Source organism: Argentina anserina, chromosome 2, assembly GCF_933775445.1.
Source record: "Argentina anserina chromosome 2, drPotAnse1.1, whole genome shotgun sequence".
NCBI classification, from domain to species: domain Eukaryota; kingdom Viridiplantae; phylum Streptophyta; class Magnoliopsida; order Rosales; family Rosaceae; genus Argentina; species Argentina anserina.
In genome coordinates, this window is record NC_065873.1 from 24,255,396 (window position 1) to 24,359,833 (window position 104,438).

The 104,438-nt window shown below is 38.4% G+C and overlaps 12 protein-coding genes and 1 pseudogene across 15 annotated transcripts; 6 read left to right on the forward strand and 7 right to left on the reverse strand.

Annotated features, from left to right (window-relative positions):
- The first annotated feature begins 1,833 nt into the window (after positions 1–1,833).
- Positions 1,834–5,898, forward strand: LOC126784228 (potassium channel AKT1-like). The gene is made up of 12 exons (XM_050509710.1): positions 1,834–2,043; positions 2,163–2,528; positions 2,634–2,691; positions 2,834–3,151; positions 3,308–3,553; positions 3,645–3,743; positions 3,876–3,908; positions 4,020–4,205; positions 4,352–4,546; positions 4,645–4,720; positions 4,825–5,400; positions 5,594–5,898. The coding sequence occupies exons 1-12, from the start codon at positions 1,865–1,867 to the stop codon at positions 5,896–5,898; spliced, it is 2,637 nt and encodes an 878-aa protein (XP_050365667.1). The 5' UTR covers positions 1,834–1,864.
- Positions 5,899–6,214: 316 nt separating this feature from the next.
- On the reverse strand, positions 6,215–9,883 carry LOC126785039 (probable boron transporter 7). 2 transcript variants are annotated; one of them, XR_007671014.1, is made up of 10 exons: positions 9,591–9,882; positions 9,410–9,492; positions 9,050–9,242; positions 8,823–8,961; positions 8,577–8,742; positions 8,304–8,470; positions 8,030–8,203; positions 7,415–7,941; positions 6,631–7,105; positions 6,215–6,549 (listed from the first exon to the last, which is right to left on the reverse strand). XR_007671014.1 is itself a non-coding variant. In XM_050510616.1 (10 exons), the coding sequence occupies exons 1-10, from the start codon at positions 9,692–9,694 to the stop codon at positions 6,627–6,629; spliced, it is 1,959 nt and encodes a 652-aa protein (XP_050366573.1). In that variant the 5' UTR covers positions 9,695–9,883. The 2 variants fall into 2 exon arrangements, 1 of the variants encoding a protein (XP_050366573.1); XM_050510616.1 differs by lacking the exon at positions 6,215–6,549 and having other exon boundaries at positions 6,627–6,746; positions 6,820–7,105; positions 9,591–9,883.
- Positions 9,884–17,334: 7,451 nt separating this feature from the next.
- LOC126785038 (probable boron transporter 7) lies at positions 17,335–21,088 on the reverse strand. Of its 2 annotated transcripts, none has more exons than XM_050510614.1 (11): positions 20,985–21,088; positions 20,821–20,903; positions 20,456–20,648; positions 20,225–20,363; positions 19,967–20,132; positions 19,694–19,860; positions 19,423–19,596; positions 18,813–19,336; positions 18,249–18,504; positions 17,977–18,114; positions 17,335–17,859 (listed from the first exon to the last, which is right to left on the reverse strand). In XM_050510614.1, the coding sequence occupies exons 1-11, from the start codon at positions 21,086–21,088 to the stop codon at positions 17,830–17,832; spliced, it is 1,974 nt and encodes a 657-aa protein (XP_050366571.1). In that variant the 3' UTR covers positions 17,335–17,829. The 2 variants fall into 2 exon arrangements, with proteins under 2 accessions (XP_050366571.1, XP_050366572.1); XM_050510615.1 differs by having other exon boundaries at positions 17,977–18,117.
- A 6,514-nt stretch (positions 21,089–27,602) lies between these two features.
- Positions 27,603–32,303, reverse strand: LOC126783447 (probable 1-deoxy-D-xylulose-5-phosphate synthase, chloroplastic). Its single transcript, XM_050508917.1, has 10 exons — positions 31,862–32,303; positions 31,137–31,256; positions 30,888–31,052; positions 30,514–30,661; positions 29,947–30,215; positions 29,361–29,637; positions 28,804–29,096; positions 28,421–28,699; positions 27,955–28,239; positions 27,603–27,811 (listed from the first exon to the last, which is right to left on the reverse strand). The coding sequence occupies exons 1-10, from the start codon at positions 32,027–32,029 to the stop codon at positions 27,662–27,664; spliced, it is 2,154 nt and encodes a 717-aa protein (XP_050364874.1). The 5' UTR covers positions 32,030–32,303; the 3' UTR covers positions 27,603–27,661.
- Positions 32,304–37,367: 5,064 nt separating this feature from the next.
- LOC126784629 (EG45-like domain containing protein) lies at positions 37,368–39,183 on the forward strand. Of its 2 annotated transcripts, XM_050510107.1 has the most exons (4): positions 37,368–37,476; positions 37,663–37,963; positions 38,082–38,136; positions 39,062–39,183. In XM_050510107.1, the coding sequence occupies exons 1-3, from the start codon at positions 37,371–37,373 to the stop codon at positions 38,086–38,088; spliced, it is 414 nt and encodes a 137-aa protein (XP_050366064.1). In that variant the 5' UTR covers positions 37,368–37,370; the 3' UTR covers positions 38,089–38,136; positions 39,062–39,183. The 2 variants fall into 2 exon arrangements, with proteins under 2 accessions (XP_050366064.1, XP_050366063.1); XM_050510106.1 differs by lacking the exon at positions 39,062–39,183 and having other exon boundaries at positions 38,082–38,222.
- A 7,756-nt stretch (positions 39,184–46,939) lies between these two features.
- Positions 46,940–48,698, reverse strand: LOC126782259 (3-ketoacyl-CoA synthase 11-like). The gene has a single exon (XM_050507475.1). It carries the CDS (start codon positions 48,661–48,663, stop codon positions 47,125–47,127), a length of 1,539 nt encoding a protein of 512 aa, XP_050363432.1. The 5' UTR covers positions 48,664–48,698; the 3' UTR covers positions 46,940–47,124.
- Positions 48,699–50,371: 1,673 nt separating this feature from the next.
- LOC126805535 (carbon catabolite repressor protein 4 homolog 6) lies at positions 50,372–56,347 on the reverse strand. The gene is made up of 15 exons (XM_050532324.1): positions 56,221–56,347; positions 55,793–56,141; positions 55,535–55,701; positions 55,379–55,444; positions 54,979–55,031; positions 54,311–54,392; positions 54,128–54,174; positions 53,817–53,898; positions 53,193–53,285; positions 53,035–53,067; positions 52,870–52,958; positions 51,628–52,768; positions 51,389–51,474; positions 51,124–51,208; positions 50,372–50,847 (listed from the first exon to the last, which is right to left on the reverse strand). Exons 1-15 carry the CDS (start codon positions 56,308–56,310, stop codon positions 50,779–50,781), a joined length of 2,532 nt encoding a protein of 843 aa, XP_050388281.1. The 5' UTR covers positions 56,311–56,347; the 3' UTR covers positions 50,372–50,778.
- A 205-nt stretch (positions 56,348–56,552) lies between these two features.
- LOC126784579 (uncharacterized) lies at positions 56,553–58,214 on the forward strand. The gene is made up of 7 exons (XM_050510047.1): positions 56,553–56,710; positions 56,793–56,835; positions 56,925–57,017; positions 57,122–57,184; positions 57,292–57,387; positions 57,542–57,619; positions 57,873–58,214. The coding sequence occupies exons 1-7, from the start codon at positions 56,592–56,594 to the stop codon at positions 57,957–57,959; spliced, it is 579 nt and encodes a 192-aa protein (XP_050366004.1). The 5' UTR covers positions 56,553–56,591; the 3' UTR covers positions 57,960–58,214.
- A 195-nt stretch (positions 58,215–58,409) lies between these two features.
- Positions 58,410–60,553, reverse strand: LOC126783028 (uncharacterized). Its single transcript, XM_050508409.1, has 3 exons — positions 60,353–60,553; positions 59,130–59,252; positions 58,410–58,895 (listed from the first exon to the last, which is right to left on the reverse strand). The coding sequence occupies exons 1-3, from the start codon at positions 60,507–60,509 to the stop codon at positions 58,678–58,680; spliced, it is 498 nt and encodes a 165-aa protein (XP_050364366.1). The 5' UTR covers positions 60,510–60,553; the 3' UTR covers positions 58,410–58,677.
- Positions 60,554–62,764: 2,211 nt separating this feature from the next.
- LOC126783026 (uncharacterized) lies at positions 62,765–64,461 on the forward strand. Its single transcript, XM_050508407.1, has 3 exons — positions 62,765–63,081; positions 63,162–63,466; positions 63,566–64,461. The coding sequence occupies exons 1-3, from the start codon at positions 62,836–62,838 to the stop codon at positions 64,275–64,277; spliced, it is 1,263 nt and encodes a 420-aa protein (XP_050364364.1). The 5' UTR covers positions 62,765–62,835; the 3' UTR covers positions 64,278–64,461.
- A 98-nt stretch (positions 64,462–64,559) lies between these two features.
- LOC126783027 (V-type proton ATPase subunit c''2) lies at positions 64,560–66,307 on the reverse strand. Its single transcript, XM_050508408.1, has 4 exons — positions 66,080–66,307; positions 65,914–65,991; positions 65,113–65,283; positions 64,560–65,010 (listed from the first exon to the last, which is right to left on the reverse strand). The coding sequence occupies exons 1-4, from the start codon at positions 66,208–66,210 to the stop codon at positions 64,845–64,847; spliced, it is 546 nt and encodes a 181-aa protein (XP_050364365.1). The 5' UTR covers positions 66,211–66,307; the 3' UTR covers positions 64,560–64,844.
- Positions 66,308–69,562: 3,255 nt separating this feature from the next.
- On the forward strand, positions 69,563–70,968 carry LOC126784229 (protein ECERIFERUM 26-like; annotated as a pseudogene).
- A 23,507-nt stretch (positions 70,969–94,475) lies between these two features.
- On the forward strand, positions 94,476–101,707 carry LOC126785023 (pleiotropic drug resistance protein 1-like). Its single transcript, XM_050510596.1, has 23 exons — positions 94,476–94,978; positions 95,145–95,265; positions 95,369–95,457; positions 95,545–95,629; positions 95,721–95,880; positions 95,967–96,043; positions 96,164–96,217; positions 96,314–96,706; positions 96,805–97,086; positions 97,213–97,529; positions 97,620–97,780; positions 97,875–97,978; positions 98,062–98,218; positions 98,305–98,412; positions 98,512–98,675; positions 98,874–99,206; positions 99,338–99,628; positions 99,717–99,800; positions 99,912–100,045; positions 100,229–100,456; positions 100,541–100,712; positions 100,810–101,064; positions 101,179–101,707. Exons 1-23 carry the CDS (start codon positions 94,650–94,652, stop codon positions 101,434–101,436), a joined length of 4,356 nt encoding a protein of 1,451 aa, XP_050366553.1. The 5' UTR covers positions 94,476–94,649; the 3' UTR covers positions 101,437–101,707.
- The last annotated feature ends 2,731 nt before the right edge of the window (positions 101,708–104,438 follow it).

Here is a 104,438-nt window from a genome sequence, read left to right on the forward strand (position 1 = left end):
ATTGAGATTGTTAAAATGTTGATTTGTCTTCGGACGTGATTTGTTACAATATGATGTGAGATTATTGTACGTGTTTGGCAAGTCGGAACCTAGCCTTTGGCCGGGCGAAAGTTACGATACAGTTAGAGCTCTAGTCTGTCCGCCATAGTACTACATGGGAGGTAACGGGTGGTTATCTGCTCATGAGTACTCAGATTGTTTTGGATGTTGGGTAGCGGGTGGTTACCCAATATCACCGTAGTACTGCATGTGAGGTAACGGGTAGTTATCTGCTCATGGGTACTCAGATTGTTTTGGATGTTGGGTAGCGGGTGGCTATCCAATATCGGCGGTGTATTACGAGAGGGGTAACAGATGTGTACCAGCGTTCTTGGTACCCGTATTATAAATGCATTTGGGTAACCAGAATGGTTACTTAATTTCTCATGAGCGCTTCTTTTCATATTTCTTTGGGACAACCAAATGGGCCGTCCATTGAATCATGAGTGCATTTATATTTGTTTGATTTGTGGATATTCGTATATATATTAATATGCGAGTTATATTTTCATTTTACTCATACGAGCTGTAAAGCTTACCGGGTTTGTGTTTACAATCCCGGTGCACCAATTCGATGGTGTAGTGGATAACTCCGCAGGTGTGGATTAGCGGGAATTGACGGACCGCTCAGAGGACTTGAAGTTATTTATCTCCAGCTTGTGTGAGGATTTTGTGTGACTATCTTGTGAGGTTGTTGTGAGGATTATACATTTCCATTTGTTATAATGTTGAATTATAAATCGGTTTGTAATAATCGGTTTGACTGAGTTGTATTTTGAACTCAGAGATGATCCGCTGTGGCACTTTAAATTATTTCGATTTCATCGAACTTGTTTGGTGTTTAACGACTTTGAAATTTTGAGTTTTTATGCTTGAAATTTTGGGGTCGTTACATAACCATCTTCTCATCATCATGTTCTGGTGTTCCTACTTCATTTGAAATAATATCACGGTGCATAGCATTCATCATTATTCAACTTTACACTGTCCAATTCAGTACTCCTTTTGATAGATAATACCTAGCTTGTGCCCTAGTAGTATCTACTTTACTACTGCTTTCCTTAAGATGCTCGAAAATTGTCTCGATCGTAAACTTATATGACGAAGTAGAAAGCATAAGCATTGGTGCTGCTGCAAGGCTGCAATGAGAATATAGGTCTACGATTCAATCTATTAATTTCTTAAATTTGTTCTTTAAAAGAAAATAAATGTGTAGAAAAAAAATTCCCAGACCAGTTGGAACTCTCAAATTATCTGATCTTTCAACTCAAGTTTTCCAATTCCACATGCAAGGTACATAAGTTGATTGTGAATTTGTGTTGATCACATTCTCGAAGGCGTGAGCGATTTCTAACCGTAGATGCACTTGTAGTTTTTTTTTTTTTTTAAATTGTTGTTGAGTTTGACTAGGCCATATATTAGACGATCATGCAAATCATCAAATCACAGAAGCACTAAAAACGTGTGGAGTCGAATACTAGAGTGATTCAATCACCACCAAAGTAGGAGTATTCCCTTTTGAGTTACGTCTGATAAATGTGATGAGACCCAAGCAAGTTAAACTTGCCTCACACTCTTTCATTCTTACCATGCCATGAGTGTCAGAGTGGCGAGTCCATAACCTAAATAAACATGAGAGAAACGCAAATATATATTACTATCACCATGCACCATCCAATCTTACCAAACATAGAGAAGCACAGCCAAAAACCTACAACAGAAAACAATCACAATCACGAAGAAGATGGCTGTCGCCGGTGCTAGCTAGCGAGGGTCACCGTCGACACAGTCAGCGTCACAGGCCAGCAATTAGGTCAAGAACAAAATGTTGGGACGTTCAGCAGCAAAGTGTGGCCAAGAGCTGGAGCAAATGTCCAGTGTTGATCAGGGCAGTCAGTACAGCATCTCCGATGGCATTTTGCCTTCTCTCGGAGCCGCGGCTCGCAACCACCGCAAACCTAAACTACGTCGTTTCATCATCTCCCCCTTCAATTCTCATTACAAGTCTCTTTCTCTTTCTCCTCCTCTGTTTTCGAATTAGGGTTTCTGGGGTTTGTTCATCAATGTGGTTTCTCAAACAAGTTGATGAGATTTTCCTCTGTTTCTGGGTTTTTTTTATGCAGGCTTTGGCAATCGTTTCTGGTATTTTGGGTGTTCTACACGGCATGGGTGTGTCCCTTTGAGTTTGGGTTCCTGGACAGTCCAAAAGGGCCTCTGGCTATTACTGATAACGTTGTGAATGGCCTGTTTGGCATTGATATCGTATTGACGTTCTTTGTGGCTTACCTTGATAAAACTACTTATTTGCTCATTGATGTCCCAAAGCTCATTGCTCTGAGATATGCAAGGACCTGGTTGGCCTTTGATATCATCTCCATCATCCCTTCAGAATTTGCTCAGACGGTTTTGCCTCATCCTCTTGCCAATTATGGATACTTCAATATTCTTCGGCTATGGCGTCTCCGAAGAGTCAGTGCAATGTTTGCCAGGTACAGATTGTAAGGGGTGTTGTTAGTCTGCACTTGTAAGAAATTGATTACTAGATTGTCACATTTGTTTCTTTTCATTGTCTTCATTAATGTTCAGTTTTGTAGATTGGAAAAAGACCGGAATTTCAGCTACTTTTGGGTTAGATGCTGCAAGCTTGTGTTTGTAAGTACTAAACATGAACTGTTTGTAGTGTAATACATGTGTTATGTTACGTGATGCTATGAGACTAGACTGCCAGTTATGTTGCAATGAATCCCAATGATGTATCTGATGATATCATGCTCTATCGTACCTATGGTTGCAGGTTACTCTGTTTACAGTTCATTGTGGGGGTTGCATCTTCTACTTCATTGCTGCTAATTATCATGATCCCAAAAGAACGTGGCTTGGGCTTATAACAGAGAACTTTAATGATATAAGTTTGTGGAACAGATATGTAACATCAATGTACTGGTCCATAATCACGCTCACGACCACTGGCTATGGTGATTTGCATCCTGTAAATTCTCAAGAAATGATTTTCGACATCTTCTATATGCTCTTTAATGTTGGGCTGCAAGCTTATCTGATTGGAAACATGACCAACTTAATCGTCCATGGCACTGCTAGAACCAGACAGTTTGTGAGTAACTAGTTTCTTATTTTGTGTCCAATGCAATTTTTTTTAATGCTTTCAAAGGCCAATTTCATGTTCTGGAAGTAGCCTACATCAATTATTTCAAGCTAAAAGCTATACACTTTTGTGCCTCATCTTAAATTTGTGTGCTTGGAATCACAGAGAGATTCTATCCACGCTGCCTCGAGTTTTGCTATGAGGAACCAGATACCTGATCGTCTGCATGAACAGATGCTCGCGCATTTGTGTTTGAAGTATAGAACTAATTCAGAAGGGTTGCAGCAGCAAGAGACTCTTGATGCACTCCCTCACGCCATTAGATCAAGTATCTCACACTATCTCTTCAATTCGCTAGTTGACAACGTTTACTTATTCCAGGGGGTATCAAGGGACATGCTTTTCCAACTGGTAATCATCCCCTTACTATATTTCCTGCAATTTTATATATCAATGATGCATCTTATTTTACTTCTATGTCTGTATTTGTTTGAAATCTAAGGTCGCGGAGATGAAGGCCGAGTATTTTCCTCCGAAAGAAGATGTCATTTTGCAGAATGAAGCACCCACTGATATGTATATAGTGGTTACTGGTTCTGTGGTAAGGATGAGAAACACAGCATGTGCATATAAGTTCGGAACATGTGAATCAAGGCCATCTGTCTTCATTTTACATTTTTTACTTCTACTCTGACTAGTAGCTTATGATTTTTTATTTTTAACTTTCTGACAGGAACTTATACTGCAAAAGAATGGAGTAGAAATGGCAAGTTAACACTATATAGTGCCTTTTCATCACCCACATGTCCTTCTTCATTCTGCTAAACACAATGTTGGTATTCTGAAGTGACAGATTTGTTATTTGTTATGGTTGCAGGTGTTTAGTGAAGCAAAGACAGGCGATGTTTTTGGTGCCATAGGTGTTCTGTGTTACAGGCCACAACTGTTCACAGTTCGGACTAAAGGACTCTGCCAGCTGCTGCGTTTGAACAGGACAGCTTTCTTGAATATTGTTCAGGCAAATGTTGGAGATGGGACAATTATCATGAGCAATTTTCTTCAGGTATGTCAAGCATCTGCATTGGTCAGTTTGTTTAGTTTATTCAGTTTTGAATTCGGTATGAGGTGGAAAAAATTCTGGGAATCAGAAACTAGAATCTGTCCTTTGCTGTTCTACTGATGCATATGCATGTCGACGCGTTGATGCAGCATTTGAGAGAAATGAAGGATCCCATAATGGAAGGAATACTAACAGAAGTAGAACATATGCTGGCTCGGGGAAAAACGGATATGCCTCTTACTTTAGGGTTTGCTGCAAAGAGGAGTGATGATCTGTTGCTACATCAACTGCTAAGACGGGGTTCAGATCCGAATGAGACAGACCATAATGGCCGAACAGCTATGGTGTGCAAAAAGAAACTCTGCCTGAATTATTTTTCCTTTTAATTTGAGACTTGTAGCTAACTTTGTTTATGTGTTTCCTGTTCTTCTCTTGGGCACAGCACATTGCAGCATCAATTGGAAGCAAGCATTGTGTGACTTTACTTTTAGAGTATGGAGGTGATCCTAACATCAAAGGTATGATATGGTGCGCATAAGCAGGAAAGAAACTTCCTAAAAACTGATGTTTCCTTGCATTGCTTGTGTTACAAGTAATAACAAGCAAGTACTTTCCATTGCAGATTGTGAAGAAAATGTTCCTCTATGGGAAGCAATAATAGGGAAACATGAATCTCTGATTAAACTTCTCTTCGAAAATGGCGCTGAGATTAGTTATGGCAGTGTGGGGCATTATGCTTGTGCTGCTGTTGAGCAGAACAATTTACAGTTGCTCAAAGACATTGTCCGATATGGTGGTGATGTTACAAGGCCCAAGACCGATGGGACTACAGCACTCCACACAGCAGTAAGTGAAGGAAATGCTGAGATAGCTAACTTCCTATTAGAACAAGGAGCCGATGCTGACGAGAAGGATAGCTATGGATGGAGTCCGAGGGCTTTGGCAGAGCATCAAGGACACGATGAAATAAAGGAGATATTGCAGAACAAATCTGGAGTTAAGAAACCAACTGCTGCTCCTCAGCCGAAAGATCCACAGCTACCACGCCTTGTAAAGTACCACAGTGAGCCAACAATACCACCCTATGTCCGGGATGGTAGGCAAAACTCGGAAACACAGTGGTCGGATGATAATCGGATAAGAAGGGCCAACAACTTTCCCAACTCGCTATTTGGGATCATGTCAGCTGCCAATACCGGTGAGCATATAGCTCATTTGGTCATTCCTGTCATTCCTTAGTTATTGCTATGTTTTCCATTAATTTTTTTCAGACATCAAGCGAATTTGACTCACACTATCATGAGTTGTCTCTTCAGACCAAAAAAAAAAATCATGAGTTGTCTCACCAGCTAGTATCAATGCACAAATCTGTTGAATTTCTAATGGTGCAGGTGAGAGAGACAAAGACCTTATCAAGCCTGCAGCCAAATTTGTTCGCGGTGGCCATGGTAAGAGCAAATATCCAGCTAGAGTTACTCTTAGAAAAAGTGGAACTTCGTCAAAGCTTGTACTCTTGCCAGAGTCCCTTCAACAACTACTTGACATTGGTGCCAAAAAGTTTCAATTTTATCCCACTAAAGTTTTAACCACAGAAGGAGCTGAAGTTGAAGATATAGAGCTTGTTAGGGATGGTGATCATCTTATTCTTGTTGGTGATGGTGAGATTGACAATGCAAAAGCCAGAAATCTGAAGTAATATTCGGTCATTAATGTTTTTCTCCATGAAATCTCAGGTACTCATATCCTTATTATTTTTATCTACTGTTGAACAATACTAGAGACATTTTACAAACTATGTGCAGAAGCTTCAAATTAAGCAAAGTTGACCTCAACTTTAAATTATTAAAAAAACTGAAGAATTCTGTAAGAACATTGAACTAATTGAAGTGAAATTTCTGTAAAACTCCTGGTTCTTATTAGAAAAGGAGTTGAACCCTTTGGTCAGGTTTGCACATAATTACAGTGTTCCTGAATCCCCTTGCAAAGTGTTCTAATGAAGGAGTTAGGCTATATTAGCACCTCAAACCTAAAGGCGGAAGGTCTGCCCGATCTAGGAACCCACCTCCCATCGCCTTATTTATTATATAAAAAGTAATATTACAAAGTTCAGACAAAAAAAAAAGTAATATTACAAAGTCCAACAGAGGTATAAAAATTCCAGAGAAAACGATGTTGTTCACATTTTCGCATATATGTTTGTCATAATTGAGTGTCACCTCATACAGAAGATTCATTTGGCAGTAATCCTCAGATGAGGAGTATACTGATCATCATCTTCTTATAAGAATGCACAAAGTAGAAGCTCTATCAATCAATAATCAATCCGGGAGCATCATCCGGCATGCGCCTGCACAAATATTCAATGACATCTGTCGTTGATTACTTGTGTAGTAAAGAAAACAGAAGAAATAAAAATTGTGTAACTTACCTGAAACTGGTCCTGAGCTTCAACTCGCCTCTGCTGGTTGTCATCTCATCCAGTATCTCAGCATCACAGAATTCTTCTCTACCCTCCTCGTGACCGCCAGCTTCAGGTGAGTTTTCCTGCTCCACAGAACACAATTTCACGAATGTTAAAGTTATATCATCATAAACAATACAATGTGTTACTGTGGACAATAACTCCATGCAAACTAAAAAGACTTACTTGTGGAGAACCTGGACATTCTTCCCACTCAGAAGAATCAAGTTCTTGAAGATGGAAAGGGTTAAAGAATCTTGGTAACACATGTTCTCTTATGCTGATAAGAAGGAAGAATGGCAATGGGAACAATATTCCTGCTATAGGTATCCATGTCACCCCGAAACAAATCAAGAAGTAAACAACTTGGAAGAGGGTAAACCCAACAATGTACTTATATGGTACTGACTCCACGAATGAAGCATGAGAACCCTCCAAGACCCTGGCCAAGCCAATGAGAACACGAAAATCAAGCATATGATCTAAACTGTAGAGTACCATTGCATAATGTAGTTGGATGAATAGTGACAGCTATCTGCAGCACATTAAATGGATTCTTGAGGTGTCTCTAGTTTCTAATTTCTAATACCATCACTGTTTGTGAACTTGATTGAATTCTAATGAGTTAAAAAAAAATAGTTCCATACTAGCTAGGAGGTGTTTTTCAGTTGTTCTGCCCTCCATATATATATGAAAACTGGATAAAATTCTCGAAAGAAAACTTCTAAACCATTTTTAAAAAATGACTTACTTGTAAAGCCGACTAGGGCTGATGAAGAGCAGCAAAATCCTCTCAAAGAACTGATTACCTGGGAGACTATCAATTGCCATGTAGGCAAAGTATCCCCACAGAACTGAGGTAGGTATCATTTTGATTACAGCGATTGCCAATATTGAGCCTCCCACAAGGAGCGACTGCAAGAGGTTGCTCACTCTTTGCTCATTGACCCGAACAGGCAAGTGAGTGTCAATGTGTTTTTCAGGATCAAACTTTCCCTTCAAACTGTCCCCATCATCAGCTTTCATCACAGCCTCCTTCAAGTTTGCCAACTCCTCAGGATTTGGAGGGGAGTTGCCTTCCATTTCTAAAAACACAGCTTCCATCCTTCCATAAATCTCCGAGTTGCTTCCATTCACTTTCATGCAATCCTTGGCACTTTTCACCATCTTCTTTCGGATCACTTGCCTCCTTAGTGTAGCAAGACTTTTAGTGTGCATGGGGGACTGTGGAAGGACCCCATTTGATGGTGGAAGTCCTAGCAACCCACATATCAATGTCTGTAACAATGAAAATCAATCAGCATAACCAGAACAGATAACGAAAATAAAGAACAGGAAAATAGAGATTATAGATCACAAAGAACACCATTATTCCTAGCAGTAACAAATCATAATGGTACGCAGATGGTTTTTGAAGATTAAATTCCTTCTGTTGCGCCAGCTGTGCAGCTACACTGTGGTCGAAAAAGTACAGACCTGCTATCATAAGGGCTGGTATGAAGGCAGCAAAGATGTACGCGACTGGGACCTTCCCCATGTCCTGCAATCAAAATAATAAGCCTTTAATTAGTGTCCTAGGAAATTATGTATTTATAGGGACCAAATAAAAGAAGTCACTTGAGGATGAAGAAAACAATTACAGTTATGATTGTCCAGTGATATAGTGATGCTTTGTCCCATGGAAATGGACAGATGAGCCGCCTAGGAACTGCATGTGGGACTTTACCGGGGACATTATAAGACATTGCTGTCCATGCTAATACCATAAAGGGAACCCCATAGTCGGCAATAAAACTTCGAAGCCAGCCTGTACTAGTTACTCAAAACAGCAATTTAGAATCACCATGGCAACAGTTTTGGTACAACAATATCATAAAACCATGAAATCACAAAATAAGAATGTCTACTATCACCTGTTCCATACCACCATGATCTTGCTTTTCTGCTCTTAAGGGCAGTCAAAAGCAAACCAAAGCAGAAAATAACTGCTAGCGAGCCATTGGTGTAGAGCCATTCAAATTGGAACTCCTCCTTGTTTGGATCCTCATTTTTGGGAATACTAAATTCAGAGACTACTCCCTTCCAATATAAATGTATGAGAGTTATTGATAATGCACTAGAATCGTAACTTTTTAAATTTCCTATTAAAAGCTCGGTACCTTGATAGCCTCTTGGATGAAGAGCACTGAAATTAACATGCCGAAAAGCTCTCCTGCAATCCTTGTAAATCTGGATATGATGTTACATGCATTGAAAATTGCAAGAAGAATCAGCAACAGTGATGTCCAGACACAAACCCTGTGACAGAAGTACAATACAGAACTCATTAACATTTCCTGAGCTACATTTGCAACCTGAAAATTGAAAAGGAGAACAATATCTGTACCAGCCGGTCCAAGCTAGAAATAGTTCAGCCCCCAACTCCGGTCTTTTTTTGCTGAAACTGTACATATAATTGTACATAATGACGGTTGGTTCAGCAACTCCTAAAACCAACAAAGGCTGACCACCGAATAATGATTGGATGACACCACATATTGCAGTGGAAGCTAATGTTTCCACTGTGCTCAAGCTTCCATCTACCATCATACAGACATAAATTACAGGCCCTCCATTAAAAGCTTTAACTAAAAAGTAAAAAACATAAAAACTAGCTAGAAACTAAAACATGACATTAGCTATGCAGAGAATAGATATCTCTTAAAAAAGGATTTTAGTTTTTAAGCATGATATCCATAAGGAGCACCTGTATCTCTACTCAATTGCTCTCCAAAAGCGATCACAGGAAGTGCAGAAGCAAAGAATATATAGAAGGTTGGAGCTAGTATCCTGAAATGGATTCAGAACACTATGAATTAGGCCAAACAACGTATGTGATATATAGAATCAATCCCACATCGAAACTAAGATCATCAGACTTTATTTACCTAAAGCCAGAACAAAATCCACCAATCCAGTCTTGTTTATAAGATGCTTTTCTTCCTTTAAAATCATTGACTATACCCTTGAAAGGACTTTTGATGCTGTTCATTCCTGTTTTTCAAAGAACAAAGACGAATGAAGGAAAAATAGGTGATATATCACTTCCCGATAAGATTCAAAAACAGCTCACAGAGCCTTTGTTTAGTTTTGATGCATAGAAAATGCAGGTGTTTATAGGGTTTAGTAAGTCAAACTGTATCCCGAAAATGTATCTGGAAATCTTATCAAGGGGCATGGGTTTTTCTAGTAGAATAAGCTACAATCACTTATATTCGATATGAATAATTACATGGTATTTATAGGATTCTAGGCTACCAATTAACAAGTATGAAACCAAAGATAATTTGTCAATTACTACGGCTTGGTTGGTGAGATCCGGTGCTAATATTTGACTCATGCTAACACTCCCCCTCAAGTTGGTGCATACACATCGACCATGCCCAATTTGCTAAGTGAGTCATAAAAAGCCTTCTTAGACACTCCTTTTGTGAGTATATCTGCAAGTTGATCTTCTGAAGGAACAAAAGGAAAGCTAATGGTCTCAGCATCTAGCTTCTCCTTTATAAAGTGACGATCAACCTCCACATGCTTTGTACGATCATGTTGTACAGGATTCTGTGAAATATCAATAGCTGCCTTGTTGTCACAGTACAGCTGCATAGCACACTTAGGCTTAACACCCAAATCTTGTAGCAAATTTCTAAGCCATAACAACTCGCATACTCCCTGAGCCATACCTCTGTATTCTGCTTCAGCACTAGATCGAGCTACCACCTTTTGTTTCTTACTCTTCCAAGTAACAAGATTACCTCCAACAAAGGTAAAATACCCTGATGTGGATCTCCGATCTGTAATATTTCCAGCCCAGTCTGCATCTGTGAAACCACAAACCTTAATGATATTGTTGTGTTTAGAAAACATCACTCCTCTCCCTGGAGCTGACTTCAAGTACCTCAAAATCCTCACAACAGCATCCATGTGATCCATACTGGGATTATGCATGAACTGACTCACTACACTTACTGCATATGCAAGATCTGGTCTGGTATGTGATAAATAAATCAGGCGTCCAACTATCCTCTGATAACGAGTCTTGTCAGTAGGCACCTGATCTGGGTACTCTGCTAACCGATGGTTCTGCTCAATAGGAGTATCAATTGGAGTGCAATCCAACATACCTGTTTCTGTTAGTAGATCAAGGATGTACTTTCTCTGACATAGATAGATACCATCACTTCCCCGGGCTACCTCAATGCCCAAGAAGTACTTGAGTGTTCCTAAGTCTTTCATCTCAAACTCTGTAGCTAGCTGCTTCTGTAATCTATCCATCTCAATAGTATCATTACCAGTAACTACCATATCGTCAACATATATAATTAGGGCTGTTACCTTCCCTTGTTGGTGTTTGAGAAATAATGTGTGGTCTGAATTACTCTGCTTGTAGCCAATTTTCTTCATGAATTGTGAAAATCTTCCAAACCAAGCACGAGGAGACTGTTTAAGACCATACAAAGACTTTCTTAATCTGCATACAAAGTTATCTGGAGAAGCTGCCACATATCCAGGAGGAAGATCCATATACACTTCTTCTGTAAGTTCTCCATGAAGGAATGCATTCTTAACATCAAATTGTCTAAGTGACCAGTTTAAAGTAGCAGCAAAAGAGAGCAATACCCGAATAGTGTTCATCTTTGCAACAGGTGCAAATGTCTCATCATAGTCTATGCCATATGTTTGGGTGAACCCTTTTGCTACTAGGCGTGCTTTATACCGGCTTACTGACCCATCTGGATTATGCTTCACTGTAAACACCCAACGACATCCCACTGCCTTCTTGCCATGTGGTGGAGATACAAGCTCCCAAGTATTGTTCTTCTGTAATGCTTCCATCTCTTCTTCCATCGCTTTTCTCCATTTTGGATCTCCCAATGCATCCTGCACTTTGTTAGGTATTGATACAGCAGAAATTTGATTCACAAATGATTCATATGACTTAGACAATCTTTTGGTAGACATAAAATTTGCCACAGGATACTTAGCTTTAGCCTGAAGGGTAGGTTCATATGTTTTTGTTGGCTGACCTCGAGTAGACCTATTTGGCAAGACATATTGTCTACTATTAGCTTCACTAGTATTAGCCCTAATAGAATGACTAACCTCAGATGAGTGATCTTCTGTAACAGGGGAACGTTGGTCAGGGGTATAAACAACAGTAGGGGAGGCAGGAGGGGCAGTTGTACTCTCACCTTCTGGTACGTGAATCTCTGGAGTGACTATACCAGAATCATCAGTAATCTCAACCGAATTTGTCACCATATCTCCTGGCTGACTTGTCTCCCCCTTTCCATGATATAGCTCTTCAAAATATGAAATCTCCCCCTGAAGGGCAGTATCAGAAGACGTGAAATAGCTCATGTCCTCAAAGAAAGTAACATCCATAGTAACATAATACTTTCTGGTAGGTGGATGATAGCACCGGTACCCTTTCTGATGCCCTCCGTATCCAACAAACACACATTTAACCGCTCGGGCATCCAACTGAGACCTCTGATGTTTTGGAAGATGGACAAAAGCAACACAACCAAAAACACGGGCGGGAAGATTATGAAAAGAGGGTAAGGAAACATGGGATGCAAGCACCTCATATGGAACTTTGCCTTCAAGGACACGAGATGGAAGACGATTAATGAGGTGAGCAGAAGTTATGACAGCATCACCCCAAAGGTATTTAGGCATATGGGCACTAAAGAGAATACACCGAGCCATTTCAAGTAAATGACGATTTTTTCTTTCGGAAACTCCATTCTGCTCAGGTGTGTAAGGACACGTTGTTTGATGAACAATGCCATGTGCGTTAAAGAACTCCTGAAAGACACGATTTACATATTCCCCCCCATTATCAGAACGAAAAATTTTTATTGTGGCATTATATTGTGTTTGGACAATGGTATAGAAGGCTTGAAAAGCCGAAAAAACCTCATTTTTGGTTTTCAGAAGGACAATCCATGAAAGACGTGTGCAATCATCAATAAATGACACATAATACTGCATTCCTGAAACAGTAGACTCTTTGGAGGGTCCCCAAACATCAGAATGAATTAATTCAAAAGGAATGATACTTTTATTAGAAGTACTAGGGGAATAAGTAGACCGATGACTCTTGCCTAAAACACATGTTTCACAACGAAAAACTGACTCATCCACACCAATAAACAAAGTAGGCATGGATTTTTTCATAACACTAAATGAAGGATGCCCCAAGCGACGATGCCATAACCAAACTTCACTTAGCTTATCAGAAGTGGAGAGTAAAGCGATCCGGGACTGTGCCCCTGGTTTCTCTCCCGCATATGTCTGATCCAGATGAAACAACCTGCCCCGTAGATACCCCCGACCAATTAACTCCCCGGTGAGAAGATCCTGAAATATCACATACATGGGAAAAAATGTCACAGAGCACTTAGCTTCAGTGTTTAATTGTGGGACCGATATCAAATGATGAGATAAAGCAGGTACATATAACACATTGTGAAGCTCTATTGTGGGAGTAATACGAACTGACCCTTTCCCTAATACGGGGAATGCCTCACCATTAGCATTAGTAACATATGGTACTGGTGGAGGAGATAATATAGTAAAATAAGATTTGTCATAAGTCATATGATCGGACGCACCAGAATCAATAATCCATGTATCAAAACCACCAAAGTGAGAAATATGTAAAGTCATACCAATCTTACCACGACCAGCTATTGATGCTGTGGGTGTTACTCCTCCTGCTGTATGATGATCGTGTCCAACCACACCATAAATATCTGGTTCCTGGACTAGTTGAATAGCTGCTTTGGCTTTAGGACGATAATTAGGCCTTTGGGGCCTAAGGTGTGGATACAACTTCCAACAGGTTGCACGAGCATGGTTTGTATCTTGACAATAAGAGCAAGGAGGGCGGGGCTGATTCCCGAAACCTGGTGGTGGTCCTCGGTGATGAAGTGACGATGAAGTGGCTTGCTGAAGGGGCGGTGCTGAAGATCTAGCACGAATAGTAAGGCTGGAAACTTCAACTTGTGTCTGATGAAGGCTGTTCTGCTGAGATTCATCCTTACGGATATATGTGAAAGCTGTAATTAAGCTAGGTGGCTCAGTCTGGCGGAGCAATTCCCCCTTCGCATTGTTATGTTTAGTATCAAGACCTTTCAGGAAATGGTGAACTCGCTCAAGCTCCTTCTCACGTTGGTACCAAATAATATCCTCCTGATGTTTGATCATGCAAGGACGTTTCACATCAATCTCAGCCCAAATATTTCTTAGTTTGGTGAAATATTGCGCCACAGGTTGCCCATCTTGTTGCATCGCCAAAGCGGTGCACATTAACTCATGAACCTGTATGAAATCAGAGTCATTAGTATATAAACCTTCAAGTGTCAGCCATATTGCCTGCGCAGTGTCACATGCCTCCACTAAATCAATTATCTCTTCGTTCATAGCCTTCCACAAGACGGACATCACAAGACCATCATCGTCGTCCCACTTAGTGTAGGCAATAATATCATCTGCACTGGGAGCTTTAGTTATTCCGGTTACATGCCCCATCTTGTGCATGCCTCGAAGATGAGCCGTCATAAGTCGCTTCCATTTGCGATAATTGGTCCCATTGAGTTTAGTTCCCCCAAAGAACCCACTGTCAGAACTCTTAACCGATACCTCAAATTTCGGAACATCACATTCGTCTCCAGAACCCATTGAAAAAGGAAATGGAGATAAAAAAAAGAATCAGGAATTATACAGCGGAAACACCAAAAAACTGATAAGAATCTGTCTTGGGTGCACGTGCACTGGCGGTGCACCTACACTGCCAATAAAGAGGTATCAATTCTGGGCTGGAGTGGGTCGGATTGAATCTGGGCCGGGCCGGGTCGTCTGCGGGTCGGGTCGGGTCGTCTGCGTTCGGGTCGGGTCGTCTGCGGTCGGGTCGGGTCGTCTGCGGTCGGGTCGGATCGTATGCGGGTCGGGCCGGATTGACTGCAGGCCGGGTCGGATCGACTGCAGATTTTGGAGATGCTTCGATCGGGAAAAAAAACTCGACGCCGGAGCGTGATACCGGCTGGCGGTGACTTGATGGGGCGGAGGGAAGAACGTGGAGCGGTCCACCGGTCGTCGTCGGAGATGGAGGAGTGGGCTGGAACGGGTGAGCCGGACGAGGATCGTCGGACTGGAGATGGCGTCGGCTCCGAGATGGCGGTGACAGCGAGGTTCGTCGGCTCCGAGATGGCGTCGGCTCCGAGATGGCGTGTGGACGGAAGTGATGCTACCAAGGTAGTGGTAGAGAGCAGCCCCGGGGGGGGGGGGGTAGAGAGCAGCGCCGGGGTAAAGAGAGGCGTCGACGTAGGCTCGGTGAGAGTACAAGAGAAAAACGTCGGGATACGTGCGAAGTGACCAGCAGATGTCTGGTGGGATAGCACGTGTGAGCTCGACGGAAGTGAGGGCGGCCGGCAGGGAAGAAAGGAGCAGCAGGAGCTCCAAAGAAAAAAGTCTGCCGGAAAAAAGAAAAAACCCAGAAAAACATAGCCTTTTTTGTTTGCTCTGATACCAAGTAGAATAAGCTACAATCACTTATATTCGATATGAATAATTACATGGTATTTATAGGATTCTAGGCTACCAATTAACAAGTATGAAACCAAAGATAATTTGTCAATTACTACGGCTTGGTTGGTGAGATCCGGTGCTAATATTTGACTCATGCTAACATTTCTTACATAAATATTGTATATTTCAGATTGACAGATATGTGGTTCTGCGTTCCCATGTTTACAGAATCAGGGTGACGTACGGAAGAATACAAAAACCCACAAATGGTCAACTTCCGAACTCAGACTATCATAGTATAAAGATTAGATTTGTTAGGTTGATATATAACAGCTTATATAACTCGATCAAGCGTCATCCCTTACTTCATGTCTTCCCATATATTATTAGTAGTTTAGTATGTACCAGCCTACCAGGATCTGTACTAATTGATTATACCTCATATTAATCTAGTTTATTCGATGTCCGATCCATCAATGGACTCTTCCAGATTTCAAGGTGCTAACATTAGACAATGAAAAAAGAAAAAGCTCAGTAAAATCAGTTTTAGGTAGGTGACCTGCTTTGTGCGGCAACCGCGAGTTAAGGTACTCTGGATCGGTACTGCAAGCTCATGTTTGGCACGAGTGACGTACTGAAACATTCTTGTTAACTTTGATATGAAAGGTCAATAGAAGAACATATATACAATCTTTAACTCTTTTATTTGTTGCATTATCTGAATAATTAGTGATGGTGTTTATGCCCTAAAAAACTCTGCAACATTATTGAAAACCTGCAACATTAGTTGATGACTTGATGTTGATGACTTGCGTACTTGTCCCTTGTAAGAAACATTATTGAAAAATGAAAAATTTGCGGCATCAATCTTTTGTCTTTTTTGATGTCTTATGTCAGTAAAATCATTCTTTGAATCTTTTATTTTCAATAAACATGTCATATTGCAGATTTTTTATGGCAGGAATAGCAACTGGATTAACAGCGTCAGCATTGACCAATTATGCAAACAAATTAAGAAACAAATAGAAGAGTCAAGTTCTGCAGTTGATCTTTCATATCAATGTTAGCAAGAAACAAATTAGAATTTGGAATACATACATTTGGCAGTCTTTGATTGGAATACATGCATTTGGTAGTCTCTGATACCTATTTTACACTAATCAACATCAACACAGTCAACAGAAAAATAGAACGATGAACATGTTGACCTGCTGATCATCTTGTTCTATGTGTTGGTTGAGTTTTGCTATCCTTTGTTCCAGAAGACGACAGTTTTTGTTTTATAGCGTCGTGTGACTTGGATTCAGACGGCACTTTTTGCTCCTATTTTGATTTAAAAAAATTAAGGATCATTTTGTTTTGCAGGTAGAAGTGTCAAACGGGCCAACCCGGCCGATTTTAAGCAAGCCGAAACAATACTTGAACCGGCTTATTTATTTTTCATGTCAGGCTTAGACCGGTCCATTTGCTTAAATATTAAGTCTGGTCCGGCCCACGGCCCAAGCCCATGTCAGGCCTGGTTCAGGCTCGTGCCGAGCCAAGAAGCGGGCCGACTCAGCCCATTATCATTATAAGACACAATTAACATAAAAATTTGTGTAATTAGAATATTTGTTTTATATAATTATTTATAATAGTAAAATAAATAAAATACTACAACACATTTGATAATCTTATTTCTAAAACATTACATATGTCAAAACTACGACTTTTTTATTACTATTTTGATGGTATTTGTGAAATGATGTAGTGAAATAATCAAGAAGTTTATATTAAAAACATATAATATTCAATTATTATTATTATAATTGTTTAAATATATAAATAATATAATTATATGTTTAACGGACCGACCCGTAGGCTAAAATATCTAAACCCAACCCAGCCCATTAAAATAACGGGCTCGAATAATGCTGGAACGATTTTTAACGAGCCGAGCCTGTGCCGGGCTCGAACTTTTCGGTCCACTTGCCACCTCTATTTGTAGGTGGTAAAGAGCTACCCTAAACACTCTGAGACCTTATAAACAATGCACAGAAGCTTCATTACTTCAAAATTGAACCAAGTTTGATGACTTGATGTCAACTCAAAAGCATCGGAAACACTGAAAAGCAATTTTTTTCAATAGAGAAGGAAGGACTTCCTAAATGAATACTGGGATTTATCTGATTTTGCAGCTACAAACTATTGTAATAACATTTAACCAATTGTAGTCAAATTCTAGTCAATAACTTGGTGTACGTTTTGATCAATAATGGAGTTACACCCTTTGGTCAATTTTGCATATATTGTCCTGCAACCTTTGGTCAATTAAGACTCTTCACTACCCCATCCTTGTTCTACTTTCTGCTTGAATAAACAGTGTGCTTCCATATGTGATCTTTATAAAATTTTCCATTCAGATCAGCCTTCCTATCTTTCACCGTAAATCGTTAATATCTTCTGCTATAATTGAGTGGCACAACATACAGAAAGATACATTCGTCAGCGATCATCAGATGAGGCGTATTCGCTCTGATCATGACAGGGCACAATGCAGAAGCTCAATTAACTCAGTCAATCTATTTTCTTTTCTAATCAGAATCCACTGTCTTTTCATATTCTGTGAATATCATCGGGATGCACCTGCACAATAATGTCAATAGGGCCATTCAACAAAAAAAAATGTCAATAGGGCATCACAACCATATTTAATTGTAGTACTAAATGAAAGAATAAACACATTTTCTTGGATCATCTTACCTGAGAAAACCTGTCTTCAGTACTACTGAAGCTGGTCCTAAGCTTCAACTCGCCTCTGCTGGTTGTCATCTCATCCAATAACTCAGCATCAAAGAAATCGTCGGCACCCTCATCTCCACCAGCTTCGGGTGGTTTTTCCTGCTCACACAGAACACAAGAACAAATTTTTTGATTTTATCATCATGTAAACACAGTATCTTCTATAAGTGGATAATAACTAGATCAAGACTAAAAAGAAAACAGAAAAAATAATAATAATAAAAAAAACTTACTTGTGGAGCACCAGGACGTTCCTCCCACTCACCAGCATCAAGTTCCTGAAGATGGGAAGGGTGAAAGAACCTGGGTAGCACATGTTGCCTTATGCTGATAAGAAGGAAGAATGGCAATGGAAACAATATTCCGGCGATAGGTATCCATGTCACCCCGAAACACATCAAGAAATAAACCACTTGGAAGAGTGTAAATCCAACAATGTGCTTGTATGGTACTAACTCCACAAATGAAGCATGAGAACCTTCCAAGACCCTGCCAAGACAATGAAAAAAATGAAAACATGAAATCAAGTCTAGGATCTGAACTCAAAATTATTGCTGCATAACTGCCTAGTGTATTTGAATGAAAACTATCTGCAACATATTGAAAAAATATCTATGAAAACTATCTGCAATCCAGATTCACAAACTGTTCGTGAATCTGGATTGAACTCCAACATCCATGAAATTAAAAGCAAACAAAAATTGTTCTAAATTAAAAGCCGTCGCTTGGCTGCCTCCATATAAGTTTAGCTAAAATTTTAAAAGAAAGCGTCTAAACAAGTTAAAACAATGACTTACTTGTAACGACGACTGGGGCTGATGAAGAGCAGCAATATCCTCTCAAAGAACTGACTACCTGGAAGACTATCAATTGCCATGTAGGCAAAGTATCCCCACAGAACTGAGGTTGGTATCATTTTGATTGCAGCTATTCCCAATATTGAGATTCCCACAAGAAGCGACTGCAAGAGGTTGCTTACTCTTTGCTCATTCACCCGAACAGGTAAATGAGCATCAATGTGTTTCTCAGGATCAAATTTTCCCTTCAAATCTCCCCCATCTGAATTCATCACAGCCTCCTTCAAGTTCGCCAACTCCTTAGAAGTTGCAGGAGATCCGCCATCCATTTCTATAAACACAGCCTCCATCCTTCCATAAATCTCAGAGTTACTTCCATTTTCTTTCATGCAATCCTTGGCGCTCTTCACCATCTTCTTTCGGATCACCTGCCTCCGTAGTGTAGCAAGACTTTTAGTGTGCATGGGGGACTGTGGAAGGACCCCATTTGATGGCGGAAGTCCAAGCAATCCACAAATCAATGTCTGTTGTTACGCAAATAATCAGCAAAGTCAGAACATATATATTGTGAGAGAACAGAAAAATAGAGATTATAGGTCCCAAAGCTCACCGTTATTCCAAGCAGCAACAAATCATAATGGTATGCAGATGGTTTCTGAAGATTAAACTCCTTCTGCTGTGCCAGCTGTGAAGCCACACTGTGGTCGAAAAAGTATAGACCTGCAATCATCACTGCTGGTATAAAGGCAGCGAAGATGTACACAACAGGAACCTCCCCCATGTCCTGCATTTACAATGTCAAGCCTTTTATTAGTGTCCCAGGCAATTATGCCTTTATAAGGATCAAATATGAGAAGTCACTTCATGAAGAAAAATAATACCATTATGATTGTCCAGTGGTACAGTGACTCTTTGTCCCATGGATATGGACAGACGAGCCGCCTAGGAACTGCATGTGGAACTTGTTTGGGTACACCAAAAGACATTGCTGTCCATGCTAAGACCATAAAGGGAACCCCATAGTCGGCAATAAAGCTTCTTAACCAACCTTTATTAGTCACCCGAAAAACAGCTAATCAGAATAACCAAAGCCAGTTTTGGTACAAAAAATTTCAAGATGAAATCAAAATAACGAATATATCAAGTTGAATTACCTGTGCCATACCACCATGATCTTGCTTTTCTGCTCTTAAGGGCGGTCAGAAGCAGACCGAAGCAAAAAATAACCGCGAGCAAGCCATTGGTGTAGAGCCATTCAAATTGGAACTCCTCCTTCTCTGGATCCTCATCTTTGGGCATTCTAAATTCGGAGACTACTCCCTACCAATACGCATGTATGAGAATTTTAGTTAATGCAGTAGACTCTAAACTTTTCTATTTCTAGAAAAGCATGTATGAAAGATGCTCAGTACCTTGATGGTCTCTTGGATGAAGAGCACTGAAATCAACATGCCGAAAAGCTCTCCTGCAATCCTCGTAAATCTGGATATGATGTTACATGCATTGAAAATTGCAAGAAGAATCAGCAACAGTGATGTCCAGACACAAACCCTGTAAACACAAAGTGCAATTCACACTTCATTAACATCATTTCCTGAGCTACATTGGCAACCTGGAAATCGGAAAACACAATCGTATCGTACCAACCAGTCCAAGCTAGAAATAGCTCGGCCCCCAACTCTGGTCTCTTTTTGCTGAAACTGTACATATAATTGTACATAATGACGGTTGGTTCAGCAACTCCTAGAATCAGTAAAGGCTGACCGCCGAACAGTGATTGGATGACACCACATATTGCTGTAGAAGCTAATGTCTCTACTGTACTCAAGCTTCCCTCTATCATATTACAAACATAAATTTTAGGCTCCTCCATTAAAAGCTTTATCAGAAACTCAAAAGATAGCTAGAAACTAAAAAGAAATTCATATTATTAGGTTCGCGGAAAGTTGTTTTTGTTTGAAGGTTTCTACTTTATAGCATTAAGTCCATAAGGAGCAGATGTTTGTACCTGTATCTCTACTCAATTGCTCCCCAAAGGCGATCACCGGAAGCGCAGAAGCAAAGAATATGTAGAATGTTGGAGCTAATATCCTGAAATGGATTCAGAACACTATGAGCTAAACCAAACAACGTGATCCCACATCGAAACAAAGATTATAAACCTTAATTTACCTAAAGCCAGAACAAAGTCCACCAATCCAGTCCTGTTTATAGCATGTTTTTCTTCCTCTAAAATCATTCACTATACCCTTGAATGGACTTTTGATGCTGTCCATTCCTGTTTTGCATCGTTGAAAAAAAAAACTATTAGAATCTGAATTGGTTTCAACATATTTATAGAATCCCATCAGCGTTAGGTGAAATACAGGACTCAAAAAAACAATAAACAACATGAAATTTGGCATAGTGTGGTAGAAAGAGAGAGGCCTCATGACCGTAATGTGATACAAATCCTCAGTACTATGATACACAAAAACAAAAAAACAGAGGAAGAGGATTTGCGTGTGTAATATTGAATTATGTTACCTTAATGCAGAGGGGTGTAGCCGGCGGCGGTGGCGGATGAAGAGAGGTAGACAGAGAGTGAGTGTATTTTCCGGCCGGGGAAGGGGTCGCCGGAGGTCTCAGACACTCTGGTTAAGGGGTGCAGGGACAAAGGGATCCCCTCCCTGTCCCTCTCTTCTAAAATTTTCTTTTATTAGAAAATGTGTCCCCTCTGTGTTTCTGGCTGTCTTGCTTCTCAGAATGTTTGGTTTTCGAGAAAGTTTCGGGGAGATATAAATACAGGCGAGGGAAACATGCAGAAGGATCGGACTTCAGGCTGATACGGACTCTCCGGGTTCTGCGGGACCCGGGAGGAGAAGAAACTGACGTGGAGGGAGGGGATTGGCTGGGAGAGAGACGGGGGTTCGGAAAGCGCGTAACTGAGAAGAGAATTTGAATTTGTATAGTTTTATTGTGTCCTTGACTGCTAGTTTGTTTTGTGTTCTGTTCTATTTAGGTAGAGCCGTAGTGGTTTTCTTTTTCCGATTACCGTAGAGCCGTAGAGGTTGAGCTTCAGAGTTTAGACCATGCACATGCATGTCTGATTGTCTTCATTGTTTTTTAGGGCTCAGCCATCAAAACTGTCGACATACAATTCTGGCAGAATATATGCCTGATGAACTATATGATTTGGGTAATTCTTAATTATGTTATGATTCTTCCTCCACAGATACATCTTTCATAATATCGCTTTCTATTCAGGTGAACGTGTCTTTTAGTATTCTAGCTGCCTAGCTATCAAATCTTTGAGGGCAATCTTTAATCGAAGTTTCCATATTATGAATTTCTCTATATATAAAATAACATAATACATGATTTATTCATTTTACTATAAAACGAATAGCTAGCTAGAAGTTTACAACAACTAATCGTTAGTGAATGAATGACTTGTAGCACTAACGAGTTTAAAAGATCTATACTCACCGGCCTAATACGTTTCAGGTTTTTTTTTCTGCTAGATTGTTTCGTCATCTAATGGGGAACATAATGAAATTACTTTTGAAAAGAAAAAAAATCGAAATTAATGAATTTTTCTTTTTGCTAAATACGAACAAAAATGGTATTATATCTATTATTGCAAAATTGCAACTGATCATACAAAACGTACATACTAGTAATACTACTACACTAGATAAGTAAATGTACAATGTATAGCTAGCAGCTTGTTTGATAGTCAATTTGTGAAATTATTTTGAGGTCATGATCATTTACCTTATGAACATGACATGTTATGATCTGGTAGCCTAAACTTCTCGCGCTTCTCCATCCCAACTCAGCGTGATTAGATATGATCGAGTCCGTGTACTGTCCTTTCTCTTCTGGAATTTCTCCATCATTTTGTTTGCTATACCAAGTTACCAACCAACCTACCCATCAATTCGAATTAAGCCATATTCTCTTCTTAATTTTACAGAAGAGAAAGACAGCATGTTACTCTGTCTAGCCATGAAGACACAGCTTTCAGATACGTACAGAAGATCCTAGCTGAGCACAGCTTGGTTTTAGCTTTCGCAGCTTCAGTGTATATAGAAGCATGCATACATGTATTACATGACAGTTGATCGATGCATGCAAATGATGCAATGCACAGATCTTCGATCCCAATCAGCGTGACACACTAACACGGTGACACCGACTCTTATCTGTCGGAGTTGCAACTTTTGAAGTGGTAAAAGAAGATCGAGATGAGTCTTTACATGATATAATTCGACGTCCACCGATCGTATAATGGTTTTCTATGACTAGGTACCAATAGGGCTCGGCCCGGCCCGGCCCATGAGTGACGGGCCCGGGCCGGGCCGGCCCGGGCCTTAATAAATTTAAATAAGTGGCGGGCCGGGCCGGGTATTTTCAAAAATACGAAGATCCAAGCCCGCCCACTTAAGGCGGGCCTTGCGGGCTTTTGCGGGCCGGTTCGGGTCGGGCCTTGCGGGCTTTTACGGGCCGGGCCTTACGGGCTTGTATTAGAAAAATAATATAATACTCTAATTTAAGGGTTTGAAACAATAAAAGAATTGTTAGAAAACATTCTAAAACAAAAGTCACAAATAAATTCTGGTTTCGAAATATTGTCGATCGACACCAATAGATGTGATTGATATATATATTTAGGGACCGTGTAAAAATTTCATCCAATTCGGACCTCGTTTAACCGTCGGAATTTTCGGTCAACAAAAAAAAGTGGCGTTTTCACATAATAAAATCTCATTGACCGGGGCTTTGTCAAATAGATTTCTTCAGTTCGACCACGCACGATAGGTAAAAAAAATTAGGTGATTTCAAATATGTAAACAAATTTCCACATTCACATCTTGGTAATTGGTCCTCCCTTAGGGCATATTAGTGTTGTTTTTGGTTTACCGGAAATTCCGACGGTTAAACGAGGTCCGAATTGCATGAAATTTTAAAATGATCATTAAATATATATATTGATCACATCGGATGGTGTCGATCGATTCCGAGAAGTTTCCTTCATATAGTCGCTTCATAATGTGATAGTTTTATTATAAACCTAATATAAGGTTATAATACATTAGTGGACACTTCGGCGATCGACAACTCAAATTCAAAATATGGTCGATCGACACCAATAGATGTGATTGGTATATATATTTAGGGACCGTGTAAAAATTTCATCCAATTCGGACCTCGTTTAACCGTCGGAATTTTCGGTCAACAAAAAAAAGTGGCGTTTTCACATAATAAAATCTCATTGACCGGGGCTTTGTCAAATAGATTTCTTCAGTTCGACCACGCACGATAGGTAACAAAAATTAGGTGATTTCAAATATGTAAACAAATTTCCACATTCACATCTTGGTAATTGGTCCTCCCTTAGGGCATGTTAGTGTTGTTTTTGGTTTACCGGAAATTCCGACGGTTAAACGAGGTCCGAATTGCATGAAATTTTAAAATGATCATTAAATATATATATTGATCACATCGGATGATGTCGATCGATTCCGAGAAGTTTCCTTCATATAGTCGCTTCATAATGTGATAGTTTTATTATAAACCTAATATAAGGTCATAATACATTAGTGGACACTTCGGCGATCGACAACTCAAATTCAAAATATGGTCGATCGACACCAGTAGATGTGATCGGTATATATATTTAGGGAACCCGTAAAAATTTCGTCCGTTTTGGACATGGTTTGACCGTTCGTACCAACGGTCAACTAAAAAAGAGGCGTTTTGACATATTTAAACCTCATTGACCGGGGCTTTGCCAAATAGATTTCTTCAGTTCGACCGCGCACGATATGTAATAAAAATTAGGTGATTTCAAATATGTAAACAAATTTATACATTCGCATCCTGGTAATTGGTCCCCCCTTAGGGCATATTAGTGTTGTTTTTTGTTTACCGGAAATTTTGACGGTTAAACGAGGTCCGAATTGCATGAAATTTTAAAATGATCATTAAATATATATATTGATCACATCGGATGGTGTCGATCGATTCCGAGAAGTTTCCTTCATATAGTCGCTTCATAATGTGATAGTTTTATTATAAACCTAATATAAGGTTATAATACATTAGTGGACACTTCGGCGATCGACAACTCAAATTCAAAATATGGTCGATCGACACCAGTAGATGTGATCGGTATATATATTTAGGGACTCCGTAAAAATTTCATCCGTTTTGGACATGGTTTGACCGTTCGTATCAACGGTCAACTAAAAAAGAGGCGTTTTGACATATTTAAACCTCATTGACTGAGGCTTTGCCAAATAGATTTCTTCAGTTCGACCGCGCACGATAGGTAACAAAAATTAGGTGATTTCATATATGCAAACGGCTTTCAGCATTCACATATTTGTAATAAGTCCTCCCTTAGGGCATAATAGTGGTGTTTTCGATTTACCAAAAATTCCGACGGTCAAACGAAGTCCGAATTGGATGAAATTTTTACAGGGTCACTAAATATATATACCAATCACATTGGCTGGTGTTGATCGATCCCGACAAGTTTCTTTCATAGAGTTGCTTCATAATGCGTTAGTTTTAATATAAACCTAATATAAAGGGTATGATACATTAGTTGACGCTTCGACGATCAATAACTCTAGTTCGAAATAAGGTCGATCGACACCAGTAGATGTGATCGGTATATATATTTAGGGAACCCGTAAAAATTTCGTCCGTTTTGGATATTGTTTGACCGTCCGTACCTACGGTTAACAAAGAAAAAGGCGTTTTGACATATTAAAATCTTCTTTGACCGGGGCTTTGCCAAATTGGTTTCCTTGGTGCGACCACACATAATCGGTGACAAAAATTAGGTGATTTCAGATATGCAAACGACTTTTTGTGTTCGCATTTTGGTAATGGGTCTTCCCTTATGACATATTAGTGTTGTTTTCGGTTTACCGGAAATTCCGACGGTCAAACAAGTTCCGAATTGGATGAAATTTTTACAGGGTCACTAAATATATATACTGATCATATCTACTGGTGTCGATCGATCCCAAGAAGTTTATTTAATATAGTTGCTTCATAATGCAATAGTTTTATTTTAAACCTAATAAAATATGTATGTATAATATTTTATTATTTGGCGGGCTTTTACGGGCCGGGCCTTGCGGGCTTTTGGCGGGCCGGGTCTCACGGGCCTTGCGGGCTTTTGGCGGGCCGGGCCCACGGGCCGGGCCGGGTTTCACACCTCTAATTTAAGCCCGGCCCTCTACCCACGGAAGCGGGTTTTGGCGGGCTTTCTCGCGGGCCGGGCCAGGTAAAAGCCCGTCGGGCTTGCGGGCCTCCGCGGGCTTTTCGGGTCCGCGGGCTAAATGATGAGGCCTAGGTACCAAGTACCAATTAGGTCACGCGTGTCGGCAGGTTAACTTTTATTCACCGGGCTACTGGGAAACAGCTGAGCCGTCTGAGCCAGCGCAGCCCAGCCAAAAACGCAACATAATGCAAAACGCACGAAAATACAGCCAATTAAATTCCAAATAAATATATATCAATTGGAACAATATTGGCTCCGAGTATGATAATGAAAGAGCAACAAGTTTGTCAACTTGGGAACAATTTGGAAAAGAAAAAGGTGGAGTGAAGTAATATATGTGTCCCTATGTATTAGATGATGCTTTTGCATATAAGGAGTTTCATAGCAGTTATAAATGCACTTTTGAAATATGGCAATAAGATCATCCACTGTCAAGCTGCTAGCACAAATTTATATATGGAATGAAGTATAACAATCAAGTCATCCAATGTCAAGCTGCTAGAACGAAGGTTAATTTGACTAGTTTTTTAGAATGAACTTAACATTCGTTGTTTTGTTTTGTTTTATTTTGTACTGTGGCTTATCATTAATCAATGTAACATAAGTAGAAATGTTTAGCACACTCTTAGTGTGTGAAAACAAGTGTATATGTTGTATCTTTACCGTGATTGTATAACTTGATGTGTTGTTAGTTAATGTAATTTTGTTCGTTTGTTATTTAGTGTTATTACTGTTCTCTATTATCTTTTGTGGTTCCTGTATAACTCTGATAGGGTTGCTTCTGGGTTACTAATGTATGTGGAACTATACATGTACTTGCGGTGTCCTGTTGCTGCCTCTGAAATGTGCAAGATGAAGTGAGCTCTTTGAATCCAATACATTATTGGAGGCAAAAGGTTTCGGGGTTAATTTGTATCAATGGTTCATTTGTAGCTAGCGCAAAGCGCGGCCCCTATAGACTAGTACATAATGGGCAACGTAATCGCTCACAGTACTATGCATATGATTTAATCAAAAACTGAATTCCTCATTTCTATTGGTGTCCGTAACAAACACCTAAAGCTACTTTTGGGGGCAAGTCATCATGATTTGCCATGACTCGCGTTTTGGTCACAGTTGCTAAATTCGGGCCAACATATCTGCTGGTATATCTTTGACTACGTATCCTGCGATTTATCACTCATATCCATCATTTGTTCCTAGCTTTTCACTCATATCCATCTTTTCTTCAATTCTTCTTAACCTTGTTGAATTATGATTCAAGATCTTCAATTCATTTCACTAGGTTTCATCGTAGTTGTGATCTTCTGGGAGACAAGCACATTGTCATTTCATGGCCTTATCTTTGCCGGCAACTAACCAACTAGGTTATTCAAGACGCAATGTAACAAGGTTCAAAGTGACACCAGTAATGAGAATTGACGTTTATTATTGAGGATATAGCTGCACAATATATCTAGTATATACAAATAGGTACATGTACAAGTTAACTATACTTGAGCTTCAATCTGAATTTTTACCGTTTGCTAAGCAGCTTGGGCCTCTTAAGGAAAGTAAATGCACGCCTCTAGCACATGAAGTGGAGGGCTTCGCGATTTCGACCAAGCAGACTTAACGCTGTTGCAGCTATGTGGTGTCCAGTCAACCCAGCAATAGCTAGTTGTTCACTTGGGGATGCATGCTCAATGTAATTGTCCGGTAAAACAATTGGTCGCCACTGAAAAGTTAATTCAAACAGAGAAAGGTGACAATGTGTTAAATTTAAGGTCTGCATTTGATTGATGCAAGCTCAATGACCGGAGCAGCGCATGATCATATACATAAAGAGAATTACCAGAACCAAGTTGCTAATGATATTACCTTAATTTTTCCATCAAGCTGTCCATCGAGTGAAAAGAACTGTGCAACATGGGATCCAAATCCTCCAATAGACCCTTCCTCAACCGTGATCAGAAATGAATGATTTTCACAAAGCTGCCTCAGAAGCTTAATATCTAAGGGCTTGCAGAACCTTGCATCAGCAACAGTAACTTCAATGCCAAGCTTTGAAAGAAGAGACTGAGCCTTAAGGCAGTTCTGGACCATCGACCCATATCCAAGCAAAGCCACATCTTTACCCTCTGCAAGAACTTTTCCTTTTCCAATCTGCTCAGAAGGGCAAACGACTTAAAACAGAGGCATCAGAACAAGTTTATCCATCAAACATTTCCTTGATTTAAATGAACAAATATGACAATGTACGATCAAGTTCATAGATGTTCCTGTTGGTAAAGAGTGGTATAGTACTAGTTTGTTACAAGCAATGAAGCTAAGAAGAAACAAGTACCTCAATGGCCATCCCACTGCAAGTAAAATGATCCATCCCAACAATGGCACCCCTAGGATATCGGAAGCAAACTGGGCGGTCATCAATGCCAGCTGCAGTGGCCACCATGTTGGCAAGCTCATCCTCATTGGATGGTGCCATGACAATCATGTTTGGTAAGCATGACATATATGTTATATCAAATGCTCCACACTGCATGGGACCATCAGATCCTACCAAGCCTGCACTCGTTATGGCAAAACGCACTGGTATTCTTTGCCGATCTACATCATGAACTACCTAAAAATGGCCATGACAAAATAAGCACCAAGGATAATATTGTCATTATATCACATTGTTATAAATATAATTACTATAAACCAGAAACATGAGAACCCAAAAACCTGGTCGTAAGCTCTTTGTAGAAATGTAGAAGGGATTATGCAAAATGGCTTCAACCCTCCACGTGACAAACCAGCAGAAAAAGTAACTGCATGTTGCTCAGCCATTCCCACATCAAAAAACTTATCAGGAAATCTTTCACGGAATAATTCGAATGATGTTTCCATATGCATCCCCGCATGAACAGTCACTATATCTTTGTCCTTCTCTGCCTCCATGACTAAAGCCTCCACAAAGCAGTCACTATAAGTTCTACGGTGCATTCTGGGCGCTAAATCAATTGAACTACTCATACCTGCATGGTTTGGGCAGTGTAAAGTGACACAAAAGTCAGATCAAATTGAACACGATCAGAGAGGCCATGCAACCAGAGAGAAAATGAGAATCACTAAAGACAGTGAACCAGGGCCAAGCCTCAGGTAAGAAATATAAAACCCCATTAACTAGTAGAGTGTAGCTACAATAGACCTGAATCAGCTCACAAATCACAATGTTGCCACAGCATTATGTAGAGAATATGAAACAAACATCAGAGAGAAAATGAGAGGAAAAGAAATACCTCCCAGCTGCTTGTCTTCCCCCTCAAGCTTTGTGTTGTTCTCCACTCCCCGATTTTCTTCTGTTATTACATGAACCAAAACAGGACCCATAGAATCTAACGATGCAACTTGTTGTAGAACAAAAATCAGATCTTCAAGGTTGTGGCCATCAACAGGACCAATGTAATACAATCCAAGCTCTTCAAATAGAGTTGCTCCAAGTGGACCCACCATACCACGTGCATACTCATCAACTTTAGCTGCCAATTCATGCATACCGATTCTTTTTGTAACATCCTAAAGAAACAGGAGGAAATTCACAGATTGAAAGCATAAGGCATAAAGCTGAACATACAAGAAATGTTTCATGACTCAAAATCTACGAAGAAAATAAATTATTTTCTAGACCCTAAATTAAAATCAAATAACTTTTGCATGCTAAATTCTCGCCATTTTTTTTCTTCTTTCTTTTTGGCCCAATATAGCTCTTGATTTAATCTTTTTTAATCTAAATTGTGTGTGTGGGTGTGTGTGCAAATTATTCAATAATCTTCTATTTCTAGGAGAAGACTTGATCATAATAAAACAATGGAAAGCTCAAAGTACCTTAGCAACTTCTCTAAACCTCCTAAAGGATTTACTTGACTGGAGCTTGCTTAAGGTACTGGATAGAGCAGTAATAGATGTCTTGGGGCCCTCTTCAATCTTAGGGTGCAAAGAATGCCTACTATCATTTAGAATGACTACCATATTTATGTCGAAATACCCTGCATTTCCCATCGCCTCATATACCTGACCTGCCATTGTTGTACCATTGCTGATGATTGTGACAATACGATCTCGTTTCCCTTTTAAATCCCGTGCAATTGCCATCCCTATAGCAAAATCATTTTGTATCAGTTTCGATTTCCTAAGTATGATTAAAACAAACCAGTAGTAACACAGTACAATTTTCATGGTGCAGTTTAATAATTAAGGATAAAATGAAAAAGTTTGATTGAACCTAAAAGGAAAAAAAATGCACATTAAACAACAATGACATGGAAAAACCACATATGATTACTGAGCATCTACAGAAGCATGCTATTCAAGTTACATTTAAATACAAGCATGTACTATCTTGGAAGACAGTTAATTATCACAAACAGGAGACAAGTTAGAATAATGTCCTACCAAGTCCAGCTGAAACACTGTTGCACCCGTGTCCCGCCCCAAATGGATCATATTCACTCTCAGGTCGAGATGTAGAACCAGAAAGACCATTTCTTTGCACTGTATGTACAAGGGCCCGCCGTCCTGTAAGAATTTTATGAGCATATGTCTGCCAGCACAAGAGACAATTTTTCAATATTTATTTATATGATGACTTGAACAAGAAGAAAATAGTGGTAAATGGACTAGAACAGCTGGGAATATTCAAAAAAATAAAAATAAATGAGCCAACTATATCAGCATAAACAATGATTGGTTTCCCTGTATTTTATAATCTGCACATCTCTATGTACTAAGCATTGACACATTTAGAAAGCTATGAGTTATGATCTTACTTGTTCTACAGCGTCCCATAGTATCTTGTCAACAGGTGCATGGAAAACATGGTGTATAGCAACTGTCAACTCCGCCACTGCCAAACTGGCTTTGAAAGACTTCCGTGTTTTCAGCATTATAGATGATAACTCTAAACGGATTTCATCAGATAATTGCTTCAGTTCCTGCACTGATCATTCTGTGGTGAGTAAAAGCTGCATATAAGTACAAGCACAAGAATCAAAGTATGTGAATGCTTCCAAACTAACTTTTAGGGACAAGTTCTTCAAGTGCATAGGACTTTCAACTAAATCGAGAATGGGTGTCGAGCTTTCTTCCGGGAAGAAAGCACCACTACCAGGCAGAGAACATATTTGAGTGACTATTTCCTGCATCAAATAAAAGGGAGATATTGACCGCCTATGCAACAGAAAAAATAACACAAGCATTCTATTATCTTAAGGGTCTTAATCCTTATTGATCCACATCAATCAGTACCTTCGTGCTTATGCAACGATTTCAAATCATTCAAAACATGATCCGGGCTATAATTCAAACTAAACACAAGATATCTACGGGAGAAAAATCTACAGGACGATTTGAAACCTTCCACTAATGAATATAAATGACATAAGTAGGGGTAGAGTTAATTTTAATTCTCATCTTTCTTGTGGAAGACTCTGCCTTTTATGTTTCTAAACATCCAGAAATAAAGTCTTTACTCACCAAACATGATTTTCCATTTTACTCTTTTAGTAAAATACACAGCTTTGCTATTGACAAGCATACACATTGTCACTAATCTACCAAATAGCATTAGCTGATTTATGATTTTACAACACAGTGCCTCATAATTACAACAAAATTCGTACAAAACCATATCTCACAACAACTACAACATGATGATTCCAATTGCCAAATAAGTATAACTGGGCAATCATGCAGCTAAGTAGAACATTAAACAAGAGGAAACATGGAAAGTGAAAGTGATTACATTGGATGATATGGTGGAAGCTGAACTTGGGTACAAGATGGTTCTTGGAAATTCCACATGACGTGGGAAATCAGCACCAAATAACTGAACTTTATGAGAAAAAGCCCCAATCTTTCCATAGCAATTGGAAGTAACTCCAAATGGGTACCCAGCTGAAGCACAACCCATCACAGAAACCAGATGCCCAGCTCTCCCAAATCAATTAATTTGAGAGCTTGAGCTCAACTTGACAGAAGCAATGTCAGAGAGATAAGAACCAAAGCATTTGAGGTTGTAATAAGGAAGGAGGTGGAGGGTAGGAATGTCCAAAAGCAGGAGAAGAGACAGAAGAAGAGTTGCAGAGGATGTTGTGAAGTGAACAGAGGGGGTTGGACCGTTGGATGTAGACCGAGAGAGAAAATAGTGGGGGAGATAGTAGCAGTATCTAATCTCAAATAGTACAAAAAAGGAAAGATGAGCCCTTCAATCCGGGTCGGAGCCTCCGTGTAGATAACCGGCCACATACATTGCCCATCCCAATATGCAAATAGCCAATACAGGTGTTCGATTGTTTTCCTTTTCCTTCTTTCAATTATTAATGCAACACAAATACTGTGTTCTAAATTAGGGCATACTTTTTCCCCTCAGGGTTTTAGAGCGGCGCACATACACTAGCACAACCGAGAAGGATCACAAGGTGTGATCTATGTCCAGTCCGGCAGTGCCGCCTCCCGGTGTCGTCGTCGAACCTAGTGTCCAAGGGAGAGGGACAAAGTCGAAGCGAGGACTGTAGGGGTTCGGTGCTTGTAGCTCAATCAGAAGAGGGGGTGAATGATTGTGGGTTGTGGAAGATCGATGTGGGGCTAGTGTGCCAGGGAGTGGAGTGCAGACGGCTGGGTTGGTTTGAGGTGGTGTTGCAGGATAAACGTTCTCGTGGGGTGGCGACTTTACGACATCGAGGACCGAATCGATTCGGAGTTAAGATCTCTTAGATTCAACTTGAGTTAAGCGTTTGTGTCTGCTTTTCGGTGGTTTCGTTGTTGATTTCTTGAAGCTCTAAGATGGCTTGCAATCTTTGGGCGACAAGGTGGTAGGGGTGGCTGTGTTGGTGCGTGTCAAAAGCTGCCGGTTCCGGCGAGATGGTGGCGATCTGTCTCATGCAACACGAGTCTTCGGCTTGAGCTTGGCAATGTTTGGACCTAGGTTGGGGCCCATGGTCCATGTTATTTTTATTTTCTAAGTAAATGTCTTTTATTTTTAGTATTCATAGCTTTTTACTGTGTATGCCGGGTTTGTCTCAATGATACATTCAGGCTTTTATTTTAATTGTTTCTGGTCCCGACTCTTTTCTTGTGCTTGTTTTATTTTTTTGGCACGTATTAGGCTTCCTAGCTTCTCATGGTTTGTTCATGGGTGTAATGTCGGTTGTGCTTCATTGCTAGAATAGAGTGCTTACTACGTGTTCCCTTGATTTTCGAGTATCATGTATGTTTACCGTGATGCAGTAGCGGTTGGATGTGTAGTGTATTTGACCTCCTTAGCTCTTAAATGAATTCTTTCATCCTCAAATAAAAAAATTAATTGTGTTCTCTACACATTTCTTTTCTTTTTTCTTCTTCTTTTCACTTTTAAATGTGGTGTTTCTATTCTTCATGATCATCGAGTTTGTTTAAAAACCAAATTAAAAGATCCAAGTAATTGTGTTTGTCATCTTTGGTGAGATTTTTTTTTGATGCATTTGATTAGTTTTTCGATGTAACTTGTTGTTTTCGAATCTGAAAGTGTGTAGGTAGATGTGTCGCAATTTCTATATATATATATATAGAAGTTATGCACAATTAAAAGAGTCGAAGTGCCACGTGTTATTGTCTTTTTTGTTGGAGAGAAACTGGCTTTTTAACGTCTCATGGAGTGACAAAATCAAAATCCAATGACAAATATAATAGTCGGCCAATTAGAGGATTCTGATAAGTAAATGATCAATTTTGCATCATTGAAATTTATCTAATTTCAACATCTTCCTATGGTTCTTAACTTATACATACCATTGCAGTTATGTACTTATTTATCTATAACTATCAACTACAGCTTATATTAGGTAACACTGTACAACTATCCTTGGTAATTACAACTCAACATAAAGTTACTAAAAAAACATCTTTCACATATTGATGTAATGTCTATGTTATATTCATGACACAGATATGTACTATTCACGTCCAATAAACGCATAGAAAATAAATTAAAAAAATTGGTCACAGTGTACTCTATCACACATAATATATTGCACATGCATTTATCAATATGTTTGGAAAGTGCACTTCTCAATATGGTTGTTCCATATTTTCAATTGAATGACTATAAGAATTTGGGCAACAAAACGAACCAAGTAATGAATATCAAATATTGTTAAAGGAAACATATGCATAATGGTAAATATATCTATATAAAAGTCACACAAAAATTATGTTACGCGCAAACGATGAAATGGATGATTTATGCAATCTATGTCAAATTTAGCTTCATTGTCCTACAATCAATGTTTTCTATTGACCACCAACTTACTTCACACGGATCATGCCGTATGTTTTATCAATCGAACATGCATCATCTTATGAGGAGATTAAGTAATTTACGTTTTGAATTGACCATATCATCATCGTAACGTAGAGTTGAGGAAGATTTTCCTTGCAAGTAAACTCGCTTTTGCTGTGGAATTGAAACATTGAATCAAATTATTGCATATATACCTGATTAAGATTTCATTTTCTTTTGAATTTATTTTCTCATTTCATACACGATATTCTCAAGAATTTCAGCTTCGCGATCGCGATCGCTAGTTTGGATCTGCTTAATTCTTCGGGCGCTATTGCTGATATATAATTTGTTCTGCGCTTAACAGAGGTATTATGTTAATCTCCCCTGGAATAATACTAATACGCAATTTTAGTGCTACAAGTTTATGTGCATTAGTGTATACATGCTATGTATGTTGGTACTGGATTTTTCAACTTGGTATAGCATTTCATATATATTTGATCAACAGATATATAGCAAGAAAATCATAATCAGTGCTGACGTACTGCATGTGCATGAATCTGTTGTATGCAAATAGGCGCGGATCTAGGTGGGTTTGTGGGGAGACTAAGTCCTTCTAAGAATTAGGGAAATAGTTAACTAAATATATGTCATATGTTCATATGGTGTAGTTTTGTATGTGTGGTTTTGAAGTTTTGTTAATATCAAGCCCACCTAAGATCAAATCCCAACAAATGCCAATTTTTGTGTATATTTTTCTATTTACTTCCAATATTCATTGATTTGTTCAACATGTAATTAATCTATTTTATTTTCATTTGACATTAATTTTGATTAAGCTATTTGATCAGTTCCAAAAATTTCTCTTTGGAATCGACTAAACGTATGGTAATGAGTAATTATGAATGAATTGCTATTTTCACATCAACAAGGTATACATCTAATACATTATAGTTAAAAATTTTATGTGTTATAAATTTCTATCATTTTAATCGTTGAGGAAAAATATTTAAGTCCCCGAGTTATGAATCTTGGATCTGCCACAGTATGCAAAGGTTATTGAATGCATAGTGAACATAATCGATAGCCACAAAAATGTAATTTGTGGCTAGAGATTACACAATTTCTAATCATTTATGCTACAAATGAAGTCTTCAAGCTAAGGAGTATCATTGGCAGATCACCAGCACCCTCAATTTGATCTCAAGACAACTCCTACAGCATATTTAGCATAAATGAGATGGAGACGACCTTGTACCACATGGAACATCATAGTTCAGTTCTGTTAATTCTGTAACTGAATTAAAGCAGGCGGCTGATGAGGAGACTGTTTCATTTTTTGTGTTGGTTCTTGGATTACTCTTCAACTTATATCAGTTCGATATCCGGGTGCTGCCGCCAAGTTTTGTTTTTGACTAACTAGCTAGATAACGGAAAAGGCCATCGATCCTTGTTCTAGGCCAGATGTAGTACATACACGGATACGAGTATCCGTATTAGACACAATACGATACGCGGACACGAGAAATTAAATTTTTTTTAGACACGGACACGTGGTAGACACGTCAATTAAATATTAATTTTAATATATATGCTTATTAAAAAAATGTTAATTTATAGAGTTTGAAAATATTTACATTTCTATATATATTAGAATATGCATTAATGTTAATAAAAGTCATTCTTCAAGAGTGGTTAAGGAGTCTCAAGGTAAATGAGAGATTCATGGTTCGAATCTCATTGCTCACAATTTTAGATTTTCTCTATTAAATTGAGTATTTGTGTGTCCATTGCGTGTCCCATACAAGATACGCGTGTTCATGATGTGTCCACATTCGAGATACGCGTGTCCATTGCGTGTTCGTTTAAGATACGCGTGTCCGGACATATTTTCTCGTGTCCAAACGTATTCATGTCCGTGTCGGACACACGATACGGGGGCTAAATCACGTGTCAGTGCAACCCAGGTTCTAGCTAGCATATGATTAGAGGTGAAGATCATGAAATTTAACTAGTTAATAAGAGCAAGAGTGCAAGACAGCCGTAGCTAGCAAGTCAGGTAACTTAAAAGCCGTCTAAGGATCAATCTTATTCGATCATTGATGGGTGATCGATGTGTGTGACATATTTAATTATCTATATACGAGTAGTGTGTAATTGTGTAAAGTAGATCCGGCCAACTGAAAACAAAGGCTAAACGTACAAGGGTTTTCCTCCTCCCCTAGCTTCTGATAATAAGGTTGGTTCACCATGCATGCATCTTGTTCAAAACTTCTTGTATGTATATACGTATATTTAGTTTGGTTTTTTTTTCTTTTTCTTTTTTTTTTCTCGCGGAGAAGAAGAGATATATATGTCCTCGATCAACTGAAGTTTCTTTGCTTGAGTGGCTGGGTGGATGGAAGCAGAAATATTGATAATTAATGAAGCTAGTTTCACTTAATTATAAAGTTATTAAGTAATTACGTACTATCGACAAAATGTGTTGCGGACTGATATCGATCATGAACTACTACGTTCACGAAAAATGGAGGAAGCTAGGATTGCATATGAGAAATAAAACCAGTAAAACTAGCTCAACCATCTCCTGAATCTCTGCTCTCTCCTCAAATCTAGTAAGTACATGCATTAGTTGTAAGTTGTAACCACTTAACAGTATCGTATATATATTGTTTGTTTGTTAGGTTTGTAGCTAGCTTGTTTGCATTCTTGTTCGTTTTTCTGTTTCATGCTTTGTTGGTTTTACTCTTGTATCTGTTTTTTTAGTTTTGCTGTTGTCCTAATATTATTATTAGCTTACAAAAAATTAAATGTCATGCACCTCGTAATGTTTCAATATTTGACTTTGACGGGATTGTCCATCTCTCTATTAATTATGTCACAAAATTCTCAACATAAAATAACAACTGTGCGCAGCGCTAATTGTAAACTATATCGATCAGACGATCTGTTTGTAAATCAATTTTAACATTTTCTCATTTGTGAAGAAAGCATGTCTCCTCTCCGGTTTCTTCCATGCCTGCTCGTTCTCGCAACTTTCTTCCGTTCCTCTCAGGCCGATGTTGGCACGGCTGCCCACTACAGACCGCCTTATCTGCGTAAGTATCATATGCTCGCTCCCTGTGCGCCCTCTATACGTGAAGTTAGTTTTAGGTTGCTCGATTATTTCCAAGCTAACTGCATATATAGGTTTTAAAGTACACTGTACGTTGGGATTATTATATATATTCCACTACAACTCTAATGAGGGGTGCATGTACCATACTGTCCATACATATATGCAGCTACGGCATGCTTTGGTAGCGATGCCTCCCAGTTTCCTTCAAGCAACCTGTTCGGGTCAGCCGGAGAAGGAATATGGGATAACGGAGCAGCCTGTGGTATGCAGTATCTTGTGAGGTGCATAAGCGCCGCTGTCCCGAAAACTTGCATTCCAGGGAAGACGATTCAGATCGAGATTGTGAATCGTGCACTTTCTTCTGTGTCAAGGCCTTCCAGAGATGATGCTACCATGGTGCTTTCCACAACCGCATTTGCTGCCATCGCCAACTCTTCTGCTTCATTTGTTAACGTTGAATTTCAGCAGTAAGTGGTGATATACATATACGTACCAATACCCCCATATGTGCTTCTTTGAACCTTCTAAATCTTGAGTCGGCATTCTTGACTGTCTTAATTGCAACTGTTTCTCATTAATTTGCAGGGTTTGAATCAAAAGGCAACGTGCAAATTGTTGATAATCAATACCTACACGCCTGGTAAGGGCCCTTTCTCATCACCAACTAATCTGGTTGCTTAGCGTAGCTAGCTACTCTCTACGTATGATTGGCTTTCATGTATGTTTTTTTCTGCATGGATGGATGCAGCTGAACTTGTAATGTTTATAAGTATGTACGTTGTAATATTCTTGTAACCATGGAAAAATTTTAATACGTGCTATTTAGGTAAAGATCGATCCTCCAGCTGATATATACATGCATATGCATATTCATAGATCTACATTGCATGTGAATTCTGCAGTAGAAGATGATAAAGGTTCATATTGAAGATTAAACTCCTTAACTGTGTGTCGATAACTCGATATTGAGAAAGGTAACGAGCATATCAAACCAAGAAAAATAACAGTGTAATTACTTTAATATACGAAAGAAATGTATGCAGTAGCCTAGATACTAGCTAGGTGATCAGAGGCATGATTCATGCAACAGATTGCGATTATTTTCTACTAAACGCGTGCTCTCATCCAGGGTTGCCTGAAATTCAACTCCTCTCACATGAATACATGTTACTTTCAAACATTACTTCCAAACTTCGCGTTTGCTGTTTCCCTTTTGTTTTCACTATATACTGTATATGACTTACAATATTTCAGCCTTAACATGCAAGGTCCCTAATTAGTAATTACCTAGTTAATTCGTTTATAGTTTACTACTTTGTGTAGCATTCATAGTACCTAGCTAATCCAAATTCTCTTCAGAAGACTAGAACGAATCACGCAGTCTTCCACACCTTTGATCATCCAATAATTACTTTATCTCTTTGAGTGCACATATATACGGAACCATATGTAAAATTCAAGTCTAAAACCTAAAATGCGTAGTGTCTTTTTTAATTCTTATTGTCAACCAACATATATGAAATACGTATCAACTTACAAAGGGATATGGTTGGTGTTCTTTCTAGATGATTACTATGTACGTCAATGACGTTCCAAAGCTTCTAAGCAACCAAGTCATCTACTACGTACTGTAAGTCGGGCAACACATAACTACCAGATGTGAATTGAATTCTCTTATTTGTTGTTGATGTCAAACAGTGTGAGTTATGACCTAATTGAAAGTTTTTGTTTATGTTTACACCGTCTTTGGATTTTCTATCAATTTTTCATGGTACCAAAAAGATCATGTGGTATGATTCGCCATTTACCTCGGATTCATTCTCGGCTTTTAATTAGTGCTTAGAGTTTAGAGTTATAGTCTATCATCGATAAATGAATATTTGACAAATTAATAATTTCTCTTAAGTAATAATTTTCTCAAGTTCCGAGTCGGGATGAGTGTATATTACTAGAAATCTCGCTAAATGCATAAGATAATTTTTTAAAAAAAATCTCTTTCGGTCCCATCCAATATATAAAGTAATAATTAATTTAATAAATTTAAATAATCAATTAAAATAATTAATAATTGATCAAATATTTAAAATAAATAGTGAATAAAATTCATAATACAAATTAAGGAAAGTAATTATTTATACTTTGTTGAGTAGGAACGAAACGAGAATAATAACGACGTAATGGAACAAAACGTAATACTTTATTGATTGATAATGAGGCATATATATAGGCATTACATAACCTGAATCCCGTAAGATTCAGAATCCTAATCTATTACAGAGATGCGAATCTATCTCTAACAGGAAACTTAATAATGCTAAGACACACGAGGGTAGAATAGTAATTCTCATGGAACACTTCCCCTTGTGTCGCATGCCTAGGTTGCATGGTGCACACATCGTTGCCTCAGTAAAAACCTTGTCAAGCAAAATAAAAAGCTATTGGATAAAAACAAAAGCTTGATCGAAGGGGAAAAGAGCACAACACACCGTCTACATTTGATAGCATCATATGAGATAGACTCATCCTGAAATCTACGAAACAACTCCCCATGATTAGTGTCATAATCATGGAGTACGAAGTATAATGTATACAACGTTCATTACATGCTTCTCAAAGTAGTATTGGGCTAATGATTAATCATTAATTTAGCCACTCATCCTTAGATTACACTTATCCAAACTTAGATCTTAGGAAACAAGATTGCATAACAACTCGAAACAAGAGTTTGCAATGAAAATCAGATTCTCGGGTAGAATGACCTTCACTCACTTAAACGGTCATAACATCTTTGTCAAAATAAGTATCAACGAACCGTAAAATGTTCTGGAAAGTAGACACCAGTGGATTTCCAATGACATAAAGTTCACAACCTAATTAGATCGGAGCAGTTCACAGTACTCTGTCGAAGTTGACTGACTTGCAAATTTCCGGACATAACTGTCATACTTTGCTAAAATGGCCATAACTCACTCAATATGATAGCTATGAACAAATGGTTGGTATCCCTGGAAATTAGACACATAGACCTTTCCAACAGTACCAATTTCACCATATTTTATTGAGCGAGCTGTCATGTAGGTCTTGTTGAAGTTGACCTACGAAACTGGACAGATTCTGATTCATCACATTCAATGTGTCTTTCACAAAAGAATGAGGGAATGGACCAATGAAGGACTGATTTTGGTTAGAGACGGAATCGTACGCATCCTCTACGCTACCAGTGTCGACTGCTACACCAAGGCATACATTGATGCTACTGGAGCTACTAATCGCGTTGGTGTGGATATGATTTGTGTTGGTTCACTAAGTGTAGAACTAAACACATGTCAAGGGAGCAATGCAAGTCCAATGACGATGCATAGGCGCATAGTTAATCACATCATAATGAAAGCAATAGTGTCCAAACAACACTAACATGTATGAATGTATATCTCATTGAATCTCTTCATCATCTATACTTAGACGGAATCGAGAATCAAGAATTAGCTTTCATATGAACACATATGAGTATGAGTTCTTGCAATCGATTGTACTACATTCTCTTGAATGTCGCAATCTGATTACATAAGCTCTCTGTGGTCTAGAGACATTTAAAGTCCCTCTGGCACTCTCATATCTGCATCAAGATCCCTTTACAGATATTTTATGACCATTATCATATGCTACAAATCAGTTTTCATGGACACTACTACTGATCAAGTAGGAGAAAGCAATTATGTCCATAACGAGAGAATATAACCCATCGTAGTCAATACTAGGATAATGAGACAATCTTTGCGCCATAAGTCTTGCAAATATCGCATGACTTCATCATTCTCATTACACTTACGAACAATGACTAATATAACAAGTCTAGTTCAGCCAGTATTGATTCTTTCCACTTCGGTCAAGTTGTTCATCGTTGATACTTTACAACGGAATAAGAGCATAAGCGAATACATCATCCATCATGGGATATCAATCCATTAAAAACACGCAGGCGTTGTATACGATTAATTTGTGAGATTTCTATTATTCTGTAACATCAACAAAAGGAGTCTGTAGCGTCCCACATAAACTTAGTTGATACACATGTTTAGAGAATATCTCTTGATGATGGGCGAAATACTTGTGTCTATGCACCTCGCTTCTTTCTGGTTTTTGATTCCAGAGAATAATGGTCTCCCCTCATCTAGGTAGGAGCCAAGACCGACGCTATGACCTTTACTAGTCCATCTTTGCATTTGTCGCCCTTGTTTTATGATGCAATACCACGAGCGCCAACAGCACCACAACGTACAATGGTGTCATCACCAGCTTCCTTCCCACTGTCAGGAATGGTGCCAACGGTGCTAAAACTAGGTCATATGAAATTCTCCCATAAACTGAGAGTTCCAACCTTACCGGCACATCACAACATGTATGTGTGATCTCCTCACTTGCGCAATATCGGTAAAGTCATTGAGCATCGAATCTTTTAACTTTCTGGAGGTTGATAATGCGTTACACTTTTGCTCACTTATAGCAGTGCGAGATATAATGAGACATAGTGCCATACCACGTCAATTCCTGGCGTTAAAACCGGAATGGGAGCATTCCATATCTCCCCCTAACGACGGGAAGTATGTCTCATCAAAGTGACCGTCTGTTAATATCGCATGATAGAGATTCACGGTTGTAGATTGGAAATAGCGGGCAAGTGTTGGTGATTCATAAATCATAACCAACCAAAATACTTAATCGTTTCAAGTAAACCCATTGAGATTACTACAATAGAGACACATAAACAACTTAACCAAATAGGCATTAGTGAAAAGAACGTTGGGACCGAATCCAGTGACCATCTGGTACGCACTAAACGCTTGGAAAGTTGTGGGTCTGAAACGAATAAGTGTCGTTGCATGCAACATCATTACATATCCCCATGCAAAAATCGGCATGTTAGTACCCATAACCAAGTCCGAGCTCTGCTGGATTGTGCAGTGAATGAACATGAGGAATAATATGTTCAACAACGATCCCAGTAGATATGCAAAACGAATTCATCAAAGTCGTGGAGGTGAACTCTCCAATGGTATCCAATCAAATATATTTGAGAGGATGTGAAGGGTAGTGAGCCCTTAGGATGATGATCATAGCAAAAAACTTTAGCAAATGGAGTGTTCAATGTGGAAAGCAAAGCGATGTGTGACCAACGCGTCGATACTTTTAACCTATACCATACAAATACCGAAAAATGTCCGCATTCAGTTGGATATGGTCCACTAATGTCACTTTAAATACTTTGTAAGAATGGAATATGCTCAACGGAAGAGTCATCAAGTAAGCACGTTTTGTCAGGAGGGCCTGCGGGGCTGCAGGGGCTGCCGGTCTGCAGGGATGTAGGGGCAGCAATGGGTGCAGGGTTGCGAGGCAGCTGCCGGGTTGCGTACAACCAATTTTGTAGAATTTCTGACAAAGATATTCCTCTATATTCTCAACATAAGTATCAAGATGAAAATGTATCATTGACATATATGACCTTTTAAAACTTAGCAAGACACAAAGATATAAAACACAATCTCCACACGAGATCCGTAAAACAACTACCTGCGCCGTAAGACAGTGTGAGTGGTTATGAAATCAGCAAGACACTCGATTTCACGGCGGGACATGCTCAAAATAAATTATGAGAGTCAACGACGCGGAGAACTTCTCTAGACAATACATCATAGGATATTGTAAGAGGGGGGATTGAAACAAATGGCAATCCCATCGAATGTATCACATGGCAATAGAACTACATTCTTCAACTTAAGAGTCGAAAAAACATGGTATTGTAACAGTTGAATACCAAACAAATAGGGTGGTAAAAACCATCCAATTGGTGCAGGTGGTCACCGATAATACTAAAATCGTTTGAGCTACGAAACGACTTGGAGAAAAACCGAAAAATTAACCGGAAAACCATGTCAAAATAACTCAAAACCAGGTGAAATTTGGACTGGGAAAACACAGCAGTAAAAATTGCTGGAAAAATGCTGGAAAAGTGACGAGAAACGATGAAAAATCGCAGAAAACGCCCCGGAAACCGACGGCGCCGATTGCTAAAAAACCGGTCGGCGGCGGTCGGAGCTGGCCGGAAAGGAGGCCGAGGCTGCATGTCCGATAGGGGACGCCGACAGGAACCGGATGGTGGCGCCGGAAACGCCGGCAAGTGGCCGGAAGGCGGCTAAAACGCTGGAACAGTAACCGGGAAAAGCGACCAATTTAAAAACTACGTGAGTTGCAAACGTTGACCATTCATGCTAGGTTTAAAGCAAATAAAATTCTCACGAGTTCATCTTGTTAACAAGAAAGACGAGAAATTTTATCGAATATGTCAATATTTAATACAACACAAACAAGCTTCCAATTCCAATAGACGACTTAAGCTACAGTCGAGCAAGAAACATGGCAATTCTAACGTCATACTTGAAAAAATAGTAAGCAAAAAACATAGTCAAAATAGATTGACTAATCATAAGTTCGTAGCAACAAAATCTTGCATATCGGATCGGGCAGAGCCTTAGCCTAAGGCTCAAAAATTTGCTTACTTGAGAATGGAAGAATGTTACATTTCCATCTCCAAAATTCCCTCAATAAATAGATACATGTGCAAAAATGGCACGCGTTTCTTGGATGTGGAGTATGCAGCAAGGTCAACTCTGGTAATATAACGTCATAGACATTTATTGAATCACTTTAAGTGTGTCCCATGGAATTCGTTATTTTAAGGACCTTTTGTCAGCAAATAGTGCTACTTCAGAGTAATGAATTTCAACTCAAATAAATGAGTACGTAGATCTTGGGATTATCGTTTATAGACATGAGTTTAGGAAAACTCAAACATTCAAATAACAGTCGCGATGACGACGCATCCATAAGAAACGAGGGTTGTATAGGTTTCGAATAATCGAAACTATTCGAGTATGTAACCGAAATTAGAAGAATTGTGATGTATATGGTCACAAAATAATCGATGCATATTGGCGATTCTCATGATCGCACTCAAAACAGCGGTGCACTCAGGCGACCACACGAAATCGATTTCTTCTCTTTAAATAATAATGTGACTCCCCCAGGACCGTCACACGAAAAAGTCGACCAAGAGGGGAATCATATCCCTCTTTGGTCTCATCGGCGTTATAAGAAAGGCCGGAAAATAAACATGAAGAAGGCTAATAGCGCTCGATAATTTATATATATGTTCAAAAGCTGCAATTTTAAGAAAAACATACTTGTTGGTCTGCCAAATAGACCGCATATAATTAAATTGCTCTGCAAATCGATCATCATGCAGGAAGCTGCTTGTTGGATTCATTTTCGATTTTCGTCCGATGACATAAAATCCTTTTGAGGATACGATTGAAATCGCATGTATATGACAAAAGTATCGTTCATCTCAGCATGAATGTCATCACCATAGTACGACGAGTGATCACTTTTCCTATAAGAGCACGTGAAATATAGTTAGAAACTATACGTGCAAATAAACAATTAAATAATGGAATAGGAAAAGAAAAAGAGTAAAATGGGAGTTTAGAGCCATAAAGGCTATTGGGCTCGGAAAAGCTGAGGCTCAAAGGGCTGCTGGGCTGGGTCAGGTCAACGGACCCCCGATACGGTAGACATCTGGATTTGCCGAATTGGTTGATTTTGACTGCAGAAATCAATGACGTCGGAGTGGACGACTAGGAAAGGTGAGGCGACGGTTGAGGGCGCCCACGACTTTAGGGTCATGGCGGGGCAGTCACAGAGACGGCGCGAGGAGGATCGAGATGCAAGACGTTGTCACGTCAATCAGAGGATGCAGGTGACGTCGGGCCGAGGTCTGCCGTCGGAAGGACGAATCCAGGCTCTGGGATGGGATGACAACGGAGTCGGGGGAGACTCGACGAAAAACTAGAGCCGGATCAAAAAGCAGGTCGCTGGTGGCGAGGTCGATCATGAAAGTAGGGTGCCCTGAGGAAAATCTTGGGTGCCCATAGAAATTACGATTTGCTGGTTTTTTTTTTCTCTTTTTTCGACAACAATTTGTCAGGTCAAAATTTCCGGCGATGTCAAAAAGAAAAGGATGTCGGGGGGGGGGGGGGGTAATTCCAGGGCTAGGGATGAATTTCTGGTGGTGACCTCGTCACTCAGACACTTTAGAACAAAGTGCATGATAACATGTTTGAGGAGGAACGAAACGAGAATAATAACGACGTAATAGAACAGAATGTAACACTTTATTGATTGATAATGAGGCCTATATATAGGCATTACATAACTTGAATCCCGTAGGATTCGAAGTTCTAATCTATTACAGAGATGCGAATCTCTTTCTAACAGGAAACCTAATAAGGCTAAGACACACACGAGGGTAGAATAATAATTCTCCTGAAACACACTTATCATTTTAATGTTACTTTTAGACATGAAATTATACCAAATTTGAAAAGTGAATAAATATAGAATCCTAACTAAAATAGACGTAGTAATCAAACCAAACGTTTATCATCAATTCAGCTGGAATAACAACAAAACTCTATAAATTATTCATTTATCAATAATATAATAATCTCGCTAAAGTAATCATGTCTTCCGTTCTAGACATTGTTTATTTATAGAAGTTTTATTGTAAAAGGAGACCTAAAACTGGAACTGACCGTAATACCCTGAACAATTTCAGAGGATTTTGGGTTCCGGACGGTGTTCATAGTGAACCCAAAGACCTAATCCAAATGGATTATCAACCTAGGCCCAAAGGCATTTTACAACAGCCTAGGCCCTTTTCTGTCTCTCGGCGGTGGGTATGAGGGTATCTAACTGGCAGTAAGAGACTTCGTCCCAATAATGCTTAATTTTTCCATGAGCGACAGATATTCCTGCAGTAACCGGGAAGTCGAAGACAAGGGTTCCAGCTAGTGGAAGAGTTGGTGCTACAGCTTCTGTGTACTTGGAGTATCTGACTGCAGAAGTGTTGGAGTTGGCAGGTAATGCAAGCAATGATCTAAAGGTGAAGCGTATATCTCCCTTGCATCTGCAGCTTGCAACTCGTGGCGATGAAGAACTCGACACCCTGATCAAAGGTACTATATAGCCGGCGGTGGCATCATCCCGTACATTCACTGGTCTCTCATTATCATAATAAGTCCTCTCAAGTGTTGTGTATCGATTCCCAGTATTGTCAACCCTCTTGGGAAAATGGAACATCTCTGATATATGGATGTTTAGTCTAGACTCTAAGAGGCAATATATATGGCTTGGTGCGTAATGAGATGAAAAGAAAACCAAGCCAAAATTTGTTTGTTATTTGAAAGTTAAAGTCTTGTACGAAAAACACAAAATATGTCACGATAGCTTTGAATCCTGTCAAAACATGTCTAATAGACTAATGTATTAAGCTTCACCCATTTGAACATGCTAAATTCAGGTAGCAGAAGACAAAAAAGTAGGCAAAATCCAAGAACTATCAATCATTTATGAACATTACCAAGGACTGATTGTGAATCATGGATCACCCAGGAAAGAGCAGCCTAAATCATTCTCACACTACAGAAGCACAATCAAGATCAAAGTTATATGACTAAAAGAGAAAGCCAGCTATCCCTCACACACCTAAACGAAATGTGGAACCATTGGGAGTTTAAAGGGCTGAGACCTTTGGAACATCGACAGGGAACATGTCAATCTCATCCATCCAGGGGTTCTTCTCCTTTACTGGATTCACAGTCCTCAAAGCCTTCCAAACCACGCTGTTACACTTGAAGCCAGACCCGAATGCTATCTGCCATGTTCTGTCACCATTCTTCATCCTCCCCTTGGCTTCTATATAAGCCAGTTCATACCAAAGTGAGCTGCTTGAAGTGTTGCCAAATCTGTAAAGGGTCATTCTTGAAGGCTCCATATGTCTGTCCGAAAGCTGCAAGTTCTTCTCCAATTCATCCAGCACAGCTCTTCCTCCAGCATGTATGCAGAAATGTTCAAAAGCCAATTTGAAATCCGGGATGTAAGGCTTTATCCTCATCTTGAAAAGCTTTCTCCCAACTAGTGTAGCAAAGAATAGCAACTGTTCAGACATAGGTAACACTAGAGGACCCAAAGTTGTAATGCTGGTCTTCAAAGCATCCCCAGCAACTGCCATAAGATCTTTCGATAAAGAAACTCCGATTTTCCCTGCAGGGTCCTCTTTTTGAGTAACACAAGAGAAGCACTTGTCATCAGCACCTTTGTGTGTTCTAACAGTATGGACTAACTGGTACTTGGATCGACGCCTATCAGACCTATTGTTCGAAAGCAACATTGCAGCTCCCCCCATTCTAAACAAGCAGTTTGACACAAGCATTGATCTGTCATTGCCAAAATACCAATTCAAAGTGATGTTCTCCATACTAATCACCAACGCATAGGTATTCGGGTGGACTTGAAGAAGGTCTTTTGCAAGATTAATCGAGATCAAACCAGCACTGCATCCCATCCCACCGAGATTGTAACTAATAATATTCCCTCTTAGCTTATAATGATTGATCACCATAGCTGACAAAGACGGTGTTGGATTGAACAAGCTACAATTTACAATCAAAATACCAATGTCCTTCGGTTTAATTAAAGTTTTCTCAAACAGCTGATCAATGGCACCATACATTACCATCTCAGCTTCTTTTCTTGCCTCTGCCATACATGGATTAGGAGGCACCCTTATAACAGCTTCAGGGAGATATGTACACTCCCCAAGACCTGACCTCTCAAGAATTTTGCGCTGAAACTCAAGATTCTCACCAGTGAATGTCCCTATCGAATGCGAGCACTTCATGAACATCTGCCTAGTGGTTTTTCGAGCATCTTCGGGCTTGTAACATGAGAAATCAACAAGGTAAACAGGGCGGGGACGAGTGAGGAAGTAGAGGGTGGACAGGAAGACAAAGAGAGTTGAGCAAAGGACAACAGATATGAGATTGAACCTCAAATGATCCCGAAGGTCATGGAGGTCTTGGAGTGAGAATGTAGAGAGTTGTGCAGCAGTGAGAACAAAAAGAGGGGTTAGGAATAAGTACATTCCATGAGTGATGAGGTAATGGTAGCCAAGCTTTACATACTTCAATTTCACAGATTGTTTGAAATCAGGGAGCTTTGGTGATGATAGTGATGGAGATATTAAAGGAACTTTCAGATTGGACCCTGACATTGTCAAATGGATCAAAGCTGAATTTGATATATGGATCAAAGTTCCACAGAGCTAATAGACTGGGTGATATAAAATGGATCAGTTATCTTAAAGAAGCGTGAATCATTACTCCTCTAAGACTTTGGGTGGTTAATGGTAAAACGGCTTTAGGTGGTTCAGTGGTTGAGTTGAATTGGACTTCCTTGAGATAATCCACGAAAACGATTTTGGGGTTTTAGGAATTGAATTATAGACCTAACAGGAACAGGAATCTAAGAGAAGAACTTTAAGAGCAAATGCAGCCCTATCAATCCCTGCAATATGTGACTCACAATCACATCACTAACCAAGGAAAACACACGCTTTATATGATACAATTCAAAAAGATATAATCTTTAACAACCATTTTAAACAAAAGATCAGGTAAAATTTCTCACTTTAACAAAATGGGAAATATCAAGAGTGCAGGTTCTGCATGCAACTAAGAATAAAGAAATCAGCATTGCAAGAAACCCAGATAAGAACACTGTGTTCTGATATAGACCCAGATGAAAAAACTGACCTTGATGCAATTCTGACCTGAAGTTCTTCCTTCTCTGCCTGAGACTGATGACAGTAATAGACAGTAATGGTTCTTGTGACTTTATATGAGGGGGAGTGAGTGTGAGGCAGAGTAATGATATTCGAATGAATTTTGGTAGCAATGAATGTCTTGTGTCGGGCTGAGTTGTAAAACTGTAACCATTTATTTACTGTAGAATTTTGAAATTAAAAACTAAACGAGATAGTAATCACATGATGACGATAGGTCACAACTACTACTATGAAACGTAAACAACACTTGGAAGAAGAACCGGGAATGCAGATTGCTAAGGTCTTTGAGTTGTGTGGACAAATGGAGAAGAGAAGGAAAATGACATCTCTCCCTCTAATCGGGGAAATCATTGATCAACTTGATCTTAGTTCTTAATGCTTGGAACTTGGAAATGCAGGAGAAAAGGCATCTTACTTCTTAATTTTCTTGTTTATATCTTCAGACTTCAGAAGGTAATCAACTCATGATCAAACTCTATGACTCTATAAAACTTAACCAAATTCCTTGTTATGTGGTCGAAACCCGAATGTTTAGCTAATCCTGTTTTTCAGTTTCATAAATTTCACCCAAGGTTAACCAGATTTCTACTCTACAGATCTGAAGAAAGGTGAACTAGAGTGAAAGAGTCAATGGTCCTTTATACAGTAGTACAGTGAGGAAATGCTGCCAAGTCTCAGTGTGTGGTCTTCTTCATTATACTGACTCCATGGACCATGTTTCAGAAAAGAAAGACATATTCAAATCGAAGAGAAGCAGATTCAGAGTTCCAATAATACTATCCAACACAAATCATAAAGTTTTCATGTGAATTCTTGGGCATGGTGAGGACGTGAATAGGTAAACCGAGTAACTTGAGCAGGGCAGGGCGGCAGGCCGTGGGCCAAGGCGATGACCTAAGGCTACCAAGTACCAGACTGCCAGATACCAATTTATATGAGAACTTATACGAGTTTCTTTCTTTTTTCTTTTTGATACAACAATTTATACTTAAGTTGCCGAAAATTTTTACAATGCTTTTGCCTCTTTCTTTAGGCGCTTGCTGTAAAAATAATAAGTTCGTACTGTATAACTGAGAGAAATCAAACGCAAGTTCGAGCTTCGCATAAGCATGCAAGTTCAGACACTGAATGTTGTGCCAACTTATGAAACAACCAATGGTATAGTAACCTGAGAGCCATCACCAACTTGATGGATTGTACTAACCTGACAACTAACTTAACTACTTAAGTCAGTTAAATGGAGTTGATACAAATAAATGTAAATTCAGGACCAGGTCAATGACCAGTTCTAAATCAGAAATCTACTCCAAATAGCAAAACATGTACAAGAGTTGAGGCCAAAATTGTACTATATACCGGGTTGCTGAAAGAGACTCAACAGTCAACACTACCATCAAATTATTGGAAGAGAATCAAGTGATTGAGACACTCCTAGAGCCTAATATAAGAAGCAGAGGTAATTGGAGGTACGACGAGACGTGAGGGGATTTGGACCTCTCCCCGAGCACTCTTCAAATGTCAAGACTATTGTGCTGGTTATACTTATGATTGGTCTGAGCACTTCGTAAATACCAATTCAGTAGCCAAGGCAATGTGATCACTACCCCATTTCTGAAAAACAGTCCACAATAGTAGTGTTAGCAAAGTGAGGAAACAAAAAGGAAAGGAACCTCAAGCTAAGATAGAGTAAGCTGGGTTTGTTGTATCTGACTATTTTTGTAATAGAAACAATGCAACAAAGATTCAGGATAGTGAGAATCCAGGTAAACAACTAAAAGCCGCATATTTTAAATCATTCATTTGCTATTATTGAAAAACAAGAAATGAATAGATATTTTGTTCGATATCTAGGGAAATTTCAAATTAGTTTATCATTAATTAACCCACCCTGGTTGGGAACCCTGAAGTCCACTGCATAGCATGTTTTGGAATTGGAGCGAGGACTCTGACAGTCTGCAGACCTTCAGACCGCCTAAAATTAAAACATATCAACAATTATGAGCAATCATAGTTCTCATACAGACTTATAATAAGAGAAAAAGAGATTGGCAAAAGCACTGATATAAATGAAATTTCAAATCCATCTAATCTATTTAGCAGCACATAAGTGACAGAAATTGCACTAGAAACAGCAGAATCGTAGAGAATATACCAGATGTAATCTACCGTGCCAAAAAAACACCTATTATAACTGGTCACAAGGGGCTCTCCACTTGAGTCTCTAGTCCGATTACAATCCTGCCAAAATGAAGCAAGTGTAAGCCTTCATTTTCAGATCCTTACCTGCCTAGATTATGTAAAAAACTGTAGTTTCTGTAAGACCATCGATTGCAAGATTGTAAACTACATGTATTGGTGAAAAATAAATAAATTCTTGAACGACATGACTACCTCAACTTCAGTATATGTGCTCCTAAGCTTCAAAGGATGCTCCAAAAGAGTGCACTCTCCATTGCCTGTAGCAATTTCTATTTCCATTGGAGTCCATAGTGCTGGATCATAAGTACATTCTTCCATACCAACTGTCTCTGAATACAATCCTGAAGATAAACTATCATCAATTCTATCAGTTGATGCAGGAAACATGTCCATTGGAAGATCAGAAGCAATAGATGTGAAACCATCTCCAGTGTTGTGTGATGCCGATAAAAATGCTATATCATCATCAGCTGTGTTCTCATTTCCTGGAATGTCTTCATCAAGTTCAGTAAGAGAAAGATTTTCCATTTTTTTCTGCACTTCAAGGTCTACACTAGTAGATTTACAGAAGATATTTACTGTATGTTGGGCTGAAGCATTATCCTGCTCAACTACAGAATCGTCTTTGGATGGCAAAGGTCCCAAATTCCCCAATGTGGGGCTTTCAATAGCATCAGCAAAGGCCACCTGACCAGAGACCTCAGACAAAGGACTTTTCGAATTGAAAGGATCCGCATAATCTGAATTACAACCGTCCCCAGTAGTCACATTATCCTTTGTACAGGAAAGTTCAGGGACACCACAGTTCATGCTTTCAGTTTCTACGCAAGCATTTGGGTCATCATATGAATCAGAGGTGTGCTCCATGCTGTCCTTGTATCCAATCTCAGTCACATCAGAATTAACCTTTTCAGAATGGGAAGATACTGAAGGAGAATGAGCATGAATCCCATCATTCAGATTTGCAGACAAGTCACCTTCACTGTATGGAGTACTTGAATCCTCCTCAGATCCATCATCCTGAACATTGAAAGCTGATCCAACCTCAACCGTGGAGAAATTCACAGCATTCTTCTTAGTTTCGTTGCTTTCTTGAGCATTGAAGCCACCATCATTTTTTTCATGAGGAACATCGATGTAAGACTTATCAGAGATGTCTCCAGTGTTGCTCAATTGAGGATAAAACACATTTTCCATCAACGGAGTATCCCCTACACCGAGTTCTGGATTATTCTGGTTCTGTGAATCTGAGGTTAAATCATTCAACTTTGATGCAGCATCCTTCACTTCTGCCTTTGGTGAACCTTGAACAAAATTGTGAGCATGCTGACCCCTGCAATTATGTCAAGCTTTCAGTTCAAGATATAAGAGACATTGGAAGAAAAAAATTTGAATTACTATCAGGATTCAGAATTTGGCTGTTATAAACCATACCTGTAACTAGGATTAAATGACCTAGGTGGGCCAATTTCAGCTGAAGCTTGCCCTGATACCTTATCTCTATCCACTTCAGACAAATCTAACTGCAAAGGTTATGATAAAAACCACATTTGCAAAAACAAACTAATGGAGGTGGGAAACACAGAAAAAGTAGCTTACTTTCTGTTCTGAAATAAAGTTATATAGCGGACTCTGCGAGAAAGATCAACAAAAAGGTTGCTATCAGAATAAAGTTGCAAAAACGAAGACCAAAAATACAAATATCATTTAGAACCTTTCACATTTCAGATAAAATTTTCAAGAGTGAAGATAGTTACCTTCGGAGTACAATTGTAATCACCACAAAGAACAATGGGAGCATTGTTCCAGAATTTTGATACAGCACGAGCCTTCTCCAGAAGCACCCTTACCTGTTGAAGGAAATCACAGGAAAATTTAATTTGAAGACTAAAACAGAATGAAAACTCTAGCATTGAATCAATTTAAGAGGTTCACTATGGATTTCCACACCATTAGCTATATCCTATTTGAATCTTGATAGAATATTGCAAACACAAGTGTTTTCAATGGGATAGTCATGACCTGAGACATACACCTAGTATAGCACATACTATAACCTTCAGTAGTAGCTGTAACAGTGAAAGATTTCATTTAAGTGTGCACAAGTTTTTATGATTGGGTGAGCACTTCTATCATGCATTTAATACCAAGACTTGCAGCAACAATTAGACACCAATTTTTGAAAGACTAGAACCCATGAGTAGCCCTTACACCCATACTTATGGGGAAGGTGTAGCAAATCAGGAGTTCCGTACAGGTGTTGAGAAGAACGAAACTGTAGCACATACTACTTATCTAAGTAACTATGAGGAAGGTGTAGCAAATCAGAAGGACCACAAAGCAGACCAACTTGTGTGGCTTTTGACTATAAGAGTTGTTACCTGGCCAAGCTTAATTTCTCCTCGTCTAGGATTGTAAAGCACATGAATATTACAAATAACAACTTTATGGGAACCTGGTGAACTGAAGATGTAAAACTAAGTCAGTACTATAACATCAGTAGAAAGGAAAATATCTGGTGTAATCAATTATAATGATCATGTGTATACACTTATTAGAATTGCCCATTTCAAATATTAATTAAGCTGATTATTAGAATTAAAACGGCTTCAAAACTAGATGACCAATTACCAATGACTTAGAGAATACCAAAACTAAACTCATGTGTGCAAGTTAATCTAAAGATTCTCACCTTGTTGGTAGAGATGCATTATTTCCCTTCGAAGTTTGACGCAATGACTGTCCAATGAAGAAACTAAGAATATTGCATGAAACCATATAAACAAAAAGAACAGTTCGAGAATACAAAAAGAAATGAATAATGTTGGTGATAACAAGTAAGCTCAAGGTATTATTAATCTCAAATCTAATATACCTCCAGCACACATATCTGAGCAACATTATCCCGAAGTCCAAGCTTATTGAACTCAATGCATTCCTCATGAAGCAACTTGAACCTATAAAGAAAATTTAGGTAAAATGAGTCAGTACCAAATCTGGTTTCATCAACATTATGCGGTACCAGCAGATAAGTGCTATCAGGATGAATATATATGTTTTAAAGTAGGAATAAAGAAGAGACAAACAAGCTACTGTAGTAAAAGCAGTGTTAATTAAAGACTTAAACAGACGACTATGCCAAGATGAGGAAGGGGAATCAGTCCAAATACAATTAACTTATAATGTAGGTCTTGTTAAACTTTTCATCCAAACAAGGGGAGTTTTAGTTTATTTTTCAGATTGCTAAACATATGCCATTGTTTACGAGTGACCTTCAGTTATGTTCTGTAGTAAAGCCTGTGTAATTCATCATTCTATAGCTTATCTTCCCAGTAAAGTTTCACATCCCTCCATAATATTGTCCCACAAAGCCAACTGCCAATTGGGAGATCAGTACAACTTATGTAGAAATTCATGTAGGAATCCAGTCAGAACAAAAATAGGCGCTCACATATCATGATATATGATATACATAGGAGACAAGGAGATTATAACTAACGGACAAGAATTTAACCATTTCAAAACACAGTATCCAGTACTTACCTTGATGATCGCCAAAAAACCGCACAGCCATCTAAAGGGTTTCCAGTTCGCATCTGTAAAAACCAAGACATTTAATTTCCATCATTTTCAATATTTCTCTTTTCTTCAACTACAAAAAACACATGGACTAACACACGAGTAAATAGAGTGAGACCTGGTCTATTCTACTATAAAGGAGTTTTAGAGGAGCAACATGATGTTCCTATACTGTACAAATCATTTTAGACCTCAACATACATCTCAGATTATCATCCATCAAGACTAATCTACCAACTACCAAAATCTGCATCAAGGCTAAGATACTTTTTTTAATTGCGTGCCTTTATCAAACCAAACATGTAGACATCAAAATACTACCAAATAAATGTTCTTGTATCAACAAAATCATATTTAACCACACCTTCCATACGCCACTGTACCCCCGAGGCGTCAACTCATCCACAAGTTCCTGAAATCTATCAACCTCCTGCAATCAAAACCACAAAACTCTGTCACTCACTCACTCCCCTACAAAAGCACTTACATCTCAAACATCCACTATCTTTACATTATCTACCTGAAGGCACATTATGTCAGCTGACCACAAGCCGAGCTCGAAAAGCAAATTCTTCTTCCTCCATTGCCAGTCCATCATATGCCTCGGAATGTGATAGTAAAGCTTACTCCGGTGATCATTAGCCAAGTAATCAGCCAATATATTATACGAAATCACTGTAAATTTCTCTGTCAAATCAAAACACACAAAGCTATAAACTCACTTATGATCAAGACCAACAATCATTCATCTTCTTCATGAAATTCAGACTCATTATACCAGAATTAGGAGGCGGTGTGGCCTTGGCATACTCCCAGCTCCGGTAATCCAACGGCTTCTGAGGCCGCTGCTGCGGCGGCCGGAATTGCTGGTGCGGACGGTAGGGCTGGTTGTTGTAACTCGACGGCGGAGGAGTGCGACGGAAGTTATTGTTCTGAGTAAACTGTGGCCGCGGACGGTGGTGTCCGGTGGGGCTGTTGTAGCTTCCGGTATCGCCTTGCCGGAAGGTGAGATTGGCGTCCTGGACGGACCGGATGTGCGAGTCTCCGGTGACGTACTGAGGTCTGTCGCCGCCGGAGAACGGACGATTCGAGTAGCCTCTCCTGCTTTGGTTTCGTCCGCCTCGAAACTGTTGAAAGAGAAAAGGAGGAATCCGATTAGTGTTAGCTTAAACGTCTCAAATGGAGAGAGAAAGAGAGAGAGAGTACGGGAGGGCGCGTAGACATTGCGGTGGCGCGTGCGGCGGAAACGACGACGTATTGAAGAGAAGGAGGAGGTCGCTTCATGCTCTGTAGCATAAGCTCTGCTACCCCTAGTCCGTCGTCATTTTAATCGGCGGGGCCTACACTTGGCGCTCAGAAACGACTGAGGTGATTAAATGTGCTCACGCACAGGGTAGCACGTTGTATTTGATATCACAGCCGTCTATATACTCGTTCTCAGATTTTTCAACGGTGGATGTTTAACTGGCTGCTACGTCATTTTCAACCTCATCCTCAGAAACCACGAATCACCCTCTTGGTTTTTTTCCCACTATTCAGGAGAGAGCGCTTTGATTATTCTCTGAAGCCTCGAAACGATGTCGTTTAGCTCGTCTCTGTCATATCCGAACTCCCTGTTTCCGCTCGGCAAGTCCAAATCTTTCAGCTCTCGATTCAGAGCTTCTGCTGAAGTACCTGACTTCCTCTCTGCCGATTGGTAAACCCTCTCTCTTAATATCTCAAAGCGATTTCTGGGCTTTGTTTAAGGTTTGATGGTCTTTGTTTTTATTGTATCGCAGGCTGGCATCTCGGAAGAAGAAACCTTTTGGGCCGAGATTAAATGTAAAGATTTTATTAATTAATCCTCAAAATAGTGTCAAATCATTTGATATTTTGTAGCACTTGTATATTGAAGATGACTTGTGCTCTAGTTTAGCGCAGAAGAAGCTGTTCAGCACCAGCTGGATGCCTTGAAGTACAATGACCAACCCCGCCCTGATTATGGCATTGAGGTCATGTACAGGGTAACATCTCTATCTTTTTTCTTTATTTTTTTTAAAAAAAAATTCTGGTTGGCTATGTGTTTCACACAGTAATTGAGTAATATAGTTCCTTTCCTGATTGATAGTTTGCTGGGTTTGATCCTTTTGAGAGGTCTACCTATTTTGGGCCATTCTTTGATTTGGGGCAGGTTGGTTTTTTATTTTGAATTTTCCAACTGTGTGATTGTTTTACTATTACTGATCAATATGTAGTTGATGGTTTTATATTGCTTTGGCTGCTTCATTGCTACTGCAGTTTGAAAGATTCAGGCGGATTTTTCACCATTCGACCTATCGGGTATTACTGGGTCACAAGGAGAGGGAGATATTGAGCAGTTTATTTGTAGAGGAGGTACAGTGTTCCTATTTTGAGTTTCTACTTTCTAATGATGCTAGTAACATAAATGTATGTGCTGCAAGTTTGAACAAACTTCTTGTTGTGGGATCACTGTTAGTTACGTTTCTGTTTCTTCTCAGCTCTAATGGTTTAATTGTTCATGTACTAGAATCGATATAAGCAGCGAATTTGGATACGAGGAAGTCGACCAGAGGAAGAAGAAACATTTCAGTTTACAATGGTTCAGGTAGGTGCTTCCAATACTTCTGTGTCATCATTACCAATGTTTCATAGCAGGCATGCTCAGTGGAGCTGATAAGCTGCTACAGCACTCTTTAGTCATCGTAGATAACTAATAAACCAACAATGGTAAACCTTTTGAAAAGTTCTTTGAATTCCAAAGCATATCTATATGTTGTAAATTTGGAGATTAGTGTAACCATGTCTGGATTGTTGTCTTGTGGGATTTTTTTTTTTTAATTGTAGTTTCTTCTTGACAGAGGATTGGTGGCTCATGGGATGGTTATTGGTTAACCGAGAGTGTACTTCATGATGGAGATGCTTTTGCTGGTGGTTTAGCCTATTGAAGATTCAATACAGCAGGAATTGTATCATTTGTACGATTGAACCGTGGTCTTTGTTGCTGATACGCGGCATTTGTTCACCTACTGTCGACCTTAAGAGTTCTGTATATGAAGGAATAAGTGAAGCTATTGTAATGCCCCATGTAGGCGGACTTTGTAAATAAAATCTTGTATAGCCGGCTCTTTAATCTTCAGGAATTGTCTGAATTACAAATATATATCTCTCAACACCAGCTAGTACATCTAGCAGTTCCATTAGATTTCTGCTTCTGTCTGGTTTTAACAAGTTATTTGGAAAGTATCAAGTAGTGCTTTGTTTTGGATGACTCCTGCAACCTTCACATTTTATACACATGAATGAAAATGTGAATCAAAATTTGCCTGTTTAAAATAAAAGCATCACTCCGGACAATGACACTTTGCCACTAAAACAAACTTCGGCTGCAACACAACTACACAAGCATACCATACCTTACTGAAAGATGGAAGCCCCTTTACCTGGTACCAATAAATTACACAATTTTCAAATGAAGTTCATGTCTTAGTACAATAAGGGGAAAGAGGCACCCATGTCTGCAGAAACATAGCAGATGAGTCCTCACATGAAAACGCTCCAAAGGATTTAGCAAGTTTATATATATAACTAGGCTAATAAAGCATGATTGAGAAGCGACAGAGATCAAAAATTGATGTATAAACTTCCCATTTGACAGCTTGACAATTACTTCTTTGCCTGAGGTTGGGTAATGTACTTGGTAAGCACAAAGCAGTCTGGAGGGGTAATGTTTGTGTAGTAGTTCTGGATAGTTTCCGTGATTTCAAACCCAAACTTCTTATAGAAACTTATGGCATCATCATTGTTAGTCTGTACATGCAAGTAAATTTCAGAAATGCTTTGCTTGGCGCAGAGTTCAAAAACGTGGTTCAGCAGCTTTTTACCTGCAGAAATACAGAGCTAATATTTAGAAAACCTACACAGACCATACTTGAATCCAAGATACCACAGAATTTTCTAAACAACCCAACATCAAATCAATTAGACACTGAAAAAGGACCTCCACCCCATCACATAATGTATCCAGAAGGCTTATTTAACAAATAACACTCCATGAATCTCAACCAAAGTAACGAGTATTCCCAACATCATCAATAAGAAAGCTTGAATTTGCTTACCAATGCCTATCCCACGATAAGGTGCCAAAACTCCCAATGTCATGATGTAAACACGGACAACACCACCTTCCTTCTTCTCAAGCCGGCAAGCAATTGCACCAACACATATATCACTGAAATATGCTGTCAAAAACAAGAGGAACAACAAAACTATCAGTAACCAGAATAATTACCAATGTGCCATGAAGAGAAAATCTCATCATATATCACAGAGCTCAACATAGAAACTCCCCATGATGATAAATACAGAACATACCTACACAAACATTTTGTTATTAACTGCAATGTCTACTTTATCAGTCTAGGGTAGCATGTCATACATGCACCTTGATCAAATATCTATAAAAAAATTCACCTGAACAGCTCAGTATTAGGTCGTTAGACTCCTTATATAAACAAGTTACAGTCCACATATAGCACGTAACTCACAACAGGATAACTTAGAAACACTCTAGCCCCTTCCCCACCCACTTCTTCATTCATGAGTTCTGACATGTGTAGATAATGACTCTTCTCAAGTCAATTGTAAGAAGAAATACAACAGCAGTCTTTCCTAAAATCAAGCACATATTAAGCAACTACCTAAAAATATAATTTAGAATTCTATGCACAATGTCTGTTGATAACATTTCAACTTGATGTTTCAGAGAAACATCCCTTATGACTTAATCAACTACTCATCTGATCGTTCATAATAAATTAAAAATTATTTAGTTCCTCATCATTGTTTGAGTAAATCAGCAGGAAACAAGAACTTAGTTCGGATCTACCAATATATATATTCAAGCCTTCATAAACACCTATTCATCCTCCATTTATCATCAGGAGTTAGTAAACCACAGGGCAGTAGAACAGCGAGCATATCCTCCATCTTCCAAAAACATGTACAACATAATAGCAAACCAACATTTTCTATTTCCTATGAAACTCTTGTCCAGCAAACAGACCACAATTTTCCATTAAACTTAACCAAACAAGCCAATAAAGATATGAAAATTTTAAAAAACAAAAACAACAAAAAACCACCAAAAATATTGAACAGTAATCAGAAAACCCCAGAAGCAATGAAAAAGTAACAATCCACGATATTGAACAAGAACTGGTCTCCAACAAAAACAAGATGAACAAGCATTGGATTGGAAAAGCTACAGTTGGAATAAAGAACAAGCATAACCGAAAAAAGAACAATGAAAAATAAGCAGAACCCAGAAGTGAGGGCTGACCGAGCTTAGAGAAGTCGCCGGCGGCGAGGGCGTCGGCGTAGTATTTGTCGTTGTAGCGAACGGGGAATAGAGCAGTGTTGAGCTTCTTCAGCTGCATCATATTCTTGTCTCTCAGTCCGTCCAGTGAGGTTTGGATCTCACGCTTCCCAGCCCCCATTTCTTCTTTCTTCTTTCTTCTTCTTCTCGTCGTCGTCGTCTTCTTCGGAGAGAGAGAAAGAGCCGAGGGTTTTGCAGGGCAATTGTATCTTCGGGTTTTAGGGGGGGTCGCTGCGGGCCGAATCTCTGGACTATTCTCTCAAAATATGAGACTCCGGCCCAATTAACATAGTTCACAAGGAGTAACAGTCCATGTTGTGTTTTTCGTGTCGTTATTAACACTTATTCAAGTTTTAGTCTCTCTAAAGCATAGTACATGAAAACAAGTACAATAGCGTTTCTTAATGTCAGGAATAGGAAGTCAACTTATAAAGTGATCAAATTTTAAGACACTTTATTTATCATATGCACAATAAAACTCATGAAAGAGTCAATGGGGACATAAAAATGGTTTATGTTCCCTAGTGATATTTCTCATGTCCCAAGCCTTAGAAAGTTGAAGCCTTTCATCAAGTGTCATTGATCAAGGTTCGACTTTCTAAGGCCTGGAACATGAGAAAAATTAATAGAGAAAGAAAGACGATGTTATTTTTCTATCCCCATTAATAATTGATCAATGGTTTCGACTTTCTAAGGGCCGACACTTGAGAAATATCACTAGGAGACAGAAATATGATGTCATCTTTCTATCTCCATAGATAATTAATCAATTGTTTCGACTTTCTAAGGTCTGGCACATGAGAAAAATATTTAGTAGACATAAAGACGGGGTCATCTTTCTGTCCCCATTGACAATTGATCAATGGTTTCGACTTTCTAAGGCACAACACGACAGAAATATCACTAGGGGACATAAAGATAGTATTGATTTTGATCAATGGTTTTGTGGTTAGAGGTGGACTCTTCTCTTATTCTTCTTTATCTACAGTTTCCTCATCTAGTTCTTTGGAGTCTTCGTGTGGAGTGGTCTAATTGCTTGCATCGAATCTCCCAAATTTATTTTAAATCGAGCCATATTTTTCGTGAGGGCAATCAAGCTGCTGATGCTCTTACTAATTTCGGTGCTTCTTCTGATAGTTTTACTTAGTGGGATTCAGTTCTAGATTTTCTGGTGAGTCATTGTAATAGAGATCGATTATGATTTCCTAATTTTCGTTTTCGTTAGTTGGTTAAGAGATAATTATATTTGTTATTCTTTATTCCTCCTATCCTTTTTCGTTTCAATAAATTTTCGTAGGAGGATGTTGATCCTCTCTACGCTTACCCAAAAAATAGAAAGATCAATGGTTTTGACTTTCTAAGGCCCAACACTTGAGAAAAATCACTAAGGGACATATAAATAACGTCATGTTTATGTCACTTATTGATTTTGATCAATGGTTTTGACTTTCTAAGGTCCAGCATATGAGAAATATCACTAGGGGACATAAAGATGGTGTCATCTTTCTGTCTCTATTGACAATTGATCAAATGTTTCGACTTTTTAAACCCTGGCACATGAGCAAAATCAATAAGGGACAGAAAGACAACACAATCTTTCTGTCTTCATTGACACTTATCAAGGTTTTGACTTTCTAAGACCTTCCTCATGAGGAAAATTGTGATAGCAGTCGATATTGCCAGGAATACAACACTACCATACAAGTTATCATATTTTATGTCGAAGTTATAGGCCTTCAGCACACTAAAAAAACTTCATAGCGGGTTTTTTTTTCATTAGTTTTGGTGTCATGGTGTTTGAAGTGTGATGCTATTGAATGTTTTGCTCATGCATTTGCGTATTAAACTATGCAAGAGGTGGAATTGGCAGCTTGAGTATGTTTTGGTTCAAAGTTCAAACCGAATGAATATTGTGAACCGAATTTGATCAAGGATAACTCTGGTTTGATTCAAGAATTGCTTAAATTAACGTTAATCGAATCAAATCACAAGTTGATTAAGTATGTTGAAAATTGGAGTATGGAAATCAATATCCAACAAATTTATTAGAAAGAAGGTTATTGCATGGAGACTGTAGGATTATTCTAGCAATCAAGCTAATTGCAAGCTCCTTGTATCAAAAATTTGTTTAGATCATCACTGATCACCTCACATCTTTAACTCAAAAATGATAAATCTTGAAGGTGATGACATATGATTTTCTTGTAACTAGTGGTGATCATCACTGATCACCTCACATCTTTAACTCGAAAATGATAAATCTTGAATGTGATGACATATGATTTTCTTGTACCTAGTGGTGATCTTCTTTAAGTTATTATCCTTTGGCTTTGTCCCCTTGATTATCTTCCTCTTATCTTCCCCGGTCACATTGTCCTTTAGTTGCTTAAGCCAAACATTAACACAGACAAACTGAGAGGAATCTCTAGTCTGCTTGAGGAACAGAGATGACTCCGGAAAAGAAGCCCAAGGCAGTAATAGTAGGAGGGAGCATTGCAGGCGTATCATGCTCACACTCGCTCATATTAGCAGGGTGGGATGTTGTGGTGCTTGAGAAATCATATCAAGTCCCGACTGGGAGCCCAACTGGTGCAGGACTAGGACTTGACCCTCTCTCCCTGCAACTCATTCAGTCATGGATCAAAGACCCTGAGCTTCTCAACAGTACTACTCTACCCCTCACAATTGATCAGGTAGAAACTAAACTCACCCAATTCAATCCTGCTCAGTTTGTAATTTCATAACTATATCTGATGGATTCTTGTTTGTGTAGAATGATGCTGTGGATGGTGAGAAGAAGGTTAGGTGGACACTGACTAGAGATGAGAAGTTTAACTGCAGAGCAGCATATTGGGCTGACCTGCATGCTCTTTTGTACCATGCTTTGCCACCTAACTTGTTTCTTTGGGGTCACCAGTTCCAGTCTTTCTCCATTTCTAGTGACAAGAGATCAGTTCAAGTGAAGGCTTTAGCCCTTCAAAGTAATGAGATCATCGAAGTCGTCGGCGATTTGCTTGTTGCAGCAGATGGGTGTCTCTCTAAAATCCGCCAAAGTTTTGTCCCTGATCAGAAGTTGAGGTGTGTGTTAGTGTTGTTAGAACTTGATGTCTTGATATGCATTGCTGGTCAAGCACATGCTAAGTTTGTAGGAGTTACTATGATATTATGGTTTTGTAGGTATTCAGGATATTGTGCTTGGAGAGGGGTTCTTGATTTTTCTGGAAATGAGAATTCTGAAACTATAATGGGGATTCGAAAGGCGTACCCTGAGCTTGGGAAATGCTTGTACTTCAGTTTAGGTTCTGGGAGTCACAATGTGCTGTATGAGCTTCTGAACAACAGGCTGAATTGGATTTGGTATGTCCATCAACCAGAGCCTGATCTGCAGGGTAATTCAATGACTGCAAAGGCGAGCAGCAATATGATCCAGGCATTGCACAGGGAAGCAGAGAAGATGTGGCTTCCTGAGTTCGTTAGACTCATCAAAGAAACAAATCACCCTTTCATAAATGCCATATATGACAGTGAACCCTCGGAGCAGATTTACTGGGACAATGTGGTATTGGTTGGAGATGCAGCTCACCCTACAACTCCTCATGCTTTAAGAAGCACAAATATGTCTGTCTTAGATGCTGCAGTGTTAGGCCAGTGCCTGAAGAAGTGGGGTGCAGAAAACTTGCAATCAGCTCTTGAAGAATATCAGTCCATTCGGTTACCAGTAGTATCGAAGCAAGCCCTTCATGCAAGGAGGATGGGGCGTATTAAACAAGGTCTAGCTCTTCCTGATCGGCAGATTTTTGACCCCAAGACAGCTACTCCAGAGGAGTGCCAAGAGCTTCAACAGAGGCTAATGCCTTTCTTCTCTGATGTTCCTTCTATACTATTGTGATTTGAGTAGGTCGATCAGGGGATCGCCCCAAGGGTTGCTATATGCTCCTGGTGTTCTCTCGTTTTGTATTCAAAATGATTTCATGCAGCCAATAAGACATGATCTCATATGAGCATTGTATCAGTTTTACCGTGTCTTATGTTGTGCAACTAGTTTGCCGGAAAAGAATCAGTTTTATCTGATACGGCACTTCTGCAAATGATGATTAATAATGATATAAATAAACTGCATACGGATTATTTAACATTCATTGATGAACTGCAGCTTAAAGTTGAGGAAGGGGGCTCCAAAAAAATCATGTTATTCATTGAAACACTAAATATTGTCTGCGACAAAGAATGAGGTAATCATTTCTCATTCTCATACAAGATAGAACCGGCTCTCCAACAATTCGTTACCATTCGATTACATACAGCCTAAGATTGATACAGAAGGGAAAAAAATTAATATTTCCACAGCAGTTTTAACATTCCTACCACTATTGAAACAACCAGCAGAATACGGATTCATGTGTCGCATAATGCTGTCTTAATGTCTTGCCAAGTTTCAGAGAGCAACAAATCAATTTCATTTTGTAGGCCAAGTTGCTTGAGCTGACATTATGATTCCAACAATTACTCCAAATAATCCAAGGGCACTGCCAAAGATCTCGATCACAAGAATCTTCACGAAAAGTGTAGAGTTTTGGGCATCGGACAATGCACAGCTGCTTCCAATTATTCCTACACACAACCTATCACCAAAAGATAATTCAGTCAAGTCATTCATACCGTAATATCTAGTGAATCAACAAAACTCCTTTAAAAAAAGTGACAAGGAAGGTGAAGGTACCGACCCGCAGACAAGGTTTGCAAAGCCCACAATGATCCCAGAGGCAAAAATTGCATATCCAGCTCTAAGAGATTCAGGAGCATGTATCTTTGAAGCAGGAACACTCTCAAGCTTTGTTTGTAGAATAATTGCAACAATGACACCATATATAGCAACAGCTTCACAAAAGATCACACTGGAACAATAGACGAACCCCTTCCAAGTTAGTTCCAAATGCAGCATTTTGAGGTCATACTTTCTTTCCATTACATAAATATGAATAAAAAAATGCGAAAAAATAAATCGGATGTTGTAGTCTAAAGTTTCACGAGCAAATCCAGTCGAGCAAGAGGTGCATAATCAAAAGTGACACCAGAAAAGGCATCAACTGTCCTCATTATCTATAACCAAAAACCTAATTTTGACATCTTAAATGTCAGTTAGCACCGTTATACTTTCAAAGCCTTCTAACTACCACAGCTTATTCTCTACATTCCCGTACTAGAGTTAGATAGATCCTCTACCATACCCCTTCTGGTATGGTAGCAGAAAAGAAGAACCAATTCACACTAGGTTCTCCTGTCTAACAGATTAGATGAAGTGTAAACCAACACACAACTAACTTGAACATCGTATCCGAATTTCGATAGAAAGCCGCATTCTCCATGAATCAATAACCAGCTTAATCATATCCACTACTAAACTCAATCAAACATATATACAATATCATCAAGACAAATCCAAAATTATGGGATGCAAACTCATAACAAGCACAATTCCAAATCCAAAATCATAACAACTACAAACAGATACAACAATCAATCACCTGATGAGATTCTTGGAAGTGATGCGAGGAGCCTTGATTGCCGCGCCGATCAAACTGCTGCCGGTGATGTAAATCCCCCTGAATCATCCAACAATCAAAATCATAAACTCATTGAAAGACGAAAACTTGTTCGATGAAATTAGAAGAGAAAGCAGAGAGAGCAAACCAGGCGGCGCCGAGGACAGAGACGCCGATAGCAATGGCGATGCCGAGGGCGGAGAAAGTGTAGGGAGAGATCTGGACGAGGGCCCGGGCCCAAGAGCTTGAGTAACCCACTGCTATTGCCGCACCTGACATGTTCTCAAACCCTAACCCTTCTTCTTCTTCTTCTTGATTGATTGGGAGAGAGGAGAGAGGAGAGTGGGGGAGGAGGAAAGAGAGGTTTCTGATCTGATTCGTGGAGCTATTGTATTATGCGACAAACTGTGAAGGGGATGAAGCTGTGATATCACGTCCCTCGGTTGCGCGCGTGAGCCACTTCTCTTTTTGTGATTTTTCTAATATTTTGTATTGTATTTTTTATTTAAAACAAATCGCAAAATGTTTCTAAAAATTGACATACTCGAGTGGAAATTGCTATTGTAAATTTTTATAACCTTAATGATGGTTTCATTATTTTAATTAATGATTGAGATTTGGTCGTCAAAATATGGTGCGTAAAAGTTAATTATGCAAATATTTTGATATTCATATACTAATGACATTTTAAAGAAGTTTAAACCCTTATTATATTTGAACAAGGAAAAATGATACAAATAGTGTCTCATATTTTAGTCTTTCTAATTTCTAGTATCTCAAGTTTGAGAAATGTTAAAACAGTGTCTCATGTTTCCACCTCGATAATAGGAGCATATAATGCGACGTTTTATAATGTGTTTTCTCTCCAGTTTAGTTATTTTCTTAATAATGTCCATTTTAACTTAGTTTACTATTTTTAGGTTCATTGGAGCAAAATAAGATGAAGATGTGTTTAAAAGTCTAAAAGGAGCAATACAATCTGAAATCAGAATTATGCCTCTGCAGAACATTCAACTTCGACAGATCATAACGGGCAAAATGCACTGAGGAAAATTATGAATAATATATCGATGGAAAGCCCTATAAGTCTAGTTTCTAGAACAGTTGGAATCTCATCAATATCATTTTTCTGGAGGAAGTTATTCTCAATTTAGTAACCATAGGTCAGACTAGCCGAGAAAGCTGATATGGGTTTGTGTAACTACGACCCCGTTCACTTCTAAACATGTTGTGCACGATTATGGGAGGTCTCCTAGCCATAAATGAAGATGATGTGGATTTGGAGTATGTTAGGAGAAACCAAAAGCAGATTTGGCCATCGAAAGTCATTTAATTTCAAGGGTTGTGATCTAATCTTAAACCCTGACCTCTCTTTATACTTAGGGGGCCGAAACCAACGAATTTGGATATCACTTCTTACCACATTCAAGATCATAAAAACTCTAATCTATGTCTTCTCTCAGTCTCCCAAGTCGAAGAGCAAAACCTCTAGTGTAGGCAATTTTAGGACTTCTCCAAGGTTGTCGTGCATCACCATCTTCTTCCCAGGGCTACTCTTTGATGTCTTCAAGCTTCCTTGTTGATTAAAAAGTGTAATCCATGACTTCTATTTTCTGTTTTTCTACTTTTGTTATTGGATTTCAGATTCATTGTATGAATTTTGTGATTGGTATTGGATTTTTGATTAGACTAAAGATGGGTTGAATTTCATAACGTTTCCTATAGATCTTGAGTTATTAATGATGTTTGATGATATAATTCCATGCTTGCTGGTTTTCTAAAGACTTTCATTGAGTATCATGCTTGTGTATAAGCAACTTCTTGTAATATGCTTGCATGCTCAAATCCCGTTCTTATTAAGCTTAATGATTCATGTTGACATTATATGGGTGCTCTTTAGTCTAAGTATGATGTTTGCATGGAAGAACCTAAGTGATAGACTTCTCTAAAGCTTAGGATAATTAAGAAGAACCTTTAAGTACATAAGCAACTTCTTGTAATGTGCTTAGGAATTTGCTTTTGATAACTAGTTGCATTGAAATTATATTATTAGATTGAAATATTTCGTTGATGTGTTAGAACTGTTATGGAACTCTGTCGTTGATTGTGAGAGAAGTTGATCATGTGTACATATGTATAATTATTTTTTATTCTGTATTCTTTTATTTCGTAAATCATATCTCAAAACCTTTTTATAAATCCTTGTAAATATGTAAATATTGTAGATAATCTTTTTACTAACGCTCTATCTCGCATGAGTACTCTCAATCCCGGCCTATAACGATAACCCTTACTATCGACTATATTATCTTCTACATGGTTTTATTGATGGTCTTAAAACGGACCATCTTACGACTTCATTTTGGTACCTGGCTCTGTTAAAAAACAACTAACTAGCCTAATTTATTGTAAAATGACTACTATACCTTTTTTTCTTATTCTTATATTTATTTTCTCTGTTCTTTTTCAATCGTATTTTTCAAGCATCTTTCTCACTACATCTTGTTCTTTTCTGGTTGAACAAGATCTTGTTGTAGCAATTTAGGCCTCTTTGTACGCTCATGAAAGAACAAGTCCAATATCTTAAGTTGTCAACTAGTACCTAAATTGCCATATCCATTGTAAAACCCTAAAATCAATTCCATGATCTTTGATTTTGAGTTTACAACAAAGAAACTGAGATCTCTGGCGCAACATCTTTTTCCAAACTGAGCTTGAGTTCATCTCTATAAATAGTATGATGGGGGGGGGGAGGACTTATATCATTGCTTGTATGCAAAGGGTCAAAAATTATTGGGACTTGGGAGTTGATTGGAGAGTGGTGATCGATGAATGATGCTAATTGATTGAAACTTTAAATCATGAAATAATTAATTTTTTTTTTCATATGCGTTCGTCACCATTGTACACGGAATAAGGTATACCTCTACAAGTCATCATTGTCAACGAAACAGGATTCAACTATGGAACCCCTTTTCAAAAAAGAAGAAGAAGAAAAAAAAAGAGATCAAACCATGAAAGGATGAAGATGAAGGCATAAAATTTGTCCCATGGCAATCTCAGGTACCAAAATTAAGTAAGTAAAAAAACGTGAGACACTGTTTGGATATTTCTGAAACTTGAGATACTAAAAGTTAGAATGACCGAAAGATGAGACATTGTTTGAAGCATTTTGCCTTTAAACAACTTGTCTACAAGACGTGCATTGTGTCACAATCCATATAAAAACTCTCAACATAACATAAATGAGTATATACATGAAACAAGTTGATGAAAGTTGTGGTACAACGCGAGGATTTAGCACAATCGATCTCCTTTGTAATGTGAAGACCTATTTTGTTCGGTTCCTTTGCATAATATATGAGCTTCCTGCTTCCTGATACTTGAGTTGATTACCAATAAAGATGAGATCAAACACGTAATGTAACAATATGATAGATGACGAGAAGAAAATTGGTGCATGATGTTTGTGTGATCATGATAGTTCAGTTGGGAACTAAGAGTTAGTTGTAATGGTCTATACTAAACTTGGATCCATCGGCTTTCATCTGCTACAGTACACACTTGCTGAACAAACCTATATATCCCCAAGCCAATTAGCTATTCAATATATCTATATATCGTCATACTAATGGCCGAAGTGAGAATCATTTGCACACGAACGGTTGTGAGCGCGAGGCCCGTCCAGATCGGAAAATGCTACCCTTTATCAGTTTTTGACCGAATAATGGAGAAGAAACACCTAAGAATGGTGTTGTATTACCCGTCAATGGGTTGACAGAGCCTGGTGAAGTCACAAGGAGGCGTAGAGACTCCATCTCGGAAGCGCTTATAGGTTTTCCGATAATGACAGGCCGACTGGAGAGAAATGAGAGGGAGCAGTGGACGGTGAAGTTCAATGACGCTGGAGTGAGAATGGTGGAAGCTAGAGCTAAAGGGAGTTTGGAGGATTGGCTAAGAAGTGTGGATAGGGAGAAGGAGTTTAAGCTGGTCTATTGGGAGGAAATGGATTACCATCCCTTATATTGGTCTACATTTTATGTACAGGTATCACTATTGTATCGACTAATAATATTAGAGATATAGTCCAACATCAAATTAATCGTCATGCTTCTTTTTCAGCTTACTGAATTTGAGGATGGTGGTTTAGCAATTGGGCTGAGCTGCACTCATATGCTGGCAGATCCCACTTCTGCAACCATGTTCCTTAAGGCGTGGGCCGATACGAGCTTCCCCGGAAAAATGTTGCAGCCTCCGTATTTCTACGCACTGCCGCCGCGGCGGACCGGAAACAGAAGACCTGATCACAGACCATATACCTCCTTGATCAACCACTATATAGACTCCATCAAGAAGTCTATGCAGCTTCCAGCAGACAAGAATATGAAGAACACAACTGTTGCCTTTGCCTTCTCGGAGACCATGGTTCGGGCATGTATTGCCATGGCCCAGCCCATTGGTGCAACCAACAGATCCGACCCATCACCCTTCGAGGCACTTGCTGGGCTCTTTTGGGTCTGCATTAGCAAGGTGAAAGGAATGGGTAATGGGCTTATCGAAATGTCTATAAGCATGGACATGAGAAGGGTTTTAGGTTTGGATAGAGGATTCTTTGGAAATTGCATGGTTTATAACAAGGTGCACCAAGAGGATTTTCAAGAAAACAGTTTGTCACAAGCTGCGAGTTTTATAGGTGATGTGGTAGCAAAAATGGACAATGAGGGCATCATGGATTTGATCGAGTGGCTAGAACATACCAATGATCAATGTCCTTCGTTGATGAGCAATTCTGATCTCATTTGTGCTAGCTTAGAGGCCGTAGACCCGTTTTCAACGGTTTTCAAAGATGGGATTGCACCCGTTCGTGTGTCATATTACATGGAACCAGTGCTGGGGTTAGGCCAGGTTCTAATATTTCCGGGAAAGACAGGAGACGACGGATTGAGTAGGTTGGTAATGGTTACACTTTTGCATGATGAGATGGTTAAGTTATGCGAAGATGATCTTATACGACGCCTTTCTCCGAGACGTGAATAACCAACCCAGTGTTTGCCAAAGAAAAACTTCAATCTTCAAAATCATATCAGAACAAGTTACTTATGTACTTGTGTATGTTGTAATTGTAGGGATGATACACTCGTGAATATCTACTAATTTTAAACGAAACAAGATGGTTGTCACAATCCAATTGATCACTTATTTATTTTGTGGACCAAGATGCTTTTGAATTTAGGCTTGTAGTTTTGTACTCTGTATCTATAGCCATATAGGGTGCTCTTCAGTCTTCGATCACCATCATCATAATTGTGATGACTGACGAGCCAATGAAGCCATACTATCAAGTACCCCATACATGATTATTGACATATCTCGATCATCACCATCAAACATGTTCCAACTCTGATAAGATACGATGCATTATTGTATGAAAGTTCCTCTACCAATAATAATTAAAGTGTGTAAATGTTAGCGAGAAATGACGGAGAAGTCTAAAGATGCCCATTGTTTTCTTCCATACTTCCAAAAATGGTTGTCTCCTCACCCAATCCTTTCTTGAAAAATTAATAAGTTAACGATCGATATATCAAACGATCCCGTAGAAAAAGGGCGTAATCACAACCGGGAATCCACCGCCCGAAGGAAAAGAATGGAGGAAGGTGGCCAAACTTTATACTTCCCCACTAATATGTAGGCGTTCTTCTCAAAAGACCAAGAGAACTAAAAAGAGGAGAACGTAGATCAACCGGAGCATGCTTCTCAGCTTTGGTAAGAGAAAGTTCCGAGTCGTAGAATCAAGATCATGCAACAGTGAAACTGTTAGCGTGAATCGGGCGTGATTTAAGGAGGAAATCAATGAGTAATTTGTGGTTAAATTGTACTCTTGTTAGATTATATGTAGGCAAATTTTGTGTATAGATTCATTAAGGTAATATACATTTCTACTTGGTATCAGAGCAAATTTTCCGTGCTCTGTTTTTTTTGTTTTTCTTTGGAACTATGCGTGCTCGGCCGACGAGGTCCGACCCATCCAACATTTGGTGCGAGCCCGGCCGACGAGCTAGCTGTGAATCCGGAACCGCCTCATACCCGGGTCTTCTTCCACGGTGCGGGGTCCTCTCGGCGGCGTAGCGACTCCACGACGAGCTTCTCCTCCTCGTCCTTGTTCTGAAGGCCGGTATTGAGAGGGACTACTCCTCTCCGATAAACTCCTCCTCGACGAGTGCCGGCGAGTGAAGAGATAGTTGATCTGGTGGAGGCATGTGAAAATGCGCAGGCAATATGGCAGACACCGGAAGGCTTATATACTAATGACTCTGATTTCGTACAGGTTCATGAGTTAATGTGCACAGCTTTGGCGATGCAACATGATGGGCAACCGGGGGCGCAATATTTCACCAAATTAAAAAATATTTGGGCTGTGATTGATGTGAAACGTCCTTGTATGATCAAGAATCATGAGGATATTGTTTGGTACCAACACGAGAAGGAGCTTGAGCGAGTTCACCATTTCCTAAAAGATCTTGATGAGAAACATAACAGTGCAAAATGGGAACTGCTCAGAAAGACCGAACCCCCTACCCTAATTACAGCTTTCACATATATCCGTAAGGATGAATCTCAACAGGAGAGTCTTCATCAGACACAAGTTGAAGTTTCAGTCTTACTGTTCGTGCTAGATCTTTAGCACCACCTCTTCAGCAGGCCACTTCAGCTCCACTCCATCAGCAAAAACCACCGCCAGGCTTCGAGAATCAGCCATGCCCTCTTTACTCTTATTGTCATGATACTAACCATGCTCTTGCGACCTGTTGGAAGTTGTATCCATACTTTCGGCCTAAAAGGCCTAATTATCATCCCAAGGCGAAAGCAGCTATTCAATTCGTCTAGGAACTAGATATTTATGGTTTGGTTGGACATGATCATCATACAACAGAAGGAACAATACCTACCGCATCCATAGTTGGTCGTAGCAAAATTTGTATGACTTTAAATATTTCTAACTTTGTTGGTTTTGATACATGGAATATTAATTCTGGTGCGTCTGATCATATGACTTATGACAAATCTTATTTTACCATATTGTCTCCTCCACCAGTACCATAGGTTACTAATACTAATGGTGAGGTCTTCCCCGTATTAGGAAAAGGGTCAGTTCGTGTTACTCCCACAATAGAGCTTCACAATGTGCTATATGTACCTGTTTTATCTCATTATTTGATATTTGTCCCCCAATTGAACACTGACGCTAAATGCTCTGTGACATTTTTCCTATGTATATGATATTTCAGGACCTTATCTGAGGGGCCGGTTATTTCATCTGGATCAGACATATGCGGGGAGAAACCAGGGGGACAGTCTTGGACCGCTTTAATCTCCACTTCTGACAAGCTAAGTGAAGTTTGGTTATGACATCGTCGCTTAGGCATTTATCTTTTAGTATTATGAAAAAAATCTATGTCTACTTTGTTTATTAGTGTGAATGAGTCACTTATACGTTGTGAAACATGTGTTTTCGGTAATAGTCATCGATCTACTTATTCCCCTAGTACTTCTAATTAACGTATTCTTCCTTTTGAATTAATTCATTCTGATGTTTGGGGATCTCCAAAGAGTCTATTATGTCAGGGATGCAGTATTATGTGTCATTTATTGATGATTGCACCCGTCTTTCATAGATTGTTCTTCTCAAAACTAAAGATGAGGTTTTTCCGGCTTTTCAAGCCTTCTATACCACTGTCCAAACACAATATAATGTCACAATTAAAGTTCTTCATTCTGATAATTGGGGGGGGGGGGATATGTGAATCATGTCTTTCAAGAGTTCTTTAACACACACGGAATTGTTCATCAAATAACATGTCCTTACACACCTGAGCAAAATGAAGCATCTATAAGGAAAAATCGTCATTTACTTGATATGGCTCGGTGTATCCTTTTTAGTACCAATATCCCTAAGTACCTTTGGGGTGACGCTATCATAAGTTCCGCCCACCTCAGTAATCGTCTTCCCTCTCGTGTCCTTCAGGGAAATGTTCCATATGAGGTGCTTGCATCTCATGTCTCATTACCCTCTTTTCATAATCTTCTTGCCCGTGTTTTCGGTTGTGTTACTTTTGTCCATCTTCTAAAATACCAGAGGTCTAAGTTGGATGTCTAGGTAGTTAAATGTGTGTTTGTTGGGTATGGAGGACATCAGAAAGGGTACCAGTGCTATCGTACACCTACCAGAACGTACTATGTCACTATGGATGTTACTTTCGTTGAGGACATGAGCTATTTTCCGTCTTCTGATACTGCTTTCAGGGGAGAATTCATATTTTGAAGAGTTGTATCATGGAGAGGGTGAGACAAGTAAGTCAGTAGATATGGTGACAGGTTCAATTGAGATTACCAATATGTCAGCTACACAGGCACCACCAGATGATTCCGGTGTAGTCACTCCAGAGATTCAAGTACCAGAAGATGACAACACAACTGCCCCTCATGTCTCTCGTACTACTGTTTCTACACCTAACCAATGCTCTCTTGGTACGGAAAATCACTCATCTGAGGTTAGTCATTTTATTGGGGCTAATACTAGTGAGTATAATAGTAGACAATATGTCTTGCCAAATAGGTCTACTCGGGGTCAGCCAACAAAAAAAATATGAACCTACCATTCAGGCTAAAACTAAGTATCATGTGACAAATTTTATGTCTACCAAACGATTGTCTAAGTCATATGAATCATTTGTGAATCAAATATCTACTGTATCAGTATCTAACAAAGTGCATGATGCATTGGGAGATCCAAAATGGAGAAAAGCAATGGAGGAAGAGATTGAAGCATTACAAAAGAACAATAATTGGGAGCTTGTATCTCCACCATATGGCAAGAAGACTGTGGGATGTCGTTGGGTGTTTACAGTGAAGCATAATCCAGATGGGTCAGTGAGTCGGTATAAAGCACGCCTAGTAGCAAAGAGGTTCACCCAGACATATGGCATAGACTATGATGAGACATTTGCACATGTTGCAAAAATAAACATTATTCGGGTATTGCTTTCTTGTGCTGCTAGCTTAAACTGACCACTTAGATAGTTTGATGTTAAGAATGCATTCCTCCGAGGAGAACTTATAGAGGAAGTGTACATGGATCTTCTGCCTGGATATGTGGCCGCTTCTCCAAGTAACTTTGTATGCAGATTGAGAAAGTCTTTGTATGGTCTTAAAGAGTCACCTCGTGCTTGGTTTGAAAGATTCTCACAATTCATGAGGAAAATTGGATACATACAGAGTAATTTAGACTACACATTATTTCTCAGACATCAACAAGGGAATGTAACATCTCTAATTATATATGTTGATGATATGGTAGTTACTGAGAATGATATTGTTGAGGTGGATAGATTACAGAAACAGCTAGTCACAGAGTTTGAGATGAAGGACCTAGGTACACTCAAATACTTCTTGGGCATTGAGGTAGCCCGGGGAAGTGATGATGTCTATCTGTGTCAGAGAAAGTACATCTTTGATCTACTAACAGAGACATGTATGTTGGATTGCACTCACATTGATACTCTTATTAAGCAGAACCATCGGTTAGCAGAATATCCAGATCAAGTGCATACTGAAAAACCTCGTTATCAGAAGCTAGTTGAACGCCTGATTTATTTATCACATACTAGACCAGATGTTGCGTATGCAGTAAGTGTAGTGAGTCAGTTCATGCATAATCTCAGTGTGGACCACATGGATGCTGTTGTAAGGATTTTAAGGTACTTGAAGTCAGCTCCAGGGAGAGGAGTAATGTTCTCTAATCACAATAATATCCTTGAGGTTTATGGTTTCACAGATGCAGACTGGGCTGAAAATATTACAGATCGGAGATCCACATCAGGGTACTTTACCTTTGTTGGGAGTAATCTTGTTACATGGAAGAGTAAGAAACAAAAAGTGATAGCTCGATCTAGTACTGAAGCAGAATAACGAGGTATGGCTCATGGAGTGTGCAAATTGTTATGGCTTAGAAATTTGCTACAAGATTTGAGTATTAAGCCTAAATGTGTTATGTAGCTGTACTGTGACAACAATGCATCTATTGATATTTCACAGAATCTTGTGCAACATGATCGTAAAAAACATGTGGAGGTTGATCGTCACTTTATAAAGGAAAAGCTAGATGCGAAGATCATTAGTTTTCTTTTTATTCATACAGAATAGCAACTTGCCGATATGCTCACAAAAAGAGTGTCTAAGAATGTTTTTTATGACTCACTTAACAAGTTAGACATGATTGATGTGTATGCGCCAACTTGAGAATGAGTGTTAACGTGATTCAAGGAGAAAATCAAGGAGTAATTTGTGGTTAAATTGTACTCTTGTTAGATTATATATAAGACAATTCTGTGTATAAATTCATTAAGGTAATATACATTTCTACGGGAACCTGGCTGAGAAATGAATTAAGGTCAAAGCAGCCTGATGCCGGCCCCGGCCTAACCATGCAGTTTCCAGTAGACACGGAAATCCGCTTTTCCGAAGCTTCCATCAATTAAATTGCAAACCAACAATAGTGATAGCAGCAGCTAGAGTCACGTACATATATGTCTCCTCGATTGCTCACCCTCTCTAGTCTCTATAATTAGCAGAAGTAGCTCTCACGTATATACAAATTTCAACCATAGAAGCCCACATGCAATGTATATTGTCAAAGCGATATAGGAGGTCCGATGGGTCGTTCAGTCTCGTTCTAACACGGGTTCGTATTACGTACTCAATACTCTCCTTTATTTTCAACTTTCAAGTTAAGTCTTTAAAACATGTAGAATTCACTTATACACTTAGGTTACATACTTAACTATCCAGATGATCAATGGATACATGAATCTGTACGTATTTGTAAATCAATGAATTGAAGTACTAACTCGATTAAATTGGAGGTCAAAAACTCAAATGCATTGAGTTTCGTACTGAAGATCGATCCGAAAGTACGTCTAAACATCTTCTTTAGATCAGGAGATGTGATCTATAGACTCTGCCACTCCGGCCGGTCTCTCTCTACGTACGCATAAACAACTAGAGCTAATTAAATCAACTGGTGAATGAAAGCGAAATGGATTAGTATAAGCTTAATGTTGGTAAGTTGAGAGATTGCTGTATTTGCGGTAGTTGATGGAGAGCATCTACTTTTTGGAATAAGTTTGAATATGCCTTCTTCCCTCTTAATTTTAGGAGCTAGCTTAATCAATTCCTGTTCTAATTACTATTAATGTAGAGGTGGACAAGTTCTAGAAGCAGGTTGCCGGCCGGTTGTGCTACGCGTAGCCTGGCTATATAATCCCTGACCTGAAATTAGTATTGATCGACACGAGAAGAAGAACCTGTACGTTTCAAAGTAAAATCAACATAATTTTCATATAATGCATTATATTAAAGTTATACATCTCACATGCATATACATGACGTTCACAAAATAGTGAGAGGCTTAGCTTACTCAACAAAGTAAAAGAAACTAAGAAATGAACAACCTAATTACCCAAAGAAGAAATGAAATCAACAGTGCCCTAAACTCTGTAGCAGTCAAAGTGAAGAATATAAATAACAGCAATCTAGCTAGAGATCCATCCGGCCCCGAACCCAAAATTTATCTTGCCTACAAAATAAATGAGCTGAAAATGAAATGTGTTGGAGGATAATAAATGCGGTAGTTAATTATCTCTTTCAATAAATTAACTTTATATGTCAACGCTTAATTATAATGTTTGGCTAATCTGTCTTGACGCACAACATCATTTAGATGTTGATCAGTCTATTTCTGCGGCCAACACTAAACATAAACTGATTAGTGATTATCTCATATAAAATGGCAGTTAGCACTTAGTAACAGCATCGCTGAAAATGGAATTTAAAACAAGTTTCACGTACTGCGGGTGCCAAACTAACCTCTAACTGGCCCAGCACTCACGTTATCCGACAAATAGTGCGTACTTATTCCTTAAAAAGATATATACAAATTACCTAACGATCGAGCGAGCCAAACCAAACCCTAAAGTATAAACAATACAATAAGCTAGCAACTGATTAACCAAGACATTTACATCATAACAGCACAACGTCGTTACTTGTAAAGCAACCAATTTTGTTAATGAGGGAAAGATTCTGGTTTACTTTACGACAAGAAATCGGAGGAAGAAGGGTCCAAAGGATTATTTCTTCATATATAAATACTTTGCAACTCCAGGCTCTGCTTAGGAAATTAAACAAGTTGTGTCGAAATGATTTTACAATAGTACAGTTGATTAGGAACATGAAACACGCTTGTAAGTATCGAAGTTTGCTAGTCATTTACCAACAGATCTGTTTATTTTATGCAAATTGCAGCTATTTATTTGAAATTGATTGATACGAAGAGGTATATATGTCCCAAAGCATTAAATATAGTAGTATAGTACGTACGTATATGGAGTTAGGTTATTATCTTACTATGCAATTAAGACAGGATTAAGCAATCTGATCTATATACTTGTAAAATTTGCGATCACGCCCATCAGACAACAGTACGTCCACTCAAGCAATTTGTAACTCTCCCACTGATTCCTCGCTAGCTACGTACGTACCTGTATTCTAACAATTAACCGTGCGACCTATTACTGCTGATCGGCAAACTCAAATTGATGTGACATATATATGTCAAATGCAATGCATCCGCGCATTGGCGTAGCTACATAGAGAGGATAAGGGTTTATGGTTTAGTGCAATTAAGCCCTAAACCCTCTCACCATCTTCACAATTATGTTATGTCTTGATTTTTTGTTTTTATCTTAGTGCAATTAAGTCATTTGCTTCACTTTGCCCATTCTAATGTGATAACATATCTAATTACACTGGAATTGATGGGTTATATTACTTGATTTTTCTTCATACACATATCAATCTATATATATACTAATCTACGAATCTATCTATCCGGGATTCACTCCGTGAATCACGGACCGTGTTTCACGCCACAATTCATGCCAACACTCCCCCTCAAGTTGGTGCATACATATCAACCATGCCCAACTTGCTAAGTGAATCATAAAAAACCCTTTTTGACACTCCTTTTGTAAGCATATCGGCAAGTTGCTCTTCTGTGGAAACAAAAAGAAAACTAATGATCTTTGCGTCTAGCTTTTCCTTTATAAAATGACGATCAACCTCCACATGTTTTGTACGATCATGTTGCACAGGATTATGCGAAATATCAATAGCTGCCTTATTGTCATAATACAGCTACATAGCACATTTAGGCTTAATACCCAAGTCTTCTAGTAGATTTCTAAGCCATAATAATTCGCACACTCCCTGAGCCATACCTCTGTATTCTACTTCAGCACTAGATCGAGCTACCACATTTTGTTTCTTACTCATCCACGTAACAAGATTGCCTCCAACAAAGGTATAGTACCCTGATGTGGACCTCCGATCGGTAACATTTCCAGCCCAGTCTGCATCTGTGAAGCCACAAATCTCAAAGATATTGTTGTGATTAGAAAACAGTACTCCTCTCCCTGGAGCTGACTTCAAGTATCTCAAAATCCTCACAACAGCATCCATATGATCCACACTCGGATTATGCATGAACTGACTCACTACACTTACTGCATACGCAACATCTGGCCTGGTATGTGACAAATAAATCAGGCGTCCAACTAGCCTCTGATATCGAGCTTTGTCAGTGGGCACTTGATCTGGATACTCTGCTAACCGATGGTTCTGCTCAATAGGAGTATCAATTGGAGTGCAATCTAACATCCCTGTCTCCGTTAGTAGATCAAGGATGTACTTCCTCTGACACAGATAGATACCATCACTTCTCCGGGCTACCTCAATACCCAAGAAGTACTTGAGTGTACCTAGGTCATTCATCTCAAACTCTGTGGCTAGCTGCTTTTGTAATCTATCCACCTCAATAGTATCATTACCAGTAACTACCATATCGTCAACATATATGATTAGGGTTGTTACATTCCCTTGTTGGTGTTTGAGAAATAATGTGTGGTCTGAATTACTCTGCATTATCCAATTTTCCTCATGAATTGTGAGAATCTTCCAAACCAAGCACGAGGTGACTGTTTAAGACCATACAAAGACTTTCTCAATCTGCATACGGAGTTACTTGGAGAAGTGGCCACATATCCAGGCGGAAGATCCATGTATACTTCCTCTGTTAATTCTCCATGAAGGAATGCATTCTTAACATCAAACTGCCTAAGTGGCCAGTTCAAGTTAGCAGCGATAGAGAGCAATACCCGGATAGTGTTTATCTTTGCAACAGGTGCAAATGTCTCATCATAATCTATGCCATATGTCTGGGTGAACCTCTTTGCTACTAGGCGTGCTTTATACCGGCTTATTGACCCATCTGGATTATGCTTCACTGTAAACACCCATCGACATCCTACAGTCTTCTTGTTATATGGTGGAGGTACAAGCTCCCAAGTATTGTTCTTTTGTAATGCTTCCATCTCTTCCTCCATTGCTTTCCTCCATTTTGGATCGCCCAATGCATCATGCACTTTGTTAGGTACTGATACAGTAGATATTTGATTCACAAATGACTCATATGACTTAGATAATCTTTTGGTAGATATAAAATTGGCCACCGGATACTTGGCTTTAGTCTGAATGGTAGGTTCCTATTTTTTTGTTGGTTGACCTCGAGTAGACCTATTTGGCAAAACATATTGTCTACTATTAGCCTGAATAGAATGACTAACCTCAGATGAGTGATCTTCTGTACCAGGAGAGCATTGATCAGGGGTATAAACAGTAGTACGAGATACATGAGGGGCAGTTGTGTTGTCAGCTTCCGGTGCCTGAATCTCTTGAGTGACGACCTCCGGTGGTGCCTGTGTGGCTGACACTTTGGTAATCTTAACAGATCTTGTTACCATATCGACTGGCTCACTTGTCTCCCCCTCTCCATGATACAGCTCTTCAAAATAGGAATTCTCCCCCTGAAGAGCAGTATCAGAAGAGGAAAAATAACTCATATCCTCAAAAAAGGTAACATCCATAGTGACATAGTACTTCTGAGTAGGGGGATGGTAGCACCGGTACCCTTTCTGATGGCTGCCGTACCCAACAAACACACATTTAACTGCCCGGGCATCTAACTTAGAACGCTGATGTTGTGGAAGATGAACAAAAGCAACACAACCGAAAACACGGGCAGGAAGATTATGAAAATAGGGTAATTTGACATGAGATGCAAGCACCTCATATGAAACTTTCCCTTGAAGAACACGAGATGGAAGACGATTAATAAGGTGGGCGGAAGTAATGACAGCATCACCCCAAAGGTATTTAGGCATGTGGGCACTAAAAAGAATACACCGAGCCATATCAAGTAAATGACGATTTTTCCTTTCAGAAACCCCATTTTGCTCAGGTGTGTAAGGACACGTTGTTTGATGAACAATCCCGTGTGCGTTAAAGAACTCCTGAAAGACATGATTCATATATTCCCCCCCCCATTATCAGAACGAAGAACTCGAATGGTAGCATTATATTGTGTTTGGATATTGGCATGGAAGGCACGAAAGGCTGGAAACACCTCATTTTTATTCTTAAGAAGAACAATCCAGGAAAGACGTGTGCAATCATCAATAAAGGGCACAAAATAACGCATTCCTGACATAGTAGACTCTTTAGAGGGTCCCCAAACATCAGAATGAATTAATTCAAAAGGAAGAGAACTTTTAGTAGAAGTACTAGGGGAATAGGTAGCTCGATGACTCTTGCCTAAAACACATGTCTCACAACATAAACAAGACTCGTCCACACTAAGAAATAAAGTATGCATGGATTTTTTCATAACACTAAAAGATGGATGCCCTAAACGACGATGCCATAACCAAACTTCACTTAGCTTGTCAGAAGTGGAGAGTAAAGCGGTCCGAGACTATCCCCCTGTTTTTTTCCCTGCGTATGTCAGATCCAGATGAAACAACCGGCCCCTCAGATACCCCCGACCAATTGCCCGTCCGGTGAGAAGATCCTGAAATATTACATACATAGGAAAAAATGTCACAGAGCACTGAGCGTCAGCGTTCAATTGGGGAACATATATCAAATTATGAGATAAAGCAGGTACATAAAGGACATTGTGAAGCTCTATGGTGGGAGTAATACGAACGGACCCTGTCCCTAACACGGGGAATGTCTCACCATTAGCATTAGTAACATAGGGTATGGGTGGATGGGACAATACAGTGAAATAAGATTTGTCATAAGTCATATGATCAGATGCACCAGAATCAATAATCCATGTATCAGAACTAACAGAGTGAGAAATATTAAAAGCCATACCAATTGGACCGCGACCAACGATGGAGACTGTAGGTGCTCCTCCAGCAGTATGATGATCATGCCCAACCACTCCATAGATATCGGGTTCCGGAACTAATTGAAGAGCTGCTTTCGCCTGGGGTCGATAATGAGGCCTCTTAGGCCTAAGGTGTGGATATAATTTCCAACATGTCGTACGAGCATGGTTATAATCATGGCAATAAGAGCAAGGAGGACAAGGCTGATTCCCGAAGCCTGGTGGTGGTCCCTGTCGGTGAAAGGGAGCGGAAGCTGTTGGTGGAAGGCGTGGTGCCAAAGAACGAGCATGAACAGTGAGACTGGAAACGACAGCCGGTGCCTGAAGACTACTCTCCTGCTGAGACTCATCCTTTCGGATATAGGTGAAAGCGGTGAGAAGGCTAGGTGGTTCGGTCATTCGGAGCAATTCGCCTTTTGCACTTGTATGCTTTGCATCGAGACCTTTTAGGAAATGGTGAACTCGTTCAATCTCCTTCTCTTTTTAGTACCAAACAATATCCTCTTGATTTTTGATCATGCAAGGACGTTTCATATCAATCTCAGCCCAAATATTCTTTAGTTTGGTGAAATAGTGTGCCACCGGTTGCCCATCCTGATGTATTGCCAAAGCTGTGCACATTAACTCATGAACCTGTATGAAATCAGAGTCATTAGTAAATAAGCCGGCTAGTGTCTCCCATATTGTCTGTGCAGTAACACATGCTTCCACCAGATCAACTATCTCATCATTCATAGCCTTCCACAAGACGGACATGACAAGACCATCATCATCGTCCCATTTATTGTAGGCAACAACATCCTCAGGACTAGGAGCCTTAGTGACGCCGGTGACATAGCCCATCTTGTGCATGCCGCGAAGATGAGCAGCCATAAGTCGTTTCCATTTACGGAAATTGGTTCCGTTGAGTTTGGCGCCCCCAAATGAACCGCTGTCAGAACCTTTGACAGATACTTCGAAGGTCGGAACATCAAGGAGCTGAGAACCCTCCGCTTCATGTCCAGAACCCATTGAAAAAAAGAGACAATGTAAAAATCAGGGATTAGAGAGCAAAAAATGTGAGAAATGGAGAACAATCTGTCGCCGGTGCACTTGCACTGTCAGTGAGTATGCACTGACAGAAGCTGAGTGGACCGGGTCGGGTTGAATGGACCGGGCTTCTCGGATCTGGGCCGGGCTTCTCGGATCTGGGTCGGATCTGGGCGGGTCGGTTTCGGGCGCGGAAGCTGTGATTTTTGGCAGCGCGATGCGGCGGTCTTGACGCGGCGGTGCTGACGGAAAGAGATGCCGGTGGTGGAAAGGTTTGCAGCAGCGGGACGGCGACGAGATCAGAGCTTTGTCGAGGCGCCGAGGGGCTCGCCGGTGTCGAGGGGCTCGTCGGTGTCGATGAGCTCGTCGGTGTGTCGTCTGTGTCAAAGAGAACGGCGCTCGTCGAGGAGGCTCGTCGGTGTCGAGGAGAACGGCGCTCGTCGAGGCGTCGAGGAGGTGAGGTCGCAGCAGCGGGAGCGACGAGGAAAGCGGCGCTCGTTGGTGTTGACTTCTGGAGCTCGGGTGAGCTGCACGTCGCCGGGAAAACAGTCGGTTATTCCGACTGATTACGTTGCAGTGGTGTGTGCTCCGAGGAAAAAGGAGGTGACGTTGCCGATGATACCACGATGTGTGCTCCAAGGCAGCGAGCTCGGCGGCTTGGCACCAAAAAACTGCAAACAACAAACCCAGGTAAAACAGAGCACGGCTATGATACAAACTGGAATTGATTGGTTATATTACTTGATTTTTCTTCATACACATATCAACCTATATATATATACTAATCTATGAATCTATCTATCCGGGATTCACTCCGTGAATCACGGACCATGTTTCACGGCGTGTTTCACGCCACTATTCATGCCAACAATTACCCTATTAATTTATAAGATTGAAGCGAATCAATGTATTTTTTTATAGAGAATAAGAGTAAAGCTCTCTCTCTCTCCTTGATTTGATTTATCTCATACATACTTACAGTGTTTTTCTCCCTAAATTTGTTATTATTTGAAGAATTATTAGCAATCAACTTAAACCTACATAGTTAGCTCATTTAATTTGTAAAATAAGTAGCTAGACAAGTAAATTTGACCCCTCTTAATAAATTTTCTAGCTACGCCACTGCATCCGCGCTTGAACTAATAGGCATTAACATGCATCAAATGAACCGTTAAAACCAACACCCTAGTGAACTCAAAGTAATGTGTCATTTTTGTATCCAAAAAAAAGTAACGTGTCATTTTTCCTTCAAGAAACGCTATCAGAGGCGGATCCATGTACAAGCAAGCCTAGCACTTTTTTTGCTTGTATGGAGAGTAGAGGTTTTCTATGAATAAGCCATTCAAAAAAGGCATATCTAGGAAAAAATCTAGACCGAATTTTTTTTTCATTTCTTTGAAGCCAAAAGAGTGTTGTTTTAACTTCTCTTTATTAGTTAATCAAAGCTTATAATTGACATTTATGCCTTCATTAGGAAGCAAGAATAAATATAAATAAAATAGAAAAATGTTAGACCCTAACTCGAAAGAGTTCTCTCAAAATATGAAATCGAGCCATGAATAATTGTCGTATCGTCATTGATTGAAAAATTGTGTCTTTATTATTGAGTTGCATTTTTAAGTGCATTATGTTCGTATTAAATTTAGCACAACCTAATTTTCTATTCATACACTCATTCCATTATATTATCACTATAATTTAATTGAATATATAAATTCACCCCTTAAATTAGCTTTATTATCCATTATGATCCACTCTTATTATAGATTTACACACCCTAACTTTTTTTTTTGTCTTGGCTGACATATATTTCTGAATCTGTGACTGAACGCTATATATGACCATGTCAAACAAAAGTTATTGTTAAATCGAGAATCGCTATTTACCATGTACGTAGTAATATAGTATGCAATTTCTAGCTAATAGATAGAGTGGATTTCACGTATTAAGTGCAGTTTCACCAATAGTATGCAATTCGATCACGCTCGTGTACTATTACGTTTTCAGCTCCGTTAGTCTTGCTAGCTTGATGCCTCAATGACTTGGTCTTGTTGATGTCGTGTTCTTTGCTTTGTTTTTGCGATTTATATTGTTGGTGATCATGTTAAGATAGCCAACTCTACAATTTGTCTCTTTGATTATAGTATCTTTATTACACATTCATTATCACTCGCCCCTTGAATAATAATGTCATGTAAATAGCTGGTGACGAAAGACAAGATTGCATACCAGTACACAGAATAAATTTTCCCTACTACTCATAGCTAAGATGGAAGAACAATTAATCTCACTTTAAGAATCATCCGCCCATCCATTTAACACAACTGTATGGAGTTTAAAAGGTAAACGCTCCTGAAACATTTAACACAACTTAAACTAATGTCAAGTTCTAGAAAGCCATGTTCGCATATATTTAATTGATATGCTGATTAGATGAAGAGGATCGGATTAGGGGAAATCAGCAAGTACGTAGGAGGGATAGCTAGTTGGAGTACTTCTGAATTATTGATAGAAAAATTAAACGAGGTTAGTTAATTAACACAAATTAATGAAGGGATTCACATCCACTAAGATGCATGTACCCAAGAAGTAGACACAGAATTATACATAGATGATAGATCATTCTGTTAAATAGTTAAAAAAGATATAATGGTTGACCATTAGCCGACATATCTTCTCCGGCTGCTGGGGGATTTTTCTACACATGCATGAGAAAAAAATCAAAAACATATATATATGCAGTCCATATCCAGAGTGAAGCTTCACTCTGAAATTACAGAGTGAAATTTTAATTTTAATTTTGAAATTACACATATATATATACAGTCCATGTCACACTTTTCAGTCAAATGTTTTCACCATAAGTGATTCAATATTTAGGTATGTTATTCAAGATCATCTTTACAAAGTTTCATCCAATTTGACAATGGTTTGAGCTTTTAAAATTGAGATTTACACGAACGGTTCACGTTGAACAGTTTTAATTCGTTCATTGATTTGATATAATTTCAATACCTTAACGATGTCCGAATTAGATGAAACTTTGTAGAGATGATCTTGAATAGCATACCTAAATATTGACTCGCTTATGGTGAAAAAATTTGACCGAAAAGTGTGCCAAAATTGGAACTTCACTCTGTAATTTCAGAGTGAAGCTTCACTCTAAATAGAGACTATATATATATATATATATATATATATATATATATATATATATATATATGAAATCATATGAATAACATAGATCCCGTTAATCTTTTACGATGGCTAGCTAGGTAGCTACCTCCATCTTTCGTAAGTACAATGAGAAAAAATATCCTTTGTCGAAAAAAAAGAGAAAGAATATCGAGAGAAATTTAATTAATTGCTAGTTTGATAATAGATATTCCATAATGCAATGAGCAGTGGTGTTTTACATTCGATCCTTAATGCTAACCAAGAATTTGAATTTGGAGTATTTAGTATATGTTGGACTTTCAATAAAATAAAATTTCCCCTCGCTTCTCAAAATTAAAAAAAATCGATTGGAAGAGCTAGGTCCAAAAAGGCTTATACAAATTTGAGTCTTTGACATATTCCGTAGAATGAATTTTATAACGAATAGCTATATCTGATAAACGATTGATGCATGAAGTCATGCATGATGCCTAGCTAGCTGATAATTTGACGATATTTGATTACACGTTAAATATTATTTTCAACTAATTGGATCGTTAATTTTTTAGGATATACACGACTAGCTAGGAGCTAAAGACGAGGAATTCAAGGGTTGATTCAAGGATTCCTACTTCAAAGGTTGGCGAAGGTGATTTTTAATCCTTTTATCAAAGGAAGTTATTTACAACTTTGTTTTGAGCATTTTTGTTCAATTGATCATCCGCTTCCATGTTAAATGCGAGTACACATAATGAACCAGTTAGTCATTTAGAATTTAGAGTGTCTTGTATTTTCATGCTTAATTTTTCTGTTGTCCTTAATTATTTATATGCACGGTCTATATATGTAATAGTGTGTAATGATTGATGGACCGCCTGAATGCATGTCTTACTCTGAAATTTATCATAATCTCTTATCTGCATTAATGCATTGTATTTTGCAAAGAAAAATGTTTTGGCACCATATTGTGGCGCCAGATTCGGCGTTATAATTATATGTGACATAAGATCATGTCAATAATTACAATAATCACAAAAGATAATTTTTAAACAAAAATACAATCATATATTTGTTAATTCAACGACTCTAAATTATTATAAAAACATTTGTGTTTTTTTATCATTTATTTTTTATCACGATATATAATGCTGTCAAAATTTAATAAAAAATTAGATATTTACAAAAATATGCTTAAAATATATATATATATATGTGTGTGTGTATTTGTGCGCATGTGCGATATATATATATACATATTATATAATATAGATGTGTGTGAGTGAAATATGTATGTGTGTGTGGGTGCGACTATATGGTAATTGTAGTATACTATAGAAAGATCACCATAAAAATATTGTATTTATATGGTAAATATAAATATGGTATTAATTAAGATATGTATATTCTAGTTAGGAAAAATAACACTTGTTACCTTACATGTCTTTTATAATTAAGAATCTTACCAACAATTTTCCATTTTTAATGACTTTCTGTCACTAAATATGTCAAGAGTTTTTTTCCAAATTTATTTCATGACTTTTTCCAATTTTTAAATTTTATTTAAATTTACAAATTATATTAACAGAGTAATTATTTTGTGTACTATTCACACCACGTGACACTGTCATGTGGTGTACCCAGCCAAATATATTATGTCATGGTATAACTAACATGCACGCGGTGAAAATGATAAATGTTTATTACATATAAGAACAAACACAAAAAATCATAGTAAAAAATAGACCAAAAACATTTAAGGGGTATGCCACGTGAGATATATGGCAGGTATATAATAATTTTTCTAATGGATATATAGTAATTAATGAATACATGAACTTACCATATATTCTCTATCAATTATTAATTAAATTATAAAAATATGAACAAATCTCTAACAGAATTATTTAGTATGAAATATTTTTATTTTGAAAATATTTTTTGTACATATATATATATTTCACGCGTGCACACACACATATTTCAAGCATATTTATTGTAAATATAAATTTGTTAAATTATATTTTAGAAGCATTATTGTAATGAAAAAAAAAATAAATGATAAAAAATATTTTTATAATAATTTATAACCGTTTGATTATTAAGGATATGATTGTCTTATCAATTAAAATGACATTTTTATTATATCCCACGTGGCGTACCCCTTAATGTTATTAGTCAATTTTTTTACTGTGATTGTTTCTGATTGGGTTTTATATGTAAATAAACTTTATCATTTTCACCGCGTGCATATTAATTATACCATGACGTAATATGATTGGTAGAATACACCACATGACAGTTACACGTGGTGTGGCGGGTACACAAAATAATTAATATGTGACATGACATGTCACATATGATTACGCCGCCGAATTTAGCGCCATATTATGACGCCCTAACAATGATTTTTTGCAAATTTGGAAGATGAAGAAGCCAATATTATTATCGCGTGGAGGGTAAACCTACATATTCTTAAAGAGGAGTGCAAGGGCGCTATAATATGACATCAAATCCGGCGTCGCAATCTTACGTTACATTGCCACATCAACAATTAAAATTATATAAAAATGTCATTTTAAATGAAAAGACAATCATATCTTTGTTAATCAAACGGTTATAAATTATTATAAAAATATTTTTTATTCTTTTTATCATTTCTTCTTTTTCATCACAATAATGCTTCTAAAATATAATTTTAAAAATTAACATTTACGAAAATATGCTTGAAATATGTGTGTATACACACGAAATATATATATATATATACACAAAATATATTTATTTTTAAATTTCAGACGATGTGATATAACCACAATATTTATATTTAGGTAAAACTTTTGGTAAGATTCTTTTGTTTTTTTTCTTAAAATAGATTATTCTTTTTGTTATGGTATAATCGATTTAAGAGGATATATAAGGTAACAAATGTTATTTTTCTTAGAGTATACATATCTTAATTAATACCATATTTAATACAATTATGTCGATGATAATATTTCTAGTGACAAATATGTCAAGATTCATAACTTTCTTATTTAATTAATTTACATTTACAATTAATTAATGATTATAATTAATTAATACAATTACCATATAAGCACCCCAAATACACACACACACACACACACACACACACACACACACACATATATATATATATATATATCGCCCACGCGCACACATACACACACACACATAAATGATATAAAAAAGAACAATAATTTTTTTAATAATAATCTAGAGTTGCCTTCTCGAATTGATGATCCCCAATGACACAAGAAATAGTGAAACTCCCTGGATCCTTGCACTTAATTGGGATTTTACGCTGAATAACGGCGCTAACTTCCTCAGAAAGTGAACCCCTCTCTTGCACCCTTGTGTGCAAAGATCTTTAAGCATAGGAAGGAATTTGCTTGATAGCATCAAGTAATGGGAGATTTTTTGGACTTTCTTAAACATCTCCATGATTTCATTGTAATGAGTGTCTTTTTTGGACGCAACCAACCGTTGAGTATATGGAGGCTTGGGAATGTAGTGTGGCACATGATTAGGTTAAAAAGGATAAAATTATATTTAAATTTAAAAATGACATTTTGTGATTATTATAATTACTGTCATAGTAAGGTGACGTGCATACACATGGAATTAAAACATTTTTCATTCTTAAACAAAATACAAAATTGTCAAAATTGCTGATTTTACTGTACGTTTACGAACACAAGTTTAATAAACCAGCAAAGAATATTAATTTATGTACGGATTATACATCATTATTCATTACTCGTGTGGCTCACTATCGACTCACCATTAATAATGCTCGGGATCGAATAAACTAGATTTTAGGTTCAATCAAATAGTATAGCAGCTACAGCTCGTCGTACGTACTAGATGGGAAGATGTGAAGTAAGTGATGACGGTGGAATTAACGTGTACAACTCTTGCTTCGCTTCTTGCTCAAGGAACTCGTTCAAATTGATTATAATGAATTTGATTACAATTAAGAAACTAAAAATGTACGTAGAGAATGATGCTAAACGTTTAAATTATTGAACTTGGAATATAACCATATTGTCAAAATTGTGTTGTCATCAGGGTTAGCTTTACTTGAATTCAGCTCTCGATCGACATATAATCACATATGTTGTAAATATTAGGGTTGGTTTGATTTTGACCCCTGGGCCAGCAGGTACCATGTTTATTTGACGACCCTTCTGCATACTTGATGTCCAAGTATAAGAGATGTATCTATCTTCCTAAGAAGCTTAAATTGGCACGGCGCAGATGATCTTGGAGAAACCTATTGTAAGGGTTGTAAGTCAAACCCGCGTAGTTGTTTAATTTGTTGGTTTAGGGTCAGTGAAAGCCACATGAAAACACGCATTGCATGAAAAGGCAAGATCTTTCAAGATTTGGATTGTCTTTGCTGGGATGATCTCCACCCTTTATCAAATTCAAAATCCCACTTCCAGCTATAATTTGATCTAGGATGCATGGGTTGACAATTAATGAAATTACTTATTTTTTTTAAATTTGATTAACCGGTATGATTATCTTTTGACTTCCTGTGCCCTTTTTCTCATGCAACAAAATAAAAGAGGGATATTATTTATACGCATCCTTTGTAATTTGAATGTTTGACAAGAAATTAATCAAGACCAAGACTACCAAGAAATTTCTCTCCCATTACATGGAATACAGATGGAAAAAGAAAAAAAAATGAAGACTGCTGCGCGCATGCATGCCAAAATTAGTTCAATAACAGTTTGCCCTCGATTTTTTTAGGCTTTGATTGGCTGCCGAGAAAGTAAGACTTTTTTTTTTGATAAATGTTCGATGAAATGTCAGAAGTGGGATTTGAACCCAGACCCTCGTTAAAGGACCAGAACCCCGAGAAAGTAAGACTAAAACACAACTGTACATAGATGAAAGACAGTAGTTTTGCATCAAATTTGAAAAGTTTGATCAAATACAAGGAGTTCTCGATCGAGTCATATATTTCCCTTCATAGTTTGGCATCAAGAAAAGACCGTACCAATAATTAATTACATCAAATGTCTGCACTGTAGATCATGTGCTAGTTTACTAATTCTATTTTATCGATTGGTGGAATTAAGAATTGTCTTTTACAGATTTGAGAGTAGAGGTGGTAAATGGGCCCAAAAGTCGAGTCCGGACCGGCACGTTAAAAATCGGCCTGGCACGGTCGAGTTCGTTTTTAGCCCGACACGACCCGGACATGATAAATTCATGGGCCGGCCTGGTAAGCACATAATTTTATATTATTTATATCAATATTTAAACAATTATCATTATTAAACTTGAATATTATACTTTTTAAAAATTAAAGTCTATTGATTATTTCATTATTTTAATTACAATATTTTACAAATATTATCAAAATAGTGAATAAAACGTCATTGTTTTGAGATACGTAACGTTTTAAAAAGGGTTAATTCCTCCTATGGTACCTAAAGTATGGCTACTTGGACAATTTGGTAACTGATGTATGAAAATGAACAATTTGGTACCTAAAGTTCTCATTTGTAAGCCATTTTGGTATCTCTATCAATTTTGATCATATTTTTATGGTTATTTTCGTCATTCTAGCCCTAAACTCATTAAATTCACATTTTTTTTCATTTTTTCCTATAATTGCATCTCTTTGGAGATAATTAAATTGATATATCTACTCCACTTAACATCTACTTCGCACATATCGAAAATACAATTTTTTTCTTAATATACTTATTGTATCCTAATTATTTTATGCAAAGGAAATAAATTGCCTTTATGCAATTGTATTTTTTTATTAAAATATATTTTTTAAATTACTTATAATTAAAATTAATTTAGATTGACTGCAACATTATGAAAACTTATATACGTAAATCCAAGGTACAAAATCTTCCTGATATTTCCGATATATCCTCCAATATCTCTATTTTTTTTCCATATCTGCGATATTTCTCCGATAACATAAAATATCTCTGATATTTACGATATATCCGATATATCTTCGATATTTTAGGAAAATTCTAAAAAATTTCACTTAAAAAAATTTAACTCAACTTGAGAATGTCTCGGATTCTTCTTGACCTGCAGATTTTGATTAATTAATCACCTCGAGTGATATAAAAAATAAGACTATAAGAGTAGTCTTTCAATCGGCTATTTTTTAATTTTTCGTAAAAAATATCGAGATGAGGAGTGAAAGTTCAATTATTAACTCTTAAAAGTCAAGTCATATCAGTGATCAGTGCTCTCCTTGATCTTGAGGGAATCCAAAATAAAAGGTCACAACGTAGTCTCATGAAGTTGGAAAAACTCGAATACTGCTACTACAATATGAAATTATGACTACGTGATAAACGAGCAAATGATAATGTGATCAATGAAAACGACTACCTATAGCCTCTTTTGGGTACTAGATAAAATTAATAATTGTATTTGTTTGTATGTAATTCGATAAAAATAAATAAATAATTTCGGAAAAGGAACGATATTATTTTTCCAATATTTCCGATATATCCGATAACTCCATTTTTCAAAAACAAAAATGATATATCCCCCGATACCGATATTTTGAACCTTGCGTAAATCATCACATATACTAAGTGAATGAGTTATCAAAATTTTAGTGATAATTTAGAGGCAATTTGGAGGTATTATGAAAAAATGAAGTAAAATAGAGATAAGATGACGGAAATAACCCTAGAAATATGGTCAAAATTGACATAAGTACCAAAATGGCCTAAATTTGAGAACTTTAGGTACCAAATTGTCCGTTTTCATACATCAGGTACCAAATTGTCCAAGTAGCCAAACATCAGGTATCATAGGAGGAATTTACCATTAAAAAAAATAAGATTATGAAATGTGTTGTCGTATTTTATTTATTTTAGCATTTTAAATAGTTATATAAAACAAATATTCAAAGTACATAATATTTTTTATTTTAATTGTGTCATATAATGCTAATGGGCCGACCCGGTCCGCTTCTTGGCCCGACACGGACCCGGTCAGACATAAACTTGGGCCGTGGGCCGGGCTTAATATTTAAGCAAATGGCCCGGCTCGAGCTCGGCACGATAAATAAATGAGCCGGTCCGAACACGGTTTTGGTTCGTTTAAAATGGATCAGCCCGACCTGGCCCGACCCGTTTGCCACCTCTATTTGAGAGTTACGATTCTAGATCGTTACTAATCAAGCCATTAGTTGACATTAATACCTAGTTTAGTGGTGCTGTCTTGAAATTAGTGTGATTACTGATATAATACACAATTACGGATATATAACCCACATTTGTTACCATCATTTATTTATATTTTTCTCGACAGAATCTTTCCTCTTCCTGGCTGGTAAGTAATATTTTTTTTGCATTTATACTCAGTATCCATTAGTATAATATTCACCCATTACTATAATGTGTTAGGTCGGCGCTATTCGCAGGATATTGTTAGGATTTTGGATTCTTGGACAGCTCAAATCATAAGGCAGTTCAATTAATTAATTGTAGAATTAACTGGAATACTTTCAATATTTCCACTGAGGACCGCAGGCACAACAACTTCCATGCATAGCTTGATAAATATATAAAATTAAGTTTCTTGATAGATTGATCAGAAACTATAGAATTCGATCTCCCAAATTAATCAATCCATATATACTTATATAGGTTTGCTTTTTATTAGTGATTAATTAGTGAGTGGTAATATATACTAATATATACCACTTTGTCATATGTAAGTTTTCTTGTATATCTCATAAGAAAGTTATTTTCCAAAATTAATTAGCTATGTAGTTTGGCAGTTTGATAATGAACTATGCATCCTATGTGGTGCACATTCTATTAGTCCATTACAATAATTGTTAAGACTTAAGACACATGCCGTTATATCAAAACCAGCAAAAATACAGATAATAGAGTACGTATCGGTCAACTTCGTTCATTTTGTGTACTCCTAAAAGCTATATATACACCCTTCTTCTCTAAGCTTGGAGGAGACAGAGCCACAGCAGCTGTCAGTCTGAAACATACAATATTTACAGAATCACTTCTGGATACACTTTCTGCTTCTGCACTAAACCCCAGGGATGCATGGCTTTGTTTTTGCATGAACATTAAACAAGCATTAGTGGGATTTCTCTGAATCGTATTGGGAAGGAGAAACAATACTAAATATGGAGAGTAGTAGCGCAGATGTTTACAGGGTGAGCAGTGCTCGTCTGAGCAGTTCAAACATTTGGAGGAACAGCACCATGGATGTTTTCTCCCATTCTGCACACGAAGAAGATGATGAAGAAGCACTGAAATGGGCTGCCATCGAAAAACTACCAACTTACCTTCGTGTAAGGAGAGGCATTTTCACCGAGGAAGAAGGTGAATCCAGAGAGATTGACATCAAGAATCTTGGGGCGATAGAGAGGAAGAATGTGCTGGAAAGGCTGGTGAAAGTTGCAGAGGAAGATAATGAGAGGTTCTTGAGGAAGCTCAAGGACCGGATTGATCGGTAAAGTTTCAAATCTCGATTAGCTAATTGCTTGTATTGCCACAACTGAGTATCTATTTATGTCCATATCAATTGCAGATTGAAAATGCTTCAGTGAGCTTTTAGCAGTTGTGTTTTCATGGAGTTTGAGGAAAGTTGTGTTTGTCTTTCCAATTTTTGATTTCAGGGTTGGACTTGAATTTCCGACTATTGAAGTCCGGTTTGAGCATTTGAATGTTGAAGCAGAAGCATATGTAGGAGGGAGGGCGCTGCCAACAATTTTTAATTTTTCTGCTAATATCTTGGAGGTAATTCATCTATAGATCATATAATTGAAAATGGTTAATGTGTATATGATTGACGCCTAATGTGCTATACAATTTTTAATTTTTTTTGTTGCCATATTTGAAGGGGTTCCTGGGTTTCTTTCGCATTATTCCAACTAAAAAGCATCCATTTCCAATCCTTGATGATGTTAGTGGAATTATAAAACCAAAAAGGTAAATGCAGAGTTAATTACTGATATGATCATTTAGCCAATGCGTTTAATCTGTCCAGTTCTCATTTTTCTGGTTCTGTTTATGCAGAATGACACTGCTTTTAGGCCCCCCAAGCTCCGGAAAAACCACATTGCTTCTGGCTTTGGCTGGAAAACTTGCTAAAGATCTAAAGGTGAGGATATTAATTTCCAGTCTTGCTTCCAATCCCTCAATTTCAGAGTTGTTCAACTTCATGAGTGATAATTTTGTTCATGAATTTCCAGACTTCTGGTAGAGTTGTATATAATGGGCATGGGATGGAAGAGTTTGTACCGGAGAGGACATCAGCTTATATTAGTCAGCATGATCTCCACATAGGGGAAATGACAGTGAGAGAAACACTGGCTTTTTCAGCAAGGTGTCAAGGGGTTGGAGGACGTTATGGTTAGTTGAAGCATTGAAAAACTTGAATTGCAGGTTTCGTATGAAGAGCTTTAAGAATCTATATATAAATTTTTGCAAATTTTCAGATATGTTGGCAGAGTTATCAAGGAGAGAAAAAACAGCCAATATTATGCCAGAGAAAGATCTTGATATTTACATGAAGGTATTGAAACAGCTTGAAGACTTCTTATACTTTCTGTATGTAGTATATTTTCACCTGATGGAAACCTATTTCTTGAAAGAGCCATTTTCATCTAACTAGAACTGCTTTTACTTTCTTCAGGCTGCATCACTGGAAGGGCAAGAGGCCAGTGTAGTTACAGATTACATACTCAAGGTTAGTTCAGTTATCATACTATATGGTCCTTGTATGATCCTATATATTTTGGATTCTTGAATGATTATTTCAGATACTAATAGAAACTTTTTGCAGATTCTCGGACTTGAAGTTTGTGCTGACACTATGGTGGGGGATGACATGTTCCGAGGTATATCCGGCGGGCAAAAGAAGCGAGTCACAACAGGAGAGATGCTGGTTGGACCAGCTAGAGCACTTTTCATGGATGAGATATCAACTGGTTTAGACAGTTCGACTACATTTCAGATAGTGAATTCCCTCAGACAATCTATCCACATTCTCAATGGAACTGCTCTTATATCTCTTCTTCAGCCAGCACCTGAAACGTATGATCTGTTTGATGACATAATTCTGCTGTCGGATGGGCAAATTGTATACCAAGGTCCCCGTGAAAATGTGCTCGAGTTCTTTGAGTATATGGGCTTCAAATGTCCAGAGAGGAAAGGAGTTGCTGACTTTCTGCAAGAAGTAATCTTCTGAATGAGACTACCCTTTCTTGTTTTACCACTATTACTATTTAGAAAGGTTGGACTTCATTATAACCTCATTTTTCTTGTGCACCATAGGTGACATCAAAGAAGGATCAAGAGCAGTACTGGTTGAAGAAAGAAGAGCCATATAATTTTATATCTTCCAAAGAATTTTCTGAAGCATTTCAGTCATTTCATATCGGTCGAAAACTAGGTGATGAGCTTGCTACTCCATTTGACAAGTCCAAAGGTCACCCTGCTGCTTTAACTACTAAGAAGTATGGTGTTAGCAAAAAGGAACTACTCAAAGCCTGCATTGATAGAGAGTTACTGCTCATGAAGAGGAATTCATTTGTCTACATTTTCAAAATGACCCAGGTATTTCTGCACTAAACCATTAGAGTGAAAATTGGCATGACCTGTTGGAAAATATTTCAAATTACATTCCAACATATGAATTTCAGTGAAGCATGCATATTAATTATTTATGGTGTTCGGTTTCAGCTCACTCTGTTGGCCTTGATAACAATGACACTATTTTTCCGTACCAAGATGCCCCGGCACACAGTTGAGGATGGTGGAATTTTCATGGGTGCTATGTTCTTTACAATCATCATAATCATGTTCAATGGCTTCTCCGAGCTTGCTTTGACTATCATGAAACTTCCTGTATTTTTCAAGCAAAGAGACCTTCTATTCTTTCCTGCCTGGGCATATTCCTTACCAACATGGATCCTCAAGATTCCCATCACCTTTGTAGAAGTTGCCATTTGGGTGTTCATGACATACTATGTAATTGGCTTTGATCCAAACCCCGCAAGGTGAGAAAGAAGACATCATGGACAATCTATCTCCTATTTTTGTTGAGAATTTTGGTTTCAGTGTTTGATGCCAAAACCCCTCAATGGCAGGTTTTTCAAGCAATATCTTTTGCTCCTATTCGTTAACCAGATGGCTTCCGGATTATTCCGATTCATGGGGGCATTAGGGAGGAACATAATTGTTGCCAACACTTTCGGTTCTTTCGCTTTACTTGCAGTTCTGGTTTTGGGTGGCTTCATCTTGTCTCGAGGTGAATATTAATCAGTTTGATCATTCAAGTTTTCGTTTGTTTCTAATCATAAGTAAATATTACTGATGACATCAAACATATTGTTCTTCACCAGAAAATATAAGGTCGTGGTGGATATGGGGTTATTGGGTCTCACCAATGATGTACAGCCAGAATGCTATTGCTGTCAATGAATTTCTTGGAGACAGTTGGAGTCATGTAAGTATAGAAGTTAGAAGATTTGGGGTGCTGAGTTCCAGAACATCTTTATTGAAATATTTATGGATGTGCATGTATTACAGATTCCTCCAAACTCAACAGAGTCGTTAGGGATCCAGGTCTTGAAATCGCGTGGGGTTTTCTTAGAAGCACATTGGTACTGGCTTGGAGTAGGAGCTTCAATTGGATATATATTGCTATTTAATCTCTTCTACACATTGGCCTTGAAATATCTTGATCGTAAGTACTTAGGTTATATGTGTTTTGTCTCTCCAAAACTCTAAATGGTCCAAAGTCTTTTAATACTCTGAACAATGTTCCTGCAGCACTTGGGAAACCTCAGGCAGTACTCTCCAAAGAAACTTTAGCTGAGCAAACTGCTGCTAGAGCTGGAGGAAACACAGAGCTACCATCAAGAGGAAGGGACTCTTCAGGTGGCTAGCTCCAAAAGCTCCTAAACTTTTTTCTCCTTTTGTGCTTGTGACTTGACAGTGTGACTTCAATATAACATCATTTCTCTGGAATCAATGCAGTTACGAAGAATGATAGTTGGAGAAGTGTGTCATCTCGAACATTGTCTGCTAGAGTAGGCAGCATTAATGAAGCCAATGAAAACAGGAAGAAGGGAATGGTTCTTCCTTTTGAACCCCTTTGGATTACATTTGATGATATCAAATATTCTGTGGACATGCCCCAGGTACTTTGTTTTGTGTTTTGTAAAGACACAAGAATTTCTGAACAATATAGCTGGAATATTTTCATGAAGAAAGTGTTTTTGGGCTTGAATGTTGATAAACATCTTTACATGGATAAGCATCAGTACACGTATTGTAAATCTTGAACTAATTCTTAGAGCTTAATGCATCTGATCCCAGAATAATGTGCATGGTTGCAGGAAATGAGAACTCAAGGAGTAACTGAGGAACGGTTACCACTTCTAAAGGGTGTGACTGGTGCTTTTAGGCCTGGAGTTTTAACAGCTCTTATGGGCATAAGTGGTGCTGGAAAGACTACTCTAATGGATGTCTTGGCAGGAAGAAAAACTGGTGGATATATTGAGGGAGACATCACCATTTCTGGGTATCCGAAAAAGCAAGAAACATTTGCTCGGATATCTGGATACTGTGAGCAAACTGATATACACTCTCCTCATGTTACAATATACGAGTCTTTGGTGTATTCCGCATCGCTTCGGTTGCCCCCTGATGTTGACTCTGCAACTAAAAAGGTATGTTCCTAATGTTTTATTTTGTTTTCATTGGGGTTAAGAGGTTAGTACAAAGTTTCTGAATTAAGTGCTCAATGTTCTGTCAAATTTTTATTAACCATATATAAATTGATTTGATTAATGGCTTGCAGATGTTTGTTGAGGAAGTTATGGAGCTTGTGGAACTGACATCGATAAGGGAGTCACTTGTGGGATTGCCAGGAGTGAATGGTCTCTCAACTGAGCAGCGTAAAAGGCTAACCATTGCTGTAGAACTTGTTGCCAACCCTTCCATAATATTTATGGATGAGCCAACCTCTGGCCTTGATGCCAGGGCAGCAGCTATTGTAATGAGAACAGTGAGAAATACTGTGGACACAGGGCGAACTGTAGTCTGCACAATCCACCAGCCAAGCATCGACATTTTTGATGCTTTCGATGAGGTGAGATGCCTTTTCTGTATTTAGTACTGATCAATTTATAATTCCTACTTGATGTTGCAAGAACTGAAAAATAATCTTCCTACTACAGCTGTTTCTATTGAAAAGGGGAGGTGAAGAGATATATGTTGGTCCTCTTGGGCGCCACTCTTCCCAGTTGATCAAGTACTTTGAGGTAAAGTCTGAAACGGATGTTACTCATACATTTCGACATGTTAGATTAGATGTCATATCCCCCCTCCCTCTCATCTAAAATAGATGCTGACATGGCCATATTTTTTTTAAGGTACTTGATGGAGTTCCCAAAATAAAGGATGGTTACAATCCGGCAACTTGGATGTTGGAGGTTACTTCAGCAGCACAAGAAGTTGTTCTCGGTGTTAACTTTACGGAGGTATACAGGAGCTCACAGCTATATAGGTAGGCAACCCTTGATGTCTGAATTAGTAGTTTAAACTTTAAAATGCATGTCTAGAATCTTGACGACCTGCTACTGATTGCATTTACAAGGTATTGGAAGTTGTTGTAATGTTAAGCTCAGTAGGAGAAATTAATCTTTAAACTTGAAGCCAATAGTGATTGACAGTAATCTTAATGGTTCAGGAGAAACAAGGATTTGATTAAGGAACTGAGTATTCCTCCGCCAGGCTCAAAAGACTTGTACTTCTCAACCACATACTCTCAATCTTTCTACTATCAGTGCATGGCTTGTTTATGGAAACAACATCTATCATACTGGCGAAACCCACCATACACTGCAGTGAGACTCCTATTCACCACTTTCATAGCCTTAATGTTCGGAACAATATTCTGGGATCTTGGCTCCAAAAGGTAAGTAGCACCTTGAGTTTAAAACAAGATCTATTACGCGTGATAAATGTTCATCTAAGGCCTTAATTTGACCTGTAAATGCAGGGAAAGCCAACAAGATCTATTCAACGCCATGGGTTCCATGTACGCTGCTGTTCTTTTCATTGGAGTACAAAATGCCACATCGGTACAGCCAGTTGTGGCTATTGAGAGAACAGTTTTTTATAGAGAAAGGGCTGCTGGAATGTACTCTGCATTGCCATATGCCTTTGGACAGGTACTTATTAAAATGCCTAAGTTCAACTAAGTTTTCGTTCTCCAAAAGGGTAATGTTTCTTTGAGTACTCACCAAACTCCTAATACATGATCCGCAGGTTGTGATTGAGCTTCCATACATCTTAGTCCAGACACTCATATATGGAGTTATAGTATATGCCATGATCGGATTTGACTGGACTGTGAGCAAGTTCCTTTGGTATATCTTCTTCATGTACTTCACTTTCTTATACTTCACATTCTATGGGATGATGACTGTCGCTGTTACGCCCAACCACAACATTGCTGCCATAGTGTCATCTGCTTTCTATGCAATATGGAACCTTTTCTCTGGATTCATCGTTCCCCGTCCAGTAAGTTTCTACAACTAAATCCTTTGTGTTCATTATCTTTTACCACACCAGAGATAAGAATCACACTAGACCATTACTAACATTACACTCCATATTCTGTTTTGTGCTTTACAGAGAATGCCAATCTGGTGGAGATGGTACTATTGGATCTGCCCGGTTTCATATACATTGTATGGACTGGTGGCTTCACAGTTTGGAGACATAAAAGATGTAATGGATTCAGGTGAAAGTGTGGAAGACTTTGTAAGGGACTACTTTGGTTACAAACACGACTTAGTGCCTGTTGTGGCAATGGTGCTTGTTGGGACTTCAGTGCTTTTCGGATTCACCTTTGCCTTCTCAATCAAGGCATTCAACTTCCAAAAGAGATGAGAGAATCAAAAAACCACTACAGCATTGTGAATACAAAGCCACTTCCATCCTTTCAAGTTAAGGGTCTGCTGAATTATCAAGTTCTTTAGTTAATGCGCAACTTATATCTAAATTGGTTTAGGATCTTTCTTCTTAGGTTTTAAGAATAGCATGCAGCTAACTCCATCACTGTACTGCATTTGGAGTTGGATCTGAATTTTGTAACTGCATTTTACGTTGTAAGATATAAATTTCGTTCTTCTTTAATGAAAATATATAATCTTTGCTGTTGTCACATGAAGTAAGCAATGACGCTTTGCAGCATGGATGTAAGCAATGACGTTTTTTTTAGAGGTAACATTTCTTTTTCTTTAATAACATGGTTCATTCTGTGATCACATTCAAATCACATAGCCCCAGAAAATATATTAAACTTCAAAAGAATTATAATGAAATTTTAATTGATGACTTCACACCAACATTTTCAAGTAGCCACTTGTACATGCAAAGATGATGACTATCCAAAATTCCAAATCACTCATGGACATAATTTCAAAGGAAATTATTGAATTGGCCCACCTTCTAATTCTCTGAAACTAGCTTTTACCCGTGTAAATTTTCACGGATTATACAATGACTATAAAAAAAATAAAAAGTAGTTATTATAGTAATCTTTTTCGATATCTTCTACTTCCCGTACATTTTCTCTTTTCCTCTAAATTTTATTTTACTTTTTTTTGCAGTTTACCATATTATTATTCCTACATATTATTTTCTATATATATATTTTTTTATCTCTAACATGATCAATTTAGGAAATTTAAAAATTTGGTGAAGTTGTTGACATTAAAGCCAGGCTTCTCAGTGGAGATAGAAAAAAGAGTAGCAACTAGCAACCATGTGCACGTGTAAATATTAGTCATGTGATTCCTAGGCTTAGGCGGAAGCTTGAAGGCTGTTAGACGAGTATTAAAAGGGTCTAAGCTTGAAGGCTATTAGGCAAGTATTAAAAGGGTCCAAGTGGGAGTTAGGCGGTTATTAGGCGGATATTGAAAGGTGCTAGACTGCTAGACGGACTATAAGCGGGTACTAAAATAGTCTGGTCCGTCAGATTAAAAAAGAAAAAAAATGCATTAGAGGATAGAAGAACATTTATAGATTTAGTCTTATAACCAAAACACACTTTGTCAATTATAATAGGTCCTTAAATCATAGAGTAATTTAAACAACTTTTAATATATAAAAAGCTATAAAAGTAATTAATAAACTGACATGCAAAAATATAAGTTGAAAAGAAAAAACGGTTGGATAACTTCCCACAATCCCACATCTTATTTTTCCTCCACCAAAAACTGAAAAAAAAAAGATTAAAAAAATGTCACAACCCCAAAATTTCGAGTATGAAACCCTAATTTTGAAGTCGTGAACAACTCTAAAACAATCTCAATAAATCGAAATCATTTTAAATGTTACAACGGATCATTTATGAGTTCAAAATACAACCCAGTCAAACCGACTATTACAAAACCAAATTTATAATTCAACATTATAAAAAATGGAAATGTATAAATCCTCACATAAATCCACACAAAATCCTCACAAGAAAATCAACACAAAGTCCTCACCACAAGATGGAAATAAATAACTTCAAGTCCTCTGAGCGGTCTGTCGATTTCCGCTAATCCACACCTGCGGTGTTATCCCCTACACCATCAAATAGGTGCACCGGGATTGTAAACACAAACCCGGTAAGCTTTACAGCTCGTATGAGTAAAACAACAATATAACTCGCATATCAATATATACGAAAATCCACAACTCAACAAATATAAATGCACTCATGACTCATTGACGGCCCATCTGGTTGTCTAATCATGTGAAAATATATGTACTCATGAGAATTGAGCAACCCCTCTGTTTACCCAAATGCATTTATAATATGGGTACTCATGAGCGCTGTTACACCTCGGTTACCCCTCATGTACTCATGTAGTACGCCGTCGACATTGGACAACCATCTGTCATCCAATATCAAAATATATGGGTACTCATAAGCCGATAATCCATTTGTTACCTCATATGCAGTACCCCGGAAGACAGACTAGAGCTCTAACTGTATCGTAACTTTTGCCCGGCTAAAGGCTAGGTTCCGACATGCCAAACACGTCCGAAGACAAAAACTCGTCCGAAGACATAAATCACATCCGAAGACTGTTCCAAATGTACTGTTTTTTTATTAAAACAATGTTCACAGTTACCGTTTTACCAAAACACTGTTCACGGCTACTGTTTTACCATGACACTGTTCACAGCACTGTTTACTAAAATAATGTTCACATTTATTGTTAGTCTGTTACAGAACAATGTTCATAAAAACACTATTCACAATTTTATTCATGCGCCGTTACTGTTCACCGATCGCAACTAATGATCACCAAATTTCACCACCACAATCTAAATGACATTCCTAACAACTTCCTAGTTCACCACAAAGTCTAATTTTGAGTCTAAACACTTCAATTTAATAAGAACCGAAAAGCCCCAATTTAAAAACCTAGAATTTCTTTTCTTCGATTCTCCTAGCACACAACGATTGGGGTTAAATATGTTGGAGATTTTGTAGTATGGAAGGAGACCTTCAAAATGAAACAAGAATCATACCGATTGGTTGCCGGAGGAGGGAGATCCGACGAGTTGAAGTTCGGTGAAATATGCTTTTTCGGGAGAACTTCCGGGCTTCACCGCTCCTTAACGGCGGCGAGATGGCGGGTGACGCTACCACCAATCGACAGGGGATGCAGCAACCTTTCAAACGTGACTGGTGCGCCGCTCTATGGTGGCCGGACGATGGAGATCCAGCGGCTCAAAGTTGGCTGCTCGGGAGAGAAATTTCTGGATTTTTTCGTGGTGAACAGTACCCTTGAACAGTACCGATCTGAATTTCTGTTTTTTCTCCCCTTTTTCTCTTTAATTCCCCTATTTATACTATTTTCCAAAATTGTCCAAATATCTTTTGATTCGTA

What these genes read in the sequence shown, in the direction of transcription:
- LOC126784228 (XM_050509710.1), top strand. Translation starts at nt 1,865, where the DNA reads ATGTTGGGACGTTCAGCAGCAAAGTGTGGCCAAGAGCTGGAGCAAATG. An exon ending in GGGACATGCTTTTCCAACTG is followed by an intron (nt 3,554 to 3,644) that starts GTAATCATCCCC and finishes TTGAAATCTAAG; the next exon opens with GTCGCGGAGATGAAGGCCGA. An exon ending in TCATGAGCAATTTTCTTCAG is followed by an intron (nt 4,206 to 4,351) that starts GTATGTCAAGCA and finishes GCGTTGATGCAG; the next exon opens with CATTTGAGAGAAATGAAGGA.
- LOC126785039 (XM_050510616.1), bottom strand. Translation starts at nt 9,694, where the DNA reads ATGAACAGCATCAAAAGTCCTTTCAAGGGTATAGTCAATGATTTTAAA. An exon ending in TTTCTAGCTTGGACCGGCTG is followed by an intron (nt 8,962 to 9,049) that starts GTACAGATATTG and finishes CTTCTGTCACAG; the next exon opens with GGTTTGTGTCTGGACATCAC. An exon ending in TCATCCAAGAGGCTATCAAG is followed by an intron (nt 8,743 to 8,822) that starts GTACCGAGCTTT and finishes TTATATTGGAAG; the next exon opens with GGAGTAGTCTCTGAATTTAG.
- LOC126785038 (XM_050510615.1), bottom strand. Translation starts at nt 21,088, where the DNA reads ATGGACAGCATCAAAAGTCCATTCAAGGGTATAGTGAATGATTTTAGA. An exon ending in TTTCTAGCTTGGACTGGTTG is followed by an intron (nt 20,364 to 20,455) that starts GTACGATACGAT and finishes TTGTGTTTACAG; the next exon opens with GGTTTGTGTCTGGACATCAC. An exon ending in TCATCCAAGAGACCATCAAG is followed by an intron (nt 20,133 to 20,224) that starts GTACTGAGCATC and finishes GCGTATTGGTAG; the next exon opens with GGAGTAGTCTCCGAATTTAG.
- LOC126783447 (XM_050508917.1), bottom strand. Translation starts at nt 32,029, where the DNA reads ATGGGTTGTGCTTCAGCTGGGTACCCATTTGGAGTTACTTCCAATTGC. An exon ending in TGAAGAACTTGTCCCTAAAA is followed by an intron (nt 31,053 to 31,136) that starts GTTAGTTTGGAA and finishes TGATCAGTGCAG; the next exon opens with GAACTGAAGCAATTATCTGA. An exon ending in GCAGTGGGATGGCCATTGAG is followed by an intron (nt 28,240 to 28,420) that starts GTACTTGTTTCT and finishes CCTTCTGAGCAG; the next exon opens with ATTGGAAAAGGAAAAGTTCT.
- LOC126784629 (XM_050510107.1), top strand. Translation starts at nt 37,371, where the DNA reads ATGTCTCCTCTCCGGTTTCTTCCATGCCTGCTCGTTCTCGCAACTTTC. An exon ending in CTACAGACCGCCTTATCTGC is followed by an intron (nt 37,477 to 37,662) that starts GTAAGTATCATA and finishes ACATATATGCAG; the next exon opens with CTACGGCATGCTTTGGTAGC.
- LOC126782259 (XM_050507475.1), bottom strand. Translation starts at nt 48,663, where the DNA reads ATGTCAGGGTCCAATCTGAAAGTTCCTTTAATATCTCCATCACTATCA.
- LOC126805535 (XM_050532324.1), bottom strand. Translation starts at nt 56,310, where the DNA reads ATGCTACAGAGCATGAAGCGACCTCCTCCTTCTCTTCAATACGTCGTC. An exon ending in GTTTTTTGGCGATCATCAAG is followed by an intron (nt 54,393 to 54,978) that starts GTAAGTACTGGA and finishes TTTTCTTTATAG; the next exon opens with GTTCAAGTTGCTTCATGAGG. An exon ending in AATGCATCTCTACCAACAAG is followed by an intron (nt 53,899 to 54,127) that starts GTGAGAATCTTT and finishes TTACATCTTCAG; the next exon opens with TTCACCAGGTTCCCATAAAG.
- LOC126784579 (XM_050510047.1), top strand. Translation starts at nt 56,592, where the DNA reads ATGTCGTTTAGCTCGTCTCTGTCATATCCGAACTCCCTGTTTCCGCTC. An exon ending in GCAGTTTATTTGTAGAGGAG is followed by an intron (nt 57,388 to 57,541) that starts GTACAGTGTTCC and finishes TTCATGTACTAG; the next exon opens with AATCGATATAAGCAGCGAAT. An exon ending in TTCAGTTTACAATGGTTCAG is followed by an intron (nt 57,620 to 57,872) that starts GTAGGTGCTTCC and finishes TCTTCTTGACAG; the next exon opens with AGGATTGGTGGCTCATGGGA.
- LOC126783028 (XM_050508409.1), bottom strand. Translation starts at nt 60,509, where the DNA reads ATGGGGGCTGGGAAGCGTGAGATCCAAACCTCACTGGACGGACTGAGA. An exon ending in CGGCGACTTCTCTAAGCTCG is followed by an intron (nt 59,253 to 60,352) that starts GTCAGCCCTCAC and finishes TGTTTTTGACAG; the next exon opens with CATATTTCAGTGATATATGT. An exon ending in TTATCGTGGGATAGGCATTG is followed by an intron (nt 58,896 to 59,129) that starts GTAAGCAAATTC and finishes GTATTTCTGCAG; the next exon opens with GTAAAAAGCTGCTGAACCAC.
- LOC126783026 (XM_050508407.1), top strand. Translation starts at nt 62,836, where the DNA reads ATGACTCCGGAAAAGAAGCCCAAGGCAGTAATAGTAGGAGGGAGCATT. An exon ending in TACCCCTCACAATTGATCAG is followed by an intron (nt 63,082 to 63,161) that starts GTAGAAACTAAA and finishes TTGTTTGTGTAG; the next exon opens with AATGATGCTGTGGATGGTGA. An exon ending in GTCCCTGATCAGAAGTTGAG is followed by an intron (nt 63,467 to 63,565) that starts GTGTGTGTTAGT and finishes ATGGTTTTGTAG; the next exon opens with GTATTCAGGATATTGTGCTT.
- LOC126783027 (XM_050508408.1), bottom strand. Translation starts at nt 66,210, where the DNA reads ATGTCAGGTGCGGCAATAGCAGTGGGTTACTCAAGCTCTTGGGCCCGG. An exon ending in TCTGTCCTCGGCGCCGCCTG is followed by an intron (nt 65,992 to 66,079) that starts GTTTGCTCTCTC and finishes TGGATGATTCAG; the next exon opens with GGGGATTTACATCACCGGCA. An exon ending in TTTGCAAACCTTGTCTGCGG is followed by an intron (nt 65,011 to 65,112) that starts GTCGGTACCTTC and finishes TTTTGGTGATAG; the next exon opens with GTTGTGTGTAGGAATAATTG.
- LOC126785023 (XM_050510596.1), top strand. Translation starts at nt 94,650, where the DNA reads ATGGAGAGTAGTAGCGCAGATGTTTACAGGGTGAGCAGTGCTCGTCTG. An exon ending in TGGCTTCATCTTGTCTCGAG is followed by an intron (nt 97,781 to 97,874) that starts GTGAATATTAAT and finishes GTTCTTCACCAG; the next exon opens with AAAATATAAGGTCGTGGTGG. An exon ending in GATTCATCGTTCCCCGTCCA is followed by an intron (nt 101,065 to 101,178) that starts GTAAGTTTCTAC and finishes TGTGCTTTACAG; the next exon opens with AGAATGCCAATCTGGTGGAG.